This window comes from Pristis pectinata, chromosome 9 (genome assembly GCF_009764475.1).
Source record: "Pristis pectinata isolate sPriPec2 chromosome 9, sPriPec2.1.pri, whole genome shotgun sequence".
NCBI classification, from domain to species: domain Eukaryota; kingdom Metazoa; phylum Chordata; class Chondrichthyes; order Rhinopristiformes; family Pristidae; genus Pristis; species Pristis pectinata.
Window position 1 is genome coordinate 69,728,600 of NC_067413.1, and position 144,179 is coordinate 69,872,778.

Consider the following 144,179-nt stretch of genomic DNA (forward strand, 5'->3'; position numbering starts at 1 on the left):
GAGATAAACATGTGTAGTGTTTCAAAACACTGCACAGAGAATTACTTGGAAGTTTAGTCACAATTGCAGTGACAGCCACTTTTCCTTCCTGTCCATTGTGTACCCAACAAGATGAAAGATTTTAGTGCTGATGATTGAACAATGAATAAAATAATGCCCAAAAGCCATGTTTTGTAAAGATCTCCCCACTCATCACATGAAATGAAAATTGATCTATTTGATTTGCTTAAAGGGAAAATATGAGCTAGGAAACAAGAAGAACATAATTTTCTCTGGACACGGCTATGGGAAAATTATGATCAAAATTGGAAGACAAGGTCTCAATTTAACATTTTATCCTAAGGACAGCATCTCCTGCGACACTGCACTCTTTGAGCACAGCACCGATATGCCAGCAGAAATTACATCCTCAAACATTAACAATGAGAATTGAATAGACGACCTTCTAGTCAAACCCATGTTAATACTAACAGAAGATAAATCGCATCTCATTATATCCAGATGAGATAATACATGTGTAACACTTAACTGTAATTCAGTTATTTTTAAAATTCACCTATGCTTAAAAAGTGACTGCACTTCAAGATAATTAACTCCCTATGAAACACTCCCATTGTGAAAAGGATGAGGCAAAAGGATCCTACCACAAGAAGGAGGTCTAAGGCAGCAGTCTTGCATTTTGCAACTCTTTCTTTGGTGTACATCACAAGACACATGTCCTAAGAAGTTAAAGGAAGGCATTACACACAAAAATTGTTCACTTTTACAAAAATCATCCTTATAAAATGTCAATAAAGAATATGATAACAGCTCAAAACTTCATTGCAGTTTTTCCTCTTCAAGAATTTCATGAGAGTTTATATGATATCCAGACTTCCACAACATGAAAATTCTTTCCCTAACATTCAAGCACCAGTTACATTTTGATAACTAAATTCTAATTCACCATTATGCTTCAGTCACTAATATAATCTGATGCCAATACCACCACCCTCCACTCCCAAACATAAAGTACACATGGACTTCTTTGCCATGAAGTAGACTGTTTGGACGTGGAGCAAAATTCCCATGGAAACATTCCTCTGAAAGCAGACATGATATCTTCACTGTACAACCAAATAGATACTGCTGCTGTTTCTAAACTTTAAACTTTTAAACTTTATTTATACAGCATGGTAACAGGCCCTTCTGGCCCAACAAGCCCACGCTGCCCAATTACACCCATGTTAACCTACTAACCTGTACGTCTTTGGAATGTGGGAGGAAACCGGAGGAAACCCATGCAGTCACGGGGAGAACGTATAACCTCCTTACAGACAGCAGCGGAAATTGAACCCTGTTCGCTGGCGCTGTAATAGCGTTACGCTAACCACTATGCTACCATCCCGCAAGACTTTTGAAGTCTGAATCTCGGTTCCATCTAATATGTCTCCTAATTCTCCCATATCCTTTCAAAATTCAGCTGATCAGTAGGACTCACCTCTTTAGCCTTTCATTTCATTTCCAGTTATTATCCAGCCAAATATCCCGCCTGTCCTCAAGTTCATTAATATCACAAATGGACCCCTCTTCTTAAAGAATGCCCTCTAGTTTCCAGAATCCCTGTCATCATTTACCTGAAAGTAAAATACCCCTGTCCTCTCTGTCCATGCCAAGCAAAGCTCCTCTCTAAACACCCCTTTCTCTTCATTATCTAATAATGTGCTACTAACTCAAAAAAGCCCTTGCCCATTTTCCAGAAAATCTGTTTAAGATATCTTTATTAGTCACGTACATCAAAACACACAGTAAAATGACCCTTTTTGCGTAGAATGTTTGGGGGTAGCCCGCAAGTGTCGCCGCGCTTCCAGCACCAACAAAGCATGCCCACAACTTCCTAACCCGTAAGCCTTTGGAACATCAGAGGAAACCGGAGCACCCAGAGGAAACCAACGCAGATATGGGGAGGACGTACAAATTCCTTACAGACAGTGGCCGGAATGAACCCGGGTCGCTGGCGCTGTTATGCTAACCGCTACACTACCGTGCCTCAACTTCTTTAACCTGAAGTTTACTGATGATGGAAATAAATGTAAGTCAAGACTTCATTTCAGTTTAGTACGAGGAAATTGAAGCTACTAAAATCTAACAGAATCACTCAGAATATTCTCAAGTGTACCAAAATACCTTGAGAGGGTCTAAGCATGTGGATCTAATAAAGCACTTGTAAAGCCCTCCAAAAACAAGATTAAAAGGATTCCAGAAAAATGTTTATTAAATAATGATATTCTGTTTCAGAAGTAATACATAAACAGAGCAAAAACATGTTCTTAATAGTGGAACTCCCTGTAATTTACAAACTCTAATTATATTGTAATCTGTACTTTCACAGAATACAAAGGACCAAATCTCTGGCTGGTGTCCATGTTTTCAAATGGAACCACTGGGATTTAGTCCTTTAAAGGGCAGTAAATCTGGGACCTCCACAAATCTGCTATCAAAGAAGGATGCCCCAGAATTCCAGATTATGGACTCCAAATCTATTAGTTTGTTCGGTATTTGCTGAGGTTCCCTATCATTTACACTGGCAAATCAGAAACCCTGTTGATTTCAATGGGGATGTGTGGGCTGCAAAGAGTTACCATTTTTTATTATTGTGCTCTAATTTTTAAGTGTTTTCAGAAGTTTTTAGTTAATTTTTATGATTTAAATGTTTAGATTTCTAATTGACTATTTCATTTTTTCACAATTTTCACAAAGGCAGAGATTTGCTGGCTGTCAAAGCATAGGTGTACTTGGCGGCAGTGCTTCCTCAATCCACCTTCTAGAGTCTGGAGTGCTTCAAGTCCTGCAAGATAGGTCCTCTGATTCTGAACGAGGTAAGCACAGGTGTCCATGGCCAGTGATTCCAGGCAGTGAGCCTGGGCCAGGATCTGGCTCAAAACCTATAATTATTCCTTTAAAAATATAATGGTGAGCCAAATGGCAATAAAGAGATTGATGCTGCCTATAAAAGTGAGATAAATCTACAAGTGATCTGGTGTTGTTGATCCATTTGCACTTTAGTAGTGGGTAGGTAATGTCTTTGCTGCACAATTTGCCGTAAGGTGTCACTTTGTGCATTACTATTTCATGTATTATCCCTAAGGTCACTGTTTATAACTATGCCACGGAACTCTCCTGCCTATAATTCCCAAGGTATAAGAAGATGGGATGCTTGACCTGGAGATAGCATCAGAAGCTAAGTTGATTGCTTTCTTTTCCTTAGAATGTTGTTAAACTGAATGGAGACACAAGATATTCTGCAGATGCTGGAATCTGGAGCGACACACACAAAATGCTGGAGGAACTCAGCAGGTCAGGCAGCATCCATGGAGGGAAATAAACCCTCGTCATTTCAGGTCAAGACCCTTCATCAGGACTGGAAAGGACGAGGGCAGAAGCCAGAATAAGAAGGTTGGGGGAGAGGGAGGAGCACAAGCTGGCAGGTGATAGGTGAGTTCAGGTGAGAGGGGGGAGGTAGGTGGGTGGGGAGGGGGGATGAAAGGGAATGATGTAAGAAGCTGGGAGGTGATAGGTGGAAGAGGCAAAGGGGTGAAGAAGAAGGAATCCAGTAGGACAGTAGACGATGGAATAAAGAGAAGGAGGCGGGGAACAGATGGGCAGGTCATGAGGGTGGGGGAGGGGAAAGAGAAGGGTTGAGGAGGCCACAGGAATGAGGGAAAACAAAGGGAGTTGGGGGGGGGGGGGAGGGGTGGAAGAATCGGTCACCAGAAGTTAGAGAAATCGAAGTTGAGGCTGTCAGGTTGGAGACTACTGAGGCGGAATGAGGTGTTGCTCATATGTTGCTCAAACTGCATATACGTCTCTTTTTAAATTCTGGTTATGTGTCCATAGTTTATTTGGAAATGACAGCACAACATCCCTTACCTTGATTTCATTGGCATGAGGTCTAACAGCTTCTTTAATCTTTTCAACAAATGCAGTAACTAACTTCAAAACCTCTTCTCTACAGTCTCGAAACTAGAAAACAAAACAACAGATTTTCTTAGAATGCCACATAATAACGTTTACAAAACCAAAAAAACTTTAAAACAATCAACTAGCCTTGGCTCAATTAGTGTTACTCTCACCTGAGGCAGTGGGTTCAAGTTCAATGCTAGAGACTCGTGCACTTAATCTGGACTGACATACCAGTGTCGTACTGAGGGAATGTTACTCTGTTGAAGCTGCTGCCTTTTGGATGAGATACTATATCAAAAACTTATCTGTTCCCTCAGATGGACATAAAAGATCTCAGGGCACTACTTTGAAGGACAGCAAAAGAGTTTGTTCATTTATCATTCGTCACTAAATCGGAGTGCTGTTTTTAGGACCTTTTTATACCTAAATTGAGCTATCAGGAGAGATTGGACAAACTTGGATTGTTTTCTCTGGAGCATCGGAGGCTGAGGGGAGACCTGATAGAAGTTTATAAAATTATGAAAGGCATAGATAGGGTAGACAGTCAGAATCTTTCCCCAGCATATAAATGTCAAATACTAGAGGGCATAGCTTTAAGGTGAAAGGGAGAAAGTTTAAAGGAGACGTGCTGGGCAAGTTCCCCCCCTCCACACACACACCCACATACACCCACCCACACACCCACACACACAGAGTGGTAGGTGCCTGGCATGCACTGCCAGGGATGGTGGTGGAAGCAGATACGATAATGGTGTTTGAGAGGCTTTTAGATAGGTACATGAAAATGCAGGGAATGGAGTGATATGGATCACATGCAGGCAAAAGGAATTAGTTTAATTTGGCATCCTGTTTAGCAGAGGCATTATTGGCCGAAGGGTCTGTTCCTGTGCTGTACTGTTCTATGTTCTATGTTAAATGCACCGCACATCGGAAAATACGGAATTATCCATTTTGGCATGAAAAGATATTAAATGGTGCGTGATCACAGAGCTCTGGGATACAAAGCTGATTCCCAAAAGGCTAGTTTGCAAGAACTGCAAGAAGTTAAGAAAGCTAACAGAATGTTTTGTTTATTGTGAGAAGAACTCAATTTAAAAGTAAGGAGGTTGTGTTTCAGTTACGTATGGCATTGGTGAGGCCAGACCTGGAATTTGGTGCATTGTACTGGCCTCCCTAATTAAGGATATTAATCAAAGGAAACAGTTCAGAGAAGGTTTACTAGAGTGATACATGAAGTGGATAGGTTGACTTATGGACGTATGTGGCTTGTGTCCACTGGAGTTTCGAAGAGAGAGAGGGGACTTGATTGAAGCATATAGATCCCGAGGGTTTGAATAGCATGGAGGGACAGAGGATGTTGCCTCTAGTGGGAGAATCCAGAACTAGTGGTCACTGTTTAAAAATAAATGGTCACTTATTTAAGAGTAAGATGAGGCGATTTTGTTCTGTCAAATAGTCACGAGGTTATGGAATTCCCTTGCTCAAAGGGCAGTGGAAGCAGACTTTGAATATTTTAAAAGCAGAGGTAGATAGATAACTGATAAGCAAGGAATGAAAGGTGAGTGTAAGTAGAGAGAATGCAGAGGCACAATCTGATCGATCATAATCTTACTGAATAGAGGGCTGCAGCCTACTCCTGCTCCTATTCATCTGTTGATAATGTACATAAAGAAATACAAGCTTGCTTTCATGGAAAACTTACATCTTCATTGCCAAGTGAATTGCGAAGGAAGATCAGTAATCCTTGATCCTTGGAGAATATCAATGAGCTGTGCAGAGCTGCATATAAACAATAGAAATGGGAAAATAAACTACACAAGAAACAAAATTTAGGCCACAAAAGGGCAATACGAAAACGCTTAACTGAATTGGAAGAAATGAAACAATTATGGGAGAAAACGTAACATCACAAGTATTTTGTTATAATTATCTGTTGAACGTAATCATTGCCCATTACAATCTGCTGAATATTATAACAAATTAGGCTTTAAAAAAGAACATTGAACTGCTAGTACAGCAACAGTTAGGTCTGTCAATCAGTGACAAACTACAGGAGTATTTACTGTCTTTTGTAGTGAGTGGAGTTCCTTAGGACGTTTAATGTTTGCTTTTCTTTTGTGGACTGTGCTTCGTGCAACCAGCGATCAAGACTTGCTTCCATCAATCCAATGTTTTTGTAAACCAATCATTACCGACAAGCTAACAACAACTTAGCATAACCATACAAAGTTCATGGAACATGCTAAGGTCAAACTCACATGGAAGAACAATCACATCTTGTTCACTGTTCTAACATTAGAGGCCTCCAAACTCCTAACCATAAGCAACACAACTGTTCACACATTTTCCATTTGTGTTTCATTTCAATCCCTAGTACTTGAATACACCACGAATATAAACTGGTGATTCAATCATGATCTGAAGCGGATGCAGCCAAGTCACATAACACAATATTACTGTAGAAAAAACCACACAACATAATTCCACACTCAAGCTGAACCAATAGTCCCTGCCATGCAGCAACACGGTACAAATCAATATTCCTCGCAGTTTGAACTCCTGAGCAGACAATGACAGGAGTGTATTAAGTGACCTGGGAATTTCTCAGGGGAAAGGAAGGGAAATTTGAGCCACTAACTTGGTTCTTCCAATGACTGGCTGCACAATGAGGATTGCCTTGATGCGGGAGAGAGCAATTAAAGGAGAAAATAATGTTTTCTTACATATTACCTTTAATGAAATAAACTTTCCACATTGATTAACAAAAAAGAATCCGACTTCAATTACTCTCATGTAGCACATGATAAATCTGATCAAATATTTGGCAAACAAATGGGTTTTCAATTTTTTTGAAAAGCAGGAAAATAGTAGCACACTGGAGACACTTCGGAAGTTCCAGGAATCACACTGAAAGCATTTTGAGGCTCTACTACCAGTATTGAGTCAGGAATCAGAGTAAAGTTTTCAATTGAATAAAATGTGATTGATTCAGTTTATAAGAGATGGCTAATCAACAACTTGATATCCAGAAGTAGTCTGGCAATACTGGAGCAACAGTGAAGTGAGTGCAGGAATAAAGGTTTGGGCTGTGTATCATCAATGCACAAGGGCTTCAAAGTAAAAGGCAAAGGGTCAAATCATGGGGTACTCCAGAGATGATCATGTGCAAACAGGAACAGTAAAAAGAATATGTCAGGCAATACACTTGTTATAGTAGGGCAGGTAAGTACCAAACAAGTGAGTGTAGGTGCATGGCAGTGGCCTGTGAATGAGAATGCAGTGATTAATCAAGTGAAATTTGATGCCAACAGAGTTCAAAGAGGATAGTGAAGGATGCATTGAACCACCATGGTCAGAAGATATCAGTGGTGGCATTCATATAAGAGTCATACAGCACAGAAACACGCCCTTCAACCCAACCGGTCTATGCTGGCCAAGGTGTCCACCTAAGCTAGTCCCATTACCCACGTTTGGCCTGTATCCCCCTAAACCTTTCCTAGCCATATACTTATCCAAATATCTCTTAAACTCTTGTACCTGCCTCAACTACTTTCTCTGGCAGCTTGTATCACATACGCACCACAGCTCTGCGTAAAAAAAAGTTGCCCCTCATCTCCCTTTTACATCTCACCTTAAATCTATGCACTTTAGTTCTCAATTCCCCAACCCTAGGAAAAAGACTGTGTGCATTCATGCTATCTATACACCTCTATAAGATCACCCTTCATTCTCCTATGCTCCAATATATAAAGTCCTAGCCTGATCAACCTCTCTCCATAACTCAGTCACTCGAGTCCCGGCAACATCCTCGTAAATCTTTTCTGCACTCATTCCCTTAATGGCGTCTTTCCTACAGCAGGATGACCAAAACTGATCACAGTACTCCAAATGCCGCCTCACCAATGTAAGTTATCTTTGTTAGTCACATGTACATTGAAACACACAGTGAAATGCATCTTTTGCGTAGTGTTCTGGGGGCAGCCCACAAGTGTCAGCATGCTTCCGGTGCCAACATAGCATGCTCACAACTTCCTAACCCGTACATCTTTGAAATGTGGGAGGAAACCAGAGCACCTGGAGGAAACCCACACAGCCACAGGGAAAACGTATAAACTCCTTACAGACAGCGGCCAGAATTGAACCCGGGCCGCTGGCGCTGTAATAGCGTTACGCTAACCGCTACACTACTGTGCCTGTCTTGTACAGCCACAACATAACATCCCAACTTCTATAACTCAATGCTCTGATTGATGAAGGCCAGTGTGTGAAAATCCTTCTTCACCACCCTGTCTACCTGTGACGCCACTTTCACAGTACCACGTACTTGTACTCCTAGGTCCCTCCCTTCTACGACACTCCGCAGGGCCCTACCGTTCACTGTGGAAGTCCTACCTTCATTTGTCTTCACAAAATGCAACACCTCACACTTATCTGAATTAAACTCCATTTGCCATTCCTTGGCCCACAAAACCAGCTGATCAAGATACCAATGTAATTCTTGATAACTTTCTTCATTGCCTTCAATCACATCTATTTTTAGTGTCATCTGTATACTTACTGATCATGCCTTGTACAGTGTCATCCAAATTGTTGACATAGAGGACAAATAACAATGGGCCTTGCACTGGCCTCTGAAGCACACCACTAGTCATGGGCCTCTGGTCCAAAAAGCAATCTTCCACCATCACCCTCTGCTTCCATCAAGCTAATTGTGCATCCATTTAGCTCGCTCTACCTGGATCCCATGCGATCTAACTTTCCATAGCAGCTTACCATGCAGAACCTTATCAAAGGCCTTACTGAAGTCCATATAGATGACATCTACTACCCTGCCTTCATCGAACTTCTTGGTTACTTCTTCAAAAAACTCAATCAAGTTCATGAGCCAAAATCTTTCACGCACAAAGCCGTGCTGACTATCCCTAATCAACTCCTGTCTTTCCGAGTACATGTACACCTCATCCCTCAGAATCCCTGTATTCACTGTGACAGCATTGGCTCTGCAAAAGTAGTGAAAGCCAGACTGGTAAAATTCAAACAAGCAATTTTTGTAAAGATGAAAACTGTATTATTCGAGTATCTTGACTACAAATAATTGTTTAAAATATGGAGGAATTAAAAGGTTTTTCCAAGTGGCAATTACTGAAGGCAGTTCTGGAGTGATTAACGTGCACAGGAAAGGAATTAAAACATTATTGACCATTATGGCAAAAGAAGAGTAATTCAATAGCCAAGAGTTATGAAGGGTTCAAAGAATAAAAGGTGGTAAATTTGGTTGCAGAAGATGTTAATTTGTGATATAGAATTTAGGCTTGGAGGAATAAAATTCTGAAGGATCAAGCATGTGTTGAAGAGCAAATCTGTGGTTGAGGCAGCCACGTGGCCAGTTCCATCTTTGACATGAAGTTCACATGCTACTCACACGTCATGTTGTGGCCAGGCCTGAGAATGGGGAATTTTGGAGTTGATCATTCAGCCTTTCCTTCAATGAGATTGGACTGGCAGGTAGCTGCAAAAAGGAAGATGTAGCAGTGCCTGATATGAATGAAACAGAATCAAAATCTAACTGTGCATCAGGTGCACTCAGGCCCATGGATTGAGGAGATGATAATTTACCAGAGGATTAGAGAAGATTCATTTTCTGGGAATCTTTGGTAGGAACATGAGTAGGTCTGCTGCTCCCTTGAGCTGTACAGCAATGATAAAGTGCCAAAATAAAGTACCAGAAAAAGGATAACAAGTATTAGAGAATGAAGTTGCCAAGAAGTTATGATTGAGGAGTAGTATAAATAAGTAGAGTAGAGAAAAACAAGGAAGTGATCATTAATGGTCTTGTGGCTAATCTAAGGGCTAATAGGCAAGATTGCCAAATTTCAATAAACACAAAAGACCATAAATTATTTTTATAATTCTTTATTTCCAAAATTGAAATGAAAATGCTTGAATCTTATTTCCTGACTCTCCTTCCCCTTGAAATGTTTGTTAAATCATACAATTTAGCCTTGAAAGTCATGCATCATCGACTTTCAGGCCTATATAAACACCATATAGAACATAAAACAGTACAGCACAGGAACAGGCCATTCAGCCCATGATGTCTGGCCAAACACATTGCTGAATTAAACTAAAGCTCTTCTACCTGTAGGTGATCTATATCCCTCTATTCCCTGCATATTCATGTGTCTATCTAACTGCTTCTTAAATGCCACTTTCATATCTGCTCCACCACTACCTCTGGCAACCCATTCCAAGCACCTACCACTCTCTGTGTAAAAAAAAATTTGCCCTGCACATTTCCTTTACACTTCCCCCCTCACCTTAAATGCATGTCCTCTAGTACTTGACATTTCCAGCTTTAGATAAAGATTCTGAATGTCTACCCTATCTATGCCTCTAATAATTTTATAAACTTCTATAAGGTCTCCCCTCAGCCTCCAGCATTCTAGAGAAAACAACCCAAGTTTGTCCAACCTCACCTTATAGCTCATACCCTCTAATCCTTGCAGCATCCTGGAAAACCTCTTCTGCACCCTGTCCAAAACCTCCACATCCTTCCTGTAATGGGGAGACCAAAATTGCACACAATACTCCAAGTGTAGCCTAACCAAACTTTGATATATCATCCCAAGCCATGTGCCCTTAAGAACACAAATGTAGCTAAGACTACTTTTCAGCATGAACTGTACTTCCATTTGGTACCTGTTTACATTAGCAGAATCAAGATCAAGATTGCCTAACAGAAAACAGATATACAATCTGTACATCTGTTTGCATAGAGCTGCAACAATAAAAGCGTTGTTACAGGCTAATCCATCTGTACTGATTTTTACATTCCACATGCTCTTATACAAGGCATTTGAATTAATAACATGCACAAAATTACATGCATTATTAGTGTATGGAAAAAGGTAACAAAATCTTTATTACGTTGGTACAGTCTTCAAGTCTTCACATGCAAGTAACATGGTGTGATGACAACAACCTTTCCCTCAATGGTAACAAAGCAGAAGATCTGGTCATTGATTTCAGGAAGGGGGACAGTGCACATGCTCCTGTTTACATCAACAGTGCTGAGGGTTGAGAGTTTCAAGTTTCTCGTTTCTCGGAGTGAACATCACCAATAGCCTGTCCTGGTCCAACCACATTGACGCCACGGCCAACAAAGCTCACCAGCATTACTTCCTCAAGAGGCTAAAGAAATTTGGCATGTCCCCTTTGATCCTCACCAATTTTTACCAATGCACCATAGAAAGCATCCTATCTGGATGCATCACAGCTTGGTATGGCAACTGCTCTGCCCATGACTGCAAGAAACTGCAGGGAGTTGTGGACACAGCTCAGTACATCATGGAAACCAGCCTCCCCTCCATGGACTCTGTCTACACTTCTCGCTGCCTCAGTAAAGCAGTCAGGATAATCAAAGACCCCACCCACCCCGGACATTCTCTCTTCTCACCCCTCCCATCGGGCAGAAGATACAAGCACACACCACCAGGCTCAAGGACAGCTTCTATCCCACTGTTCTAAGACTATTGAATGGTTCCCTAGTACAATAAGATGGACTCTAGACCTCACAATCTACCTCAGTGTCCTTGCACCTTGCTGTCTACCTGCACTGCACTTTCACTGTACTATTAACACTTTATTCTGCACTCTTATTGTTTTTCCCTCCTACTACCTCAATGCACTGTTGTAATGAATTGATTTGTATGGACGGTATGCAAGACAAGTTTTTCACTGTACCTCAGTACACATGACAATAATAAACCAATTTAATAATTAATTTACCAGGTTAATGTACAGGACACCAATCAAGGACTGCTAAATTATATTGATGCAATCTGCCAAATCACCAAATCAGATGTCTGAAGATGACACAAAAATTTACGATTCATCTGAAAAATATACTGTATCATTCTTAATTAAAATCTGTTTAATTTAGATAAGATATTTATTTATTAGTCACACGTACATCGAAACACACAGTGAAAAGTGTCTTTTTGCATTACTGAGAATATGCTGGAGGCAGCCCGCAAGTGTCACCACTCTTCCAAAGCCCACATAGCATGCCTTAACCTGGACATCTTTGGAATTTAATTTAATTTAAATGTCTACTTATAAGTTCCCTGTCTGTTGTTACTCTCTTAGTTCATTACAAATTTAACATCTCTTCAATATTAACTAAACCAGAATGAAATTATCTTAGACATATAAATATGATGCTTCAGACATCAGATGTGGAGAGGACACTTCCTCATGTGGGAGAATCTAGAACTAAATTTTAAAATAAGCCATTGTCCATTTAAGACAAACGAGCCAAAATTTGTTCTCCAAGATTGATGCGAGTAAATGGAACTCTCTTCCTCAAAGGATGGTGTAAACAGGGTCTTTGAATATTTTTGCAGAAGTAAATGGTTAAGCAACGGGTTAAAGGTAGGCAGGAATGCAAAGATGGAGTGCAATCATTATCAGCCACGATCTTTATTGAATGACAGAACAGGCTCAAGAGGCAGCATCCTGATCCTAATTCACATGTACATTCATATTAATAGACCTGGTGTTTGACATTCAACCACTGCTGAACAAAGGAAATGTTGAATGAAACAGCAAGAATAAGAGAACACTTTGGAATACATCACCTATGAACTCTAATGTTCTGATCAACATCTTGAGTAAAGTGCCCAGATTTGGGCACCAAAATATGAGGGAGACATTTTCACCCTCCAGTTTGACCACACAACAGAGAGACTGACAGTTAGGATCAAAATACAAAAGTTAAATGACTGAAAGAACTTGAATTGCTTAACCTTGAGGCAAGTAAGGGCATTATGCAAAAGTGATAGGAGATAAAAACAGACGTGGCAGAAGCAGACTCAACCAAAACAGAAACCCGAGGATATGGAGACAGAGAATGAACAAGTGGAAGGCAAATGAAACACTCCTACTTTTCACAGCAACGTTATGTAGGTAAGAAAATACGAACAAAAATTGTAAAGATACCTCTTAATTCTTTCTAAATGGGCAAGATATAAATGAAGAAGTCTTCATGTCAAATGACAGAATAGTTATTATGGATCACTATGCAACTTCTCTTGAAGTCCCCAAGAATCTTTCTTCCCCAACTCCCATGCATAAGTCTAACACATTATTTGAAAATAAAAACCAAGCATCATACTCAACTAGTTTTTTAAACTTTAATTTTAGATGTATACCAAGGTCTCTATATGTGATTCAATAAAGTTTCAGAGCTACTGGAGTGTCATGTTGGAAAACACTCATTTGGTTCACTAATGTCTGTCATCCTTAGCCTGTCTGGCCTAAGTAAGTCTTAAAACTCGTACAATTGACCCTTAACTAGTTCCTTTTTTCAGAGGCAATTAAAAATGGTCATAAAATGTTGACATTGCCAGTAACATCCATATCCCATTCAAATAAAATTCAAGGTATTAGTAAACTATTAAAATTAGCCCACATTTTTAAAACACTATATTAGCAAGATTTAAAATGTTTCGAGTGCTTTAAGTAAAAGGAAATAAAATCTCAATCACTATTTAAATAGATCAATTTGGGCAAAATTATATTCCAGCTAATGAAGTTGTTTTTATTCTGCTGGTATCTATGAAGTCTACTACATCGTGTCTGCAAAATTGATGATCTGCTTCTCGTGTTTTTAATACTCTTTCTTGTACTCAATAGTGTTTGCCATTTTTTTGTTTTTTTCTGCTTTTAGAGTGTATTTTTAAAATTCCAGAATCTAATTATTGTTCTGCAATTTATGGTTAACAAAAAACTATTTGATCCTAGCGTCCTCCGAACTCGGCTCTTGTTGCCGGAAGTACAATTGTATCGAGGCCCTTCGAAATACATCACTTGAATGACAACTGGGGAGGTCGGGGACGATACATTTAATTTTCTGGTCTATCGTTAATGAGAATTCCTCGAAAAGCGGGGGGCGGGGGTCTACAATGAGCGACCCCCAAGTACTGGGATTAAAAAAATACACAATTAAGCTGTCGCTCTTATTGCATATACGCACCCAGCCTGCTTTCATTACTGGTATCCAGAAAGTTGTGGCTGAGGTTGGTGATAACACTGTGGGACTCCACGGAGGCACTCTTGCTGTCTCTAGCTGACAGCAGACTGTGCAACTTGTTCAGCTGTCGCTGCGTTCCAGCCGCCACCGCCGCCGCGGCCATTGTCCCGGCGAGACGCGGCGTTCCAACTCCGCCAACCCCGCGTTCTACGCTCAGCCCGACTCAGCGCCGCAGGCGGAGGAGGGGGGGGGGGGTTGAGGGACATTTACACTGAACAGTGTTGCCTCTGCCTCTAGTTTCTCACTAGGACAAGCATTGCATTGTAATATTCAACTAGGATTACAATTCCAATTAAATCATTTTGGGGGGGGGGGGATGTAACTCATGTTTCAAATGCAATACACATGCGATTCTCTTCCGCTTGAGATAGATTATCCGAAATCTGGCGTTTCGGTGCTGATTGGGTAGAAAAGCGCGCGGACTCGAGGTCATCTGATTGATTCCGCGCGAAAACTGGACTTTGTGGGAGAAATTTATAAGGTAAAAAATTGTGAGTTAGAAATGCCAGTTAGAAGTAAATAAATTGCATTGTGTTTAGAGTATCGAGGTGATTGTCGTTATGTTATTTTTGTATCGATAAGTGTGTAATTAAGTTGAAATCGAAACAAAACATTTAGTTGCCCATTGAAATAGGTAGGATGCATGTTCAGTATTTTTTCAGGTCAATAGATTGATAAATATTCAGTTTTATTTCTTGGGCTCTAAAATAGTTCCTAACTCGCTTTATAAAAGAAAAAGTGAAGGTTATGAATGTATTGAAGAGATTTTAGTTTAATAATGTTGACTTTAAGCATTTTGATGTGTTAAAACTCCTCGTGTTGCCGATACTGTACTATATTTTGTACCCTCACACAGGTCATTAGCGAAAATTATGTTTAACCCAAGACTATTTTGTTTATCATAGTTTATCAACTCAGAACGACCCTATCAGCTCAACTTTTTTCTTCTTCAAATAATTGTTTTCCCCCTATTGTGTGTGCCACCGTCTCCGCCACCAGAACAGAAAAGCAAGAATGTAATTTTAACATATCTCCTTATTTCATTGGACAACATTGTGGAAGACTTATTTTAAACAGTATAGAATTATCTTGTATATGTTAAGCAGCCAGTTGATCACCAGTAATCTGGGCCATTCTTCGCACAGATTTTATTCAATAAGAAAAATAAGTATAGGCCAATTTATTACAGCTTGGTTTTGATGATCGTAAAAATGGTCTGGGGGAAAAAAAGCATTTTAATGCAGTGAGTGGTTAGAATCTTAAATACACTGCTTGGGCTTTCAGTGGAGACAGATTCAGTCATGGTGTTCAGAACGGAACTAGATCATTATTTAAAAGGAAAACTTTAGCAGGACGATGATGAAGGGTTTTCGACGTGAGACGTTAACTGGTTTCTCTTTCCACAGATGCTGCTCGACTGGCTGAGTTCTTCCAGCAAAAAAATTATTTTATTTCAGATTCCAGCATCTGTAGTTTTATTTGTTTTCCACGTTAGCAAAAGGAATGGTTAAGTGTAAGGGACTAACTAATTGCCTTTGCGTCAAGCTTGCACTGATTCTCTGTTTTAAAGCAGAGAATTTGTTTTGATTGTCACTAAAGCGAAACGGATACTTTGACCTTGGTCCACATTAAAGTCTGACAGATATGTTTGAATGCATAGCTGAATGTTCTTTCTCTCATCCTAGTGCTAAAGATGTCATCCCCAACATCCACACCCAGTCGTAAGGGAAGCAAGCGTGGAAGAGGCAGTAATCCTTCCACACGTATGTCCTACTGTTCTTTTATCCATATGCATCAGGAGCTATTGAAGCCTTTAGAAATTCAGATTTGTTGGGTACAGAATGCACTACCGGAACATCTGCATTTTCTATATAAAAGTTATTGTTGCATAAATGATTATTTTAGAATTATTAGACGTGACCTTTAAGCTTTGATTTTTAATGACACCATGAGTTCATTAGCTAAATATCCAGCTGGTTCACGTCCTCATTCCATCTTCCTTCCACTCACCACTCAAAATAAGTTGAATGAAACTGTTGATTGCTTTCCATTCAGGTACTCATCATAGAGCAGATCTAGGATTTGCTGCAATTTGTTTCTCTTAATTAACAGCTCTAACTTTTTAAGAAATTTAACTTGATAAACTATTCAGTGGTAGCATTTAAAAAATGTTTTAAGAATGACATGCATGTCTAAATATTAACATTATTAATTGTTTTTTCCAATGTAGAAGATGAACCTTGAAACTTGAACTCGCATGAAACAGATGAGTGCAGTGCCATTATTTTCTCCCCCAAACAGAACACTAAGAGGCTCTGCTCAGTGTTCACCTTACTCCCATGGCCAGATACTTAGCACCTGGTTTGCAATCAGCCCTAACCGTGCTAGAATAGGGTTGGATAATGTAGACTGGTAGTCGCTGATCTAAATTTAGATAATATATCTAAAATTTTTGTGTACTTTTGCAAAATTTTCTTCGCATATAATGCAAAGTTCAATGTAGATGTGATGTGCTATTCATCTTGTGTTTATGTTCTTGCATTCATTCCCAGAATGTAAGATTCACTGGCAAGGCCAGCAATTGCATCCATCCCAAATCACCTAGAACATGGTGGTGGTGAGCTGCCTTCACTGTAGTCTTCTTGTGGTTGCTCCCCATAATGTTGTTGATCCAGTGACAGTAAAAACACAACAAAGTATTTCCAAGTCAAGATTGTGACTTGGAAGGGAACTTGCAAGTGGTGATGTTCCTATTAGCTTGCTGCCCTCAGCGACTTTGGTCAGAGAGGATGTAAGTTTGGAAGTCACGATCACCACTGAAGAGCCTTTAGCGAATTCCTGTAATGCATCAAATTGCCGTGAGGCAGTCAAGGTATGCTGCTAGTAGAAGGTTTAGGTTGGTTTGAAGTGGAGTGAATTGCTTTGTGGATGGTGATAAGCTTTTTGTTGTTGAAGTTGTACTCATTCGAGCAACTAGAAGGTCCACTCTTGATGTGCTTTGGCCAGGCTTTGGGAGTCAGGAGTTGCTCATTACAAAAAACTGGATTTTGACCCATTGCAACTACAGTTTGCATCTAGCTGATCTAGTTGTTTAGAGTCAGTAGTGTTGAGGACGATTTTTGATTATGGTAGTCATTGAATTTATTGGGAATGTTATTCTTATCTGCACTTGGTATGACGTTTATGTTGTCTGTTATTTAGGATCACAAGTCTAGGTGTTACCTAGGTCTGGCTGCAAGCAGGCATGGATTGCTTTGTCATCTAAAGTTGTGAATGAAACTAAGTAATCATTGGCAAACGTCTTTACTTCTGACCTTGTGATGGAGGGAAGGTCATTGATGAAACAGTTGGAGATAGTTAGGCCTGGGCACTGCCCTGTGGAACTCCTGCATTGATGTCCTGGTGCTGAGATGATTAGCCTACAATACCAGAACTTTTTTGCTTTGCTGTCAATGACTCCATCTAGTGGGGAAAGGACCCTCTAATTTTGTACTTGATGTCCAAATGAGGCCAGAATCATGTTATTACTTGTATTTATAAAATGCACATCTGTGAAAATGTGGTGGCATGTTGCTAATGATATGCCTATTTCTTGCAGCACGCAGTGATGGAGTGCAGTCTCCACCTTCACAAAGGCAGCGAGTTGATGATTCCATCTCGACTGGGGAGCTGCAGCCGATGCCAACTTCTCCAGCAGCAGATGTTCAGAGCCCACCTGTGCAGGAGTCCTCCTTCCTATCCAGCCCAGCACGATCACGCCACTCAGGTTTGCTGTTTCTTCATTTCAAGTGAACTCTAACAATTCATACATTTATAGCAGGGTAACACAGCCACAGCAGTGCATATTTTACTCCTACTAAATGCCTCGATACAGTAGAGTGCTACATAGAGTGTACTGGGGAACACAGCCAGCTTTAATTTTCCACTGGAATAAGCTTGTGTTATGCTGCTTTTGAGGTGGCAGGATTAGATTGAAAGTCACAGCACCGACCCACTTTTGTTTTACATTAGCTTCAGTTTCCTTGTGCTTAACATTTTAAGATGCTGGAATTCTTTTAATCTTTGGAGCAGCTGCCATAATTTGTTAGAAACTTCGCCAGAATGTTCTTGTGTATGATATATTTTGCAAATATTCTGTTCAGTCACATTTTCTTTTGTTGAAATAATTGTCAAAATATTTTGCCTTGCAGCTGCCAGTGAATTTGACATAAGTTCTCCTCTGACCTATGGCACTCCCAGCTCTAGAGTGGAAGGTACACCTCGCAGTGGTGCACGTGGCACACCAATACGGCCAACGTCCTGATCTTGGTTGCTGCGCGCAAGGCCCGCCAGGTTGACTTGCATGCAGACCAGGTGGGTACCTAATAATAATGTAGCTTATCTAGGCTTATGATAATTCTCATTTAGCTAAGATTGTTGTTAGTTTTTGTCTTATTTGTGAAATGTGGGCATCACTGGCTATTTATTGTTGATTTTTAATTGCCCTGAACTACATGGGTATTTCAACATCAGTTTTGAAATGGTTTTTAAATGTCAGGAAATAAATTTGCTGACATGCTGTCTGGCCGTGTTGGTGTTTCCTTGAGGACACATAGGCCAGACAGCATAATGTCAGCAAATTTATTTCCTTGCAGGGTCGTAGTGAACTGGACAGGTGTTTAATAATAATCTTGTGACTTTGTGGTCACTGTTACCAATACTAACTTTTTGATTCTGATCTCTTCAGCCTTCAGCAGATGATGTTGTGACCAGTGAGCAATCCCTTGGACAGAAGCTGGTTATCTGGGGAACAGATGTCAATGTGGCTGCATGCAAAGAAAAATTTCAGGTAACTGTACCTTGTTTTGTTTGGATTTGTTCTTTTGTCTTAGATGGGTATTCAGCCTTTCCCTTGTATATGATAGGAAACAATACTTATTTATCCTCCATTTCCTGTAAAACAAAATGTCGAGAGATGTCAACAATTACAAAACCAAAGCATCCTTTCTAATTTGTTCATTACACTAAGAATTAGTTATTTTTCTGGATGTTTGTAATTATACTTGACATTTGATGGTATGGATCTGTTCTGATGTATGTTCGTTGTATGTTCGTGTTTTTCAATAGTAGAGTAGGCCAGTGTGATATTTAGCAAGAGTTGAGAGATGTGGTTTTCAATATTTTCAAAAGAAAGTAATCATTCTACTGTTTTCTTTTAGAGGTTCCTTCAACGTTTTATTGACCCTTCTGCTAAAGAAGATGAAATTACAGGCCTAGACCTGAATGAGCCACTTTACATGCAACGTCTTGAGGAGGTAATGCGTAGCTTGATCTCACCTGTTTTGTTACATCTCTGTTGTGTAGGCATTTCAGAGCTGAAGGGAACTTCACTGTGTGCTTTGGTTGCAGATGAATTTGGTAGGAGAGCCATTCCTAAATGTGAACTCTTCTCATTTGAGAGCATTTGACCCTGAACTCTACAGGCAGCTGATTTGTTATCCACAGGTAATGCATGTTGTTATACAACAAACAATTGTTTCAGAATGACCAACTTTGAAAGAAGATTGACATTTATAAACGTTAACCAGTGCCTTGAAAATAAATCCTTTCTCTTATTTGTATATAGGAAGTGATTCCTACTTTTGATATGGCTGTCAATGAACTCTTTTTTGAGCGTTTTCCTGACTCTATACTGGAGCATCAGATCCAAGTTCGACCATTCAATGCTTTGAGAACCAAAAACATGAGAAGCCTGAATCCAGAAGGTAGGGTGGTTACTAGAATAATGGAAGCTTCTTTTAATTGGTGCAAAAATTAATGCTAACTGTTAAACAGCTTACGATGCAAGTATATGACTCTGTCTTGTAAGTCATCTACCGTAGCATAATGTTGGTTACTTTATTTTTCTTGCAGATATTGATCAATTGATCACAGTTAGTGGCATGGTGATCAGATCTTCACAATTGATTCCTGAGATGCAAGAGGCATTTTTCAGTTGTCAAGTGTGTGCTTTCTGCACAAGAGTGGAAGTTGACCGCGGTCGGATTGCTGAGCCATCTGTATGTAAGAACTGCAACACCACACACAGCATGGCTCTAATCCACAACCGTTCACTATTCTCAGACAAGCAGATGGTAAGTTTTGCAATTATTTCTCCATAGGTCTTTAAGGAATTTTTGAATAACTGGAGTGGAAAAAGATATGTTCTCTGCCTCATAATGCATTGCTTTAACAAATAACTATTAACATTTGATACAGCATTAATACTTTACAAAGGTTTACGTGATAGGCTGGATCAGAAACTCTGATGTTTGGCAATTTGCACTAGACTAATTCCCCAACTGCTGCGAGTCTGACTTATTAAGCAACAGAGGCAGCCTGTACTCTCCGGTCTTCAGTAGAGTCTTGAGCTGTTTCTATTCCCCAGCGTTGCACAGAATAATCCGCCTCTAATTCTGTCAAACTTTTTGGTGATGGCAGTAGAAACCTGAGGCCTACTTGTCTCTGAAGCCCCACCACATCTCGCCCAATGTCTTCAGGGCCCAAAGGCCGAGCACATTTGTGTCAAGTTAGTGTAGTTTTGAGGAGAGACCAGGCTTTGTGTCAGATTCAGTACAATTTGGCTCAATGTGGTGGAAATAATTGACTTGCCAGTATCCCCTGTGCTTTACCATGAGCAATGAAAATATTTCATGATTGCCAGGTTGTAGAAGTGTCCCAGAATTGACTGTCATTGAGGAAAGTGCTGAATGAGAAGTTGTAAACTTTGCTACAGAACTACTTAAACAGGGTGGTCAAAATAGACTTATTCAATCTGCTTCAACCATTTGCTGTGATGTAAAGGGCAGAGAAGTCTGGGGAAGTAAAAACAAGTTTAAAGTATGAGATGAAACAAAATTTTGAAATTGAAATCTATTTAAAAATTTGGTGAACGTAAATGTAAGCAATTGTAAAAGTTTGTTTTTGGAAAAAAAATCGAAGTCTCCTTCTGGAATTCAAATTCACCAACTGCTTTTACCTGAGAGACGGTCACACTGCACATCAAGTTGCAAATCTATTGATTATCCTTTCTTTAACTTTTAATTTTTTCAGGTTAAGTTACAAGAGTCGCCTGAAGATATGCCTGCAGGGCAGACACCACATACAGTTATTCTGTTTGCACACAATGACTTGGTAGATAAAGTGCAGCCTGGTGATCGTGTGAATGTCACGGGTAAGTACTATACTTGTAAAATGTTGAAATTTGTGTATTAGATTTTTTTTGTTTCAAGTAGGAAAGGCACAGGTATGTTTCTAAAATAAATCCCTTGCATCTCCAGAGTGTGCTTTTAGATGCTTGAGTGATTTTTTTTAGAGGAAGTGAAAGATTTTATCTTTCTTTTTTGCTAGGCATCTACAGAGCTGTTCCGATTCGAGTAAATCCACGAGTAAGCAACGTGAAATCGGTGTACAAAACTCACATTGATGTCATTCACTTTCGCAAAACTGATGAAAAACGACTTCATGGGCTTGATGATGAAAAGGAGCAGAAATTGTTTACTGAGCAGCGCGTTGAGATGCTCAAAGATCTGTCTAAGAAACCCGATATCTATGAGCGACTTTCTGCTGCACTGGCTCCTAGCATTTATGAGCATGAGGATATCAAAAAGGTAAAAAGTGTTCCTAGAGGGCACCACATATATGTAATATTATTTGGCTTTATTAAATATTGTGAATATTTATATGCAAATCACTTGCATTTTCTCCAATTATATACTTCCTGGTACCTTCCTCAGAACTGCATGATTATCTTGTAAGGTACTTGCTCTTTGTTCTTTTTTTTCCTGTTTTACCACTTTCCCACACCATACTCCTAATCTGAAAAGTCCACAAGTCACCTGCAAGGTCAAGAATAGGAAATTCCAGTGCTGAAAATTGCATCTGTTTATTGGTTGTGGTACACCATGCCTCTGCATCCAGGTTCCAGAGTAATTCTGCCACATGATTCATTTTGGCTCTGACTTTGCTTGTTAAGGTGCTGTGCAACTAGCAACAGCTCCTGGATATTCACATGTAGTTTACTCCAGAAATCTCAGCTGCTATCAATAATCTAGTGCTCCGCCATGGGCAACTTTTATTTGCAGCCTTCTCCATCACAATTAAATGAAATTAGTGAATTAATGAAAAATTTTTTATGAACTTTTTTCTGCAAAATATTTTACTTAAGTTTTTAAATGAATTGTTAATGTTAAATAAAGCTGTTAATATTACCTGGCCCTTAAAATAATATATTTGTACATTGTAATTCTCATAGATATTTCAAAGTTAATGTATTTTAACCTTGTTTATGTGGCATTTTAGCTTCTACCTTGATTTTGTCTATGTTTTAAGTCTTTGCACTCAGCTAACCTATTTTAAACATTACACAAAGGATTTTACCTTTTTCCCTTCCTGGTTTACTGCCTGAAAGTTTGGCATTGCTTGAGACAATATGGCTGTTGGTTGATGGGGACTTTTTTACCCTCTTCCCACTCGTCCACCCCTTTATAACTGGTGATGGCTAATGGCAACCAAGTTTGAAAAAGTAGTTCAGGCCCCAGAGATCACCAAATCACTGTGGATATTTCTAGATCAGTGCTGAATACTGTTGCTTTCCCTGTCGTTACAAAAACAAAATGCTCTTGTGGATGATCTTGAAAAATAAATCTTGAAAAATAGTAAAAGGAAGTTCAGTGGTAAGGAACAGGACTGGTAACTAGTTGTGCAGCATTTCCTTGCAAGCAGCATATGCAACCAGATAATATGTCAGTGTTGATTTTTTTTTTTCCTTTTATTTTGCACCAGGGTATCTTGTTGCAGTTGTTTGGTGGGACACGCAAAGACTTCAGTCTCACCGGTCGTGGCAATTTCCGTGCAGAGATCAACATCCTTTTATGTGGTGATCCCGGTACCAGCAAATCTCAGTTGCTCCAGTATGTGTACAATCTAGTACCCAGAGGCCAGTACACTTCTGGTAAAGGTTCCAGTGCTGTAGGTCTTACTGCTTATGTGACAAAAGATCCGGAAACAAGACAGCTTGTCTTGCAGACTGGTGCTCTTGTTCTTAGTGATAATGGCATCTGTTGCATTGATGAGTTTGACAAAATGAATGATAGCACAAGATCTGTGATGCATGAAGTTATGGAGCAACAAACTCTTTCCATTGCTAAGGTAGGGATTGTTTGTAAAAGCCCGCCAATATTTTTACAATATGTAAAACATGTAAAATTGGTATAAATGCATGAATCAGATACTGCTTTCTGATGTCTGTAAGGTCTTAAGTCTTTTTTTTAGTGCATTACTTACAGTTGATATCCATTATATTATATCACCAAAAATTATAGTAAATTTCCTTTAGTTCCAAAATAATTAGAAACCATCTTACAACATCTATTGATTTAACTGCAATTGTGCTGTAGCTGAACTTCTGAGATGAAATTTGATTCTTGTTTAATAATGAAACCCATAATTTTATATTTTAGGCTGGAATAATCTGCCAGCTGAATGCCCGAACATCTATCCTGGCAGCTGCGAATCCAGTAGAATCACAGTGGAACCCCAAAAAGACAACTATAGAAAACATCCAGCTTCCACATACACTCTTATCTAGGTAATATAATTTATTCAGAAAACACTCTCAATCAAGATGAATCATTTTTTATCTCTAATGTTTCAAAAAAATCTATCCTAGAATAACCTTTTATTCTGCACAAGTGTTACAAATGTATTAATTATTTTTATAGGTTTGATTTGATCTTCCTTATGTTGGACCCACAAGATGAAGCTTATGATCGACGTCTTGCCCACCACTTGGTTTCACTTTATTATCAAAGTGAAGAAGAAATGGAAGAAGAATACTTGGACATGGCAGTGCTTAGGGACTATATTGCTTATGCCCGTACTTATGTCCATCCTAGGCTTAGTGAAGAAGCCAGTCAATCACTTATTGAGGTGAGAACTCCCTTTTTGATGTAATATTTCAATATTTTGAAAACATTTTTCTTCAATTGTACTGCCATACTAAACATTTTCCTGTTCTCCTTTGTGATACAAGGCTTATGTAGACATGAGGAAAATTGGCAGTGGAAGGGGCATGGTATCAGCATATCCTCGACAACTGGAGTCATTGATACGTCTGGCAGAAGCTTACGCCAAGGTGCGCTTCTCTGAAAAAGTTGAAAACATAGATGTAGAAGAGGCAAAGCGTCTTCACCGTGAAGCTTTGAAACAGTCTGCAACTGACCCAAGGACTGGAATTGTAGATATATCTATCCTTACTACAGGTAATGTGTTTATAAAAAAAAATATTGCTTTCATTTTGGGTGTTGAGTCCAGGAAAACAGAATTTTATGTTAGAAATGTTGACATAATTCCAATCTAAAATAGACAGAGTTATAGGCTTTGCTGAAATCAAAAATTCAGTTGCTTGTTAAAAGTTCAATTGCAGCACAACTTAACGTAAAATTAATTTGCAAGAAAGATGCTGTGCACCATGTTTTAGAAATGTCTGGTATCAATGATTCTGTTCAGAAAAAGCATGTTATCTGAAAATTTTGAGTCCTGAGAAAAGATAAAATGCTGTTCCTCAAACTTGCATTAGGCCTCAATAGAACAGTGCAGAATGGGAATGGGGTGGAGAATTAAAGTGACAGGCAATTTGAAGGTAAGGATTGCCCCTGAGGATTGAGTGGAGGTACTGTGCAAAGTGGTCAGCCAATCTGTGTTTGATTTTTCCAATATAGAATCAACCACATTATGAGCATGGAATGCAGTGCACTAGATTGGAAGGAGTGCAAGTGAATTTCTGCTTCACTTGAAAGGACTATTTGGGTTCATGGATGGTGGGAAAGGATAAAGTATTTCCTTGTGGCATCTTCAGTCTCTCTTGTGTCTCCAAGTATTTCCTTGTGGTTGTTTGCACAGTACAAACCAGCTACAGGTTTGGCAGTTAATTATCAGATACATTTGGAGATGCTATAAGATCTTTGGTCTAGAAAATGGAATATACCACTAATCCATGAGGATCTGAGATTGATGTTCCAGTGCACTATTGATATAAAATGGTTTTTTAACCACCTGATTTGTTTGACACTGTCCCTTAAGACACTGGTATCCCTTCAGATTTAACATTCTCATCTTGATAATTATCTTGTAGATGTGGTGCAATCACATAATTCAGCTTCAAAGGATCAACCTAGTATATTGTATTTAACAGCACATTTGATTTATTTCAGGAATGAGTGCTACTGCTCGCAAGCGTAAGGAGGAGTTGGCTCAAGCCTTGAAGAAGCTCATTCAGTCCAAAGGCAAAACTCTAGCTATGAGATACCAACAGCTTTTTGATGACCTAAGAGGTCAATCTGAAATCGTAAGTTATGTCTGATCTCGAATGGAAAAGTTTTGGAATGACTTGCGTAAAATGGGAGTGTTTGTGTTCGGCGGTAGTGGTTTCAGCCATTTCTGGTAATAGTGGAATTAGGATGCATGTTTACACCCAAAGAAGATGAATTCCTGTTTCTGGCTGTGATTTTTTTTAAACAATAGAATCATAGAATGGTAAAGCACAGGAGAGGCCCTATGAGTCTGCATCAACTTTCTGCAAGAGTTGGCTCCACTTCCTTACTTCTCCCCCAAGACACTAATTTTTATTTCAGTTTCTGATCCTGTTGAAATCCATGATTGAATCTGCCTCCGACACTCTTTCAAAGTACTGCCTGTGGGATTCTCACCACTGCTGTATGTCTACGTTCTTTTTTTAAAAAAAATGGCTCGTGCCGCCTTTTTGGTTCTTTTGCCACTCTCAAATCTGTCTTCTGGTTTTGGATCCTTCCACCACTGGAAAGAATTTATCTATTCTGTCTCAACTTACTATTTTGAACACCTGTATCACATTGCCTCTCAACCATCTCTGCTCTAAAATGAACTATCCCAGATTCTCCAGCCGTTCCCTCTATCATAAATTCCTCAATCCTGAAACCACTCTAATAAACTATTTCTGGGCTTTCTCCAAGGCTTTCATATTCTGCCCAAAGTTTAGATGCAGTACTCCATTCATGCCCTAAATCTATGAGAGTTCATTATAACTGCTTTATTTTGCACTGTGTTTCTTGTTTATGGAGCCTTTGATCCTATCTGCATTTTTAACAATTTCCTAACTTGTCTTGTAGCCTTTAGGTGCATGTATCCCAAAGTTCTGTAATCTCTTCAGAACTGTATATTATAGTGCCTTTCCTTGGGCTTCCTACCAAAATATCAATAAAGACATTTCTGCATTAAATTGAAGTTGCCACATTTCTGATAATTCCACAGCCTATTTGTGTCTCCTGAAGTCTATCGCTATCATAATTCACTATACTTTCAAGTTTTATTGTGTCTGTAAATCATAAAACACAAATTGGTGAAAGCAGAAATCTGAGCACTGAACCCAGGAGATCACCACTGTCTACTTTCAGTCTGAAAAATTAACCATTCCATGCTATTTCTTTTTGTCCCAATTTATTATCCATTGCTACTACTGCCTGTTTTATTCCCTGGGTTTCAACATTGCTGATGAGTTTATTTATTTGGCACTTAATCAAATATTCATTTGAAATCCATATGTTCCACATCAATTGCATTGCGTTCATCCTTCGTCCCTATGGTACCTTGTCAAAAAGAACACATGGTTGGTCAAATAGCCTTTTTATAAATCCTTGCTGGCTTCCATTAATGGATCCTTGTCTAAGTGATTGTGAGTTTTCTCCTGAATTATTGTTTCTAAGAGCTTCACCAACACTTGGTTCAAATTTGCTGGCCCGTAGTTGCCCAGGCTTACATTTGTTCTCTTTTGAACAAGATAATGGCACTTGTAATTCTCCAGTCCTCTGCCATCACCTCTGTACGAATGATTGTTTACCAAGCCCCTGCCAAGGTTTTTCTGTTAATGTCTGAGGTTACATAGCAAGAATGGCTTATGAACGCACAAATGCGATTTCTTACCTTGCTTTTTAACGCTGTGATTTATTTTTTTGAATTTGCCACTTGTTGGTGTTAGAATGCTCATGAACTTTAACTTTCATGTTTTCTGTCCTAAGTCTTCGCAATTGTATGTAGTGTGGTTAGGAATAACAGGGAATAAAATTTGGATATGTCCTGTCATAGGACAGGAACTGCTAATGTTGCAGAAGGCAAAATACTTGATGCTCTGTTACTGAACGTACATCTGTCTACACACACATTGGCACTGAAAATGTTTTTTCTGTGTATGCAAATTAGTTCTAATTAGAGTTTTGATTTTTTTTTAGGCTATTACCAAGGATATGTTTGAAGAGGCACTCCGAGCTCTGGCAGATGAAGACTTCTTAACTGTAACTGGGAAAACTGTTCGTCTGCTTTAAGAACAGAAGTACTATAAAGTTAAAATTATTAATTCTTCCTTCTGATCTTGGTTACTGAAACTTGTTTCATTATTTGAGAAATATATTTTTACATTAACTTGCTTTATTATCTGCAGCCATCTTTGGTAATTCCATGACTTAGTTATGCTAAGCTGAAACTGTTGTCGCTTGACAATATATTCAAAACCAAGGTAATTGCATAGCTCCACTGCCAGATCTGTAAATAAGTGATTTTTGCTTTCCATTTTTGAAATGATGCATTTTTAGAGATGAAGGAATTAGAATAATTTGAATGATAATGGAATAAGATGTGAGAAGTACTTTGTTTTGTCAGTAAAAAGAATTGAACTATGTGCTTTTCCTATGAAGGTTATTTGACATTAAGATGGAGCTTTCCTTTCTAGAACACAAGGCCTATTTGTATCATTGCTAAGCTTTTGAGCCATTTGTTTAATGAAAATGCAAAGAAATCAAATTTTGGTCTCTTCCTTTTATAATCTTAAACAGCCATTTCAGTTCAGTTTACATGTAACAACCACATTTTTTTGGGTACAAGGCAAAAGCAACTGCAAATGCTGGAACAAAAAAACAGAATATCAGAACTGTAGATCAAGCAGCATCTGTGGAGGCAAAAGGTGTACATTGACATTTTTGGTCAAGATCCTGTATCAGGTCTGAGAGGGAAGAGAAAAGATTGCCAACATATAGGAGTACAAGTGAGTGGGATGGGGTCACAAAGGCTGGTAAATGATTGGTGGAATAAGATGGGGTGGGGATGATGGCCAAATGGAATCAAGAGGGGGTGGAAGTGGCGAACAAAGGGAGGAGAAAACTAGGTGGATGGGTGGGAGAAGAGCACCATGGGTGTTGTTTACCTGAAACTAGAAAATTCAATGGCTTTGGGGTGCACTTGTATGGTTTAATTTGGAGCCTATGTTTTATATTCCTCCTTTGATTTCTGAATACCCACTACTTCTCTGGAATTGGAATACCAGTGAACCTTTAGTTAAGATGATATCTGGAAATGGCTTCATTTGCCAAACTTGCATATTTGGTGAAGTTTAAAGTGGAGAGACAATGGATAAACAATAACCTTGCACTATTTGGTCAGGCGAAAGTCTTACAACAGGGAGAATTCAATATTTAATGTGCCACAATGTAAGTTCAGATAAGTTATCCATAATAATAATTGAATTAGAAATTCCAAATAGAGTATTAAAGTGACTGATTCAAAACAAAAATAGAAAATTATCAGTAGATAATTGGATTATGAGTCAGTTACCACACAGGTTGGTTGAAAATGTAACCTTCAAACCTGGCACGAAACTCAAGGTCTACCAGGCAGCAGTGATCCCTACTCTCCCATACAATTCTAAGAGACTTCTGCCAACGAGCACTTTGAGGCACTGGAAAGATATTGCCAATGCTGTCTCTAAAATCCTCTGAAAGGATAAGTGATTTGTTGTTGGTGTTATCAGGAACAGTATTTCTACCACTTAGGCCCTAATTACATGCAATTGGCTTCATGGGACAGGATGTGCCTGACACCAGTCTCCTGAAATGGCTGCTCTTCCATGCTTTGTCGAGGGAAGAGATTAATAGTTACACAAGAAAAGATTCCAGGATGTCCTCAAAACTACTTTAAGGAAAATGTAACATCCTCACTGACTCCTTGGTAATTCCTGGCCTATGACTGCCCAAAGTGAAGAAGAATAATTCAGGATGACACTGAATACATGCATTGAGAGCGCGCACAGAAGATCTGTGAAATTGGTATGGGAGGTGGTTTGCTCTATTCACCCATCATTTTTCCAAGCTGTCAGGCATCTACTGCCTCATTCATTGGAGTCTGTGGTTCCCACATTGGCCTTATTAGCCTCCATCTCTGCGCGCCCCCCCCCCACCCCCCCCCCCCATACCATCAACAGCACCGATCCAGAAAACCACCAGAGTGCAAGCAGAGTTCCTCCAGCATCATTGTGTTTTTCATCCAGATTCCAGCATCTGCAGACCTCTGTTTCTCAGAGTAGAAGCAAGTCATCCTCAATCCCAAGGAGCTGCCTAAGGACAAGACAACAGTTACTGCATTCCAAAAAAAAATGATTCTGTTTTCCTTTCTACAGTTATTGCCTGGCCAGGTGAGCATCTTGTATCAGATTTTCAGCATGTATAGCAAATGAACTTGGAGGCACAGTGCACTTTGAACATGACAGTACTAGATCTCAAGAACATACTGACTGGTGAGATGGGTAGATAGGTGGCAGATAAAATTAGACACCTGAGGAACATGAAATCTTACATTTTGGTGGGAAGAATGTGAAGAGGTGATATTAACCAGAGGGCACAATTCTAAAAGGAGGAGCAATCTGGGGCTTTATGGGGGTGGTTTGTTGAAAGCGGTAGAGCATGTTGTGAAAGTGGTTAAAATAGCATATGGGCTTTATGAGAAAATACTAGAGCCGGAAGGGCCTGTTACCACGCTGTAAGTAAAATTTACAAGAGCGAGGAAGTAGTAACAAACCTCTATAAAACACCAGATTAGCTACAACTGGAATATTGTGTCCAGTTCTGGGTGCTACATTTTTGGGGAAAATCAAAAGGCTTTAGAGAGGGTGAAGAAATTTACTAAAATTATTCCAAGGGTGAGAAATTTTGGTAGTGTGGATAGACTTGAAAGTTGAGGTTGTCTCTGAGAGAAAAAAGGTTACAAGGAGATCGTCTTAAAGCTGAGGTCATGAAGAATACAGGCAGAGTGAATGGAGACAACTGTTCCCACTAGAGAGGGGTCAAAAACTAGGGGGCACAGAAAAATGATGATTGGGAAATCAAGCAAAGTAACACGAGGAGAGTTTAGCACGATGAGTGGCAAGGGACTGGGATGCACTGAAAGGGGAAGCAGATCCAATTCGAGCATTCCTAGGGGAGTTGGATGAATAACGGGATTTGTAGTGCTCCAGGGAGAGGGCCGGAGACGGGCTAGCTGAATTGCGCTTATTAGGACTTGACAGAATGGCGTCCTTCGTGCTGCACCTTTTCTGTGACTTTTGTGAACATCGATAGTGTGCTTATATTCATTCATTGGGTGTGTGACTGGCTGGTCGGGCCTTCATTTATTGCTCATCTCCGGTTGCTACGAGGCAGCGTGAGCCGCCGCAAACCATGTGGTGAGAGTCCCCCTGGCTCACGGCGCTGCTGGGCAGGAAACTGGGATTTAATCCAATTAAAATAAAGAGGTACGTGCGGTCAGCGTATTTCAGGGAGCGGCCCGTGACTAAAAGCTGGAGGAACGAGTGGAAACTTGGTAAGGCTGCACCTACCGCAGCCGCACAGGAGCGGGGCCGGGCCGGTGGGCAACCTACCGCGCATGCGCGCACCCCAACCCAAAGCCGGGCGGCGGGTAACCAGCTGCGCATGCGCGCACTCCACAAGCCCCCCCAACCCAAAGCCGGGCGGCGGGTAAACAGCCGCGCATGCGCACATCCCACAAGCCCGCCCCCCCCAACCCGAAGGCGGCGCGCGCAGGCTTCCGACCCCGGAGCGACATTCGCAGTGCGCAGGCGCCCAACCCTCTCGTCGCGCGCACGGGCGGTAGTGCGCGCGCTGGTCACGTGAGGGCGGCGGCGGCGGCGGCGCCGGGTTTTCCTCAGGCTCCGATAAAGATGTCAGGCTGCCAAGGTGCGAGGGTAACGCGCGGTCCGGGGTGTATGCTGAGCCGGGCTTTACTTCTGAGTGGCTCGGCTCGGCTCGGCTCGGTTCGGTTCAGCTCAGCTTCCCCTTGCTGTTGCTTTGCCCGGCTTGGCTCGGCTCGGCCCGGCCCAGCCCGGCACGGCACGGCACGGGGCGGGGGAAGGGTAGCCCGACAGCCGAGCCGCAGCTGCGGCCAACAATTCAGGTGCTGGCCGCAGAGAGGTGGAGGAGTGGGGCTGCCGGTGGCACGATGCTGGCTTGAGGCGCTCCGTGTAGTCCGGTGGAAGTTTGGAGGCCTTGACCTTACTTGGTGATGGGTTCATCGGTGAAAATGTGCGGGCCGGAGTTGGGGGCCGGGTTCCCTGTTGCCGCTGTTTGCATTTAGTACGCCAGCCTATGTCTGTAATGTTTAGTTTTTAACCTTGGCGAGAGACACTGCTTTCCTGCCTGCCTTTAAGCAATAACGAAAAACGCTTTCCGTTCTATTGCGTGTTGTAGATCTTGTTTTATTGGTGACCGGTTTTACTGCAAAATACTAAAGTTCCATATTTGTTGCGATGTATGCAATAATTTGCAAATACATCTGTGTCAACGCGGAAGTAACTATATTTAGTAACCCAAGCCTGTTTTGCGGAACTTTAACATTTATAGAAAATGCGAGTTTCTTTAAAGAATATTTGTCGTTTATAATTCAATGTGGCTCGTACAAGTAGTTGCAAGCGTTCTGGGGTTTATGCTGGACATAACGTTGGGGATTCACAAAATTATGAAATTCAGTTGCTTTATGTATGCATTTTGATAGACATCCTTTTACAGAGAAGTTTTTTGTTTGTAATAATGAGGGTAGTTTTATAGCAACACCTCTTCAATGTAACATCTGATTCAGTTTTCCTGTACCCTGTTCCAGTAAAGTCTTTCTTATGGTAACGGTGAGAGGTAGGCAAGTTAATAAGAACTTAAATTAAGCATCAAAATTGGTTTTTAGAGAGAATTGAAGAGTGGGTAAGTTCTACTGAAATTGTCATGACCCTGTTTAGACCCCACTTTGAGTATCGTTTTGGCTGGCAAATTATAAAAGAAATAGTGGCAACCATTGCTGTGTGGCCTTTTGGCGTCTTGAATGTCTTTTCCTCTATCAAGGAGGAGGGATTATGAAGAAACTGTCTAAAATTTGGCTGTGTTCCAACTTGTTACCATTCTTCATCCACTATATGGTGACTTACAAGTTGTGAAACTAACCAAAAAGTCTACCACACACCCAATCCCAGGGCAATCTGAAATTGTACAAGGACGTCATTGCACTCACCTTCCCAATCCACCATGCTGCAGTGCTACACCTTGCCTCCAACAAATTTCATGTTGAAGTGGATTTTCAGGACAACCTACATAAAGAAATGCCAAGGTTGTAAATTTAAGCCTCACTTAAAGCATTCATGGTTTTGGTGGTAGTTTCAGGTGTCATTGAGTGACCCCAAACTGGACACTCACTTGAGATGTTTCATTTCTTTTAAGGTGATACAGTAATGCAGCAAGTAGAATTGCTACCTCACAGTACCATGGATTTAATCCTGTCTCTGTGTTGTTTGGATGTTCTCCCTGTAACTGCATGGGTTTCCTCCAGGTGCTCTCTCATTCCAAAAGATGTGGGTCGGTAGGTTAATTAGCAACTGTAAATTGCCCCTAGTGTGTAGGTGAGTGGTAAAGTCTGGGGGGAGTTGATGAGAATATGGGGAGAATAAAAATTGGTATTAATATAGGATTAGTGTAAATGGATGGTTGGTGGTTGGCATGGACTAGGTGGACCAAGGGACCTGTTTTCATGCTGTATAGCTCTGACTCTAATATGTAATCAAATTTTCTTCCAGTGACTGGAACACGATAATAGCAAAAATAGGCCTTCCGGCCCCTCAAACCTGCGAAATGTGATCATGACTGATTTGTCTAGGCCTCAACTCTTCTATGCCAGTTCCCCATAGTCCTCAATTTCCCTGATATTTTTCAAAAAATGTATTTGCCTCCTAGTGATCTAGTCTCCACAGCCAAACAGAAGAGTTCTGGAGATTCACCATTCTGAGAAGAAATTCCAGCGCACCACAATTTTAAGTGGCCATCCAACTTATTGTTCCTTTGCTTGAGACTCTCTCACTAATGGAAACATCTCAACATCTATCCTCTCATGCTCCTTTAGGGTCATATGTTTAAGTAAGATCACCCTTATTCTTCTAAATTCAAGAATACAGATCTAACAGTTTTAGCTGTTTGTGATTGGATTGGGCACAGGGACAATCCCAAAGTTCCATTGCTGTCAAGTATTTTTTGCTGTGCAAAGGAAAGAATCTCTTCTGTTTGATTAATCTGTTAGTGTTGCCAAATTGCTGCTGTCCTTGGAGCTGTACCTTTTTTAGGTTAGAAGAGATTTGGGAATGAAGGATAAGCTAATGTTTCTTTATTTCTTTTAATACTGAATATCTAAAAGACTTCACAGACATTGTATTGGACATTAAGAAATCATGACGGAAAAGATTAAGTGGAAAGAAAATGTCAAACGTCTTTACAATACACATGCACATTGAGAAAATTAAGTATTAAAAGGTTCTCAAGGGTTAATATGAAGCTGTTTTTAAAAAAAAATCTTCTAATTATAGAACAGATTTTGGTGCCTTGAGCATAGAAATCATGAGTATTCTATGATGTCCATACTGAATTCTATAACATTTCGGGTCATGATGAATGTGTTAACTTGGGGATTGAAGAAAGATTAAGCCAACCTTGTGTTCTCTGAAGCAGAGGGAATCATATTCAGAGTTGTACAGCACAGAAATAGGCCCTTTAGCCCACCAAATCATGCCGACCTATTCACCCATTTTCACTAATCCCATTTGCCTGCATCAGGTCTGTGTCCTTCTATGCCTTGCCTATAATTGTCTAAATGTCTCCTAAATGTAGTGAAGGCAGAGTCTTCCAGATATCTACCATTCTTTAAAAAGAAGAAAATCCTTTCTCCTTTATAACTCCTTTCATCTTAAATCTATGCCCTATTGCTTTTGGTAGGGTAGGTAGGCAGAATCTTTTTCCCCATGTCTCTCTTACAATTTTATATATCTCTTGTGTCACTCCTCAACCTCTTTCACTCCAGGGAAAACAAACCCAGCCTATCCAATCTCTCCCCATAACTAGAGTCCTCTAATCCAGGCAACATCCTGGTGAATCTCCTTTGCACACTCTTCAGTGCAACCACTTCCTTCATATAGTGTGATGATCAGAACTACACACAGTTCTCCATGTGCAGCCTGTATAGTTTTATAAAGTTGTAACATAATGTCCCAAGTTTTATATTCTGTTCTGTATGCTGCCTTCACCACCCTATCCACCCGTGTTGCTACTTTCGGGGAACTATGGACTTGAACCCCAAGATATCTGTTCATCAACATTCCTCAGCATGCTATCATTTACATTAATGTCAGCTCCTATTTGACTTCCCAGAATGCATCACCTCTCATTTGGGATTAAATTCCATCTGCCAGTTCTCTGTCCAACTTTCCATCTGATTGATATCTTGCTGTAGCCTTGGGCAACCTTCCTTGCTGAGCACACCACCACCAACAACAACTTGTTTCATTTGCAGACTAACCAAACCTACATCCAAGTTAATCTGTACTACAAACAACAAAGATCCCAGCACCAATCCTTGCTCACAACACTGGTTGCAGATTTCCAATCGGAAAGGCATCCTTCCACATCTACCTTGCCTCCTATCACCAAGCCAGTTTTGGATCCAATTAGCCGGCTCACCTTGGATCCCATGTGCCATAGTCTACCATGTAGGACTTTAACAAATGGCTTACTAAAATCCGTATCGACATGGTTACCACCCTGCCTTTATCAATCTTCATAATTACCACCTCAGTAAGCTCAGTCAAATTAGTGAAGCAGGTATTCCCCTGCATAAAGCCATGCTGACTATCCCTGATTAGCGACTACCTTTCCAAATGTACAGAAATCCTATCCTTTGGGACTTTGTCTAATAATTTCCCCTACCACTGACATAAGGCATACCAGCCCGTAGTTGCCTGGCTTTTCTCTGCTGCCCTTAAAGGAACAATATTAGCTGTCCCCTAGTCTTCTGGCACCTCACCTGTGGCTAACAAAGATGCAGACATCTCCATCAGAGCCTCAGTTATCTCTTCCCTTGCTTCCCATTACAACCTGGGATCGATCTCATCTGGCCATGGGAACTTGGCAATCTTTATGCATCCCATGACGTCTAACAACACTTCCTCCTCAACACTGACCTGCTTCAGATTATCCACATACCCCTACCCTGAACTCGCCATCTTTTATATCCTTCTCCTTAATGAATACAAATGAGAAGTATTCACTTAAAAACTAGGCTCCATACACAGATTACCCCTTTGGTCCCTAAGGGGACCCACTTTTCCCGTAGCTACCCTCTTGCTTCTGATGTAGAATGTTTTGGGATTCTCCTTAATCATTCTTGCCAAAGATATTTCATGGCCTCATTTTACCTTTCTAATTTCTTTAAATTCTCTTCTACACACTCTATTCCTCAAGAATTGCTTGATCCCAGTTGCCTCTACCTGCCATATGTTTTTCTTTCTTGATCAAGCCTTCAATGTCATCCAAGGTCCCATAATCTTGCCATCTTTGCCTTTCACCCTTTCTGGAACATGCTGGCCCTGAACTCCTAACTCTTTTAAAAGGCCCTTGCTTGTCAGCTGTCTCTTTACCCACAAGCATCTGTTCTCAATTTACTTTCACCAGGGCCTCTCTTACATGATTGAAATCAGTCTTCCCTCAATTCAAGTCCTTAACATGAGGACCAACCTTAGTTCCTGCTATTACTACCTTGAAACTAGCAGAACTATGGTCACTGTCCCCAAAGTGTTCTCCCACTGACACTTCCACCACCTGCCCATTTTCATTTCCTAAGGTAAGGTCGAGTACTGCTCTTTCTAGATATTGTCACAAACTTTCTTAACAAACTTTGTAAACAAATTCTTCACCATTTAAGCCCCTTGCACTAAGATAATCTTGGTCAGTGTTTGGAAAGGTAAAATCTCCCAGTACTGTAATCCTACTGCTCTTGCACCTTTCTGTGATTTGCTTACTTCTCTGTTCCTCTAATTCCTGCTGACTATTGAGAGGCCTATAGTATAACCCCAGAAAAGTGATCACTCCTCTCTTCGCAAGTTTTACTCTTATGGCCTCACAGGACAATCCCTCCAGGATATCCTCCCGAAGTACTGCTGTTATGTTCTCCATAATTAGTTGTGCATCTCTCCTTTTCTGCATTTCCCTCTGTCATGTCTATAACCAGAACAATAAGCTGCCAGTCCTGCTCTTCACTCAACCATGTTCACTCAATCATCATTGTAACCAGTGATTGCAATAACATAATTCCAAATGCTGGTCCATTTAAGCTTATCTGATTTACCTATGAGGCTCCTTGCATTAAAGTAAATGTAGTTGAGCCTACCAGCCCACTGTGCTCCCTAACCTGTCTCTGTCTGCTCTGCCTACTGGACGACTATGATTTATCCACTACATTTTTTTTCCTCATCTGCTGCAATGCTACTCAGTTTCCCAAACCCCTGCCAAATTAGTTTAAACCCAGCTTTGTAGCATAAACAAATGTTCCTGCAAGAATAATGGTCCCCCTTCACTTTGTGTAATGTGTACTTCTTGTACAGGTCCTACCTACCGCAGAAGTGATCCCAATGATCCAAGTATCTAAAGCGCTCCCTTGTGCACCAGCTCTTTAGCCACACATTCATGTGTCCAATGCTCCTATTTCTACTCTCACTGGCATGTGGTACAGGGATTAATCCTGAATTATGGCCCTAGACGTTCTGCTTTTTAACCTTCTGCCTAGCTCCCTAAACCTCATCCCTCTTTCTACCATGTCGTTAGTACCTTTTGTGTTTCCCTAATTAGTAGTGCAACTCCTCCCTTTTCTGCATTCCCCTTTGTCACAACTGAAATTTCTATAATCTGAAACGTTAAATTCCCAATCCTGCCATTCACTCAGCCATGTTTCTGTGATTCTAATAACATCAGATGCTGATCCATGCTCTAAGCTATAGAACCTTTGTTAGTACCTCCTGGCTGTTCTTGTTCTCCTTTTTACCTGATCTGAGACATCCTTGATCCTGGCACTGGGGAGGCAACATACAATTCTGGAGTCTCGCTCTCAACCACAGTGCCTGTTGGTTCCCTTCATTACTTGCCTAGAGCTAATTGTGGTGCCACAACCTCAGCAGTTGCTGCAGCCTTCCTCTGAGGCCAGCTTCCCCAACATTTTCCAAAGTGGTATACATGTTTGAGAGGGGAATGACCACAGGGAACTCCTGCTCTACCAGTTTGCACTTGCTGCCCTTTCTGGTAGTCACCCATCTTTTTGTATCTGAAGTGTGACCCACTCACTAAGTATACTATCTATAACATTTTCTGCATTCCAGATGCTTCCTAGCGATTTGGAACTATCCTGATCTCCCACATCTTGCGTGGAAAGTATCACTGCCCTAGCTTCCATATCCTTTATCCCCAGTTCTTTCCATTAAGAAAGAGAAGAAAGAAGACTTTTGCCTGGTCACTGAGTATCCATTGTTATCAAATAAATTTTGTCTCTGAGCCAAATGAAAGATTGGAACAGGTGATCTGAAGATGGGTTTTAAAGCATAGCTTGGAATAGAAGAGGCTAAGGGAGAGAATTCCAAGCTTTGGTAGGTAGTAGAAACATCATTGCAAGAATCTGGGATTATGAAATCCATTCTGAAATTATTTTTGTAGATGGTTGATAACTTTTATATTTAAAGACAGCTGAAAACATTGCAAAATTTGCGTAAGTTTCTTAAGGAATTGTATATTCTGTTACATTTGAAAGAACACATATATTTAAAGAAATAAGTCATTCTGACCTCAACCTTTTTCATGCATTATTGGAAGTCTTGAAGTTGGCTTAACAACTAACTTTTATGTTGGACAGTTCCTCGTAATTTTTGTTTGCTGGAAGAGCTTGAAGAAGGCCAAAAAGGAGTAGGTGATGGGACAGTGAGCTGGGGCCTCGAGGATGATGAAGATATGACACTCACACGATGGACAGGAATGATTATTGGGCCACCCAGGGTCAGTAAATAACTAACGTAAAAATACTATTTTCTTTTTTTTTGTGCTAAATCTTGGAGATACTTTTCCCTGCTTTCCCATTAGGGTTAATTTGCACCAATAGTGACGTGAACAGTACTAAAGGGACTCTTTCAAAGTATCTGAGAAGTCCAGAACATGGTTGTTGTGCTCAGTTGTTGGGTTGCCCTCATCTTGAGGTGCCCCAGAAGGTTGTATGTTCTCAGCCTTGGTATGTTTGACTCGGTATTCTTTAATGGGGATAGTATGTGTTTGTCCTTGACTTTAATCCCACAGTTTTTGTTAACGTAGTCTTAGCGGTGGAGGCTGGTGTTTAAAGATTATGCACACTGAATTGTTCTGAAAGTGCAGCGCAGTGGCACATTGTCGAACTGCTTCCTCGCATCTCCAGTGACCCAAGCAATCCTGATCTCAGGTGCTGTCTGTATGGAATTTACATATCTTCTCCCTGAGGCAGCGTGGGTTTTCTTCAGGTGCTCCAGTTTCCTTTCACATTCCAGAGACGTATGGATATGTACATTAACTGGCCATTATAAATTGCCCCTAGTGTGTACTGTATAGGTGAGTGTTCATTTGTGGGGAGTTAATGGGAATGGGCCAAGAATAGGGTAGGATTAGTGTAATTAAATGCTAGATGGTTGTGGACCTAGTGGGCTGAAGTGATTGTTTTTGTGCTGTATGACTCTGACATAGTTAACTGCAAGTGTGTGTAGCTGATAACCCTTGATCCAGCTTGAAACTCTGATTAGCCACTGAACACCAGTAAGTGTGTTTTAAATTGCTCCAGTCTGTGAAGCCATTAGTTATGTAGATGGAATATTTACAAAGTTTGCAATCCCGAAAAGAGAGCCTGAAGAAATAGTGGACTAAAACTGGTGTTACCGAGTAATCTACTAGCTATATGTAGTGGAATTACCATATGACACATTTGGATATCTTACTCAAAGCAGCATAGTTTTAATTTGATAGTCCCTCAACTGCCACTGCTTTAGCAGGCAGGCACGGTAGTGTAGCGGTTAGCGTAACGCTATTACAGCGCCAGCGACCCGGGTTCAATTCTGGCTGCTGTCTGTAAGGAGTATGTTCTCCCCGTGTCTGCGTGGATTTCCTCCAAGTGCTCCGGTTTCCTCCCACATTCCAAAGATGTACAGGTGAGAAAATTGTGGGCATGCTATGTCGGCACTGGAAGCGTGGCGACACTTGCAAGTTGCCCCCAGAGCACTCTATGCAATAGATGCATTTCACTGTGTGTTTTGGTGTACATGTGACTAATAAAGATATCTTATTTTATCTTGTCTTAGCTGAGGGCAGGAATCTTCTCCAATTACAGTTGATTACCCATCAGTGGAATAGTAATCTACAGCAGGCGAATATTACTGAGGTGGTGCTTCTGGATGAGAAGCAATGATTCAGTGGGTGGGTGAATTACAAAATAAAGGAAAGATTAGGTGAGGTCTTTGGTCCAGTGCTGCTGCTCCTATGAGTGTTGTTCAGGTTTATCTGAAAAAGAGAAGTTGGCGGAGGTGCTGTGAATGGCTAAGATTGAAACTTGTTTCTGAACAAATTAAAAACCTAACATTTCTTTATGCTGATAGAATGCCGGACTGGGGGTGATTGCTGAGATGCAATTCATAATTCAAAATTCAACATTTGGTGTTGCTGCTTTGGCATTTATTTTACAGTTTCTAATGTTTTTATTTCAGACTTGCTTTGAAAACAGAATATACAGCCTGAAAATAGAGTGTGGAAGTAAATATCCAGAGGTAGCTCCAACTGTTAGATTTGTAACAAAAATAAATATGAATGGAATCAATAATTCCAATGGAATGGTGAGTGACCTAATACCTAATCTTTGTTTAATGTTATGTTGGAACTATAAGATCTTTGTAACTCAGCCTGTTAATATCTAGTCATCAGGGACCATCTGGAAGGTTTCCTTACTTCCTTCTCAACTGTGTCTTGTTTAATGTTGGCACATTATTGTTGTCTAAAAACATTGATAGGTGATCAGCATGTGTGCTTTTTCCATAAATAGTTTGAAAATGAGCTGTTAAGGATGTATAAGAAAGGTAAGGATGACTTGCTACAATTTTTTCCCCTATTAATATGGGGAAATTCTATGGATTACAATTTCCTGGGAATGAAGAGTCAGTCAGCTAACTATGCTTTAACTTTGAGTAGGACCTTCAGATTGTAAGTTCCACGAAAAAGCTTTGAGTCAGTTGAGCTCTACAGCATGCGAAAAACCTTTAAAATATTAATTTAAAAAATGCAATTGTTTATTATTTTGAAACTTAAATGCAAAAAAAACTAAATACATTAAAATTAACTCAATTTTTAAAAAAATCTGGTGACCTGAAACTGGTCCCTTTTTTCTTCTCTTCATTCCAAATGTTTGGGGGGTCACGGAAATTAACATATTTCCCAGCTGCCAAGCTGTGGAATGTTGCTGCTCTCTTGGACTCCATGAAGAGTTCAGTGTTAAAGCAAGGTTTGACGAATATGTAAGTGGAAAATATGAGCAAAAGCATTTAATCAAGTGGAATGGCAGAGCTAAGATCCACTTTGACACTCAGAACATTGAAGAGTACAGCACAGAAACAGACCCTTCAGCCCACTATGTCTGTACTGAACATAATGCCAATTTAAAATAATCCCATCTGCCTGCATATGGTCTATATCCTTCTATTCCCTGGCTGTTCATGTGCCTGTTTAAATACCTCCTAAATGTTGCTATCTTATTTCCTTCCACCACTTCCCCTGGCAGTGTGTTCCAAGCACCTACTACCTCTATTTTTTTTAAATTGCCTCATTTCCTGATATTGAATAATTTGTTTTTACCTTGCCCCACATAAATGCACATCGTCGCATGTAAACATGAACACATACACAAGTTGTGTGTCCACACATGACTGCATGGTGAGCCTAATATCATAAAAAATTCTCCTCTTCGCCAAACACCAGCCACCCACTCCTCATTAATAATTTGGCCAAGCTTTTCATCAACCCTCCTAACTTTCTTATTTGCTTTGGTGTCAGATTTGTTCATGCTTCTGTGAAATTTTTGCAATGTAACTACTTTAACTAATGTGCAGTTTCACTTGACCTTTAATAATGTCAATTTAAGAAACCCTAGTAAGTTCGAGTCTAATCTATTTTTGTGTACTCTGCACAGTATGTGTACTTTTCATCTCTGCACTACCATTGATCCAGCCAATGAGATCTGGCTAATTTTCATAGTCTAGATTTGTGAATTCCCTGGCAATTGTAAAGGTTGATTTATTTTCCACAATCTCTGGGTTATTGTACCTTTTTATATTGCACTCTTGGTTTAGTTGGATGTCAAAAACTGTGTGCATTTTATTTGACTTCTACTATTTTCTTGTAGGTGGATTCACGTAGCATACCAGTTCTATCAAAGTGGCAAAATTCCTATAGTATTAAGGCTGTACTTCAAGACCTACGGCGTATGATGACGTGCAAAGAGAATGTGAAGATTTCACAGCCCCCTGAAGGACAAACTTACAGCAATTAATTATAATTGATCCAAAATCACTCTTCGAAACCTCACTTCTTGCTATCAATTTTCCACAATAATAACTATCCACAAAAATAGATCTAGATATCTGTAAGTCTTGAAATGTATGCCCACAGTGATGTTCCAAGCAAGATAAATTCAGAAGTGGGGCAGAGTAGCTTTATTACTCTCATCAAGTCAATGATATTGGTGATACAAAAGCAACTTAGAATCTATACATTTACATTGATGGGGCAGAGATAAAAATGAGTGAAACCAAGTCATTTATTGCTTGATCATAGATGTTATGCAAGATAATTGGTTAATAAAGGCAGTAGTTGGTGTATATAATAGCATGTTCTGGAACTTCTCGATGAAAGAGAGCTGTATTACAATTTAGGTTGTCATGTATGTTATGCAAACAAAGCTCAAGAATTGTTGAAAGTTTTTGCTCATTATTTTGCTGCTGTTTAATTGTAATGTCAGTGTGTTGAGGATTGTTTTAATATTTGTATTTATGGAAATTACTTTCTGATAAGCAGCTCAGTGTATCAAGTATATTGCATTTGTTTACAGTATGGTTCTGCCACAACATGCATTCGAAATTGCGAGAAGAGTATCGGTGTATAGTTAGGACTTGCTAAGATTAAAGTTAGTATTGAAGATGTGAATAAGATGCAGTGAGATTTTATTTCCTTCTGTGGATTGGGTAATTGTTTGACCAAATGTTTTAAAGTTAGTGGCAACATAATTCGGATAGTTACAGTTTCAGAACACTTTATTGGTGTCATGTTGGGGGGGGGGGGGAGGAGAGGGAATAAAACTAATCAACTTTTTTTTAAAAATATTGTTCCCAGAGGGACAAATTGTCTGATTAGCTAAAAAAAAACTAGGCTGAGTTTTCCTTGAATCCTGTAAAGTAATACATTTCTCAGACTAAAAGCTGCTAATGATCTTGTCAAAAGAAAATCGGGTAATATTGTCTGAAGTTTACTTTCTTGTGAGGCTTTCCATTGAAGTTTATGACAAAACTTAAAGTGGCTGCATTCATTTAATAAATAGTAAAATTTAAAAGAGTGCTAACTGTCTTTACAGTCCTTGGCAACTTTTTTAAAATGGTGATTTACATAACTGGCAGGAAATGCTTTTTCTACTATTTCTTCTCTTGCTACACTGGCAATTCTCAGTGAAATTGGCAATTACGAAGTAGAGACTGAAATTGCAGCCTGCCATCATACAGCATTTTAAGAATTGAATACTTACTGCCTGCTGCCCACTGGGCTTAGAACTGGAATTAACTTGGAAAGTATTTCAAAGTTCTTCTGTGACCTCATTAAGGGATCTGCTTTTGGGGCCTCACCTATTCACAAGCTTTATTAATGGTGGGATAAACAGTTACACAGACAACTATTCTGATGACATATGTATAGAGACACAGGATTTAGAGTGAATGGAAGCATAACATTGTGAATGTCTTTAGACCTAAAAATGATATTTTCAGTGTGCTCTCCAAATGGTGAAAAGCTAGAAACTGGGACTTTTTTTAAAACAAAAGTCCATGATATTTAAATAAACAAAAAACAGGTTATTTTCAGGTACCCTTGTTCTCAGAGAACTGGAATGCAACAATGCAAAGCCCTTGTCATACCATGCCTTTAGTTACACAAAACTGTTCTCAACTCAACTATAGGAGGGAAAAATTAAATAGAAATGGATCATATGGCCACTCAAGCCTCCTGTGCCATTCAGTAAGATAATCTTTGACCCCTCCCCATGTTAAAACAATGTCTTGATTATATTCAACAACTGGACTTTGAGAGAATGAAGATAAACTGGATTAGCATTTCAAAAAGTTCACAGCCCTCAAGTGAAAGTAATTTTCCATGTCTTGGTCATAAATGTCCAATCCCTTGAGACTATGCTACCCAACTGAGTGCCCATAATCTTCTGTATTTCCATGAGATTGCTCCCTATTCTGAATTCCAGAGAATATGGTCTAATAAAAGAGCAGTACAGTACAAGAACAGACCCTTCAGCCCACAATGTCTAGGCTGAGCACAATGCCCAATTAACTTAAATCTCTTCTGTCTGAACATGATCCATATCCCTGCATTTTCATATTTCTAACAGTCTCTTAAATGCCATTATCGTATTTGCTTCCAGTACTACCTCTGGCAGCAGGTTCCAGGCACCTATCACACTTGTTAAGAAAAAAGCCTTGCCCTGTATCTCTACTTAAAACTTTCTCCCTTTCACCTTAGATGCATATCCTCCAGTACTTGATTCTGTCTATCCTATCTATGCCTCTCATAATTTTATGTGCTTCTATCAGGTCTCCCATCAGCCTCTGATGCTTTGGAGAATACAACTCAAGTTTATTCAACCTCTCCTTATAGCTCATACCTTTTAATCCAGGCAGCATCCTGGAAACCTCTTATGCACTCTTTCCAAAGCTTCCACATCCTTCCCATAATGGGGCAATCAGAATTGCTCACAATACTCTACAAGTGTGACCTAACCAAAGTTTTGTATAGCTGCATCACGACTTCCTTACACTTATACTCAATGCTCTGACCAATGAGGGCAAGCATGCCGTACACCACCTTTACCATCTCATCTACTTGCATAGCCACTTTCGGGAAGCAATGGACTTGGACCCCAAGATCATACTCAATTCCTCCTGATTGTGCAACCCTTATTTCAGTATTCTTTCTAATAAATACTGGAAGCTGCTGCTGCACCAGTTGTATGATAAATTATTTCCTAGAATGTGGAGACCAAAATGCATGTTACTGTTAAGTGTCATCTAAAAGCCTTTGCTCCTTGCTGTAATACTGTGACCCCTTTGAACTAAATGTTCATTTTAGTTCCTAATAGTTTGGTGTAATGTGTTGGCCGCCTGTGTTTCATGTGCAAGAACATATAATGCTTCTGAACACCAAAGACTAATCATTTTCTGTACAACCTCACATTTTCCCCAAATATGAGCAGCAACTTACCCCTTCATTTAATGTCTCTATTTTCAGACTTTGTTTTCCCTCACAGGTTACCTTGCAACACTTCAATAACAGCCAACCTACAAGTGAACAAGTAAATCTTACTATTCTGTCCTTTAACCAATAAAATGAGCATGCTAATGTTATCAGCACCTTACTTGAGCCCTTGTGTGTACCAACCTTGCAACGAACATCCACCCACAAAAATGGTGAATAAAACTGACAAACAGCAAGTTGCCAACCCTGATTTAGAATTATGAAAAAACACCCAAAACCAACCAAACATTTAAAAAAAAGAAAAATCAAATTAAAGCAGCTCTGCACACAAAACAAACTGACTACTGTTCATCTCAGTGAACTGAATGGATTGCCAGTGCCAGGTTCAAACAGACCAATTCCCTCTTTCCATAGGACAGATCCCTCTGCACTCTGATGGAAACCCACACCATTCTTTGAACCTTAAAGGCTTAATTTGCCTTGGAGGGAGTGATCTTGGAATTACCAAAATGGTACATGGACTCCAGGAGTTAAATTAGAAAATGAGAACACCAGAGCAAGGAATAACTGTCCTGGAATTTAGATTAGGATGTGATTTAATCAAAGATTTCAAGGTATTATGTAGAATTGATAGAAACTATCTCTTCTTGTTGGGGAACACAGAACAAAATAGTTTAAAAATTAGAGCCAAGACTTTTCAAGACAAGTGACATTTCTTGATGCAAAGGATTGTCAAAGTTTGAAACCTTTCAGCAAGTGGCAATTTATGCTGGGCAAATTGTTATTTTAAAATCTGGTCAATTTTTTTTTAAATAGAATTTTGCAATTCAGAGGTGTTAAGAGATATGTAGTTAAGGTCACAGTTTGGCCAAGATCTCACTGATGGATCGGGGTCAAATCACTGATGTTCCTAAGGGCAGTATGGCAGTGCTGCAGTGTCACAGCCCCAGGGTCCCAGCTTTGACCCTGATCTCAGGTGTTGATTGTGTGGAGCTTGCAATATTCTCCCAACAACGTGGATTTCTCTGAGGTAGTCTGGTTTCATTACACATTCCCAAAGATGTTCTGGTAGGTTATTTGGCTGCTGTAAATTACTGCTTAGTCTAGGTAAGTGGCAAAAGAGTCAAAGGGGAGTTGATAAGCATATGAGGGAGAATAAATTGCAGGTATGCATGTAAATCAGAGGTGTGGATCTGATGGGATTGCTCTGCTGGGATCTGGCATTGCCTGATGAGCTAAAAGCACCTTCTGTCTCTATTGTAGACAAACTACCAGAGATTGGTTGCAATCATTAGTTTACTACACAATATCATGTAACCTATATGTGATCCTCTTTCACCTAGCAATTTCTATGTTATTAGGAAAGCTGTGCCTCTGTTGACTCATATCTGCTGACAAAACTAGAAAAAGCAGGTTCATGGAAGCTCTCACCAGATGGCTCTATTCATTACAGGAATCAACCAAAGTCTAGTTCCAACATCATTTTCTCTTTATATGGTGAGCACTGAGAATTCTTCAATGCTTTAGACAGTATTGCACCTGTTTTGAATTTTTGAAGCTGGATGCAGAGACTCTGAAAGCTACTGGAGCTAAATGACTTCTCTGTTCAAGCCTACCAAGAAATGGAGGGACTCTGAGGAAGATCCCTTGATCAGACCTGTGATAGGTAAACTGAATGTTCAGAGAAGAAATGCTGGGGCTGATTTGATTAGAGTTAAGTACACACAGAAGGATCGAGAGAGGCTGGCATCACATGAGAGTCTGGATTATTTGCCTTCTCACAGTGAAGTTTATAGAAAATGGCTGAGAGAAATGCCTTACAGGTAATGAAGACAATTTCTAACCATTATTTGTTTTTCCTTTCAGAGTTAAGAAATTACTGTAAGCATATTAAAAAGGAATCAATTCAAGGGTTATCTCTGGTTTTGGCTACTTAGACAAGGAGCACAAAAACAGCCAGCACTTTTACATTCAACTTTAAAACTATGAATAATATACGCAGTGTATGTGTGTCATGTACAGATATTGACTGTGGATGAGTCTGGTCTCAGATGGGATTTCCATCATGATTGAACAGCCCATAAATATTTCCTGCATAATCTTGCATGAAGAAAGGGTACCTCAGTCAGCGGTCTGGTGGTACTTGGTGTCCATGGAATTGTATCCCAGCAGAAGTGAATATGAGAGAAAGTAAGCTGAAAGTGAGAATAGGAGCAACTCTTTTTCCGGAGACTTAATTTTATTCAGAATATAATCACTTAAGTTCATATGTTTAGCCTAAAAATAATATGGGATTGCAGTTTGTAATCAGTTAGTCCCAGTGGGCAAGATTTTCCATTCATTATTTGGCGCCTTTCAAAGTTTGACAAAACTGAACTATGAGATTTGTTGGGCATTGGCACAGAAGTTTTATATGCAGCTGCCGAAGACAGTGTGTGGGAGGTGGAGGGATTGGTGAGTGCCTTGGAACTGATATGCCATCATAGGTCGGTTTGCCATCATATCTGTTAGTGTTACAATTAAGCTATCAGCATATAAATATAGACAATCATTTTTTAAGATAATTTTGCTTTTTGTTGGATACAAAACCTGTACAGAATTAGTATTGTTTCCTGGCTGATGATAGCAGCAACATTATCTAATAACATACACAACTAGTTGTCTTTCAAATTACTGAATCAGTTGCATTGTATATTCTAGTTGGTTTTTAGTTGTAAGTATTAAAATTATTGAGAAACAAAGGACTGCGGATGCTGGAATCTTGAGGAAAAAACAACAAGATACTAAAAGAACTCAGCAGGCCAGGCAGCATCTGTGGGGAAAAACAGACGATCAACGTTTCGGGTCAGGACCCTTCTTCAGGACTGGAGGTAGCAAAATGGAAAGCCCATTATGGGGGGGGGGGAACAGAGCAGTCATAGGTGAACAAAAGAGGGGAGATGGGGTGGGCACAAGGTGGTGATAGGTAGATGCAGGTAAGAGATAGTAAGATAGTGATAGGCAGATGAAGGAGAGGAGGGGAGAGCAGATCCACTGGGAGAAGGGTCAAAGGTATAGAGGCAGGCACCCCATGGGGGGAGGAGAGGAGAGGGGAAAAAAGAAATAGGCAAGGGGAGAAAAGAAAAGAGGCATGGTGGGTGGGATGGGGGTTGGTTTACTTAAAGTAGGAGAATTCAATGTTCATGCCATTAGGCTGTAAGGTGTGAAGACGAAAAATGAGGTGAATGAGGCCGACGACTGACATATCAGTAATGGAGTGGGAGGGGTAGTTGAAGTGACTGGCAATGGGGAGATGCAGATCGCTGTTACGGACGGAGCAAAGGTGTTCTACAAAATGGTCACCTAGTTTGCGTTTGATCTCACCAATGTAGAGGAGGCCACACTTGGAGCACTGAATGCAGTAGATGACATTTGCCAGTCACTTCAACTCCTCCTCCCACTCTATCACTGATATGTCAGTCCTCGGCCGCCTCCACTGCTAGGAGAATTCCAAGCGCAAACTGGAGGAACAGCACCTCATTCGCAATCTTGGGACCTTACAACCTAACGGCATGAACATCGAGTTCTCGCACTTTAAGAAAAACACCTACACCCTCCACAGCCACCATGCCTCCTTTTCTTTCCTTCCCTAGCCTATCTCTTTTTTCTCCTCGCCTATTCTTTTTTTTTCTTCTCCCGTCCCCCCATGAGGCGCCTGCCTCCTTACCTTTGACCCATTCCCCCAGTGGATCTGCACTCCCCTCCTCCCCCACACCTGCCTATCAATATCTCTTACCTGCATCTACCTATCACCATCTTGTGCCCATCCCATCTCCCCTCTTTTGTCCACCTATCACTGCTCTGCTTTTCCCTCCGATATATTGGGCTTCCCCTTTTCCTATCTTCAGTCCTGAAGAAGGGTCCTGACCCGAAATGTTGACCGTCTGTTTTTCTCCACGGATGTTGCCTGGCCTGCTGAGTTCTTTTAGTATCTTGTTGTTTTTTCATATTAAAATTACTGCTTCTTTCCATCTATTGATGACTATTTCCACTTGTCTGTGGTCAAGAAATGATGGGAGTCTGAAGGCAGACATGGTGGAAGCAATTAGAACATAGAACAGCACAGTATAGTAACAGGCCCTTTGGCCCACAATGTCTGTCAGTTGCCGGGAGAAGCAGACATGATGGTGCAGGAGTGACAAACTAGCCATCTTACTGCAGCTGCAGGGAACACCCCTTACTCCACAAGCAGAGTTGTAAAAGAACTTACCTTACAGATTCAGCCCCTTGCCTCATTTCACCTGCAAGCTGACTATTGTTAAAATAGAATTATTGTTAACATGAAGGCACATAGTCTCATTAAAATATTTCAATAGCCAAACAGCCTCCTGTGAGTAGATCACTCCTCTGGCCTTCATTCTGCCTTCTGGCAGGTTGGGATGCAGTTCAAGATTTTTCAAATTTCAGCCTTTGATCCAACCCCAAACCAACTGTTTTGAGGAGTTAAAATTCAGCCCCTGGTGTCTGTGAGACCTGAAGGGCAGCTGTCTGTATTGCAGGATCATTTGCTGTCTAATATATCAGGGAGGTTCCAACTTCCAGGTCAGTATTTCAATGTACTATTGCCTTACAACTCTTAGACAGCTTTCCCACCATACTGGAGGCAATCTATGCTTAAAAAACACTAAAAAATATTTGATGTTGAGCTAGAGATATTCTGTAAGTTGCAAATTGTTACAAATGGCATGTGACGTGCTGTGCCACTGTTAGCCTCATGTGTTGGCCAATTGTGAGATTTATGCTGTAAGTACACACTTTTTAATTTCAAAAATAAACTTTATTCATAATTTTAAAAAATATACAAAGGAAGAAAACAGTGCAAAATACAAAAGCTTAACATTCATGGCTGTTACATTCAGCAGTGTAAAATTTAAAGAGAAAAAAAACACGTACATAGCACCATTGCCACATCATGTGGCTCCCTGAGGTGATACCCCTCTCATTGTTCAAGGGACTTCCCTACTCAACTCAGCCCTTCCATGTGCAGTAGTGGAAGGAGCCTAGACTGTGGTCCTTCTCCATAGAGCCTTTGCATTAGCTGCACCAAGCTTCAGTGTGTCACTCAGCACATACTCTTGCAGCCTGGACTGTGCCAGTTTGCAGCATTCCCTTACAGACATCTCGCTGTGCTGGAAGAGCAACAAATTTCGGGCAGACCAAAGGGCATCTTTCACCAAGTTGATGACTTTCCAGCAGTACTTGATGTCTGTGTCAGTGTGTGTCCCCAGAAACAGCCTGTAGATCCGTTATGCAGCTGCTGGGGGTGAACGGGGACACGGACCCTTGCATCCGTCTCCACAACCTCTTTGCAAATCCACAGTCTGCAAAGAGGTGGGTGACCATTTCCTTCTCACCTCCCCCCCCGCCCCACAGCCTTCCCGAGGGCAGCATGCATTGGGGGTGATGTGTCGTCTGTAGAGGAAGAGTCTGACCATGAGGGCACTTCTCACCACCAGCCAAGCCAGGTCTTGGTGCTTGTTGGACAGATATGGTGATAAGGCATTCTGCCGTTTGGTTTGGACCATTTGCTCAGGGAACAAACCCACAGAATCCATAGTGTCCCTGTCCCGCAGTGTCTGCAGTACATTCTGCACTGACCACTGTCTGATGGACGTAGTCAAAGGTGTTTGCTTGGAAGAAATCTTCTGCAAAAGGCAGGTAATGCAGCAACGTCCAGTAACTGGGACATTGTGCGGTAGAGGAGCTAGACCTATCTTTCGCAACACTGGGGACAGGTAGAACCTCAGCACATAGTGACACTTGGTGCCCACGTACTTTGAGTCCACACACCACCTGATACAGCCACACATGAAGGTGGTCATCAGGATGAGGGCAACAGTGGATACACTTTTGCACCCATTCTCAGGGGACATACTGCGTGACAGGGACATACTTCATCTTGGACCCCCAGGTAAACTGGAAGATGTCCTGGGTGATACCGAGGCAGAGGAGCAAGCCATACCTGTGCTGAGTACAGCAGCCCTGAGAGCACATCACACCTGATGACTAAGTTCTTCCCAGTTATTAACAAAGAATGCCATTTCCACAGACCCAATTTTTGTTTGACCTTCCCAATCCGCTCCAGCCAATTCTTGTTACATGCCTCAGCCCCTCCGAACCAGATCCCCAGCACCTTCAGGTAGTCAGGCCTGACGGTGAAGGGGACATTGGATCGGTCAGGCCAGTTATTGAAGAGCATGGCCTCGCTCTTCCTGCAGTTGATTCTGGCCCCCGATGCCAACTCAAACTGGTCGCAGATGCTGATCAATCTACGAACTGACCGTGGGTCTGAGCAGAAGACGGTGACGTTATCCATGTACAGAAAAGTTTTGACTTGTGTGCCTCCACTGCCTGGCGACTTCACCCCTCTTATGCTCTCGTCCTTCCTGATGGATTCGGCAAAGTGTTCTATGCAGCACACAAGTAAGACAGGGGAGAGTGATCAACCCTGCCTGACACCAGACTTGATGGGGAAACTATCTGTCTCCCACCCATTGATTTGGACTGCACTATGGAGATCAGTGTAGAGCAGTTCAATCCAATTTCTGACTCCCTCCCCAAAACCCATTTTGGAGAGCACATCCAGCATGTAAGTGTACAATATCATGTTGAAGGCCTTCTCCTGGTCCAAGCTGACCAGGCAGGCATCTGCCCTTCTGTCCTGCACGTGGGCAATGGTATCTCTGAGCAGTGCAAGGCTGTCAGAGATTTTCCTGCCAGATACAGCACAGCTTTGGTCTGGGTGGATCACCTGTCCTAAAGCAGACTTGACCCAGTTGGCGATGGCCTTGGACAGGATCTTATAGTCCATATTCAATAGTGAAATGGGTCTCCAATTCCTGATGTCCTCCTTCTCTCCCTTCTGCTTGTCGATGAGGGTAATGGCGCTCTTCCTCATGGAGTCTGACATTCTGCCAGCCAGAAGCATAGCGTTGTACACTTCCAGCAGGTCCGGGCCCATCCAGTCCCATAGAGCCGAGTACAACTCTGCCGGTAAGCCATTGCATCCGGGAGTTTTACTCGTGCCAAGGGAATGGATGGAGCCAGTCAGCTCCTCCAGGGACAATGGCTTATCCAGACTCTCCTGCTTGCTGTCATCTAGCACCTCCATGATAGAGGACAGGAAATTTTGGGAGGTTGTGCTGTCTGTGGTCTTACTGTCATAGAGACTAGCATAAAAGGATCTGCAGTACACACTAAATGGTGCAAGAAGATAGAGCTGCTAATTTACAAGGAAACACCCTGATAAGGAAATGAATTGTCAGTTAACTTGTGAGGCCCTTAAAAGGAATAATTGAAGCTCTGAACTCTTACACTGCAGATAGTAAATTGATGCTGGAGTTTGTCAAATGTTACATTTTTAGCTTCTTTTACTTTCCCACCTGTTCATTCACTCTTGTCTTTATCCAATCTTATTTCCCTTCTCTTTGTCTGCTTCTGCATCTAATTTGAATCTCACTCGCCCTATTTCCTTTTACAGCATCTGTCAGTGATGGGCTCACCCCAATGATATTTTAAGGGTACAGAAAGTAAATGGCCAGTGATTGAGAAGAAAATGGAATGAGTGAAATTCAAATTGTACAGAAGTCAAACACCAAGGTCCGTATTCCCCATTGGCAGTATTAACAAATTGCATCTTTAGACATTTGAGGTGCAAATATGATTGGAGCTGAAGGGAAGAGAAAAGGTACCATTCAGGGCATAGGGAATCAAAGAGAAAGGAAGAAAGATTGAATAAAGACAGGCCATAAGGTGAGCAGCTCTGAACATTCTGCAACATTGGTAAGGGGAACTGTTAGACTTAATGGGCTGGAACATGTTGGAAAATGCCAGCTGCTGTACTTCTTAATGTAAGTGTTAGCAAATTTAGATTCCTGTGTGTATATGCAAGTGCTGGACCTGTTGAGTGTTCTCCAGTTGTGATTCCCTGAACATGCTGTTATTCCCAGAAATTTTGCTGCGGATTCTGCCCTCTAAGTCTGCACTGGGTTAAATTTGAAGCAGAAACAGCAATTCCATTCATTTGAATGGAGAGGAATGGCTGCAAGAGACAAAGGCAATATACATTGTTTTAATTAATTGAGTTTGTTTTTATATTTTTAATAGTTTGTCTTTTTAAGTGACTTTTACAGAAATATATAATTTAATTTTTAAGTTGTTTGATTCAGTTTTTAAATTCTTCTGATTGTCAAGGGAAATTTATCTATATCTGTGGATAGACCTATTGATATGGCTTAGCTGGCTGTCTAAAATTTTTAAGGTGTTTCATGTGTGGGGTTTGCACTGCCCCAGCCAGATGACAATGTTATGCTGTGTAATAACTTACCAGCCCTAGGACCTTGGTATTTTGGATTGAGAAGGCTTTGGGTAGCAAGTTAGCATTGTCAGATCCAGACAAGGAAGGTCTATAATTGTAAGCATGTGGGCAGGGAGTGCAGGTGGCTATCACTGGCAGTGTTTATGGCCATAATATTTTCCATTCTTTCATTATTGATGATTTATTCTGGATGATCCAAGAACTGGAGGAAGAGGAGGAGTAGTAACTCAAACTTTACCAAAAATTTCTGTATCTTTCCAAAGACAGCAAGTAGAGGCTATAAGACCTAGCTGAGGCACAGTACATGATATTTAGCAATTCAAAACCAGGCACCTATGAGCAGTGTAGATTTGCAATCCAGCATAACCTATAACCTTGGAACCTGGCATACATTTCATTCTACCAATACCCTCAAGGTAAGGGATCAGCCCTGGTTCAATGAAGAATGTGGAAGAGAATGCCAGGAAAAGCAACAATCATCCTACAGATGCACTGTAGAGAGTAGACTGGGTGCATCATGGCCTGGTATGGTAATTCCAACACACAGGAACACAAGAGGCTGCAAAGAGTAGTGAACATAGCAGTGGATGTAGAATTATGCTCTGACACTACCTGTGCCTCTAAACCTGCTGGTTTGCTCTCCATTATTATCGTGCTAGTTCACTCTCAATAATGATCAAAGAAATAAAAGGTAATGTCCACATTGTTGTTAAGTGGTACTTACTCACCAATAAATTGCTTGTTGTTGTTCAGATTGAATTCTGGCAAAACCATTTAGTTCCAGACAACATTATAGCTTTGGTCCAAACATGGATTCCAAGGGTGAAGTGAGAGTTACTACCCTCAACATTGAAACAACACTTGAGTTAGTATGGCATCAAAGAGACTAACAAAATAGACATAATGGGACTCAAGAGGAAAGCACTCTATTGGCTTGAGATAGCTGACATTAACTGAGATAGTTTTTGTAGATTAATCATCTCAGCCCCAGGAAAGTCCCCAAAGGTTTTTTATACCTGCTTTGTCAACCACCTTCTCTCTATTATATGTTCCTAACTGGTGTTGTTCATTAATGGTTGCACAATGGTAAGATTATGAAGATCAGTTGTATAAAATTAGCATGTGTTTCCTCAAGTTTAGAAGGAGAGAGTGGTGTGTTTAATCTTATTAAGGTACTGTATTATTTTCTCTGATAGGAATATCCAGAACAAGTGAGTAAGTCTTAAACTTATATTTCATCAATTTATGAGTGAAATCACTAAGTACTTCTTGGAATATGGAACAGTACAGCACCGGAACAGGCCTTTCAGCCCACAATGTCTGTGCCAAACACAAGGCCAAATTAAACTAAACCTCTTCTGCCTGAACATGATCCATATCTCTCCATTCCCTACATGTTCATGTACCTTTCTAAAAGCCTCTTAAACACCACTATTCTATGTGCTTCCACCACTACCCCTGGCAGGCCGTTCCAGGCACATATCATTCTCTGTGCAAAAAAAACTGGCCCTGCACATCTCCTTTAAACTTTCTCCCTCTCACCTTAAATGCATATCCTCTGGTGTTTAACATTTCTACCCTTTGCTTCAAAGGATAGTTGAAATTTGGAAATTGCTCACCCAAGAAGCTGTTGTTACAGGATCAATTGAATCTTCAAGTCTGAAATCGATAGTTGTTTAGTTAGATAAAGGGGTTGATTGATATGGACAAAAACCAACTAAATGGAGTTGTCAGCAATGATTTGATGTTAAACAAGCATGGTGGAGCAGAATGGTCTAACTTGTTCCCATGTCCCTATTTGGGTTATTTTGGAAGGTCACTCATTCTTCCTCTTCTGTTCTAGGTCAGACTGGGACCACTGGTTTATGATGGGATTGATTGGAATAGCAGTTGGAATCCTGGGTTTTTTTGTATACCAGGCTATTGACACAATTAATAAATTGAAATGGAAGCTTGTTCTGCATTATATCCAGGTAAGGAACAGTAACGAAGTGACTGTATGTTAATTGATATCAAATTTTCTTTTCATTTTCTGAATTGAAATTGGTTTTGTTTATGCTTAAATTATACAACTATGAAAGCAGAAATGACACAGTTTCTCCTGTTTCTAATTTTCTTGTTAAATTAACTCATTGCTTTATAATTATTTTATCACTGGCACAGCATATTTCTAGCAGTCCAGCTGAAGGGTCTCGACCTGAAATGTTGACTGTTCATTTTTGTCCTCAGATGCTGCCTGACCCATTGAGTTCCACCAGCATTTTGTTTGTTGCTCCATATTCCAGCATCTGCTGTCTCTTGTGTCTCTACAGCATATTTCTACTTCTATATATAAAGGTTGAGCAGTCATTTTCCTTCTTAGCTCTTATGCCATGCACCATTTCTGGTTAAGGGCAGAGAGATAGGCCGTGACCATTTAATAGGAGTGTGAAGGGGTGGTGAGTGTGGATGGTTGGGTTGGTGGTGCATCTCATGTTCTAATTCTTCCTCACTAGAAAGACACATCAGTACCATGGTAAGTCACGGTGGAGAGATATCAAGAAACCTGTGTACTTGACTGAATGCACCAGACCTTTCCTCAAGAATAATTTGCAAGAAAAATATCATTTTCAACTTCAAACCTAACAAAATTTATTTTTTTAAATTATATACAGAACAGTCAATTTTTCCTCACTTGGATCTATGTCGTTGGTATTGGAGCAGTAATGGTCACATTGTCATCTGGAGTGGTGCTGGTAAGCTCCTCTCTAATGTAAACTTTTCACAAACTGGTGTTTAATAAATTAATTATGAAACATAATAGATCAAATGGCTTATATTTAATGATTGATAATTTTATTGATGTTATGGGATAATGAAGGAAGGGAGGAGGGTTGAAGACATTTAAATGATACAGGTGAGGAGAAGGGCAGCTGGGAATGGATTATCCACTGAAGTAAGCACTCAAAGAAACATATAAGTGTTTGAATTGTCCCTTGGGCTTTCATCTATCAAGTTACTTTGCCTTGTTATGGCAGTTAAATGACTTGGAATGTTAATTATGTTTACCTCTCTGCAAATGCTGCCCGATCTGTTGAGTACTTCCAGCATTTTCTGCTTTTATTTCATCCTGATGTCCCATGTGAGATCATGAAATGTTTTCCACATTACTCTATGGGCGGGCATTCTCACTCCTTGCAAGAGACTACAGTATCAACCTCCCACCTGGCCTGTCTGGAGCACAGGACCTCCCATCTTGCATCTGCCCTGTTTTCTGAGTGAAAGTGGGAGCTGTCTCCCTGACCTTTGCAGCCACTGTTTTCTCCACAGAAACCGAAGTTTATGTTGCTGCTATGATACCACCATGAGAAATGTAGCTCTATGGGCTGACAGCCTTCTTTGAAGACTATGCAAAATTGGGTGAGGTCCTGTCGAGAATTGCGCAAGTCTCGTATTGGCAATTGTTTCTGGGTGTAAACAATTTAATAGCGATTTACACTGTTGATTGTGGCCAGTTTTGCAATTCATTCACAGAGATATAGAAAAACAGAGTCATACAGTGCAGAAACAGGCTCTTCGGCCCACCATGTCCATGCTGCCCTTCGTAACCATCCACTCTAATCTCATCTACTTGTGTTATGTCCATAGCCATCTATGCCTTGGAAGTTCAAGTATTTTTCTTGATGCTTCTTAACCATCTCTTTAGGCAACCAGTGCAGACTCCAGTCACTCTCTGTGGAAAAATATTCTCCTCAGATCCCCTCTAAAGCTCCTACCTCTCACTTTAAACCTATCCCTCATTGTCTTTTGGACCCCCATCATGGGAAAAAGATTTTTTGCTATCTATGCTATCTATCTGCCTCATAATTTTATACACCTTTATCAGGTCACCTCTTAGCCTTCTCTGCTCCAGGGAAAACAAACCCAGCCTATCCAATCTCTCCTTATAACTGAAATGCTCCTATCCAGGCAACATTCTAATGAATCTCCACTGCATCCTCTCCAACACAATCACATTTTTTTAAAAATTAAAATAAACTTTATCCATAATAAAAGACAAACTATATACAATAATAAAACAGTGCAAACCTTTACATTCGTGTACAGATCAATCATTAGTGTTACTTTTATAAAAACCACAGCACCGATGCCACTCATGTGGCGCCCTGGGGTGATACCCCAATCCCATATTTACAATCTTTAAGGGGCTTCCTTGCCTGACCCCGCCCCTCCCTCTCCAGTGGCAGAAGAACCCTACACTGTCGTCTTTCTCCACCGAGCCCTTGCATTGGCTGCACCCAGCTTCAGTATGTCCCTTAGCACGTACTCCTGCAGCCTGGAATGTGCCAGCCGGCAGCATTCCCCTAAGGACAGCTCGCAGTGGTGGAAGACCAACAAGTTTCGGGCAGACCAAAGAGCATCTTTCACCGAGTTGATGACCTTCCAGCAGCAGTTGATGTCCATCTCTGTGTGTGTCCCCGGGAACAGCCCGTAGGTCAGAGAATCCTCTGTTACGCAGCTGCTGGGGATAAACTGTGACAAGGACCCTCGCACCTTTCGCCTCACCCTCCCCGCAAACCCACAGCCCGCCCGCAAAGAGGTGGGCGACCGTCTCATCCCCAGTGCAGTCCTCCCGGGGGCAGCGCGCATTACGGGTGATGTTCCGACCATGCAGGAAGGATCTGACTGGGAGGGCCCCTCTCACCGCCAGCCAAGCGAGGTCTTGGTACTTGTTGGTGAGTTCTGGCGATGGGGCATTCTGCCAGATGGTCTGGACAGTCTGCTCAGGGAACCACCCCACTGTATCCATCGAGTCCTTCTCCTGCAGTATCTGCAGGATGTTCCGTGCTGACCACTGCCTGATGGACTTGTGGTCAAAGGTGTTGGTCTGGAAGAACTTTTCCACAAAGGATAGGTAGCATGGCAACGTCCAGCTGACTGGGGCATTGCGCAGCAACGGGGCCAGGCCTATCCTTCGTAACACCAGGGACAGGTAGAATCTTGGTACATAGTGACACTTGGTGCCCACGTACTTTGGTTCCACACCCAGCCTGATGCAGCCACAGATGAAGGTGGTCATCAGGATGAGGGCGACGCTGGGGACACCTTTACCCCCATTGTCCAGGGATGTGCATGGTGACACATCGGACCACAATCACATCCTTAAGTGAAGCCATATCTTGCAGAACCAAAAGTAAATGCAATCCAATTTCAAGACACAATATATTAACTTAACCAACATTACATTTGTTCTGCCATCAGTCTTATGTCCCAAAATATTTAATAATCTTAAAGAAGGACTTGGCTAAAATCACATTTGTAAAGAATTGAAGGAATCATTGTAATTCTTGATGATTAACATTATTTGTTTGGTATTTCCAGTTTCTCTGTCCATTAGGAATGCCAAGTGGCTTGCCTGAAGTGATTGGATTTCTGAATGGTGCCTCAGTTCAATACATCTTTAACTTTAGAACACTGATTGGGACTATGGTGTCTTGTGTGTTAGCTGTAGCCTCTGGGCTCTTCTGTGGGCCAGAGGGACCAATGATTCATATGGGGTAAGCAGATTACCGCTGAGATTAAAGTACAATGCTGCTTAGTTAAAACAAGGAAACTGTGAAGTTGTATCAGATTCAATGCCTGATCCAATCAAAATAATTAATGATTGTCTATCTCACTTTCCAAAGACTACAAATGCCTCCTCTTTCTGATTTCACAAAAGAGGTCTGATTCTAGTTGCAATTTAATTTTCTGGAGTGAACAGTAAAATTTGCCAGAAATTGAAGCAGGACATCTGTTGTGTGATATTGGCAACAAAGCATTTTCCTGATAGGAAAAAGTTCTTTGCTCTGTCTACTACATTTGGACACTGATAACTAGATCTTCCTGGACAGAAGTCCGCAGTGAAGAAATCTTTAAAAATCAGTATGAAATGTTTTGAGTCATGTACATACTATATCCACAATGGTTGTCTGTCTTCTGCTGTGACATAATGTGTTTACAAGCTAGATAGTCCAGTTTCTTCTGAAACTTGCAGTGTTACTTTGAGGGTCAGTACATGATCTAACAAGTCCAGGAAGAAATCGTCATGCAATTATTTAGAATGGAGTATAACCAGAATTTGCAAATGACAGCATTATTTAAATTGTTTCATTCAATTCAGCAGATAGGTCATAGAGAAGGTCAGTATAGGAAAAATGAAAATCACACTTAAGTAAAAGTGGGACTCTGGACCATATCTGGAGGATATTTTTGGTTCACTGTGAAGGTAATTTAACACCTTGTATACTAAATTGGTAGTTTTTGATGTTCCTGCTGGATACAAAAAAAAGGCAAAACATGTATTTCCCATAACTGATATTCCACTGTGTATTCAAAACAAATAATATGAATCAATGAAACCATGAGCATGACCAGGTGGGGTATTTCCATGGCATGTGTTTTGATCAACAACATTAAAAGACACGTATGTTTTTTACTGTTTGTTGATACAGGCTATTCTCCTCTGTGCCTGTATAAGCAAGCTGAGCTGTAAGCCAACAATATTGAGTTTTTTTCAGTGTGATGGTGAATGCTGCAGACAGGGTTACATGAAGCCCCTTCCATCAGTGGAGACATTGCACCATATATGGAAACTTGGCTTCTTCCATTTGTCTGCAATAAATTTGGCAGAGAAGTGTGGTTATCCTAAAAATACAGTGTAACTTTCATTTTTACACCATTTTCCCAGATTTTCATCACAATTCCAAAGAGGTTACGCCAAATGAGTAGCAGAACCTCCATGGAAATTGAACAAACCTGAGTGTTTCTCCTTTCTAAAAACTTATGTGTTTAATGCATTTTAAGTACAAAAGTGTTTATTGTAAATTTTGCACATTGAGCTATGATATGAGGCATGGTAGTGTTGCTGCCATACAGCTCACAACTGTTGCCTTTGAAATTACACCACAATTCATTTGTCAGAAGAACATGTCATCCAATTTTGCAGCAAGTACCAGCAGAGCCTGCAGCACTTACATACAGTTTATTATGCTGCCCCTGTATGATAAGAGCTGTCCTATATGCTTTATATTAGTGGCTTCCTCTAGTAGCAGCACTGTCGTAATTTGGAAGAGAAGGCCACATCAAACCAGGAACACATCAAGAGGATGTACCCAACAAGGATAAGAAAATTATTTATACTGGAAGGCAAATCTTCTTTGAAACCTCAGGAATGCAATGGCAATTACGACTGCATTCAATGTATACTTGATGAAATGCAAGCTCTTTCACTCTATTTAGTTTTGCACATGGGGAGGTATGGGTTTTGCAAATTTTAGTAAATAAAATGTTTTTTATCTTGTCAATTGACCACTGTAAGCAGACAAGGAGGACCAAAGCTTTGTGTACAGTAGAAATGGCCTTGCGTCTGCAATTGCATTGAGACTTTTCTGTGACCTCTCGTGTTTGCCAAGTGGATATTATGGAAGAATTGTGTTGGTGGTGGGGTGGATGATCACTGGAGAATCTTGGTGGGGAGATTGCAGAAGGGAGAGAAACTCGAAGTCCAGCAATTTGGTGGGGAGAGAATCCTGGGGAAGTTGAGTAACATAATTGGAGTGGGTTGAGGAGGAGATCTGGTATGGGGTTAGGAGAAGATTCTGCAGAGCTGGGAGATGATTAAGAAGTCTGGGGAGGAGATTTGTGCTGGAAGATGATCATGACCAATGAAGGAGATTTGAGGAGGGCTGATGAGAAGCTCAAAGAGGGGTTCCAGGCAAGACCTGAAGATCCTTAAGCTCATTCCAGAGAGGGGCTAGTGGAAGAATTTGCTAACAATGGTAAGGTGAGAAAGATCCTACTTTAGAGAAAGATTGATTATTCAGTCTCCTGAGCAGTGGACCAGATAGGGTAGGACAGAGCAAATGCCAGAGTAGACCTTAATCTCCAGTTCAGAGCTTTTTCAATGGCTAAGACCTGTGCCATTGTGAGGACCTTTTGCTTGGTGGAATCGAAGGTGACGTTAATTGAGCACTGAATGCCATCTCCGTTCTTTATGCTGATTGGTATATTCCTCCTGTAGTCATTTGCAATCTTTCTCAATTTGTCTTAATGCCCTCTTTGGACTCATCAGTAAATTTTGATATTGTACCTCAAATTCCTGACTCTCAATTACCTCTTTTTTAAACATAGTTGCATTGCAATCCTACATAAAACACATCTTCCTGTCTATCCTTTTATTTTCATCCTTAGCCTTTGCCTTCCAACCATTTCTTAAACTATATGGACACATTCCATTAAATTCAGTGTGTTTTTATTATTTTTGCAGTTTCCTATCAAATTTATTTTGTGACTCCATGCATATCACAATCAAGCAATTTTCTTTATTTTCTTTCCCTGTAATTTCTTTGTAGAATTCATTATCATCTTTTAAAAATTCATTGCAATTAACATGAACTTGATACTAACTTTTGGGCTAGTTTTTGGCAGTACATCAGTTCTGGCCCAGAGGACTTGGATGAGGACTATGATAGTGAAAGTTGCAAGGGAAAGATGTGGAGGATGAATGTTGAAGTGCTTGGCACATTGCCCAGCCTACCTGAAGAAACAAGAGCCATGGGTGTCCATATTTAATTTCTTTGCTAGACTTCCTGCTAAATCAGGAGCACATTCTTTCCAGTAGTGAAGTGGTGGCCACCCAGTGCAGTAGATATTGACCTGTGCAGCAGCTAATGCAGACAATTCTGCTTTGGTTGAGTTACAAGTAAAGGCTATACACATTGTTCATACTTCAGTCAGCTCTTGGGCTACTCGGAGTTCTACTTGCTGCCAACTGGCAGCACACACTACAAAACTGATGTCTTGTGGGAGTTAATTCTGTGCAGTATGATCTGCACTACACAAACTTGTAGTTTATACTTCAAGTTTGTAGTTGCTGTATATACTTATACAGCATCTTGGATACTATTCCCAGGAGAGAACCAGTGGCATCATTGAGTCAGACCATATTGCCCTCTCTCAGGACATAAGGATTTGTCCCCCTGCCATTGATTCTCTGGCAATGTCCTTGCTTGTGCCTGACAGCCAGCTGCCCCAGGCTTTCAATCACTCAATCCAGTGTAGTTATCCTTGAGGCCTTCCAGATCTAGATCCTGTGTCCATCATGATCATCCACAGCAAGAGAGCAGTTTTCCCCCAATCTGACTGCAGCCACAGTGGGGGCAACATCATAAAAGTAGTGGGTACAGCAAGCCAGGTTGGAAGGTTGATTCTGAGAGTAAAACACAAGAGTGAATAGTTCATGACATTATATAATTAGAAGATTTTTTTCAGAGACATGTTAGCAGAAATCTTTATATAAATTTATTCCAGTTCACTTCTTCACAGAATGTCCAGATTGTGTGATGAGGGAGGCTTTTTAAAAATAGAGCTCTGCATGGTGCAATGGAGTTAGCACATTTTTATATTTATATTTTAATATCATATTTCCCTATGACATAGAAGGAGGTCATTTGGCCCATCAAATCCATGCTGGCTCTCAGAGCAATCCCATCAATCCTATTTGCCACTTTATTTCTTTGTAATCTATTCACTCGCACATGCCGATTAACAATACCTCCAGTTCTCCAACCAGGCACCTACACCAGGGGCAATTAACAGCAGTCAATTAGCAATCAGTGGTACTCTTGGGGTACTCTCAGGTACCCCATGCAATTGTGAGGAGAGGATGCCAAATCTAAGCAGATAGCATAAGACCTCAGAATCAAATCTGGGTTGCTGGAGTTGTGAGACAGCTCCATTACCTGCAGAAGAGAGGTACATAGGCTGGTGGGTTGAAATGTGAGGACAAGGGGGACCCTATCCCTGTTGGATCTGGGAGGGGTGGGGGTGAGAGCAGAAGTCGGGAAATGGCAGAGATGTGGGTGCGAGCTCTCTCGACCACATTAGCGGGGAAGCCACAGTTAGTAAAGAAGTTGGACATCTCAGATGTCCTGGAGTGGAAAACCTCATCATGGGAGTAGATACGGAACATGAGAAACTCTTTCTCTGCTATATCGATGACTGCAATGGTGCCACCTCAAGCACCCGTGCAGAACTCGACAATTTCATAAATTTTGCCACTAATTTTCAACCAGCTCACTTGAACTATCTCTGATACCTCTCTCCCCTTTCTCGATCACTCCATCTCCCTCTCAGGAGATTCTTTATCCACTGACATCTTCTACAAATCTACTGACACCCACTGCTACCTTGATTACAGTTCCTCTCACCCTCTCTTGCAAGGATGCTATCCCTTTCAATTTCTCCGTCTCCGCCACATCTGCTCCCATGATGAGATGTCCAACTTCTCTACTAACCGTGGCTTCCCCCCTACTGTGGTCAAGAGAGCTCACACCCGCATCTCTGCCATTTCCTGCACCTCTGCTCTCACTCCCCAGCCCTCCCAGATCCACAGGGATAGGGTCCCCATTCTCCTCACATTTCATCCCACCAGCCTACGTATCAACTCTCCTTCCCACTCCATCACTGATATGTCAGTCCTCGGTCTCCTCCACTGCCAGGAGAAGTCCAAACAAACTGGAGGAACAGCACCTCATTTTCCGTCTTTGGACCTTACAGCCTAACGGCATGAACATCGAATTCTCCCACCTTAAGTAAACCAATCCCCCCCTCCCCACCACCATGCCTCTTTTTTTCTTCCCTAGCCTACCTCTCTTTTTCATCCTCTCCTATTTTTTTCTTCTCTCCTTCCCTCCCCCCATGGGGCACCTTCCTCCATATGTTTGACCCATCCCCCGGTGAATCTACTCTCCCCTCCTCCCCCACATCTGCCTATCACTATCTCTTACCTGCATCTACCTATCACCACCTTGTGCCCACCCCGCCTCCCCTCTTTTGTCCACCTATCACTGTTCTGCTTTTCCCTCCTATATATTTGGCTTCCCCTTTTCCTATCTTCAATCCTGAAGAAGGGTCCTGACCCGAAACGTTGACTGCCTGCTTTTCTCCGCAGATGCTGCCTGGCCTGCTGAGTTCCTCCAGCATGTTGTTGTTTTTTCATCCATTACCTGCAGCCCACTTTATAAAGTCTTTGTCCATGTAAATTTCATTTAATCTAATGTATGTGTTCAGACCAGATATATCATGGATCTGTTCAATGTGTACAAATTCCAGAAAGTCCAGGGCAATCTCCTTCAGCAAAGGATTAGAACTGGTGTAGGGTTAAGGTTACAGATAGGTGTTACAGGATAATAATAGGAACATTTTGAATAGCAGGCCTACTTATAGGATTACTGAATTCAAAGGAATGTTTATCACAAAACACCAAAATTGCAGCAATACTTGTATTTAAAATTAATGCTAAAATGTGAAAGATGCATTTGTATTAACTGTTGCTTTGCAGTTCAATTTTAGGAAGTGGCCTGAGCCAGTTTAAATCTGACACTTTTGGAGTACAATTTCCTTTCTTCACAAGATTTCGGAACTGTGCTAACAGGTAACTGATCAGTTTTGGAAATGAAAGCTTGATTTCATTGAACCACAAGGCAAGTTTTAAAAGTAGTGGGAAACAGTTGATTTTATTTGTGCAACACATTTGTAGATTAGGATCATGAATCGCTTGGTGTAATTGATGAGTCTGACACAAATGATTTTTCCCAGTGGTTTCTATTGTTTGAACCATGAGTATGGCATTAATTAAAATATGAAGCATCCCTTTAATCGTAGGCAAAGGTATTGCATTTGTCTTAAAATTCCTGTTTAGAGGTGGTTAAAAATTATCCTCAGGTTTGTTAATCTGTTTCAGGAGAAACTTCATTACTGCAGGGGCAGGAGCAGGGATAGCTTCTGTGTTCCGAGCCCCTGTGGGTGGGCTGCTGTTCACTTTTGAAGAGGTGGCTTCTTTCTGGGATATCAAACTAGCCTGGCAGACCTTTTTCTGTTGTTTGATGGCTGCATTTACCACCGATCTCCTCTCCTCCTCTTTCCATGGATTTACTTATCAAGGACATTTTGGATTCTTCAAGGCTGAAGAAAGCATCTTATTTGGGGTATGTTTTGTGAAAAGTCAAGATATAGAGCTGCATTAAATTAATATGCTGATTAATGAAGAATATTCTAAATGCTCAAATATGTCAACCCATTATAGTAAATCAAAACTTCAAGTAACATTAAAAAACAATAAAGTTAATAATGCCTAGGAGAGGGACCAACTCTCATCTGTTTTTCATGATTTGGAATATTGCAAAATAATGTTTTAAGAATATTTCTATTCTCTTTTTATAATAAATCTATGAGAATTGGGTGGATCACCCACAAGAATATTTTTATTCTCTTTTTATAATAAATCTATGAAATATTGGGTGGATCACCCACGAGCTACTGCGAGAACTCTGTTAGGGGAGCTCACCAAGAAATTTCCAATTCAAGGTAACGTCCCATTCAGATTACAAACTTTCTATTCGATTCATACCACTAGAGGGCAAACTCTCCTTCCCAGTTTTACATTACAGACTTCTTGATCAGCAGACGATACACTTTCTAAAGCGGAATAGGGTAATTGGTCTGTTCTTTGGAGAACACTGCTGTACCAGGCAGCATGCTCCCTACCTGCTGCAGGCTATAATTCTCACCTTAGCATCTTTTTGCACAATGTAACTGAGGTAAGAAACTTAGCAACACTAATAAGAAATTAGTTGACCCCATTACACTACAAGCTATACCATGATCATAACACGATTTGAGTAGTTTCTTTATACCTCATTTTTTTGAAGAAAATCATCTTAAACTATTCATGGTTTGAAATATATCCAAAATGGAAGCCAGAAATCTATTTTCTTTAAAGTTAATGCATTCCCACAGTACAAAAGTGACTATACTTCAGAAGTACTTACTTGGCTGTAAAGTACTTGGAACATCTTGAAAGAATTGTGAAAAGTGTTATTTAAATGTAAGAATATGCAAAGAACCTGTTCTCTACCTTCAAAGCTGCCTGAAGGTGATGACTTGCAGGGTTAATCTGATGCATATCTCATAAATGAGGCCCCTGTAGCAATATTCTGTGGTGAATAAGGCCTAAAGTGTCTTATGCAATAGAATTAGTCTGTGTAAGTGTGCTCAAAGGCCTTTCCTTTGCATGTTTATTGATGGAAAACACGTTATGTTGCGGACTGAAGGGTATAAACTGTGGAATGTTGGTGAGGGGACAGGGTTAGTGTCAGCTGAGAGAGGCCCAGGGTGGGGTAATTAGAATCTTGGGGATTAGTTGAGAGCATCAGGAGGGATGGGGGTGTGTGAGGCACAAAGGTGGTCATGACTTCCAGGGGCATCATTCAGCAGCATGTAATTGGTTAGGCTGGATTAATTAGGAATCAGGGAAGCAATTGGGCCAGAGTCTAGTGATAGGTGACCTGGAAAAAACCCATGGCAGTGTTGGTGGTTTTTGAATGGGTGGTTATGTGAGGAGGTGTTGGGAATTAGAATATTGAAGGGTAAATAAAAATCATATCCTGTTGAAAACCAGATACCATGACATAGACCAGGTCAAGGTGGCCTCTTTAAATAGTGTGGAAGCAGCTCCAGGCGTCTTTTGAAGAACTGGTTTTATTGGGTGCTGATCACCAATTTCATCATCTGCAAACTCTAACACAGCACTGACTAGGGTTCTAGTAAGGAAGTTCCTCCTCTGCATCTCCTCGGCAGATTTCCTTTACCAGCATTTACTGAAGTCTTCTATTCTTGTACTGAAAAGCATCTACATTCTTTAAAGGAATAAAGCTTCTCAACTTCAATTAGTATTGGTACTTAGAAGCTATTCTCTTTCATGATGTGTTCATCTAGGTGAAATATTTGCTTGACATGAATATTTTGATCTTCATTCCGACCATTATCCTGGGAATAATAGGAGGTCTTCTGGGAGCATTGTTTATCTCAATGAACATGAGAGTCAACCAATTTCGGATAAAATTCTTTAACTTAATTAAGCATCCGTTAATACAAAAGATAAGCAAGCTCTTGGAGGCAATCCTGATTTTGGTAAGTTTTATTACTGTTGAATGCAGCTAATTTGATTATTGTTTTCTCTCTAATGCTTTTGCTTATGCCTTTCAATTAGATTTCACACTGTTTTGGACTGCATTGTTATATTTTAATTAAAGCTGGCTCTTGGATGATAACTTTCATAATCACATCTATATTTTTGGGCTGTTGATTCACATTATTTGCCACAGGAAAATGGGATATCCTATCCAAGGGCACTAGGGCAGAGTGGTTGCTTGCGTGTGTTTTTGTTTAAGGGTTTAAAAACTTGAAAGATGGATTAAAGGCTGATATAATTTCAAGACATGGAGTATTTTGGAATGAACTTGTAGCCTGCCATGCATCCGACTGCTCTCTGGGTTGTGGCAATATTGCTTAATGCAGAAAATCCTAGAATGTCTCCGTCTGTGAAGAAATCCACAGTAAGCAAATGCTGTAGTGACACTGTAAACTTTTATTTAATGAAGTACACTTGTTTACTGACTATTTTCCAGTATCTTAGAAGGTTTACTTGAATAATATATATACTTTCATGTTCATATTAACTTATTGACGTTTACCATCGTTCCATGACGCTATTAACATTGGTCAGTGCGTCTGAAAAAACAAGCGGAAGTGCTTTGAAGTCTCCAAGCACTTTCTGAAAGCCGCTGTGTGCCACTTTCCCGAAGCAAAATGAATGAGAGTACAAACTCTGCACTGTTGACATTTATTAGCGTCATAGAGGTTCAATGGTGATAAAAGCTATATTTCCAAGAGGGTCTTCGCTGATTTTTTTTTTGCCTTTCAGTTAAAATAATCACGCTGCTGTTTTTACTGATTGGATACACATGTTTTATACACATTCGACAGCTCATCGCAGCCCACCTATTGTAAGACAATGTTTTAACACACTGTGTGCATCAGACATTTACTGAAAGCTACAGGGCTGAAATCCGGTCCGTATTACACAGTAAACACTCTCTTATCCGTTAATCGCAACATCACTTCTTGTTTCACGTTTATCTGAGACGTGGAAAAGTCAAGCGGTTGAATCGGACTAAGCAAACGCAATCGTCTTAAAACTGTAATCAGGCTTGAAAGAATCCTAAAAGATCGCAAGAGACTTGTCTGGTGCGAGTCTTGCTGAAGTTCGAAGATTTTTATTAGACAGCAAATCTTTATTAATTGACTGCAATTTTAGTATTTCTTTTAAACAAAATTGGGAAAATACTTGGGAGTTCTTTTCAACAAAACGTTTATTATTTAGATACATATTTTATTTTAATCTCTGTAATTGGGGGATAAATTATTCCTAAAGATTGATCCTCTGTGAAAACTGCTTGTTTGTCAGGTAGTCACAATTACAACCACAATCTACGTGCCTTCCTTCTTCCCGTGCACCCCGCTCTCTCCCTACTGGCACCACGAACCGGAAAACAGGTGAGACATGCTTATTTCCTTTCCAATATTCTACCTTCCCTTCCTCCACTCTTGAGAGTTTTAACTGGTCAATGAATTGCAGTTTCACGAGATCTTTTAATGCCTCCAGATTTATTTTTGTTCACGTGTGCTATTTGACAGCGATTGCTCACAGACCTCTGCCAGTTATCACAGTTGAGCTTGATCTGGTTTTCATCAATTGTTCACCCACACCATTTAGGGGTAATTGGATAAGGCTGGCCTATTGGTACACACTGACTGAAAATTTAAGTACAGCATTTAGGTTAAAAATAAAAACAGAAAATGCTGGAAAAAAACTCAGCAGGCCAGGCAGCATCCTTGTAGAGAGATATAGAGCTAATGCTTAAGGTGTATGTTCCTTCATCAGAACTTCATTACGTGGAATTCCAGGAATCAGCTTATTAGGGATTCAGCTTTGAATTCTGTACAACTTCCCTCCAAAGGTCTAAATAAATATGTTTTCTTGTTGATCAGGAATGATATTGATAGTTTCTATGCCTTTCCTCTTCTAGCTTGCAGCAAGCAATCTTTTTATAAGATTTCTTTATTAGTCACATGAACATCGAAAGACACAGTGAAATTCATCTTTTGTGTAGAGTGTTCTGGGGGCAGCCCACAAGTGTCGCCATGCTTCTGGCGCTAACATAGCATGCCCACAACTTCCTAATCCCTACGTCTTTGGAATGTGGGAGGAAGCTGGAGAAAACCCACGCAGACACGGGGAGACCGTACAAACTCCTTACAAAGAGCGGCCGGGAATTGAAACCGGGTCGCTGGCGCTGTAATAACGTTATGCTAACTGCTACCATTCCTGCCCTTGGTGTCCTGATAGTGGATGCTGAGTTAACTAGGACTTGAATCTGTGGCCTGACTTCTCTGGTTCATCAATGTTATAGAGAACATAGAACATAGAACATTACAGCACAGTACAGACCCTTCAGCCCACAATGTTGTGCCGACATTTTATCCTGCTCTACTATCTAACTAACCCTTCCCTCCCCCGTAAACCCCCCATTTCTCTATCATTCATGTGCCTATCTAAGAGTCTCTTCAATGTCCCTAATGTACTTGTCCCCATAACCTCTGCAGGCAGTGCATTCTATGCACCCACCACTCTCTGTGTAAAAACTTACCCCTGACATCCCCTTTATACCTTCCTTCAATCACTTTAAAATTATGTCCCCTCGTGTTAGCCATTGTCACCCTGGGAAAAAGTTTCTGACTGTCCACTTGATCTATGCCTCATATCATCTTGTACACCTCTATCAAGTCACCTTTCATCCTCCTCCTCTCCAAAGAGAAAAGCCCTAGCTCACTCAACCTATCCTCATAAGACATACTCTCCAGTCCAGGCAACATCCTGGTAAATCTCCTCTGCATTCTGAGAACCCCAAAATGTTACTCTGACAACCCCAAAAAAGGACATTTTTAATCTATGGTGTCCTTTGTCTGGTTTTCATTGGAAAGACTGAAACCATTTTGTCTGAATGCCATATTATATCTTAACCCAGGTCCCTCTCCCCCTTGCTGTTTCCTCAGGATTAATCTGGGGACACCCTGTTTGATTCTTAACTGAACTTTCATTCACATTAGTATCCATTTTTGACTTAGGAAAAGTAGATCATTTCTTTCTAAATGGTGATAAGATAGGAATTGTGGACAAGCAGATTTAATAGTCCAAAACAGAAATCACTAACAGCTGATGGTCAAGCACAAATAATAACAAAACTAATCAAGCTTGAGGTTTTATATCAAGATAGCTGAAAAGCAAGAGGGTAGAAATAATGTTACATCTCTGCAGAGCTCTTGGTGGACAGCCCTTGATTTATCACATTCAGTTCGGGCGAGCGTACTTCAGGGAAGATGTATTGATCGTGGAGGAGATACAGCAAAGGTTCATCAGTATGATATTAGGCAGCAAGCATTAAAAGGTTGCATAGAATGGGACTTATTCCGTTGAATGTAGAAAATTAGAACTGAATGAATTGATATGCTCAAGTTGATCACAACAAGGGAAACTATGACATCTGCTGAGGAAAGTCTGGAACAAGGGGGAATAACCTTCAAAATCAGACTTTGGCCATTCCAGTGTGATGGTTCTCTCTGTTCTCTCCAGTTCTCTCTGTTGGTAGCAGACAATTGCAACTCTCTCCCAAAAAGTTGTTGAGGCTCAATTGAAAATGCCAGAAATAAGATTTATTGATTTTTGTTAGGCAAGGGCATTAAGATTTACAGAACCAAATCGATTAGATTGAGTTAAGATCAGTTGTGATTTAATTCAATGGTGGAATAATCTTGAAAGACTGAATAGTCCACTCCTGTTCCAATGTCCCAACACACTTCAAAGTTACCAGACACCAAGCTACATCAGGTGAAACAAGGCAGCATGCTCAGAGTGGAAGCAGGAAGCTTTGGGAACAAGTCCCAGAGATTGCCTAGATAAGGCAAGACTTCCAATGAAAGTGGGAAGGAAATTGGGGAAGCATAAGAGGGGACACAGAGTTCTTGGAGGATTATAGAGATGGAGCCAAATTTGAGGATTTCAAATAATTCAAACAAGGATGAGAATGTTTGATTTGAGGTGTTACTGGAATAGGAGCTGCAAAAGTGAGATGGGTAAACAGGAGGGTGCAAGTGACAATATGGTTGCAGAAAGTTTGGCAGACTGGCCAGGAGAATGATCAGCCATTCATATTCCCACCTCTGCACAATTGATTACTATCTACTCCTACTGAGACTTTCTTCCACAGCTTTGTTACCTTCATGCTGAGCTTTCTGCACTATCAGGCAAATCAGCCAGTTTGCATCTTCTAAATCCACAGTTCCGGTTTATTGTGCAGTCTGTCTCTCTGTTCCATTCCCAGTGCAAAGAACTTCAGTTCTCATACCATGCACATTAGAGTTCTTTAGTGTTCTTGTCAGGTGCCACGTTTTGCTATAACTGCAAATTGATTGTCACCCAAAAAAATCACTAAATTGAAGATGTCCTTGCTTTAATAAATCTCAGTTACAGTTTTATCCCATTTAAAAGGTAGAAACTCTCTTGTAATTTCACAGATGGCAGCTGAGCTCACAGCTGCTGTCTCGGTCACCACACAGGTTGCCAAGGAGGTGAAGAAAAATTGAGAGGGGAGGGTAATAAATGGAAAAAAGGGGGACATTGATGGGGGGGTGGGATAGGAAATTGGTGTGGGGGAATGCTGTGGGTTGGCAAGGGTTTCATAGTCTAGTGTTGGCTAATTGAGCTCCTCATGTTATGGAGTTGACCAATCAAAGCCCACACCTTGATAGAGGCACAGCCACAGTTATCAATGGGAGCATAGAATGCAGTATCTAGTGCACAGATGCTATATTTTTTGTCAGTGCAAAAAGGGCAGCTCTTGTAAATTAATGTCAGGAGTCACTGGGAAAAAAGCATTGTGGCCCAGTGGGGACCCTTTAATTCATGCATGCTTCCCAGTTTGCTGTGTGATGTACTCCTTATTTTAATACGTGAACAATATAGGTCACAGGTTTTGATTCAATTTCCATCAATGTCAGAAACCCATATCATGTGTGTTGGTGACTTCACGTGAATGAAGTACAATTAAGGGGAAATCAACAGGAAGTGCCGGATCCAGTACCGGCACTTCAAAACATGCAAAATGATTTTTATCCAAAATGCATGCATAAAAATACAAGCAGAATTTCTTGGCTTCAACATCCTTTCACTTTATTGCCCTCTTTAAAATATGCAAAATTCATATTTATTCTAAAGTGTATTTGTAACAGAATAGTTGTTATCTTGATGGTGATTCTGAAATTCCCAGCACGCAGGAAGGGAACATACATCCACCCCAATACCACTCCATTTTGGGATAAGCTTCATGTTCAGCATCAGTTAGCAAGTATTCTTAAATTATCTTCTACCTCTTTGTTTATTACATCATTATTTTTATATCTTGTTAATGAGAAACCTAATTGATTTTCTTTCTCTCAATGTTTACCAGGTCACTTTATTACAACAGCTCAACAAAAGTCACTCACCTTCTGAGTAAGACAGAGCATTTCTACCTCTATAACTGCCCAAAGGGAACAGCATGGATTGGACCTGATGGCATAAAACATTCAAATTTTAGTTACAATCAAGGTAAACCTGGATTAAACCCTCCTGGAATATTGCAGGATGTGGAAGTTCAGTTTAGTGGCAGGAGCAGTGTTCTTATAAGTGGTGAATATTGAATCCCACTTCTGACAAGTCTTATAGAAGTTGGACGGCTGTTTTTGGGGAGGGGTGTGGTCAGGAGATGAGATCATTATTGTGGCATGCCCTGTTACAGGCCCTGCTCCTATACATATATATTTGATATAGTTATTTAAATTCTGGACCAAATGTTGGTGTTGGGAGAATTTGATTATAGAGTTGTTGATAAAAGTTAGCTGAAGGTATTTGACTTTTCAGTTAAGAAACCATTGGATGCTATAAGGGATGGATGTACAACAATCCATGCTCATGTGATGAAAATGGATATACTTGAATCAATAATACTGCCGTTTTCTTCTTAAAAGAACCTGTTAGTTAGATCATAAATTCCATATGCAGGAATTATAAAAACACGGCAGTTAAAAAATTTAGCTACAAAAGCAAAGGGGGGCTCTATACATTACAGAAGAAACAATCTAATTTTTTTTGTTCTGTTCATTGCCATACACTTGTTGTCTTTTCCTATTCAATATGTTTATATTTTTTCAGTTATTTTAGATAGTTTTAGGTACTTCAGGTTCTCATTCTTTGTTTTCTCTACAGTTTCTAATATTTTAAAACCCAGATTGACACTACTGTGCTGTAATAAGGAAGTGTTGCTCATTCTGAGGAGCAACAGGCAGGATTAGGCTTGATCTGCCATGTCACCTCCACTTGGACCCCTTGCTAATCCAGCAGCCAACCCATTCTCGAGGTATCCGCTCCACACCCTGTAAGGAGGCAGAGTGGGCTACAAGTGGTGATGAGTCCTCAAGTGGTGGAAGCTGAGGCCCTGCTCCCAGCACTGGCTTGATTTAGTTTTACTCATCCTCCACTGTCAAAGGCTTTATTAAATATTTTAAATATCTCCGATTATTCGGAGAAGTAGGTTAACGTAATAAAAAAAATAGAGTAAAACACATCACACTTCTGTTGATCAGAAATGTAAAATATACAGTGAAATGTAGAACAAATAAACAAAATAACTTGTATAAACCTATTGATTTTCTGATGCTAGGTGACCCCATTCAAATAATGTGTTTGCTGCTTGTACACATTAAAGTTGGCATAAGGCTAAGGGGTCAGGCAGAGAATGGATCTGGCCATTCTGGAGCCCCCCAGGACACCAGCAGCAGAATGGGAGGTGTGATGTGCTGGCGTCTGACCTCTGGCATGTCTCAGGCTTCCACACTGCAGTGTGCAAAAGCGGAAGTCAAAGATAGTCTGAACAGCAGAGGATGAAAGGGTGGTGCCTCCCTTCAGAACTGCTGCCAACAACAAAGCACAAGTCAGTCCTTTAAACTAATGCTAGCGCCTGCTCTTCCACAGGGATACAAAGGTGAATATTATTCAAAGAAGAGAAAAGAATTCTTGTAATGTCCTGGCCACCTTTTACCCCTTAACCTATATTACCACTGAAAAATAATTCAAATAATTTACCTCACTGCTGTTTGTAAATTGCTATGTAGACATTGACTGTAGCTTTTCCCTTCATTACGTCCATGACTAAATTTTAAAAATACTCAAAAATAGGTTATAAATCATATTAGATGAAAGGTGATCAATCTGAAATGTTAACTCTGTTTTTCTCTTCATAGGTGCTGCTTGACCTGTTGAATATTTCCAGTAGCTTGTGCTTTCATTTCAGATATCCAGCATCTGCAGAATTTTATTTTTGGCTTCCTAACCTGTTGTATCTATCTTCAGCTGCTGCACTTTTGGTTGAAAATGGGAAGAACGGAATTGTATATCTCTTCAGAAGAGGAACACACAAAGAATTTGGATTTGCTGCTCTCTTCACAGCCCTCATTATTTACTACTTGTTTTCTTGTTGGACAGCTGGTACTGCTATGGCATGTGGACTTGTCATACCAATGCTGTAAGATAACATTTTACGTCTGTAAGCCTTTTAAAGAGTCTAACAGACCAGTCTAAAGCTTTCTTTATGCCAGTGGTCTCCAAGTTGCAATCCCGGTTGATCGCTCATCTCCAGCCCTCCATCAACTTCATCTGATCCCAAAACTCTTCGCCCTGTATCCTAGTTACCATCCTTTTCAATTTTCATCCCTGTTGCTTGATGACCTGCATTGGCTTCTGGTTAAGGAGCTCTTGATTTTAAATCTTATCCTTGCTTTAAATCCCTTCATGGCCTTCTCCTTCTCCATTTCTGTAAGCTTCTCCAGCTTTGCAGCCAAGGTATCTGCACTCATGAATTCCTAGCTTTTTGCACATCTCTGATTTTAATTATCCCATCAGTGATGGCCATGCTTGCAGGTGCAGAAGAGAGGATTTGAAATTTGCTCCTAAATCTTCTTGCTTCTTTAATTCCTTCAAACCTGCAACTCTGAGAGAACACCTGCTCTACTAGTGCCTTGCATAATCAAATTTTGTTTGGTATCATTCCTGTGAAGTGGTTTGAGATGTTATATAAATCTAAGTTTCTTGTTACGGTTAATGTTAAAATAATGCTGATTGGACAATCTGATTCCTCCTGCTGTTGCTTACTTGAAGGATATCTTCTCCTATGTGAGAGAGCCTGGGAGGATATATTTAACCTTCATTTCTCCTATGGCTTGATTTAAGCTGGAAAAGGCCCTCACCAATAGTGGTCCAACACCAGGAGAGGAAACCTAAAGTGAAGCATTTGCTTCCATGACCTTGGGTCTTCAATATGCTCACTGGGGATACACGAGCATGCTTGCTCTCAGGCTCTGCCAATGTGACTCATGAACAATCCATGTGTCATTTCAGTTTCCTTCCCTTGGAGAAATATATTTAACATTTGATCTCTCTTGTTTGTTCATCAAAAGTTAGTTTTCACATGGGAAATAAGGAGTTGGTAATTCTATTCTTGTTCTCATTCTGCAGTATTTGAATATGTTCATCAATAAAATGTAACTGGAGAACTATTTCAATTTTGACAGATTTGACAGAACTTTTCTCAAATTATAATGTAGTTTGTGGTGCTGTGCAACTGACCATCTTCTCCATTAGGTACACAGGAGCTCTATATGGCAGGATAGTTGGCCTGATCATGGTGTCGATATTTGGTGTCCAAACTGACAAGTATGGAGCCTGGATAGATCCTGGCCTTTTTGCAGTAATTGGAGCTGCCTCATACTTTTGTGGTGTTTCAAGACTGACAATTTCCCTCACTGCTATCATGGTAAGATGTTTTCAGTCACAAATATAATGGTCTAGAAATTCAGTTGATTAGTGCCATTTTTTTAGCTCTATGGGCGCAGTTTCTACAGAGCATTGATCACTAGCTGCACTTCAGGATTACTCAGCGTAGGAAGTTGTAACATCAGCCCTAGTGTAACATATATGGAACTGACACACAGTGTGAGCCACAGATGGGAAGTCATGTCTGAACAGCAAGAATAAGCCCCAACCTATCTTAGTTGTTTAATTGCTGGTGGGTTCATGGGGGATAATGTTATAGGTAAGCTCATTATGTTTAAATGCAAGTGGAGATTCTTGAGTGACTTTTGCTGAATGTAAGATGAAATTTGTTTTTTGTTATTGTAATGGGCCTGCTGGCCCTTCAGTGCTACCAGGAATGTGAGGGGTAGTTTCATGGATGCTCCTTATCAAAGGAGACTGAAAAGAGGGAGTGAGAAGGCCTTTGGCTGATCCCACATAAGGCTTCTGGGAGCAACAATGCTCTCTCTGCTTATCCACAGAGCATTGTGTATGGAGGCTAAGATTTTCACAGAGAAAGTCCATCTGTTGCGGCTGGAGCAGCAAAGGCAACATTAGACCTAAACTTCTCAGCCTACAGATTAGGTGGAAGTGGCTGAGCTTTGGTATTCGCCATGTTTTGCAGTTTGCAGCGCACTCTTTCTTTTGTGATACTACGGATGCTCTCTGCTCAAGGAGAATAAGATTCATCTCCTTCTTCTTGTGCATGCAGCCTGAGCATGCAGATAGTAGATAATCTGGGCATACAGCTTGTCCCAGATAGCTGCTTCCCGAAGCTTCAAGGAGTAGTAGACTGCTCACATGTAACTTCACAAGCGTCTAATACGAACTCAAATTTGTTCCAAGAATATCATTTGCTGAATGTTAAAAGATTTTCATGGTCAACATTATACATTTGGAAGATCATTTGTTTTATTTATTCTGAAGCAGTCTGCTCCTCTCATCATATTTCAGCCAATGGGTTGGTTTGGGGACAAGGACTGTTCTCTCAAGCCATGGCTTCTCACTCAGTATGGGCTGCTGTAATTGCTGAGGGCAGACATGTAACAGGAGGGATGGGGTACCAGGAGACAAGTAGAGATATTATAGAGATTGAGATTTAAGTGCCTGTCTATGCTAGGATTGTCTGGCAGTGCACTTCAGGGAGGGTCTTCCTTTTTGTTGTTTGCTGTGCCCTCCATAGGTTGGCCATAATAGGGGTACAACACTTATCTGCTGTGCTGCAGGGGGAGGAAGTGGAAGAATGATGAAACAGGTGAAGACGATTGTTTCTCTCGCAATGTGCTGTCAGGACACATGTCACCTTGCAGGTCAACTGAGGACTCTGTTACACTGAAGGAGAGTTCTGACAAACAGTCTGTGCCTACATTCAAGACCTTGCCAATATTCAGACTTTGGAAGATGTGACGTTACCATTGAGCCATATAAGGAAATACCTCCAACAAGAGTAGTTTGACTATTTTGTCTCGACTATCTATGGCAGTACCCATTTCTCCATCTGTGTCATCCTGGTGATCAATTCTGACCCAGACCAGGCAGTTAAAGATTCTGGGATGATGAGGAAGTGGAGTGTAAGAAAGAGGATAAGCTTCCAATGACGTCTTGCGGTGGCAAACCTCAATCGACAGCACCCTCTCCTTTAGACCACTTAGTCTGTGAGCTATGTAGTAGTAACTTCCAAAGTGGTGTATGCCAGTTTCTCCTACTAGAGAAAGGGATGTATGTTAGTAAATGTGTTGCAATGTATCTCTGTCTTTTTCCTGCCTTGGTTGAACAATATGTATAGACAATGAGATGTCTTTGCATAGTGTTTAATTGTTAGTGGGGATTGATAGAGATTGTTGTTAGTTGAGTGATTGTAGTGTATGAGGTGGTTGTGACGTTGTTAGGAGATGGATTTTCTTGACGTATCTATTGATCTCAGCCTTGCCATATAGATCATTAAACTTTTACTGGCATTGTTGGCTGTAAACTACAAACAGGAGCCAATTAAACTCGTGATATTGCAATGGAAAGACAAAGCAAATGCCAATTGCTTGTTTAAAATATTCTTTAAAGACTGGGCATTGCAGAATGAAGGAAAGCCAATTTTGTAGGCAGTAGCTTCATGAACTTCCACTACGATTAATTTTCATAAAATTTTCTTCCCCTGGTTCTATTATGTCTTTGTTATCCTGGCGATTTATAGGCACGTACTACCCTTTAGGGTGTGTTAAAATTTTTAGACAAACTCTCCATGGGCGCATGCAGGCTTAAGCTGCATGCGGTTCTCCTTGTGTGGTCTCACTTGACTTCCTTACTTTAGTACTCCAATACTTTGCAATAAAGGTCAACATAACATTTGACTTCCTAATTGGCTGTTGAATTTGCAAGTTTACTTTTGCATTTCATGAACCAGTAAATCAAGGGCACTTTTTTACACCCACATTTGTCAGTTTCTCACTATTAAAATAGAAGATCTTTCTATTCTTCTCACCAATTTCAATTACAGCTCATTTTCCAGCTGGCTTTACATTATATAGATTATCTTGTACTCTATTTTTTAAAAAATTTATGTCATATAATTGGTTCATTAAATTGTGATATTACTGAAGAATTTGCATTGATATATTCAAGGATACCACTAGGTGTCAGGATTTCCAAAGTTTTAGGATATTGGCACACTTAAGAAAGTGTCCTTGATAGACAAATATTTTTGTAAAGTATTGAATAATTAGGAGCACGAAAAAATAACAATGCAACAATAGTGTTTATATTACTAACAAATATATTAGCTCCTCTCCAGCTTTGAAAGGTTTGTGGAAGATCATGTGGCGGTTGACAGTGTTATTTTAGTTGTAACTGCAGCACACCAAAGCAACATTTTTCAACAGGAAGCAGTGTAGCCATGATTGACAATGCAATTGCACAGTATTGTCATTATAGGTGAACATTCTATTCTGATTTTAATATCTGCAGCAGATGCTGATATTTCAAGCAACAATTGTTTTATTGGGCTGGTCAAGGAGCTGATCTTTTCTGCAAAACTTTCGTTACCATCATTGCAATTTTCCAACATATAAGTTAGAGACCAATAATGACTTTTAGGTTTTTGGAGGAGATGTAATTTCAGGAAGCAGATGTGTCCTTCACTCATGGTTTTGACTCAGGACTCCAGTTCCACTTGGATAAATGCAGAGGTGAATGGTGGAGGTCAACAATGTTAGTTCAGAAACTAAACAATCCTCAGATTGACTTTCCTTATGAAGAAAGGCACCAGAGCTTTTGTTTTAAAAATAGCTTCCACCAAATGCTGCTCACTGAGGAAAAAGTTATGAAAGACCAGGAGTGGGCACTATGGCTCCCAAATGATGGTCTTCTGTTTAATCATCACCAGGCTCTTCCATGAATTCCATTGCTTTTCATAAAGAGGAAAAACAATCAAAGCAACTTCTTATTTCTGAAAGTGCAATCATTTGGTATTTTGTAAAGCTCCACTTATTATCATTAAATTAACTAGACCTGAATGAATCCTTTGTGCACTTCAGTGAACTGTATTGTCTCCAGTGACCCAGGCCCAGTAAGAATCAGCATGGCTTCTCATAGTAATAGTACGAATATTCAACTGTGTGTTTAAGGAAACAAGCCAGATCAATAGCTGGGCAACTTCCTTTTGTAATAAACTGGAGAGAAAGTACTAATTAAATTCAGTGTATTGTTCTTGTCACAGCAAAAATATTGTCAAAATTATTTTTATGCTCACTCCAAGCAACTACAGATTTTTTAAGGGATCTGATGTTTTTATTTTGTTCAAAGAAAAATATTTCTAAAAAAAAGCTATTGTGACATTTTGGTTATATCTTGTATACTAAACGAAAACTTTTGAGATACTAAAGGAAATTGAGCATTTCCGTAGATATTGTATACTTTGAACAAGAAACTGGATTAAGCATCATGTAACCAGAAATGAATGGAATAAATTTAAGGACTAAGCTGCCCTTAGGCAGGAACCCATTATAAGCATTAACTAGGATATCCTGCATAGTTATTTTGTTAAAAATTACATATAAATAATGTTCAGTCAAGTACCATTTTGAATTTTGCCGTGTAAGTTAACTCTTAAAAAAAGGATCGCAATTCAACATTTCAATTTCTGGTGAAAAACAATTTATAAACCTATTTAGATGTGATCTTTTTGATAAATTATTCTAATACACTGGTCATAAAATCCTACTACAGTCAGTATAAAATGGGAGTGTGACAGCTCAATGGATATTTTCTGGTTTAGCTTAAACTTTAAAGTATTTTTTGCGTAATATTTTTCATGACTATTATATTTAACAACTGGCATAAAATTTTGTCAAATCCCCATCTGCATTTTTGCTAAACTCCACATTTTGCTGGGCAGTATTTAACTACACACATTGTAGCTGATACTTAAAGATGCCGTAAGGATGTCTAGAAATTGGATTGCATCTACTTTTGATGCATTGAAGCATGGATATGTTTAATGCTAATGCCTAATTGGATCCCCCTACAAAAACATGCAAAATTATCTAGTTTGGAATGACGTTAGAGTAGCTTGCACCCAGAAACGAGGGGTGTGTGCTTCCAAACACAACCTTACCCAATTTTGCACACCTCCCGACACTTTGTTGCATAGCTTTCATCTCTTAAAGGTACATTTTTCATCACAGCCACTTTGTAGCAATGCTCAGTTTGGCTGCCATGGAGAAGGCAAAAACTGCAGGGAAGAGGGAGACAGCTGCCACAAGCACTTAAAGGGACATGCAAGACCTGGTCAACTAGATACATGATGGGAGGGGGGTTCTATGCACCAGTAGGGCTTGGAAACCCTCCAGGCCCACCATAGAAAGAGTCTAATACAGACAGCTACAGACCTTTCCTCCGGGAGTGAGAAGCCCTGCACAATCCAATAAGGAAAGAAATTTTATGATCTCATAAGATATGTCCAATTGATCCACACACCACTGTTTACACCATATAGAATGGTGATCATCACTACAAAAATATTTTATGCAGACGTCTGAGTTCCTCAAGTGAGATGCCACTCATCATAGGAAATATAGAGATGTTGTAAAATAGGCAGAGATTAATTCATTCCATTCATTCATGCATTATACTCAGTACAGATAGTCTTGCAAAGCAGGATCTGAGGGGATATTATGCAACATCTTAGGCTTTCCCAGCTGGTTACTGGTGTTGAGGATTTAGCATGGAGGGGGTCATATGGTTTGCATTGGGGAATTCTAGTTTACAGATTCATTATAAATATCTTATTTATTGGAGAATCCCTTATGCCTCATGAGGCGATTGCTTGCTTCCTCCACTTAGCTGGGGATGAGGCTGTGGATACTGAGCAATGACACGCGCTAGTAGTCTTCATCATTGTCCTCCTCTTGTTCCTGCTGCTCCCATGGCTCCAACTCAGGGTCCTCACATTTTTTGTTGCTTTTCCTCTGGTATTATCTGTGGTATTTGATTGGCAAAGTAGTGCAACATGTAGCAGGTAATGATAAATTCTCTCCCAGCTGCTTGGTGTGTACTGTAGGACACCTCTGGATTGATGCATCCAACAACGTCTCACCTTGAGGAGACCAGTAGTATTTTGCACTATTATCATGGTGCTTGTGTGACTCGTCTATCGTGGTTGAAGAGTACACCAGTGCGAGCAACCTGAGAAGTAGAGGAAGCCCTCGTCCCCTCTGGCATCCTCTGGATGAAGGAGTCATATGTTCCAGAAGCTTGGCATTCACCATCAGGATATTCTTGTTGTAATCCACAATGACCTGAACATTGAGGAAGTGGAGACTTTTGCTGTCTATCAAAAGTTCCGAGATATTAAGGAGCCCCCAAGGGTAGAAGGGTGAATCTATGGCTGTCTGCATGTGCAATGCTGGCAAATCCCAGAGCCAGAGATGCCACCTGTTTCTCACTGAAAGCAAAGTAGATGATTTTTTTTTAATGAGCTCAGTGTAGGAGTGATATTTCTGATGCAGCAGTGAGGAGCAAGTTGAGAGATGTGGCAGAGATCTGTTGTGGATATTTAGAAGGATCATCTGGTGAGGAAGTTGAAAAGGGACATGATGTTGACCTCCATTGAGATGCCAGTCCATGCACAAGTGTGGCCATAGGTCTTCCCATTGAACCTCATGTTACTTGGTGATGACAGCCTTGGAAAAGCTGAGAAGTCTGGGTGGGATGTGGTGTCTCTGAAGATATTTTGGACACCCAATGGAAGTTATGAATTAAGACCTGGCTCCATGTGCAGCAGACATGCTCAATGACATCATTTATGTGTTTTAACTTTGGGGCTTCACAGCATATGTAGAGCTGGCCACCTGTCTGATCAATTGAGTGATGGGAAGCCTCCTCTATTACATTCTTTTCTATCGAGCACACCGGGAACTCTGCCAGCTATCATCCTCATTGCAAATACATACTTATTTGTTGCTTCCTGCTCTCACTGCTGACTTCAATAGAATTTTGTTCTCACATGGTAATAACTTCAATATGTGATAGCACAAAAGGGATTTTAACGCAAGAGAATTTTAAGATTGAGGCACTGGAGGACTATGAGTCAATGAATGGATACTGGGTATATAGGACTTGGAACATAAGTCGTGGACAGAGAGTGTTGGGTGAACTGAAGTTTTTAGTGTATGGGAGACTAGCTGGGAGAGATTTACAATAATTGGAGGTGATGAAGTTTTGGATAGAAGGCCAAATGGCAAGTAAGTTGAGACAGTATGAGAGGGCGATAGGTTATGCAGGGTAAAGTTGGAGATAATTGTGTAGGAGATTACATAGGGTTGGAAGTTCATCTTGTGGTCAGAAAAGAGAATAGGATGACATGCTATCTAATTTGACCTGAGAGTACAGGGTCAAATGGTGAGGGTACAGATTTTCAGAAGAAGGCTGTCAATGATGGATTTAATTTTCTCAGCGTTAAACTGGAGTAAACTATAGCTTATCCAACAACTGGATGTTAGAAAATGAATGAGATAATGCAGAGGCAGGAGAAGGACTGTTAAACTCAGCAGCAAGATAGAGCTTGATGACATCAGTATATGTTTGAAGTTGATCCCTTGTGAAGGCACATAGCTGAAGAAGAGAAGGGGCCACAGGGAAATTCTTGGCACGCATTGGAGGTAATGATGCAGGAGAGGGATTCTGGCTTCTGCTCCATCAGCTTCTGCAGCAGATGTCCCACTGCAGCACCTCCAGATTTCCCAGCATTGTACAAGTGAAGATATTGCTGCATGAATCATTTCCAACTCCCAGCCTGGGCTGATCTGGGTACCATTTGGAAATCTCACTCCAACCCATTTTTCATAGTAAATTGACTTCAGGGGAAAATCCAGCTCAGAGGCAGAAACTAATTTCAACTACATGTGTATTATAACCTAATAGAAAATACAACACAACATTTCTGTTCTCTTATTCCTTTCATTATTTATTTTCAGGTTTTGTTTGATGTTGAAGTAACAAAAGAAAAGACATTTTCAAAATTTCTCAGGACATATGCTTAGCCATTCTGATTTGCTTTTCTTAGAAGACACATCTCAATTTATTGATAAGCGGGGGATCAAGGCAGCAGCACTGTAAACCACTTTCTACCCTCCAGCTTCCTTAATGCTGTCTAAATACATTAACCCTTGCCTGAGCAATCCCTCTTAACAATGATTTTGGGGACTTGTTCCATTAAACAAAAATGATCTTGTTCAAATCTAATCAAGTATTCCCCATTTTCTTACAGGTGGAGCTAACCAATGATGTGCAGTCCTTGCTGCCAACAATGGTAGCTGTCATGGTGGCCAGGATGATTGGAGACTTGTTCAACCATTCACTGTACAGTTCTTTACTGAAGCAAAAACGTATTCCTTTCCTGGAGCCAGAGCCATATGTCTTGTACCAGAAGAAACCGTAAGTATCTGCTGAATTTTCCAAGGGGCTCATGTTCTCATCCAGACATAAACACTAGAATTGATTTGGCCAAGGAATGGCAAATGGCATTCAATTCAGATATGTATGAGGTGTTGCATTTTGGGAAGTCAAAGTACGTAGAATTTTCACAGCGAACAGTAGGGCCCTGGGTTGTTGAGGTGTGCACCCGAGTACAAGTACATAGTTCTCTGAAAGTGGCGTCACAGGTAGACAGGGTGGTGAAAAAGGCGTTTGGCATGCTGGTCTTCACCAGTCAGGGCATTGAGTAAAGGAGTTGGGATGTTATGTTGCAGTTCTACAAGATGATAGTACAATACTGTACCTGACGTATTGTGTACAGTTTTCATTACCCTGTTATAGGAAAGACATCAATAAGCTGGAAGAGGTGTAAAGAAGATTTACAAGAATGCTGCCAGGACTCGAGAACCTAAGTTAAAGGGCGAGGTTGGGTAGGCTAGGACTTTATTCCTTGGAGCATAGGAGACTGAGGGGTGACATTATAGAGATGTATAAAAACATGAGAGGCAAGACAGGGTGAATGCACAGTCTTTTTCCCAGGGAAAGGGAATTACCAAAAGTTGGGGCAGGGGTTTAGACGTGTGCACCATTGAAGAGTTGGGCCAGGGGTTTCGAGATGTGCACTATTGAAGAGTTGGGGCAAGGGTTTAGAGGTGCGCACCATTGAAGAGTTGGGGCAAGGCTTTAGAAGTGTGCACCATTGAAGAGTTGGGCCAGGGGCTTAGTGGTGTGCACCATTGAAGAGTTGGGTCAGAGTTTTAGAGTTGTGCACCATTGAAGAGTTGGGCCAGGGGTTTAGACGTGTGCACCATTGAAGAGTTGGGCCAGGAGTTTAGAGGTGCGCACCATTGAAGAGTTGGGCCAGGGGTTTAGTGGTGTGCACCATTGAAGAGTTGGGCCAGGGACATAGAGAGGTGGACCATTGAAAAGTTGGGGCAGGGGTTTAGATGTGTGCACCATTGAAGAGTTGGGTCAGAGTTTTAGAGTTGTGCACCATTGAAGAGTTGGGCCAGGGGTTTAGACGTGTGCACCATTGAAGAGTTGGGCCAGGAGTTTAGAGGTGCGCACCATTGAAGAGTTGGGCCAGGGGTTTAGTGGTGTGCACCATTGAAGAGTTGGGCCAGGGGCATAGAGAGGTGGACCATTGAAAAGTTGGGGCAGGGGTTTAGATGTGTGCACCATTGAAGAGTTGGGTCAGAGTTTTAGAGTTGTGCACCATTGAAGAGTTGGGCCAGGGGTTTAGACGTGTGCACCATTGAAGAGTTGGGCCAGGAGTTTAGAGGTGCGCACCATTGAAGAGTTGGGCCAGGGGTTTAGTGGTGTGCACCATTGAAGAGTTGGGCCAGGGGTTTAGAGGTATGCACTATTGAAGAGTTGGGCCAGTGGTTTAGGCATGTGCACCATTGAAGAGTTGGGGCAGGGGTTTCGACGTGTGCTCCATTGGGATCTCTTCTGGCGGCAGGGGTGTGCTGTGCGAGAGGTTCACCTGAACTGGAGGGGGTCCTATATCCTGGCAGGCAGATTTGCCAGTTCTTCAATGGAGGGTTTAAGGTTTAAACTAGACTGGGACGGTGTGGGATCCAAAGCAGAAGTGAGGGATGTGATATTGTTATTGGTTTATTATTGTCACTTGTACCGTGAAAAACTTGTCTTGCATACCGATCATGCAGATCAATTTACCTTGCAGTTACCTTGAGTCAGTACAGAGTGCATTGAGGTAGTACAGGTAAAAACAACAACAGTACAGAGTAAAGTGTCACAGCTTCAGAGAGAGTGCAGTGGAATAAGGTACAAGGTTACATCAAGGTAGATCATGAGGTCAGAGTCCATGACATCGTATAAGGGAATCGTTCAATAGTCTTATCACAGTGGGGTAGAAGCTGTTCTTGAGTCTGGTGGTGCGTGCCCTCAGGCTGCTGTATCTTCTACCTGATGGAAGAGGAGAGAAGAGAGAATGACCCAGGTGGGTGGGGTCTTTGATTATGCTGGCTGCTTCACCAAGACAGCGAGAGGTAAAGACAGAGTCGAAGGAGGGGAGGCTGGTGTCCGTGATGCGCTGGGCTGTGTCCATAACTCTCTGCGGTTTCTTGCGGTCCTGGGCAGAGCAGTTGCCGTACCAAGCTGTGATGCATCCAGATGGGATACTTTCTGTGGTGCATCGATAAAAATTGGTGAGTGTCAAAGGGGACAAACTGAATTTCTTTAGCCTCCTGAGGCTGGAAGTTGATACAGTATGCAATGGCGGTAAGTTCATGGGACTGGGATATTATCGGCATTGTAGAAACATGGCCAAGGGAGGGACAGGACTGTCAGCTGAATGAGGATAGGTTGAGTGAGTTGGGAATTTTCTCGTTGGAGAGGAGGAGGATGAGAGGTGACTTGATGGAGGTATACAAGATGATAAGAGGCACAGATCGAGTGGACAGTCAGAGACTTTTTTCCAGGGCGACAGTGGCTAACACAAGGGACATAATTTTAAGGTGATTGGAGGAAGGTATAAGGGGGATGTCAGGCTAAGTTTTTTCACACAGAGTGGTGGGTGCGTGGAATTGCACTGCCAGCAGCGGTTGTAGGGACATTGAGGAGGCACATGAATGATAGAGAAATGGGGGGCTATGTGGGAGGGAAGGGTTAGATAAAACGGTGGCATAACATTGTGGGCCGAAGGGCCTGTACTGTGCTGTAATGTTCTATGAGTGAAAAGAGGCCATAGATTTAAGGTGAGAAGGGAAAGATTTAAAAGGGACCTGAGGGGCACTTTCTTCAGGCAGAGGGTGGTGCGTATATGGAACTATTTGCCGGAGGAAATAGCTGAGGCAGGTACAACAACAACGGTTAAAAGACAGTTGGATTGGTACGTGGACAGGAGAGGTCTAGAGGGATATGGACCAAGTGCGGGCAAATGAGACTAGCTTAGATGGGCATCTTGATCAGCATGGATGTGTTGGGCTAAACGGCCTGTTACCACCCTGTATACTCTGACTCTATGACTCTAATTGCCAGGGCCATTACTTACAACATAAAGAAATAGTCCAATTCCTGACTATTCAACAAATCATCTAATAGTTAGACAAAAGAGTTGTTGAGGCAACATATGGCATTTGTGCACGATGCTCCCTGCCTCCGAATTTCTTCACACTAAACGTAAGTAGATTCTATAGACTGAAAGATTCTGTTGCCTAAGTTTTCAAACTTAGGGCTTGGTTAAGTTAGAAGAGCATTGCAATTATAAAATTGAATAGTTTTATTGCTCATAATTTAAAGGGAAAAGGATGGGCAGGAAAAAAATTCTAGGAAGCTAGATGTGGGATTCTTGGAAGTCTGATTTAGGAAGGGAAAACCATGCTTGACTAATCTGTTGGAGTTCTTTGAGGATCTGGCTAGCAGAATGAATAAATGGGGAATACCAGGATTTGCAGAAAGCTTTTGGTAAGATGCTGCACAGGAGGTTGATTATTGAGCTCATGGAATTAGGGGAATGTACAGGCATGGACTGGAAACTGATTGTTTGATAGGCCTGAATAGATCCTTCTCAGGTTGGAGAGCTGTGACTTGTGGGGGCCCACAGGGCTCACTGCTTGGATTCTAGCTTTTCACAATTTACATCAACAATTGGGCTGAAGATACTGTCAGATCTAGTTATTTTCAAATCCACAGGTTCTTTCAGGAGCCCAAGAATGAGTTGAAAATAACTTGGTGCTTCACAAAGTTTTATTGGAAAAGTTTAAAACAAGGAACCAGTCACAGAGCACATGGCACTAACTTTACTGCTAGGAGATGAGCCAAGACAAAGGAACTAAAAATGAACTAGGGCCAGGAGGAAGATAAGCAAGAGAGAGAGATAGAGGCAAGAGAGAAAGAGATAAGCAAGAGAGAGATAAAGGCAAGAGAGTTATTAACAAAAAAAATGACACCTTTTATACCTGAGATATGAGGTACTCCTTAGCTAACAAAAGTCCAATCAGAAAACCTATTAGATACCTGTGGCAAAACCAACCAATGAGAAAACACGTATTCACCTGATGGACGAACCAATAAGCTAAAAAGCCGTTATACCTTGTACTGCCACTTTATTAAACAGTATACATGCTAAAAAAACTACTTAAAACAGTCAAATCCAACAATATGAACTGTTGTATTTCCAAGTTTGTTGATGATACAGAATTCAGTGGAATTGTGAATATGGAGGAGGATGTAAGGGAGCTTCAAGGGGACATGGACAAATTGATTGAGTGGGAGAGAGCATGAAAAGTATGAGGTCATCCACTTGGATGTGCATCAAAATATTTAGTAAATGGTGAGATATTGGGTAACGTTGATATTCAAAGGGACTTCGGTGTGCTTGTGCACGTCACTGAAGGCCAATCTGCATGTGTAGCAATGGCTTAGGAAGGCAACTATTACAAGAGGCTTTGATTACAGGAGTAAGGAAATTTTATTGCAATTCAATGGGGCCTTGGTGATATTGCACTGGAATGCTATGGACAATTTTGACCTCTATCTAAGAAAGGATTTTAACATTGACAGAGTACAGCAGGGCAGAGGGCAGAAGATTTTCACTAGGCTGGTTCCAGGGATGAGGAGAGATTAGAGTCGAGAGTCAAACGATTTTGGAGCATGGAAACAGGCCCTTAAGTTATCCATGTTAACCAAGGTGCCTACCTGAGCTAGTCCCATTTGCCTGTGTTTGGCCCATATCCCTCTGAACCTCTGCTATCCACGTACCTGTTCAAATGTCTTTTAAATGTTGTAATTGTACCTGTCTCTACTACTACTGCTTGCAGCTCATTCCAGGAATCCACCACTCTGTATGTGAAAAACTTGCCCCTCAGATCTCCTTTAAATTGTTCACCTCTCACCTTAAACCTATCCTCTCTAGTTTTAAACTTCCCTAACCTGGGAAAAATACTGTGACTATCTATACTATCTATGCTCCTCATGATTTTATAAACCTCTATAAAGTTATCCCTCAGCCTCCTTCACTCCAGGGAAAATAATTTAGGCCTATCCAGTCTCTCCTTATAACTCAAGCCCTTCAGTCCTGGCAACATCCTTGTTAATATTTTTCAGAACCCTTTCCAGTTTAATGACATCCTTCCTACAGCTAGGTGACCAGAACTGCACACAATACTCCAAGTGTGGTCTCACCAACATCTTGTACGGCTGTAACATGACATCCCAACTCTTGTACTCCTGCCCCAACCGATGACCAATGAGAACCCAACACTGATAACTGCGTCACACCACTGGTCACAGTCTGAAAAACAGCCCTCCACTACCACCCACTGACTCCTACCACCAAGCCAATTTTGTATCCATTTGGCTAGTGCACCCTGGATCACAGGTGATCTAACTTTCCAAACCAGACTACTATGCAGGATTTTGTCAAAGGCCTTGCTAACGTCCATGCAGACAACATCTTTCACCCTGCCCTCGTCAATCCACTTCGTCACCTCTTCAAAATACTCATTTGAGCTTGTGAGGCATGATGTTGCACACACAAAGCCATGCTGACTATTTCTAAGCAGTCCTTGCTTTTTCAAATTCAGATATATCCTGTCTCTCAGAATCCCCTCCAATATCTTTCCCACCACTGATGTTAGGCTCACTGGCCTGTAGTTCCCTGGCTTGTCCTTGCAGTCCTCCTTAAATTAAACCTTTTGGTTTACTGCCACTTGTGGCAAAGGAAGATAAAAAGATCTCTGCCATGGCCCTAGCAATTTCTTCCCTTGCTTCCCGTCATGTCCTAGGATATACTTGGTCAATCCCAAGGGATCCATCCGGCCCCAGAAATTGAGTGGATTGGGACTGTATTCTTTTGAGTTTTGAAGGATGCGGGAGATTTCATTGAAACTTGCAGAATTGTAAAAGGACTTGTCAGGTTGGACGCAGGGAGGACATGTTCCTGACTGAAGAGTCTAGAATTCTGTGTGCACAAACTGAGAATAGGAAGTAGTCTGTTTAAGAATGAGAGAGAAGAAATTTCTTCACTCAGAGGATGGTGAAACTTTGGAATTCTCTAAGCAAGATGACTGTGAAAACTCAGAGATCCTTATACTTCTGTGCATCAAAGTGATCAAGGGATATGGGGATAGTGCTGGAAAATGGTGCGGAGGTGGAAGAACAGTCACGATCTTAACGAATGGCTCAAAGGACAGATGGCCTACTCCCGCTCCTAATGTTCTTTCGTTCTTAAAAAAATGATTCGGGAACAGCTGTTTCACTGTATTAGAGACCAATGGTAAGAGGTAGCTGTAGATCCTTGAAATTAACTGTCCCACAGATCACACTATGTGCAATGAGCTCAGAAGGTTCCTTTTACTAGTTTCCCTTTCTGTATTTTGAACCTGTTTTCCAACCTTCTTCATCCAGTCAATCACCTAGCATGGAAATATTCTTTCTGTCCAGCAGCTGGCTCTTCTGTCAATTTGGCTGGCTGCCTGGAAGAATCGTAAAATAAATAATGTGGTCCTGTTGTAAAATTCAGCAGGGCTCCCATGTCTCCAGCATGGCTGAGTTCTTTGGATACTTGTACCAACCCTGCCCTACCACACCAATCCCTCTCCCATTCCCACTCCTTTCCTGCTTTCCTGAAAGAACAGGGTTGCTAAAGTCTATTGGACAAGGAAAATTATTAGGCAATTCTCTTGATTCTTCAGAGAAGGGGTGAGAGAAAACTCTGCATTTGTAGAGCCCAAATTTAAGGCAGATATCCCTAGATGGTGACAGTGAAAGTGTTGCCCTGAATTTATTACATTGGGATAGATGTTGGGAAAATGCTGCGGGTGAGGCAGCTTCTGTGAAGAGAGAAATAGAGTTAATGTTGCAGATCAGTGAACAGCCATTGGGAATTCTGGTGAGAGTTAACTTAGTTTCCCCATCCAAAATCCACCATAATGCGAAAAGGGTATCCTTTCCAACTTTTACTGTGGCGTAATTAGTGATTAATATGAATGCAGAATATGTCTTTGCTTTTGTACTCTATTTGATTCTGGCTGGATCACCTAGATCTTTGCAAGAGCACTCTTTGTGGCAGACTATGTCGGTTAAAGCATTTTACTGAAGGAACGGCATTGTCATTTCACACGGATGCTGACAGCTTTGTTATTCCCTTTAGCTACCAGCCAGTAAATTGCAGCAGCACCCCTTTAAGGATGAGCAACAGCTCTTTAAGAGTAGCTGTCTCACTAATCTTCCAACTCTCAAGCCAAGCTCATTACTCATATTTCTGCAGGGTACCTATTGAAATGGAAGGAAGAGGGGCATGTCTCCCTTCACTGTGAGTGCGGCTCCAGTTATTAGACACAATACTGAGGCATTCAGTTCTGCTGGGTTATTTTAGAGTTCTGCTTCTAATGGAGCACTTCTATAATTGAAGACATTTTATTGATCTTGCAAACTGGTAATATTAAAAGTAAGGCTAAAAGATTCCACCATCAGACACTATCCACAATCTCCTCCGTGCTTTGTGTGGGTAGATGGGTATCTGAGAAAAGCATCAGTTGAAGTGAAAGAAAAGATTTGAAGGCAAAAGAATGAGGGAGAGCTGCCAATGGAAAAGAAACAGACAAGGAAATCCATTGGAAAAGTTTCCTTCAGAAATCCCTGTGGATCTCAAATCTACAATGATACATAACAAATGCTCATGCCAGCTGGGCAACTGCCTGGACAAACAAGGTAGCTGCAAGTGGATACTATAGCTACCAATCTGACCGCTCCCTGTAAGCATGCTGCTCTACTTTGTTTTACACTGGAATCATACCAGTGGAATTATGAGTGTAGTGAATCCAAATCCAAATATATCTGGGCCTCAGTAGCACATCAGCTATATAATTGTCCATTGTTAGACTTTAGGTGTGAGTGCAAAATAGATTGAAAACCCAACCCTCTCCCTAAAGGGCAAAACAGCCTTTTTATTGTTCAGGCTGATATTTATGTGGATTTTTTTCCTCCCAGATATTCCCCTATAAGATTATACTCGCTTAGATTTCAGCCAACTTCCAGCTTGTGTCAAAAAAAATTGACAATACACTGCTTGTCTGCCTCGACTCGAGTTGATAGCAGTTTTGAATTTGATTTATTCTTGATCTGGACTGATATTTTAGGACAATGCTGAGTGAATACTGTGTTGTTGGAGTTACTGTCTTTCTAATTAGACATTAAATAGTGTCCCTGTCTGCTGGCTCAGGAGGGTATATGGATATTCAAAATTGGGTAAACAGATTCCCCTTCTTCAAAGCAGATTAGCTGGCCACTCATCTTGCTGTTTTGTGTAGAACCTTTTCTGTGAAACCTCTTTCAATTTTCATAGTCATAAACCCTAGACTACCTATCAAGGCACTAGAAAGATTCCACTAACGCTGTCTCTGCAAAATCCTCCAAATTTATGGGCAGGATAAGTGAGCCAATGTCAGTGTCCCCTCCAGGCCAACACCCACAGCAGTGAGGCAGTTAATTACACTCAGTCAGCTCCATGGGGAAGGCCACATTGCTCGCAAACTGACACCAGACCCGTGAAACGGACATTCTTTTCTGAGCTCTGTCATGGGGAGAGATGGGGAGAAATATTACCAGGCAGACAGAGGAAAAGATCCTTGAATCCTTTCCTTTGTCTGCCTGATAATATTTTCCCAGGACAGAACTCAGAATAGACTGCCTGTTTGGGGAGTCTGGTGTCAAGCTTGCAAACGATGTGGCCTGCCCAGTGTAGCTGACTGAATGTAACTGGGCCTCAATACTGGAGTATTGGCCTGCAAGAGGACACTGGCATTGGTTTGCTTGTCCCTCTGGTGAATATGGAGGATTTTGCAGAGACAGCATTAGTAGTACTTTTCCAGTGTCTTGAGGTGCCTACTGTAGGTGATCCAGGTCTCAGAGACATATAGATGGCAGAAAGCTTGCATGCCATCACAGAGCAAGTGAAGTTCATATTTGCTGACCTTTCTGTAGTTACAATAGCCAGATTTACATTGTTTCTTGAAGACAGTTACAATTATGGCATCTGAAGTCCCATGGAATATCCTCCTCTTCCCAGATGTGGGCAACAATGCTGTGGGTTTGTGACAGGAGCTCTTCACTGTGAAGTTTTAGGATTCTGAGTAATTTCAGCACGACAAGCTTGCACAGGTAAGCTGCACTCTTAATGTGAACTTCCTTATTCTTTTGAGAAACCAACTTAGAAAGCTCCTGCAGCTTGTTACAAAAGCACATTAATGACAAATGGTATAGTATAATGGGAGGGAAAGTTAGAGCACTATGAAAGGATCTCTTGACATGTACAATGGAATAGTTGATTTCTGCACCAAATTAGTCAAAAGTGCCAGACGTTTTTATTTTCCATTTTGGCTGCAACAACCTCTACCCACTTGCCAGTATTTAATTGTGGCTGTATCCCAAGTGATCACAGTTCTTCTGTACAAATTGTACAATACACAGATATAGTAGAAAGGTGTTGTTCATAAACAAGAACCATATAAACCTATGCAACTAAAAAAGCTTTTGGCTGCATTAATGGTTGGATTGCCTTGAAATAGCAATAGTAATTGAAGCTGCGTAATATGTCAAACCTCTGGCAGTTTAAGGTGCTTTGTGGAGAGCTGGATGCAGCAGAACTGTATATCAGAAATTTTGATGCTTGATTTTCCAGCCATATAAAATTAATAGTAGGAAAAGCATGCCCACATTTCCAATATGTGGTCCCAGTTGATGAGGATTCCTTCCCTGCCAGAAATGTGAATTTGGATTATTTTTCCTTATTCATCACTGCCACTCCCAACCTTTCTTTTCCATGTCTATTGATAAAACACTGAACCTGGCCTTCTGAAAATTCAAATCAGTAACCGACTGGTGAACAGGTGTGTGCATGTGGTGGGAGAGGGCAGCAATATTATTATTCTTTCCTTGTTCTTCCTGTATTTGTATTGTGTGCCGCAAAGAAACCGAATTAATATTGAGTAGGTTGTTGGAGATGGTCAGTATGAGGCTGATGCATATACTGGAAGGGGCAGAATTCTTGTTGAAGCAAGGATTGATTCTGGCAAAGAGGGTGAATGTAAAAGAAATATGTCTGTTGTGAAAAGTGAGAAGTTGGTGGTCGTGCAGCTAAGTAATGAATGGTGCTAGTGTGCAATGTGAGGAGAGGAAAGAAAGTGGAGATGGTATACACTATTGTAATAGCCAATGGAAATGATGGAGTAGAAGAAATTATCACAACTATTGAAGTGAATTGAGTAAAGTGTTGCAGCTAAGCAAAGAGGACAGGTGAAGAAGTGTACTCATGCATGTAGGTCTTCTTGGGACAATAAATTGTTTTCAGCATTAAGGTAATAATAAAGGTATTGATCCTGGCCATAACTTCTGCTAAGATTTGGATCTCTTTTCTTCAATTCATTAATTGAATGTGGACATTAATGTTATTTATTTGCAACTTTCTCAAACTCCTCCATTCAGGTGGTATAGTTCCACCCACTGTTGGTTAGGAAGTTAGAGGTTTTTACCTCAGCTATGATGAAATAATGGTGATATTTTAAAATCAGGATGGTACATGATTTTGAAAGTATCTTGTAAGTGATGCATTCTTATGCATCTGTTGCCATTGTCTTTCTAGGTGGGAAAGACTGCATATTGAAGGGTGCTGTTGATGCTTGGTGAGTTGATTTGGAGCATTTTGTCGATGATGCACCCTGCAGCCATAGTACACTCATGCTGTATGGAGTAAGTATTTAGGGTGGTGGCTAGGTGCTGATCATGTAGGCAACTTTGCTTTGGATGACGCTGATCTTCTTGAATGTTAGGAAGTCGTATGATTTTGGCAAATGGAAAATATGCCATCATAGTCCTGATGTGCTTGTAAATGGTGGAAAAACTCAGCGGGGTCAGAAGGTGATTCACTGACTGAAGAGTTCCCTGGTCTTGGGATGACCTTGCAATTGGGTGTGTCAGGGGGTGGGGTGGGTAGAAGGGTTCCACATACCCTCAATTTAAATCTCTGGGGAAGCATCTGAGAACCATGGTAAGGGATGGAGGAGGTATTTGGGACAGGAGCTCCACTTAACTTTATCTCTTCTTTGTCTCTGACTTTCTTCTGGCTATTGTGAATTGGGGAATGATTTGCCTAGATTGCTCAAGTAAAGTTGTGTGGCTGCTTGAGCTGCTGTGGTGGAAATTATAAAGGACGTTGTTTTCCTGGGATGAGGTGCCAAGGACAATAATGTCCCCTTCCAGGAACCGTCTGGACAATCTGGGAGGTTTGGCAATTCTAGTTGGGAGCCCAGCTGAAATTGTTCTGCGTCAAGATCTAAATTGCTATCTCCCTCTCTGCCAGATTTCTGTTTGCTCAAAACCTTGGTCTAGGCTTCTGTTCTTGTGTCACCTTACATATATCTTTCTTGGGCTGTTCTTCATATGTTGCACTGTTGCATCCTTTCCAGCAGAGTTTATTCGATAGTGTCTTTGATTCTGTGTACAGTGATTAAATGTAAAGATAAAGATCAGGACAAAGTTTTAGACAGGGATTATGGAGCTGTAGAATAGCTTACAGGAGTTGGATACAATGGGCTGAATGTTGATGTTCTGACATGCTGGAAAAAGGCAGGCAAAGACCCCACAGGATTGATATTTCTGGGTTAACCTGACCAGTTAGGCTAAATGGATGGGATGATGACATTCACAACTCAATCTCAGCTCTACTACTTTAATGCACAAGAGAAACAGAAAATGTCTTGGTGACTCCTCACTGAACATCATGACAGGAAATGTATGTGCCACAGGAACAGCATGTTCACCAATAATGAAGAGAAGAAACTAGCTGGTAATAACATTAAGGCATAGATGGAGGGGGCTATAGAAATGAGTAGCAGGAATGTGGTCCCCTAATTCTGAATGCAGTGTTACAGGCAGTTTACTGACTTCATTAGGTCAGAAAAGTGAATTCAATGGCTCATTCACCCAATGTGAGTTGTGTATTATTCCAAACCACACAATCTGCCCTTTAGGTGTACTCCACCACCACTTATTCATAAACTTTCCTTGTAGGTGCACCTATCTGTCTCTATCTAGGCATGTCATCACATTGGTCTCCCTCATCACCACTGATATTTACACTTATGTTAAGGAATAACCTTCCTCTCCCTGATGATCATCAATATCAAATTTTCATCCATTCATCCATTCCAACATGCCCTTACGACTATTCATTGGTGACTCTGCATACTGTCCTGTGTCCCAATGACTGACTCTGTCTCTGAGAAACTGGGGGGGGGGTGGTGTAGGGGGGGCAGAATTTACTCACTGGCAGAGCACCCGAGGACTCCAAAATGTAGAGGACATCACATAAGATAATCTTAGCAGTTGCAGCAGAGACCTGTGAAGCCTGCCTCTACCTCCGCTGAACCCATGTAGGTTCGAGAATCAAAATCTGTGCTTGCACCAGGGTGTGCGCATGGGAGTTTTACACAGCATTACAGTGTTACATTTCAGTTCTTTGGACTCGCATCTTTTGTTGACAGGTTGCCAAGTTGAGTTTATTGTCATATGCACAAGTACAGTAAGATACAGGTGCAATGAAAAACCTGATCTGGAATAGTTTTGGCTCACGACTGGCAAATTGTGAAATGTGGAGGCATGGCGGTGTGGGAGAGGCAAGAGTTAAAACCACCACCCAGTGATAAGGAATTTCTTCACAAGCACAGGCGTGTGATGATAGTACCAGCTCCAAGGAGGCCCTTGTTAACATTTAGCATTCTTTTGATGGGTGGTTGAAGGAAAGGGATATGGAAATAGAATAGCCGTGAGGATCTGGAGTACTGCAAGCTGGAAGATATACTCAAACATGGGCATCACTCCAAATGGTCCACTTTATGCTGTAATTTCTATGTAGCACTCTCTGAATGAATTTCTTGTTCATGCCCCCTAACTTTGGTAACCACAGAATAACTAGAACTGCTGCTTTTTGGATCTTTTTGCAAGCGTGTATTGTAAGGAGGTGCTCCCGTCAAGACAGCCCATTAAAAAAATCATTGGCATTACTGTTATCCAGGGTCAAGAAATAGGTCAGTTTGTGCCAGTCGTTTGTAAAATGGTCCTGGTCATCCTTAAAGCTAATTTGGTCCTGAGGAGAGGACAAAATGTCTGCAAGTGCATGTGCTAGAATGGCTGGAGCATGTGTGTGACTCTGGAGCTTTGGCAAAGAAAGAGGATCCTTTCTGGAGCTGAAGGCTTTTCTCCAGTGGACAACAATGTCATTAAAAATTTGCTGGGATGTGTGAAGAATTAGATTGCTGTAGAGAAAGGCTGTTGTGTAAAGAATAGGTGGTTCCAACAGATGATTTAATGTGGAAAATGAAAGGTATGTAGCATCTGCAATATTGTTCACGTACCACTTTCTGTCTTCTACCAGGTGAATAACTGCTCTCTGTGTCTTGCAATACATTTTGGTGTAGAAGTTTCTAGAAACCTCCCTGCCTTGTGAAGCAAGTGTACAGTAGTCCTGACTCTCTATATTTTCTATAATAAAATTGATTACTTTGCTATTTTAGTTTACCTGCTTTCCTTCAGTGTTTTAAAGAGGGATTGAAGAAGCTACTCTGTCCCTCCCAATCCTTCCACTCCTCTTGCTCCACCTCTATAAACTGAAAACAACAGAGGAATGAACCCCTAAACCTTTCTTTGGGAAACTGTTACAGATAGCAATTGCAATCCTGTAAAGAAGCACTAAACTAATACAGATTTTTAATCAAAACAGAATTGTCATATGTAGGAAGCAGAGCAGTCTTTGGCAACTGTTAAACTATTGGAGAAAAGAGCAAATTTGGAGACTGTAACTCCAGTGCTCACTCACTTGAAATGGAGCTGAGATTCTGGAGGAATGTTTGTGGACTTTGAGCCCATTGTTGGACTTATACACTTAAATTTATTTTTGGGTCCATTATGAGTCTAATGTTCAATGCATTGAAAATGAATTTTCATGGGTAGAGAATATGCATTCTTTGGGACATTTGTAGTAGCATTGATAAAATCTCCAAAGGCATGCAATAAACATTTTTTAACAAAAAAATGTTCTTGGGTGTTTAGTTTTATATGTTTTCCAGTAGCTGCTGTTTTTACTAATTACAAGGTGATAGAGCAGACATAGCACATGAACCAGACAGGCTCATGCCAAAGTATTAGCCAGTAAAAAGAAAATTCTTTTTGAGGTGTCCTGATAAATGCTGCATTCTTGGCAGTTTATTCAGCATTTATGGAACTAAATGCTAGCATGGCTTGAGACTTTCAGGAAGGTCAGGACAAATGATGGAGATTTTGGATATGAGTTTATAATAGGAAAGTGGCATTGAGGTTAAAGATCAGTGATGATGTTACTGAACGGTAGAACAGAGGTGGGCCAGATGGTCTACTTCTTCTATTTCTCACATTCATATATTCTTAACTTAAAAAAAATCTTTCCGTGTGCATAATATTCAAGGAGAAGAGAACCTGCCCCTCACCCCTGCCATATGAATGGGCAAGGATATCTGTACTTAATACAGGAGCTTAGTCAATTAAGTACATTCATAGGAAGGTTACTGAATGTACTTATTGTTGATCTATTGGTTGTCTGCTGCATATTACCATGGAGTGTCAGTGTTGGGCACACTGGCCTCCTTACCAAGCTTCAGAAATTGATTGTATTTTGACATTCTTTCCTTTTATTTTCTGCATTATCACTATTGTAGAAAATCCATATTTCCATGTACATGAGTAAAATGTTCCAAAAAGATCACTAAAGTCTATTTTAAAAATTTAGTTGTTCCAAATTTTAATACTTGCAAAAATATTTACTGGTGTCACCAGGTAGGAAATGTTAAAATAATGAAATGTGATAAAACATTACTATGACAACCATAATAAATCTCGAAAAATTTCATTTTTCATTGGCAGAGTGAACTAAAATGTCTTTTAAAATACCTGATCACTTTTAAGGTAGAAATGTTAAAAGTCTAGGTTAGGTAATAATTTTATGCGTTTATGATCAGCATTAAAGTCCAGCTCAAGTTGATGAAATGAAAATATCATTTACCTATTGACACTTGATACACTTTGTGGAATTAGTCCAATTAACTTCCAACCAAATTATTCTCAGATCAGCCCACATTATCCCCACTACTTGACGTGATTTGCTTAGGAAAAGTGGGAGGGGGGCACGGGGTGGGAGGACATGTATCTAAATGGGTGGTTTTATTGATGGTTTTGAGAAATATTGCTGGGGCATGGTTAAGAAGCATTACTCTCGCATTTAATTGTGACGGTCTTGATCTAATTCAAAGAGAATTTGATGGTACCATTGGATGCTTGAAATCAGAAATCTTCGATTCCCCTGTCCTAATGTTCTTCCTCTAGATAAACAAGTGACATTTTTTAACTTTAATAGAACTTTTGTTATGATGTTTAAAATTCCCTTTGTTGAATGATTTTTCCCTCAGTGGAAAATCAGGGACATGCAAACAAACGTTCATTGAACGTTATCTCCATTCCTCTGATTGAGGACAGCCTATATCAGAAATTGAGGCTTGCGAAAGTTTGCTCCCAGGAAAGTCAAATTTACATCTTTGTTGTGATCAGAATCAGAATAGGAATCCTAACTGGGATATGTTGCCATTCACTGATTCATGGCCCCGGTGTATTTATATTGTGGGACAATGGGGGAATGAGAAGATTGACAGCACAGGAACATAGGCCTTTATTAAAGCCTTTTAAAGTCTTTCCCTCTCCATCATTGCTCCATTTCTTTAAATTCCCACAGAAATCAGGATACTTTGTACAAAATTACTTAATTTAACATTTAAAATTGTAGGGCAAATTTTAACACATTATCATATCTTGAGAGCGTGTCAAGCTGCCAATCAGTTGAATGCACAACTTGTATTCTAGAACCGGATAGAATGCTTAACTGGACAAAAATCCTTAAAACCTTAATTACAACATGAGGTATACTATCAAGACTAACTTCACTAGACAGCACTCAATTATCTATAAATAAGCAGTATAAACACACCAATTTCTTCAACAAGATATCTAAAAACTAGTGAATGTGGAAGCTATTAAATCCCTCCCATAACCAAAGGCAGTAATGCAAAAATAAGTAAACTTGCTATTTATCATTATAGGTAATATAACACCACTGTAAAGTTATGCCTGAGTTTATTTATTCAAAACACAATGGTCCATCATGATAATATAGATCAGTTTACACTAAGGCTAATTAACATGAATACCATCCAGAGTAAATTGCCTTCAGTCCAGACAGTGAATAAACAAAATTCACCACATATTTTTTCCTGAATGCTCCTATTATTGCTAATGCGTATTCACAATGAAGAAGTGTAGGATTAGGAAGAAATTGTTTTGAATGCCTATTTGAATTGGCTAAAAGAGCAATACTGTCCAATGTTTTGTGAAAAAATATTATTACAAGGTTACTAAAACACTGTCACTAGGATTAGAAGATGTAACTTTTTATGTGCAAATCACAAAAGTGCTCATTTTCAGAAGATCTCCTGCCCACTGGGAAATTTGGACCAGACAGTTCCAGGCTCCATACACTTCAGTGTTGTTTTCAGTGGCATTTGCACATGTAATCAATCTGTGCGACTTTCGTATTTGTCTGGCCAACAGAAATTGGTACAATAGTGTGTAACCTCTGACCTATGGTCTACAGTTCCCAATGAAACACGGAACCAAGATACCAGCAAGTTGCTCAAGAGATGTGAATTAAAGGATCCTGATTAGGATAACAATGTGTTGCTGTCTACAGGTGGCTGACTAAGGTTTGATTGCCTTGCATACTTGTTACATCATTGGTGGTCTCAGTGCTTATTGCAGAATTTCAAGATCATGCATAGCAAAGATATGCTGTGCCCTCTGCCTGAATAATGAGCCCATGGGTTGCTGTGGGCAGGGGATTTGATCTATGTGGATGATCATGCAGTGGGGGAGCATGTGTCCTCTTCCCTCTGCATTTTCCCTCATGTCCATGGCACCCTATTAAGTTACAGTGCTGTGGCTGCCATGGAGAGTGTTCTTTAAGAACATGGCATGTTCCCCAAGTTTCCTGCAGTAAAGATGCAGCAGCTGGCACCAGGAGCTGCGCGGGTCCTATTTTAGTGTGTTCAATTAGTCTGAGAACCACCGGGTAGGTTAACGTGGGTTTTAATGGGCGGCGTGGACTCGTTGGGCTGGAAGGGCCTATTAGTGTCCCGTAAGTAAAGTTTGAAAAAAATTTTAAAGGGAAATGTTCTCAATTTTGCAATTTTTGGTGTGTGTGTTGAAAGCAACATTAATTTAGTGTACCAAATAAGTGTAATCATTCAGTTCAAATGGATCATTGGTACAGCAGAAAAGCATGCTTAGAATATGTATTACGGTGTAAATCTTCTCCACATAGCTCACCGAATACTTTCCATTTGTGATGGGGTAGTTTGGATAGGTTGTGGCATGGATCAGCGAATTTTATGGGGCTTTTCTTTTAAGATAGAGCCTCACGACAGAACGTGCACTGGAAAATTTGGGTAGAGGGTCAGCAGTAAATTCTTAGTTACTCATGTGAAACATGAGTACAACGTCATAGTTACTCATGTGAAGTATCGGCAAAACATTGTGGGCCGAAGGGCCTGTACTGTGCTGTAGTGTTCTATGTTGGTAAACCAGGTACACTACAAATCAGGGTGAAATTTCCATCCAGTTCTCTGAAATGCAGTCTAAGAATTTGTATCAGAAGTTGAGCCTGCCAAATATTAACGCCATGAAAGTCACCTTCTGTTTGTTGTCATAATCAGAGCAGCAACCCCAACTCAGAATTCCAACCCAGTCCTGATGCAGGGTTTCGATCTGAAACGTTGATAATTCCTTTCCTCCCACAGATGCTGCTTGACCCGCTGAGTTCCTCCAGTAGATTGTTTGTTGCTCCAGATTCTAGCATCTGCAGTCTTTTCTGTGATCCCAACTGAGATATCTTTGACATCCATTGATTTATGGCTTATTTATATTGCTTAGTGAAATCAAATCCACAGTTGCTTTGCCAACATAGAAAGATCGGATTTAATAAAACTCCTTCTAACCTCTCCCATACCACACTAAATTACTATACTGTTTTTGTCACACAATGTTACACTAACCCAATATTGTAAAACTTCTTTCCCAGCATTATTGCTTCCAGGTCAGGTTTAAAGTGATCAAAACAAGTATTTAACTTACTTTTAGAGAATAAAAGCAGGTTTCATGCAAGTAACAGGATGAATATGATAACGAAAATGAATTACAGCAAATTTCAGATGTCTCCTTTATTCATGGGCCACTTGGTGTTCTCATTCTCTCTGGATGGAGAAGTAATGTGAGAGACACAGTCCCCATTTAAGACTGAAAGAAACAGTATGCCACTATAGTTTGCATCAGAACTGCTTTCAATATTTAGAATGAGAATTTAATCTAAGTAAATATTGCCATTTCGTATGACAATATTCATATAAATATGCTGCCAAAGTTCAATCAGTCATTGCCTAATATTAATTTCCTCAGAGCTGCAAGTAAGTTGATTACTTATGGGCAGCATGTTCTATGTTGCTTTCCAGGGAAGGCCATTACACATGCATTCTACCTTTCTGTAAACTCTTTTAGCTCAAACCCTATTTACTTCTCTCCGATTTATCCAACCAGCAACAACACCGAAATAAAGGGACAATGTAGTCTGCTATTAATAATTAATGAAAATGTACAATATTCAAGTTTTTTTTAATAGGTATATGCTTCCCATTATCCTAGACAACATTGTAATGTTTGGGCAAGCACTTAGATTTCTGTAGTTATAATTCCAACTTTTATTTCTAGTCCCATTAGGATATTCTATTAAAGAATAATATAAGATCAGAAGAAAAATGCTAAAGCTACAAAGTGCTTACTTCCAGCACAGGATACTTCTAGTTTTCAATTTACAATGTGTAATTTCTATCTTTATATACTAAGTTTGACTATTACTTTGGCATATATTACAATTACAGCTCAGCTTCTGTGATATGTACATGGATAACTTGGAAATAAAGCCTGCAAGTACTTGGCAGTTCAGCATAATTTGTGTGAATGCTACAGTGTTGATTTTATATAAAGGAGTTTCAAGAATATAAATGTTCCTAGTTTATGCCAAACCAGGCTGCTGTTAAGCTGTTTTCAGTTTCAGTTTTAAGGTTCCTTTTAATACAAAGTGATAACACACATGTGACTATGAAATAACCTTAATAGTGCCAAGTGTTTTTCTTCAATCTTGCAGGCTGAATTTAGAGTTGTTTACAGCCAAAGACATCATGGAGCTTCAAGTAAAGGTTCTCCACCTGAAAGAAAAGGTGTCTAACCTGGCTGAGCTTCTACTAGAGACAAACCACGGTGGATTCCCTGTGATTTATCAACCAGAACAAGCCCAGGAGGAAGTATTCATAGGAAGTATCACCAGGTGAGCTGGTTTTTGTGTTAGAGCCTATCCAGTTGTGCCACTTGCTGTTGGGGTTAAATATTCCTGAAATGGCTTGATGGTTTTCCTTTACAACAATAAGGTACCATTAGCATTGATAACGTTTTAAAATGATGCATGAGTAAATCTAAATCTAAACCACATTGTTTGATATGATTTCAATTTATCATAGTTATTCAAAGGAACTGATTGTGCAAGATACTTGAAATATTAAAATAATTAAAATAATAAAATTAAAACAATTTACAGGAAACAGTCACACCCAATGGGTTTGTAGCAGTTGGGATTCTTTATTAACAACTTACTTCTCAGGACTCTGGCTACAGCATCAACTTTTGTTAAAATGATTCAATATTGCATCCTCCTCACTAATACAGTTCAAGAGCCAGTTAATGCTCTTTCAGCATTCCACACAAAAAAAAGGTCTTGGTGGCACGAGGGTAAATGGAAATTGCATTCTGCTAATCCTAACCTAACAGTGCATCACTAATGTCTAATGCTGTTTTGTTAGGCTTGAAACTGCATAAATATATTGTAGGACTTGCCATTCTACCAATTGGATAAGAATTGTGAAAATTAACCCAGCAATGAAAGTAAAAACAGCAAAACCAGACAATTAAGACAAAGTCTGTGACAATGGCTGCAAAATGACCAGCTGCGTTTGAGAGTGAAATACATCTTTATTCGTGCAGTTATGCCTGTCACATTCTATGTGCAATTGAGGCAAAATAGATTAAGTTCACAGTCAAGACATTACAACTCAGTCTCATGACCCACGATCTGCCAACAATTTCTGTGCTTTTTGAAATGCTTCCTTGTTTTCTCTCTTCTTTGCATTTTTTTTTCTTGCTCTTTACCAATTTTAACTTGGAGGAGAGAAGATAAACCTTCTTGCGGCAAACATATGTGAATCTCATCAGGATGTCTATAGAGCAGGCTAGGGATAATTCTTCTTTTGAAAAGAAGAGATGTATGTTGATAACACCTTGTTATATCATCAGGATGTCTCAAATGGCCTCCCTAGTAAATTCTTTTTTTTGAGATGCATTGACTGCTGTTCTGTAGGGAAAACATCAGGCATTCTGTGCTTGTGGTTCCCCACTAACATCAGCAAGACGAATGGCACTACTTAATAAGATGAAGTGCAAGGCAGGATATCAGCATAGGTTTTGCTCATGTAATGCCATGGGATTTTAATCACCAGCCAGTCAAGCCTTCAGTTTCAGCCAAACCTTTTTCTTCTCTTCCCAGAGTAAAAAGTCTGAGATCAAGGATACAAAGGATATATGGCACAGGAACAGGCCATTTGGTCAAACAATCTCTGCTGGCATTTACGTTTCAATTCAGATGCCTTCCATCCTTTCTCAAAGTCAATTCCCTTCACTCTCATAATCTTTAGTAACACCATGACCATGTTGATCACTTTGCACTAAAATAGACTTCTGTTTTTTTTATTCTAATTGTGTTCTTTCTTGTAAAAATTATGTATAATTTATGTTCTTGTGAATGCTGCTTTTTCTTATGATGCTATATGCCTGTGATGCTGTTGCAAGCAAGTTTTTCATTGTACCCTGTGCATATATGTACTTGTGCATATGAAAATAAACTTGACTTTGAACTTTTGAACTTTGGTCCTCCTCTTATATGAAATTGCACCATTCACTTCAACTTCCTCTGGCAGCAGGTTCCATACTTTCACTACTCTTTAGTTAAATGAGTTTGTTCTAATTTCCCCCTAGGAACTTTTGGTGACTATCTTGGAATGAAGGCCTATCCTCCAAGTGGAAACTTCCCCTTTCTATTTGTTCTGTCAAAAGCCTTATAATTTTAAAGGCATCTATTAAGTCACCATTCAGTCTTCTTTTCCCATGAAGAAAGAGACCCAATCTGTTCATCTTTTTCTGAGCTGTGTATGTTCACATTTCTACTATTATCCTTGTAAATCCTCTCTGCTTCTCTCCACTGCCTCTAGATCTTTGTTAATATCTCTTTTATAACCATAACATATTATTAAATAAATAATTTGTTATAAAGAAGTGTGTAAACAATTCATAAAGTTATCATTTGGAACAATGTAACTTTACCAGTTATTAGCATACTTTGTCGGGATATGATAGTATATAACTCATTGCTGGTTTTATGAAAATAATAGGGGAGTGGATTGGCTTAGGATTTGGTCTATACTTCAAAGTATCAATCTTCATTATGAAGTGAAAACAGCATTGCTTTCAAAATTAGTTTCATTTGATTATAAGTAAGGAATATTGTAGCTCACTAAAATATTCTAAATTGGATATGCTTTCACCACAGTAGAGAAGATGAAGAAACGATATGATTGCTATTTTTTTTAAAGAGACTAGATTATGTGAACCATGTCAAACTCATTCACCCTGCTTGTCACATAGAATCTAAGGACACAGCCTGAGTTTGTAAGGTGGGATGGGGAGTAGAGCTGGGTGTTAATCAAAAAATGAGGGGAAATGTTGAGTGATGTCCTTACAATTTGGCACAAGCTATGCACCAAAACTAGATTTGCAATGTGAACAGTATGGTGTGATACACTCTTTTTAAAAATCTTTTCTTTTATCTTTTCGGCTGATGGTGGACTTACCATCTTTTTGTTGCTTTATAATTACTTCTAATTTGTGTTCTCATCTGTTTGGGAATAAGGCTGGAACTCTGTAGAACCACAGAGAATGAACCTATCTGCAGAACTATATTTTAATGGTCCATCTATAGAACAAACTTCTAGGGAATTGATAAAAAGCAATTATTCAGATGAAAATTCAATACATTTCTTCATCACATTTTGGTATATTCTACTCTGTGTTGGCCAGATATTCTGTGAGGATATGAAGAGTCAGCAAGGGGATATAAACCAGTTAATTAATTAGGTAAGACAACATATATTGTGATGAAATGTGAAATAATGAGTTTTGGTGGAAGATTGGAAAGGTGGAGCATTTTTTTACAATGTAAGTAAATGTTAATATTCAGAATTATTTGGTGTGGGGGGGGGCATACACGGATTAGAGAACATTAGCAGGCAAATAACTAAAAGAGGATTGGGTAGGCATAGTATAAGTGTTGGAAGTCTTCCTGCAATAATGTAAGGCTTTGTTAGGACTGCACCTGGGAGTACTGTGCATAGTTTTAGCTTTGCTTTCTATGGAAGATTAAACTTTCCTTGGAGGGAATAAAATAATGATTCACAAGATTGATCCCTGGAATAGAGGAACAGTTCTATGAGAAGTGATAGATTAGAATAAGCCTTTACTCTTTGGAGTTTTGAAGAATAAGAGACATATTTTAAAAAAGGTAAAAACAGTTGGAGGTAATCATTGTCTCAGGATAAGGTGTTGGCAATTTAGGATTCAGATTAGTAGACATTTCCCTAGTCATAGTGTTGTGAATCTTTGGAATTCGCTTCCCCAGAGGATTGTGGATGCCCCAGCCTTGGCCAGACCACCCTGGACCTAGCACACTGACCATCAGCGCAGCCTTCTGGATGTGGAAGGCTGAATGAGTTGCTCCTTTGTACCCCACAGGCATCTGACAGAGTGAGTAGCAAGTAGGGCTTGTACATTGTATCCTGTTTTGTGTTCTCATTTGTTCTCTCATCTGTTTTGGGACTAGGCTGGAACTCTGCAGAATCTTGGAAAATGAGGAGCTTTTTGAAACACAGAATAAAGAGAGCTACAACCAATGTGCTCAGCTGAACTACCATGAGGTGAGCATTACTGGAATAATCAGTATGGTGATGATTGGCTATGCAGGGTAGGTTGGGACTTCACCCTAGGAGGCACATGCATGGGCATCAAAACCCTATTCTCAGAGAGTCTTCAGATGCACAGTTTCCTATCTGGACCTCTCTGAGAAGAAGTGTCTTTGCAGGTTTGGGTTTTCAAAGGCAGTCATAATGGAGATATGTGAGGGAAGGATCTTATGCTGTACTCTTGTTCTGGGACTGCTCTCTCCAATGAAATCAAGTTCACCTGGATTGTCAACCTTGTCACCACAGAATCATTCCAAGTGGTCACAGCAGACCTCTCAATGTTTCTAAGTTGCTGCTCACCACTGCATCAGAGAGGTCACACAGAGACATTACTCACAATGGGATGGCTTTCTCTGCTTAGTTTTAGCAGGAAGAGGTCACTTCTTGGGCAGATGATTTGCAAGACTTGTCAGCTTCCCATAAGTGCAGGTAGCCATTAATTGAACTCATTTGTTCACAAGAGCTCTACTTGGTAATCCTGACCTTTGCACCAGCAGTGAAGGCTTTCCTCAATGATTGTACTGTTCATGGTGGATCTTTAGAAGTTTGACCCTCATCATCAGTGAAATGTTTTCTGGAAAAAAAAACCACAACACTTTCAGGCTTAGGAGAGTGAGAGCTGCCAGACATCCTCAGAGGCCATCACTGCTTGGATCTAGGGGGATAAGGACTGTCCTCTCAATTTTTTTGTAGTAGTACAAAGGGATCTTGATCAACTGGGTAAGTGGGCCAAGGAAGGAAAAACTGGGTTAAATTCAGATGTGTGAGGTGTTGCAGTTTGGGAGGACAAATCAGGGTAGGACTTTCACAGTCAATGGTAGGGCCCTGGGGAGTGTTGTAGAACAGAGGGACCTAGGAGTACAGGTACATGGTTCCCTGAAAGTGGTATTGCAAGTAGACAGGGTGGTGAATAAGGCTTTTGGCACGCTGGCCTTCATCAGTCAGGGCACCGAGTACAGAAGTTGGGATGTTATATTGCATTTGTACAAGACATTGGTGAGGCCACATTTGGAATATTGTATTCAGTTTTGGTCATTCTGATATAGGAAAGATGTCATCAAGGTGGCAAGAGTGCAGAGGAGATTTACAAGGATGTTGCCGGGACTCAAGGGACTGAGTTATGGAGAGAGGTTGAGCAGATTGGGACTTTTTTCATTGAAGCGTAGGAGAATGAGGGGTGATCTTACAGAGGTGAATAAAATCATGAGGGGCGTAGATATGGTCAATGTGCACTGTCTTTTTCCCAGGGTTGTGGAATCAAGAACTAGAGGGCATACAGTGGCATGCAAAAGTTTGGGCACCCCTGGTCAAAATTTCTGTTACTGTGAATAGCTGAGTAAAAGATGACCTGATTTCCAAAAGGCATAAAGTTAAAGATGACACATTTCTTTAATATTTTAAGCAAGATTACTTTTTTTATTTCCATCTTTTACAGTTTCAAAATAACAAAAAAGGAAAAGGGCCTGAAGCAAAAGTTTGGGCACCCTGCATGGTCAGTACTTAGTAACACCCCCTTCGGCAAGCATCACAGCTTGTAAACGCTTTCTGTAGCCAGCTAAGAGTCTTTCAATTCTTGTTTGGGGGATTTTCGCCCATTCTTCCTTCCCATTCTTCCTTGCAAAAGGCTTCTAGTTCTGTGAGATTCTTGGGCTGTCTTGCATGCACTGCCCTTTAGAGGTCTAGCCACAAGATTTTTGATGATTTTTAGGTCATTCGACTGTGAGGGCTATGGCAAAACCTTAAGCCTCTTGAGGTAGTCCATTGTGGATTTTGAGGTGTGTTTAGGATTGTTATTCTGCTGTAGAAGCCATCCACTTTTCATCTTCAGCTTTTTTTTTTACAGACAGTGTGATGTTTGCTTCCAGAATTTGCTGGTATTTAATTGAATTCATTCTTCCCTCTACCAGTGAAATGTTCCCCGTGCCACTGGCTGCAACACAAGCCCAAAGCATGATTGATCCACCCCCGTGCTTAACAGTTGGAGAGGTGTTCTTTTCATGAAATTCTGCACCCTTTTTTCTCCAAACATACCTTTGCTAATTGCAGCCAAAAAGTTCTATTTTAACTTCATCGGTCCACAGGACTTGTTTCCAAAATGCATCAGGCTTGTTTAGATGTTCCTTTGCAAACTTCTGACGCTGAATTTTGTGGTAAGGATGCAGGAAAGTTTGGAGAAAAAAGGGTGCAGAATTTCGTGAAAAGAACACCTCTCCAACTGTTAATCATGGGGGTGGATCGATTATGCTTTGGGCTTGTGTTGCAGCCAGTGGCACGGGGAGCATTTCACTGGTAGAGGGAAGAATGAATTCAATTAAATACCAGCAAATTCTGGAAGCAAACATCACACTGTCTGTAAAAAAAAAAGCTGAAGATGAAAAGAGGATGGCTTCTACAACAGGATAACGATCCTAAACACACCTCAAAATCTACAATGGACTACCTCAAGAGGCACAAGCTGAAGGTTTTGCCATGGCCCTCAAAGTCCCCCGACCTAAACATCATCAAAAATCTGTGGCTAGACCTCAAAAGAGCAGTGCATGCAAGACGGCCCAAGAATCTCACAGAACTAGAAGCCTTTTGCAAGGAAGAATGAGCGAAAATCCCCCAAACAAGAATTGAAAGACTCTTAGCTGGCTACAGAAAGCGTTTACAAGCTGCGATGCTTGCCAAAGGGGGTGTTACTAAGTACTGACCATGCAGGGTGCCCAAACTTTTGCTTTGGGCCCTTCTCCTTTTTTGTTATTTTGAAACTGTTAAAAGAGTGAAATAAAAAATAATCTTGCTTAAAATATTAAAGAAATGTGTCATCTTTAACTTTATGCCTTTTGGAAATCAGGTCGCCTTTTGGAAATCAGGTCATCTTTTACTCGCTTAGCTATTTACAGTAACAGAAATTTTGACCAGGGGTACCCAAACTTATGCATCCCACTGTAGGCTTAAGGTGAGAGGGGAGAGATTTAATAGAAACTCGAAGGGCAATGAGTGTTGTTCTTCCAACTTGCATTTGACCTCTCCTTAGCAATTCCGCTTGGGGAGCTTACAACCCAATGGTGTGAATATTGAATTTTCTAATTTCAGGTAACCCACACCGCCAGCATTCTCCTCCCCCGCACACACACTGCCCACCTAGTTTTCTTCTCCCTTTGTTCATTCTTCCCATCCCCTCTCCATCTGGTTTCACCTATCACCTACCAGCCTCTGAACCACCCCTTATATACTGTTGCATCCTGACAATTTTTCCTGTTACCTCTCAGTCCTGATGCAGGATGTTAACGCAAAATGTTGACTTACACCTTTTGCCTCCACAGATGCTGCTTGACCCACTGAGTTCTTCCTGCACTCTGTTTGTGCTGACATGTGATGATGCAGGACAGCAGTTTGCTGACATGCAGTATCTCTGTTGGAGTGAACAGAAGGCTGCTCACAGACAGCCTCCCCATCCTCCTGGAGGGTGGCGAGTTGTTGGTGTCCACTGAGAGTGGCAGTCTGCTCATGAATGGCATCTGATTGTTTCATGATCACAGCAGTCTGCTGCTGCATGGCATCTCTCTGCTCCACGGGCACATCAGGCTGCTCCCTGGGGGCATATTACTGTTATGCTACAGCATGAAACTGCTCCCGTGTGACAGAGTCCACAGGAAAGTAGAAATGAGGCCAAGATCATATCAGCCATGCCCTTAACAAATGGTGGCTTGGATCTCTTTTTCTTATGTTCTAGTATGTTTCTTATCATTGACATTAAAAGGACTATTGTGTCTGCATGTTGTTTTTTGCTTTTTATATATAAAGAAACTAACCCTACTGTCACCATTCTCTTTCCTTGGAACTTTTGTATGAAATAATACATTTGTTCTTGCCTCCCTACCTTCTTTGACATGCATTTGCAATACTGTCCAGACCAGTGGTTTTCAGTTCTTTTAGTTTGTCTAGCTTGTCAATTATCTTCTACCTTTTTATCCCAACTGCATGAATGTTCTGTTGAGCTCATTGACTAATGGCATTTACTTTGGTCTTTTGAATAAAAACTGAATCAAAGTGGTTCTTCAATACTCTTGCCATTGCTCTGCCTTTATATGTGGAAATTCTTCTGCATTTTTTTTTCCTGCCTTTAGTTTTGCATTAGTTATTTAAAAGTCTATAAATATTTATTAGTTATTTTTTATTTTTATATTTATTGATAAATTAGTTCTGTGATTTAACTTTACTTTGCGATATGTTTTAAACATATACAGGGACTGCCGTTAAAATAGATCAAAATCAGAAATGAGCAAAAATTAGAACCTAAAGATCAGACCAACCAGCTTTACAATTATTTTAGATTTGCTGCATACTTAAAGAAATGTGTTTTCTTCCAGCAGTTAAATGCTCACAGCACTGACTTTTGCCCATGTGGTAACACAGTAAGGACATCCCTCCTGATACATGCAATAAAAAGATTTTCATGAAGAAACACAACAAACTTTCCATACATCTTGGATAGCCTTATAACTAAAACCAGGCTAAGCAAAATAGATAGAAGGTCAAACAATGCAGTTTTTTTCTTCTCTGTACCTGGTATATACCTGCACTGTCAGGGAATGCCACTTCCATTTTCATTAACACAATCAACTAAGACATTCAAAACCTGATAAAAGTATATTTTGGAAGTCAACTTACCTGTGCTTTTAACCAGTGTTCACTGGACTGTAGGAATTTGCTCCCAGCATTTGACAGCTAATCCTACATGATCCTTGGCCAGTGATAAAAAGCCAACGTTGATCATTTTTCTGTGAGCAAAAAAAGCAAGAACTTGTTCCATAAATACGCACTGATTCAAATATTGGGACAAATTAATGGACAGTCCTGTTCTACTTTTAAGCCCAGACAAAATGTTCCTTTTGATCTTCTCAAGAGATCCAGAAGAATTTTCCTTTAATTCAAAAATGGCCAAAGGTAAAATGAAAGATCAGGAAATTTCACAGAGCTTCTCCTAATCTGCCAATGTTAATTTATGGAAGTACGGCAGAAAGTTCACTTGCAATTGCAAATAGAGTCTGGACCATACTTCTGGTGAGGCAATATAAGCGGAGCAGGAAATCCTCTGAAAAAAATCTCAGGCAATATGAGTTCTTCACTGAATTTTCATTTTTAATCCAGATATAGTGCCACTATTCTGTCTTTTTTTTCAAATTTATTAATAGATTTCTGCCAAGCTTCAAGATATGACGAAGATAAATCTGCTCCTGAACATGTACAGAACTGACCACCGATATAAGGACAACTACATCAATTTGGTAAGCAAGTTATACAAAAAGTTGAATAAATTCTCTTGATTTATAGCTGGGTTTGTTTGATCTATCATTTAGGATCTTTAGAGTTCTTATTGAAATGTATTCTTCTGAACCTGGCTTGATTGTAAATGTTTAATTCGCTATGCAGATCAATTTTGCATGATTTCTATAATTCCAAATAATTACTAAGTATTAACAGCAAATGGCAATCAGTATACTGAATGACCTAATGGTGTTCTGACTTAAGAGAAACTGCTTGAGTTTGATAATTTGGATCAGATAATGATGAAAGAGAGCTATATTTTAGGGGGGATTTTGTCTTCATAATCAGTCAATGTAGAGCACAAACCTCCTTTAGCCCTACAAGTTCATGTCTCCGTTCGTGTTCCACACATGCCTTCATTGACACCTTTCTTATTGAATGGCATCAGCTTGCCATTCAATTGCTTGATACATGTATTCACCCATACAGTATGATAATTGAACATTCTAACCACTTTCTGCGTTTAGATTTTTCTCTTGAATTCCCTGTTCATATGTTCGTGAATATTTGATACATATGAATGAAATTTGTTCATGATTTCATTGTTTTTTCTTGCATGGAATTTTGTTTTAAGTGCAGTTATTTTGGTATTGATATTATGATATTAAGCCAAATCTTTAGGAATATTACTTGCAATAAAGAGTAATTGATTCCAATAATTATCTTGACATCTGTGTAAACTAGAAGACAACCCTCTTATTGAGAACAGCAAATAGTGAAATTTCCTCATTTGTTTGTTGCCTATAGAAACCATACATCAACCAGTCAGCAATGACTGTCCATGCTAATTTTTCCCTTCAACGCACTTACATCATTTTTCGAACATTGGGACTTCGCCACCTGACTGTTGTTGACTTGAGAAATCGCGTTCTTGGCATCATTACACGGAAAGATCTAATGGCATTCCGACTCGAGGAGAAACTGTTTGAATCTAAGAATTTGGAAAGAAACGTTTATAAAAGATAAAGTTTTCTGATAAAATTTTTCACTTATTACTCTGTCCTTCTTGAAATCAAACCTCATTTAGAAGGGAAGGTAGCAATTGTTTCTGACCATATAACATCATCACATACTCCAATCTTTTGCTTTGTAATAACCTTTATTTACAGGCTCTTCCACTCAGCCTGAAACATCTTTTTTGAACATGTATTTGTTCCATTTGGGGAGATTAACTTTGGAGAATGTCTCTTTACCAGTCTTTTAAAGAATTGCTATTGATTTTTTGTTTGTTTGTCATTGACAAAGGATAGCAAGTAACAGCAGTCATTCACATCTTAGAATTTTCCAATTTGACTATAGTAGGTTACTACTTTTGTCGATGAATTAAGCAATGATCAGATATAGATTAACAATAAACATTAATGTTTTAAATTGTATAGCCTTCAGAATGCTTTGTCTTGTTTTTATCTGAATTTCTTTAATTGTATGCTTAACTGAGATAAATAATTAATAGACCTTTAGTGCAAGAACAAACATTAAGTGGGACATTTTGCCTGGGCTTCAATAAAGGATAATGGATAATTTAAACAGTCTTAATTTTAATTTGGATTTTTTTTGCAACTTTGTACCATCATTTACATGTTGCAAAGATATGCAGGTGTAAAGCAACACTATGAATCTCCTGATTCAATGTTCATTGTAGTAGCCAGGCTCCTTGACTATATTGTGAGTGTTGAACAAACTTACTAAGACTGAAGCTCCAACAAACATGACTGATTACTCTAATGGTTACTAAATGTAGTTTGTGGAAGCTTCCAGAATCAATATTCCAATCCAGGGAACTGTCAACCACTTGAGATTGTATTTTAAAAAAAAGTAGTAGCCTTAAAACAACCATTGCCCTTTTACAACCAATGCTACATATACTGCACTGGTCTCTTTTAACATTAAAGAATAGTACAGTTACACATATTTATAATATACAAATTTACAGGTTCAGGCCAGACTATAGATATTCTCACTCTTTTGCACCTCCTTGTATCCTTTCAGAATCCACATCCTTTCTCTCTTGATTCTTTGGTTCACCACCTTTTCCCAGCACATCAGTTTATTAATTTGTACACCAGAAGTATGTGACAAATTGGTTTAAACTGCACCATCTCAAGATTGGTAACTTGCTTCAGGAAGGTATTCCATGTTGTTCCTGTGTCAAAATCAAACATCTCTGGATGCCGTTGCACCAGTGTCTAGCATGGATGGATCCCAGTGGGAGTTCTTTTCACAGAACTGATCTCATTTGACACTGTTGATTGTGTTCAACTGATAACTCTGAATCTAACCCCGTCCCTTCCCTGAATGACTCATCTTTTCCATTCCATGGACCTGTGATGTCCTCATCATCATGTACTGTTTGTAGAAATTATTTTCCCATACAACTTTTCCCATGTGCGGGCAAGTCTTTTACAGCCACTTACGTTGCCGTTCATGATCCATGATATCTGCAGCATCTAAGCAACCTTGGCTATACTTTCCCTATTCTGCTTTTGAATCAGGCTTCATCATGTGTACTTCCTGCTGTTCCCCATCTAACATTTTTAGGTTGGCTTTGAAAAGCCTTACGGGTTTGTATGGCCATATGCCCTTTTTTTTTAGAGTTAACACTGTCTCACGTAGTGGTCTTTTCCTCAGGCTGGTTTCCTGGATTATACAAATAACCCATTCTTTGATGAGTGAGTCCTTCAAATCTGCAAAATCCCAATTATATGCTAACATCCTTGGCTCTGTCAAGAAAGTATGAAAGGATTCTCCCTGCTCCTGGGTGCATGTAACATAAAAAGGTCAATAGTCTATTTTCTTGTAGTGCATCCAATGCATTTTGCAGGGTCTCATTTGAGGACCTTATGGTGTGATACAATTCTCTCTCATTGTGACCGATGAGATTCATATCTTGGTGTCCAAGACCTTTCATGGGGTTTTTTCTGATGCTTACAGTGTAATGTAAATATAGTATACTGCTGTTGTTCTTTCAAAGCTTTCACCCTTATCCTGACAGGTGGCAAGTTCATTGTGTCTGTTGGTTCGGATCAGTTTCTTGGGATCTTTATTCTGGATCTCAACAGGGCTCCCATTACTTTTCACTGTGAGCTTATGTCTTGCTACAAAGAGTGGGCCATGCCCTCTTCTTGTTGCTGTCATCAGGCAGGAGGTGCTGGAGCCTGAAGACCCACACCTCAAGGTCCAACAACAGCTTCTTCCCCACTGCCATCAGGTTCTTGAACCCACCTGAAAAACCCTAATTCTACCTCAGACTATACTTCCCTCAACTTGCACTGATGTTACGTGCTCCGGTTTCCTCCCACATTCCAAAGACGTAGGGGTTAGGAAGTTGTGGGCATGTTATGTTGGCACTGGAAGTGTGGCGACACTTGCGGACTGTCCCCAGAACACTCTACGCAAAAGATGCATTTCACTGTGTCACGAACCAGCAACAAAAGAAACACACTGAGCATGATTCAGTGTTAAAAACTATTTTATTAATTACTACTTATGATAATACGTAAAATAAAAGTAAAAATGTTAGTATGTTAGAATTCAAAAATGTTAAACCTTGAACATTAACCCCAAAACTAAAATCTTCGTGTGTGTGTGTGGCAAAGTCCAAAACTCCCAGTTCCGGAATGGTTCTTAAAGTTCAGTTCCGCAAGCCATAGGTGAAACATGAGCAAGGGCTTCTTCAACAACCACCGTTGTCTGAAGATAAGACGTAGACGTAGAGAAACAGAGAGAGAGTACATACGAAATCCAAATGTTCCACGATGGAACCCAAACGACACTTCAGTGTTTACTCGGTAGTGACTTCCTCACCCCGAAAAGCATCCGAATCGTGGTCGTCCACACACAAATACCTGTTTCCTTCTACAGGTCAGCAACAAAGTGAACTCCACCGGATTACTTCCAACTTCCATACATGGATTTCAGTGGCAAACACAGTTATTGTTTCTCATCCATCGATAGAGAAAACAAGCAGGCTGGTGTCTCTCTCCCTCCTCTCTCTCTCCTTCTTCTTCTGACTTCTTCAACAACGTCATTACGTCCTTTATCTTCTATTGACGTAAGCACGCCCCACACACACATACACACACACTCTCTATCTTAAAGGGACTTTCACTGAGTCCGTAACACCTCCCACCTAAAAAAAATTTTTCCCAAGAAAAATTTAACCGCGCATACAGTTAGTAATTTTAATAATTATCATGCTACACAACTACAGACTATCAGATTAGTACAGATACATGTTTCCCATTTAACATCGAGAAAGACAATCAGCAATCACATTATCTTTGCCTTTAATGTGAGTTATCATGAGATCAAACTCTTGCAAAATTAAACTCCAGTTTAACAGCCTTCTGTTCTTGTTTTTGACTCGGCTCAGAAACACCAATGGGTTATGATCGGTATATACAGTCAATGGTTTCTGAGTGGTGCAAACATATACACTGAAATGTTGCAAGGCTAAAACAAACGACAGTAATTCTTTCTCTATGGTGGAATAATTCTTTTGATGCTCATTAAATTTCTTTGAAAAGTAAGCTACAGGATGGTCAATATCATCAAGGTCACCCTTCTGCAACAACACAGCTCCTGCAGCTTCATCACTGGCATCTACTGCTAATGAAAATGGCTTTTCAAAGTCAGGTGTTTTGAGCACAGGATGGTAGCATAAAATGGCTTTCAGCTTCTCAAATGCTTCTTGACAAGAATCTGTCCAAACAAACTTTACTCCCTTCTTCAGAAGATTAGTTAGGGGAAGAGCAATATCAGCAAAATTTTTACAAAATTTTTGGTAATATCCAACCATTCCCAAAAATCTTCTAACAGTCCTCGTACCTGTGGGATTAGGGAACTCAGATATTGCTTGAACTTTTGCCTGAACAGGAGCTTGCTTGCCCTGACCTACAACATAACCAAGATACATCACAGTGGCATGGCCAAATTCACTTTTAGCCAAGTTAACTGTAAAGTTAGCCTTGGAAAGTCTTTCAAACAACCTTTCTAATGCAGAGATGTGATCCTCCCATGTATCATTCCCAGTCACTAAGTCGTCAATGTAGGCATCTGTATGTTTTAACCCATGAATCACTGAATTAATCATTCTTGAAATGTTGCCGGAGCATTTTCATTCCAAATGGCATACAATCCAGAAGGGGTTACAAAGGCTGAAATCTCCCTTCCTCTATCTGTTAATGGAACACACCAGTACCCTTTTAATAGGTCAATCTTTGTAAGAAATTTTGCCTTTCCCACTCTATCTATGCAATCATCCACCCTAGGAATAGGGTAAGCATCTGACTTTGTTACAGCATTCACTTTCCTGTAATCTGTGCAAAATCTAACAGTTCCATCAGGTTTAGGTACAATAACACAGGACGAACTCCAATTTGAAGTAGAATGTCTAATAATATCATTTTCCAACATGTATTTTATCTCCTGATCAACAAGTTTACTTTTTTCCACATTCATTCGATATGGGTGTTGTTTGATTGGTTTTGCATCCCCAACATCAACATCATGGGTAATTATCGATGTTCTGTTTGGAACATCTGGGAACAGATTTTTAAATTTTAAAATTAATTCTCTCATCTGTTGTTTTTGTGAAACTTGTAAATGGTCCAACTTCGTTTCAAGGTTCTCCAGGATATTTTGGTTTTTTAGTTTCAATGGAACAATATTTGGTCTAAATTGGCCTTCCTCAACATCAACCAGGCATTCTAGAAACAACCTTTACATCATCCACCAAGGCCACAACTGAATCCCTCTCATAATAAGGTTTTAGCATGTTACATGACAGAGTTGTGTTTTCTTGCGTCTATCTGGTATTTTGATTATATATGTTAAATCAGTCACTCGAGATTCAATAACATAGGTTCCAGAAAAACGAGATTGCAAGGGATTATTTTGGCTAGGGAAAAATACCAACACCTTTTGCCCCACTGCAAATGTCCTAGGCCGAGCACGTCTATCAAAATATGTCTTCATTCTTATCTGGCTGGTTTTCAAATTCTCTCTCGCTAGCTGGCAGACTCTCTCTAACCGAGTTTTAAATTTTTGGACATAGTCCAACAGACTCAAGTGCACTTCCTCATTAACCCATTGCTCTCTCAACAACTCCAAAGGTCCTCTCACCCTATGTCCAAATACAAGCTCAAACGGACTAAATCCTATTGACTCCTGGATTGATTCTGTAACGGCAAACAAAAGTAAATGAACACCTTCGTCCCAATCCTTTGTGTTTTCAAAGCAATAAGTCTTCAGCATATTTTTGAGAGTAGAATGAAATCTCTCCAGAGCTCCTTGAGATTCTGGGTGATATGCAGATGATACAATCTGCTTTGCTCCCAGCTCATAGACTATTTGTTGAAAAATTTTTGACATAAAATTACTACCTTGATCAGATTGGATTTCTTTTGGCAAACCAAACAAGGTAAAAAAATTTTAAAAGAGCCTTTGACACCGTCTTGGCCTTAATATTTCTAAGGGGTTATTGCCTCTGGAAATCTAGAAGTGGCACACATGATGGTTAACAAATACTGATTTCCAGTCTTAGACTTTGGTAATGGGCCAACACAGTCCACAATCACCTTCGAAAAGAGCTCCCCAAAAGCAGGAATTGGTTTCAACGGAGCCACAGGGGGTTTTTGATTTGGTTTACCTACCATCTGACATGTGTGGCAGGTTTGACAAAACATCACCACATCTTTTCTCAAACCAGGCCAATAGAATTGTTTCAAGATCTTCCCTACAGTTTATTCACACCAAGATGACCACCCAAAGGCATACTATGGGCCAGGTTTAAAATCTCATCCCTATAAACCTTTGGAACAACAACCTGATGAATAACTTCCCATTCCTCAGTAACAGGAACATGAGGAGGTCTCCATTTCCTCATTAACACTCCATTTTTGACATAATATCCACTTGGCACTTTTTCAATCTCCTCACATGAGAGAGCTTTTTCTTTCAATTCTGTCAACTCAGGGTCCTTTGTCTGTTCCACCATAAAATCCTTCCTCGACAAAGACAAATCTTTAAATTCAGGCTCACTATAAGGATGTTGATCCTCCAATGAAGACAGAAAAGTCTCAGATAAGGCATCATAATTTTCTTCCTGTTTAGGACTGTCACAAGGAACTACATCAGACTGCACCGGACTGTCTGTCTTGGCTAATTCTTTAGCTTTAGCTCGAGTCACCGCACATGATGGGTAAACATCTGGATCATTCTCAGACTCATCAATCCTTGGTTTGGTTGTTAACCGTACCACAGGAACAATTTCTCCATCTGCAAGGTCATTTCCCAATAACAAAGAAACTCCTTCCACTGGCAACCTAGGTCTTATCCCTATCTCGACTGGTCCTTCTACGAACTTTGACTTTAAAATCACCCTGTGTGAAGGGACAGATATGGTGTCATCTGTAACGCCTCATATTAGATTTACCTCACCAGTGTCACTTTCTTCACCAAAATTTAAAACACTGTCCAGCAAGAGAGATTGACTAGCCCCAGTATCTCTAAGAATTTTCACTGGCACCTGGGGTGACTCATCATTCAGTGAAACAAAACCCTCTGATACATAAGAACGGAATTCCTTTCTCACCTCCTCCAACTTTTCCGCTTTTACCTCTTGCAAGGACTGATCTTTAACAGCATCTCCTAAACCTTTTCGATTTTTAATTGCCTGAAAGCAAGCATTGGGCACAGCTTCCTTCCTTTTCTTCAAAAGGGCACAATTAGACATCACATGGCCAGGTTTCCTACAGTAATAACAAGTACGCTCAACAGGTTTCTCCAGCCCTGGCTTCTTTTCATCTTTTCCTTTTTGATTACCTCCCAATTTAATCTCCGGTTTACCTGGATTGTTCTGGTAACTCTTTTGAAAGGTTTTAAGTTGTCCCCATTTGGACTTATGGGTTAAAGCATAATCATCTGCCAACCTAGCAGTTTCTTGTAAAGTTTCCACTCCCTTTTCATGTAAATATGTTGTTAATTCAGCTGGAACACATCTTTTAAAGTCTTCCACTAGTATCAACTCTTTCAATTTATCAAAATCCCCATCTACATTTTTAGCCATGCACCATCGTTCAAAACATATTCTCTTTCCATTGGCAAATTCCATATAAGTCTGATCTGCAGATTTCCTCAAGTCTCTGAATTTTTGTCTATAAGCTTCAGGTACCAATTCATAGGCCTTCAATATAGCTTGTTTTACCTTGGTATAATCAGCTGCATCCTCAGCAGACAAAGCAGAATAAGCTTTTTGAGCTTTACCTTTAATCACACTCTGTACCATAAGAGCCCATCCTTTCCTTGGCCAGTTTGAACTCACAGCAACCTTTTCAAAATGTTGGAAATACTGATCAACCTGATCTTCTTCAAAAGGAGGGACTAATCGAACCTCCCTGCTGGCTGAAAAACCATCATCAGAATCAGATTCCAAACTCCTACGCTTCATTTGTAACTCATGCTGCCTCTGTTTTTCCTTCTCCTCACTATCCAGCTCCATCCTCTTCAATTCCATCTGCTTCATTGCTAGATCAGCCTCTATCTTCATCTGAGTTATCTTTTGTTCGGCCTCTAATTTCTTTTGTTCGGCCTCTATCTTTAACTGGGTTTGCTCTCGTTCAGCCTCTAATCTCTTTTGTTCTCATTCAGCTTCTAATTTATTTTGCCTCTCGTTCAGCCTCTATCTTTGCCAGCTGCACCTGTGCCTCAGAAATTGCTATTTCACTGCCAGGAAACTGTTTTTAACACTTCCTTCTCAAACACTTTCTTTTCCACATAATGGCCAGCTATCAGTCTCTGAATATCTGCCTTTCTCATAGACTGCTTTACTTCTGTAAGGTTTAACCTTGTAGCAATCTTTATCAGATCATCTTTTTTCGCCACCTCCAATCCCTTTGGGTTGGTGACTCCAAAAATGCCTTAATATCCATTGCTGCTGGTTTCCACACACACAAGCCAATTAGAAAGAATGTATCAGACCTCCCTCAAAAATCTTTGGATTGAATCCCGAACAAATCTTGTTAATCTGGGGAACGATCCCAGACGACACTCATTAATCTTTGGATTGGATCCCGGACGAATCTCGTTAACCTTGGGAACTATCCCGGACGAGCCCCCAATTTTGTCACGAACCAGCAACAAAAGAAACACACTGAGCATGATTCAGTGTTAAAAACTATTTTATTAATTACTACTTATGATAATACGTAAAATAAAAGTAAAAATGTTAGTATGTTAGAATTCAAAAATGTTAAACCTTGAACATTAACCCCAAAACTAAAATCTTCGTGTGTGTGTGTGGCAAAGTCCAAAACTCCCAGTTCCGGAATGGTTCTTAAAGTTCAGTTCCGCAAGCCATAAGGTGAAACATGAGCAAGGGCTTCTTCAACAACCACCGTTGTCTGAAGATAAGACGTAGACGTAGAGAAACAGAGAGAGAGTACATACGAAATCCAAATGTTCCACGATGGAACCCAAACGACACTTCAGTGTTTACTCGGTAGTGACTTCCTCACCCGAAAAGCATCCGAATCGTGGTCGTCCACACACAAATACCTGTTTCCTTCTACAGGTCAGCAACAAAGTGAACTCCACCGGATTACTTCCAACTTCCATACATGGATTTCAGTGGCAAACACAGTTATTGTTTCTCATCCATCGATAGAGAAAACAAGCAGGCTGGTGTCTCTCTCCCTTCTCTCTCTCTCCTTCTTCTTCTGACTTCTTCACAACGTCATTACGTCCTTTATCTTCTATTGACATAAGCACGCCCCACACACACATACACACACACTCTCTATCTTAAAGGGACTTTCACTGAGTCCGTAACAACTGTGTATTTCGATGTACGTGTGACAAAGATATCTAATCTTATCTTTTCTTTCATCTGCTTTGGTTTTTCTGCCATAGCCAGGTAGAAGGGTGACATTTTCCTTTCCTTTAAGACGTTACTCGCCTAGAAATCCAATCATTTGGGTGACTTTGTTTGCTCCATTGTGTACCATCTCAACTGAATCATACAGATCTTTGTCTCTTGGTACATTTCTATGTGTTATCTGAATTGGGGGAATCAGTCCAGACGCTTAGTATTCTGATTCAGCATCTAAATATATTTTCATTGACCAGCATGTTTGGCAACAAATCTCAGTATCTTGACCTCTCCTGTTCTGGAAAATAGATGGTAATTCAAGCTAATAGTTAGGGTGCTTTATTAAATTAAGAAATAAAGCTGAGTGACAAATTTCTACTTACTTTGGCTACATCCATAGAGTCAGACAGAATCCTGGCAAGCTCCCCACTAAACATCAACAGTGAGAGCAGTTGGTCACCAAGTAGATCAATGGCAATTTTCATGTCTTGTCAAACATGAGCTACTGTGTATTAAAAGCATGGTCTGAATGTGCACATTTGTAAGCTTATAGGACTAATCAGTTATTTAAAGGACAGTCTAGGAAGTTCTTTAGCTCAATTATCTATCGCTTGTTTGCTTCTGCAGGGTTTTTGACTGAAGGGTAATGAATTTAACCCAGCACCAGGCACTTTCAAAGGAAATAATGTGGCTGCATAATATTTTGAGACATCAACTGTCCTAAGTGGCATTGATAAATGTCCCTATTTCAATTAAAAGAGTAGCTTTCTTCCCTTCATGAATAGCACAATCTGCTCATTATCACTTCCCCCTATTACTTCTACAAAATTATTTGGACAGGAATATCTCCATGTACTAAACACTTTCCACATCTTATCATGATTCGTAGTCTTCCAACATATCCAATCTAAGTCTGACTTGCCATTTTCCCCAAGCTCCATTTGGGCTCTCAATTCTCCACTGGATAAAGCTTAATGCTGTTATTGACTGTAAGTATGATGCAATTGCCGCTTCTGATCATGTGCCATTGAAACTATCAATCAAATTAGTGGACGTGGCCTCTGGTGCCAGACAATGGCAATTCAATTCTCCTTTACTTCAGGATTTAAACTTTGTTAATTTTATTAAAGAACAGATTTCCTTTTTCTTCTCAACTAATTCCACGGAAGAAATTTCCGGTGGGATATGGTGGGATGCCTTTAAAGCTTATATCTGTGGTCAAATTATTTTATACTCTGCTGGATTGAAAAAACAAAACTAATAATGAATTATGTATATTGGTTGATAAGATTAAAGAAATTGATAAAAAAAATACTCTGTCGCTCCTAATTTGGAGCTTTATAAAAAGAGAATTGAACTTCAATTGCAACACAGTTTGTTATTAACATCTCCAATTGAAAATCAACTACTCAAAACTAGGTGTCAGTTTTATATACATGGTGATAAATCTGGTAAATTATTGGCCAACCAACTGAAAGCTGCTTCGACTAAACGTCATATTATTAAAGTTCGTAAACGAGACGGTAATTGGACGGTTGACCATGATCAAATTAATAAATCTTTTCAAGAATTTTATACTTCTTTATATCAATCAGAATTTCCCAAGGATTCTACATTAATGCATGAATTTTTAAGGAAATTGAAGATTCCGAACGTTTAATATTAGATGCACCCATTTTGGAGGAAGAAATAAAGAAAGCAATTTCTTCAATGAATTCGGATAAAATACCTGGTCTCGATGGGTATACAGTTGAATTTTTAAAATCTTTTTCTGATCTTCTTTCTCCTTGGTTAGGTAAACTTTTTAAAGATGCCCTATCAGCAGGTAAATTCCCACAATCCTTTTATGAAGCATCTATCTCTTTAATTCATAAAGAGGATAAAGATCCTACTGAATGTGCATCTTACAGACCTATCCCTTTATTGAATGTGGACTCCAAAATTTTTACCAAAATATTGGCTTCTAGACTGGAAAAGGTATTTCCACCAATTATTTCCGATGACCAGACAGGATTTATTAAAAATTGGTATTTACATTTTAACATTAGGAAGTTAATGAATATTGTATATACCCCTTCATCTACAATTCCAGAATGTGTGATCTCGCTTGATGCCGAGAAGGCGTTTGACAGAGTCGAATGTGAATATTTATTTAACACGCTTGAGAAATTTAATTTTAGCCCAAATTTTATATCCGTGATTAATTGATATATCATACACCTTTGGCTTCAGTGCTTACTAATAATCAGAGATTCCCCCTTTTTCAGGCTTTTTCGAGGCATTAGACAGGGCTGCCCTTTAAGTCCTTTACTATTTGATATTGCCTTGGAACCCTTGGCAATTGCCTTTCGGGACTCTTCTAACATATTTGGTATTACTCATGGAAATGGGACGCATAAGCAGATATCTGCATAAGCATATGCAGATGATCTGTTACTTTATATCTCTAACCCTGAGAAATCCATTCCTGCAGCATTATCACTGCTTGCTCAGTTTAGTGTTTTTCTGGCTATCGATTAAATCTTAATAAGAGTGAGCTTTTCTCATTAAATATACAAGTCCCAATCTATAGGCAATTACCATTTAGATTAGTGACTGATTATTTAACTTATTGAGTGTTAAAATTACCAAGAAGCATAAAGACTTACTCAAAGTTAGCTTTTTACCCTTAATTGATCATGTTAAACAATTGCTTACTAAATTGTCCCCCATTGTCTCTATCATTGATTGATCGAATCAATGCAGTTAAGATGACTATTTTACCCTAAAGTTTTGTATTTATTCCGGACGGTTCCAACCTTCATCTCGAAATCCTTTTTTGATATTATTGATTCTAAAATTCTTTCATATATATGGCAGAATAAAAACCCAAGGTTAAGTAAAAAATATTTACAGAAATTAAAAAAGGATGGTGGTATGGTTTTGCCTAACCTTAGATTTTACTACTGGGCAATTAATATTAGATATTTAATTTTTTGGACACAAGATTTAGATGTAATTCAATGTCCCCGATGGGTGTATCTTGAGCATGAGTCAGTGCAAGGGTTTTCACTAGCTTCTATTTTAGGAGCTTCGCTCCCCTTTGCACTTACTAAATTGAGTAAACAAATGATTAACCCAATAACTAAACATACAATACGAATATGGTTTCAATTTTGTAAATTTTTTGGATTGAATAAATTCATTTTATCAAGTCCTATCCAATCTAATTTTTCTTTCAACCATCCAGAATTGATTTAGCTTTTTCTTTATGGAAAATGAAGGGAATAACATGCTTTCGTGATCTATTGATTGATAATTGTCTTTGCCTTTTGAACAGTTGTCTATTGAATACAATTTGCCTAGATCACACATTTTTTCGATATTTACAGATTAGAAATTTTTTAAAAGTTATTTTACCTACTTTTTCCAATACCACATAAAATTGAAATTACAGTAAAAATTTTAGGTTTTATTCCTTCTCAGAAGGGCTTGATAGCAATAATTTGATTATGAAAATACATCTAGAGACACGATAAAATTAAGAATGAATGGGAAAGAGAACTTCAGATACCTTTACCTATAGAGACATGGAAGAAAATTCTCCAATTAGTCAATACAGCTTCAATGTGTGCTAGACATTCTTTGATACAGTTTAAGGTGGTTCACAGGACCCATATGTCTAAGGATAAAGTTAGCCCGTTTTTTATCACCATATAAATCTTATATGTGACAGATGTAATTTGGAGGTGGCTTCACTGACACATATGTTTTCGTCCTGCCCTCTTTTGGAAAAATATTGGAAAGACATTTTTAATATTATTTCAATTGTATTGAATATTGATTTACAACCTCATCCTATTAATGCAATTTTTGGGTTATCAGTGATTGGATTCTGGCCATCTATCCGCTTCAGCCTGTCGTATGATTGCATTTGTTACATTAATGGCCAAGAGATCCATTCTATTTAAGTGGAAGGATCCTATAACTCCTACCACATTTCAATAGTTTTCTCAAACTATAACATGCTTAAACTTAGAAAAAATTAGGAGTGGTACTGTTGAACCTTCGCTTAAATTTGAGGAAATTTGGAGCCCATTTTATTCAGTATTTCCATATGACGTAAGCAGACCTTTTTTGAATCCCTTTTAATAACCTCTATTTGAATATAGAGGAGCGGAGTTAACAACATAATAATGTTTTTCAACCGAAGAAATAACCAGTCCAGCTTTTTTTTTTGAAGCTTTTGGTTTGCTTTTGTTTATATTATTATTTTTTTTTCTTTGTTGTTTTACTACTGTTTTTGTTTATTTTTGAATCAAATTGCTTTTTCAAATTCTTTTGTATTATGTTCATTTAGTAAGAAATTGGGAGGTTCAGATTATATATTTTACTCCCTGTGTTGTGTATATGTCAACTGTTATTATTTGTAATCCGATCTCTTTGCACCATGTGTATAGTTATATTGTTATGTTGTATTAATTCGAAATTTAATAAAAAGATAGAAAAAGAAAGAAGAAAATAAAGCTTAATGCTGTCAGCCTTACTTTTTATAGTCTGAGCTTTGCATCCTTGTCGCCAATGTAGTATTTGGGTTCTAGATGTTAATATGAAGTACTGAACAACTCATGAAGTCTCAGGACCTCCAGGAAGTACAATTCTTTATTCCAGTGGTTCCTTTATTCCAGAAGCTTACACAAGCAATGCTGCAAATCAGGAGCAGTTAAGTACCTGACTCTGTAATAACATGGGTAGCAACATTTTCTATTACAACAAAGCCACAAATAGCATATGGCAGTATAATGGTTTAAATTCTGGACTACAGCAAAGTTCTGGACGAGATATATGTTCAAATCCACTATGGTCATTAGGGAATTTAACGCAAATATTTAACTGATATTAGAATTAAATAATAGGCATGGAGCTAAGGATTGTCATTAAAACTCATCTGGTTCACTAATGTCCTTCAGGGAGGAAATCTGCTATCCTTACCTGGTCTGGCATATATGTAAGATTAGATAAGATATCGTTATTAGTCACATGTACATCGAAACATACAGTGAAATGCGTCTTTTGTGTAGAGGTTCTGGGGCAGCCCACAAGTGTCATCATGCTTCTGGCGCCAACATAGCATGCCACACTTCCTAACCCGTACGTCTTTGGAATGTGGAAGGAAACTGGAGCACCCGGAGGAAACCCACGCAGACACGGGGAGAACGTACAAACTCCTTACAGACAGTGGCCAGAACTTGAACCCAGGTCGGTGATGCTGTAATAGCGTTGTGCTAACCGCTACACTATCATGCTAACTCTCCACTTCAGTTCAGGAGCAATTATTGATGGGCAATCTTTGCCAGCAAAATTCAAAAAAAACAAAAGAATTACAGAAACATATGGACATTCATCAAGAACCTATTTTGCAATATTTTTATGCAACAGTTTAAATTATGCAAAAATGAAATGCCACTGACACTGGAAATCTGAAATAACAACAGAAAATGCTGGAAATTCCCAGCAAGTCAGGGAGATGAGAGAAACAGAGTTTACTGACCGTCTGTGTTTTCCAGTATTTTCTGTTTCTGAATGTGATGTATTCAAGAGAATGTCTGTGATTTCCTTATGTACATTGTCTGGAAATGTCTGCAGCTCTGGCATGGAAGTTGTGTGTAATATTTTTAAAGCGGGCTTGCCTTGCTGGGTTATAGGCACCTCAGACACGTTTCCCCATTGAGATGGATATGGCAGAAAGGCAGCTGGAAAATTCTTACTGGATATGACCTCCCTGCTGAGGAACCTTTCTCCTCCTCTTCTTCCATTGTCAGGCAGGCTGTCATGCCCTGTGTGTCGTCTCCTCATTCTCCTTTCATAATGCCCTTTGATCTGGGAGTAGGGAGATACTGCAGAAACCTCAGACTTGATTCAATGGCCTTGAGCTCCTGGCATATTGTTCCCTGGAGACACTATAAATGTTACAGAAGTGTGGAAGAACCAAACAACACTCAAACCAATGTTCAAAAGAAACCATGAGCAGTCAACCTCGTGGGTAACTGATGAGCCCTTTACGTAGCCCAGGTTATTGCACTATTTATTGGTTTTATTATTGCCACATGTACCGAGATGCAGTGAAAAGCTTTTGATTTGCATGCCATCCAGACAGATCATGCCATACATGATTACATAGAGATAGTAAAAGAGAACAGATTGCAGAATAGAGTGTTGCAGTTATAGAGAAAGTGCAGTGCAGGTAGGGGATCCTTCCTAGTGCTAAACACTTTATCTGCTGTGCTGGTGGAACACACGACAATTGGTACATTGTTGGGCTTCAGTCTGGCAGATTGTTGTAAATCACACAACACCAACATCTTCCTACTCTCTACAATTTGAGTATATGCTCAACATCTTTCCAATGCAATAGACAGTGTCAATATGGCTGAGGATAATGCTGTCCTCACATGACACACTCAAATGTAGAGTGATCAACAATAGGAATCTTCCCAGATTTATCGCTTTCCCATATCAGAGCTATTAGGGCCAATAATGTCCCCTAACGCTGGCCTGATCAAAATCCATAGAATAGACTGGGCATTAAAAAGTGATGTTGCTTTTGTTTTTGAGTTTTATTCATTTGCTGTTTGGAGTGATGTAAAAGAGAGAAACCTTTGTTTCTCAACATCTGTATTAATTGGCTGAACTGTCTGAGTTCAGTTCTAACTAGCATTGATGACTCATCACATAGCAGATAGTATTCACGGGCAGAAGCTTTAGAGATTTAGTACAGCTGGGCTTGATAAGAACTTGCAGAATAAATGAGGGTCTGGGCAATGTGACTGATGTAGTTTAGTTTTACCACACTGGGAGGCAGCTTAGACTTTCAAAACTATTCAGTCAGAGGTAGGAAAACTGTGGGAATCTAATCAAAAAATAAGCAAACGCAGATATCTGCTGGAGCTCCTTCTTGTCCCTGACATGCGTCAGTGAGGTGAGGTAATCCTACCATTAGCAGACTTTGCCTTTCAATAGTCCGTCTGCTGTTGATTTCCAAAGAAAACAAACTTTATAGATTTTAAATACCATGCTTCCTGCTGAAATTTATTTGAAAGCTTTCCAGAGAAAAAAAACTATCACCCCAAATTTAGCTGCCTGTGTTGTTTTTGTCTTTAGTAAGAATGCCAGGTGAAATAAGCATGAAAAAGGGTTCAGAGCCCACAGTGGCACAAGAATATCTCTGGGGTTTTACAGTCAGGTAACAGGGTCTGTGCAGGCAGGACACAGCATTCCCAAGGTTTCAGAAACATTTGATGCAGCAGGATTCTCCTTAGAAAGTGTCTCCCATAGATTGCCCCTATATCTTGCTGTATGTATGGAATAATATATGAGACAATATACATGATACATGCTTCCCTAGCAGGAAGGATTTATTTTTCACTCTTACCTGAACTCTTTAGTAAGACAATTCAGTATAGGTTTTGGAAACTATATATGATCAGCTAAAAGAAGGGCGAGAGAGGACCTTCCATGCCCATCCTATCTCTCAGATGTATCCTGCTCCCTAATGTTTAGAGGAAGCAAAGGCAGGAAATAATCTACTGGCCATTTGCAAGCCAAACAGATAAAATCCTTTCATGGGCCCAAAGTATCAAAAATCTCCAAGTGACTATTTCTAAAAGTGATTCATCACTGGATAAATTTATATCTAGCAAAAAAATTGGCCACCTTACTCCCTCTCAGAGATATCCCCATATCATTATGATTTTAGGCTTATGCAGGACTAAATTACAGCCATTTTGACCATTGAGCCAATCCTAAATTCAGAAACATTTATCCCACATTATGTTCCATCTCCTTGAATATCCCTTTTGCCCTCCTGAAATTTGTAACATCCCCTTGCTTCTTTTCACTTACTTGTTAATCTTTTTCATAAGAAAGCAATATTTTAACTGCGTATTAAACTTTTTTTTATCTAAACCTAGATCCATATTCACTTGTTCTGGCATTTGAATTAATCTAAACAGTGCTCCATGTTTATTTTACCTATTAAAAATAACCCCATTAAGCTTTTGAAAACATACAATCCTGTGTACATGCGGGCATTCCAAGTAGTAAATACCTCATTCAACTCAATTCTTTTGTGTATTTGCCAAAGTCATGGTGAGAGGTTGGGAGAACTTCTATGGAAATCCAGGTGAATATACTCATTTTAATTTATAACCTTGCCATCTTTTGCAGTATGGTCTTCAGCATATATCCTCCAATCAATCACCAAATCTTTAACAGTTTGAAATTGATGACCACCATCACCCAGGAGAATAGGAGCACTTGGAACATGGGAACATCAACATCTAAAAATTCTTCTCTAAGTCACAGAGTAACTGATTTGGAAATATTGCACATCTTTTTCATTATTGCTGGGTCAGATTACTGGAACTCTTTGCTTGTGAAGGTTCTCAGCACCCTAACTACAATGGTTAAGGAATACAGCATATCTCAAAGGTACTTGGACCGGTACATAGGCAGGAAAGGTTTAGAGGGATAAGGGCCAAATGTGGGCAAATAGGACTAGCTCAGGTAGGAATCTTGGTCAGCATGGACCAGTTGGGCTGAAGGGCCTGTTTCCGTGCTGTGTGACTCTATAACTCTATGACTATCTCCAAATTGTCAATGGCAGATAGGGAGGGGCAATTAGCTTTGATAACTTTGTTACATACCTGAGAAAGAGTTAAAAAAACAAAAAAGCACTTCTCCTTTTAACATAACTAACTTCAAATTGTTGTTCATTTCTTATATAGTGAAACAATGCAATCGAGAAAACCAGTACAGACCTTCTGCTGGGGCTGTACACAGCAGGTTGATCTATAGGCAGGTGACATAATTTAAAGCTGCATTTGGAACACGTGCCACAGAGTTGTCTACCAAAGTGAGTTCCATGATTCATGAACCTGTGTTTTCTCCCACATCTTCAATACAAACAGTTTTAACAAAGCTTCCATCCTCCTGTTTATCTTGATTGACCTACTGCAAGAGGCTGTGCTGATAGACTGGAACAAAATATTTAAAAACTTTGTGTGATTCATGAACATCCAAACAATAGTTCAAAAATGTGCACTTTCTCTGCTCTGGAGAAAGCACTGACAGAAACAATAATTAATTCCACATGTCTTGTGACCAAAAATAATTTATGAGCTAACACAAACAATGAAAGCCCAAGTAAATTAAATTTGCTTTTTTCGTCTTAACAACCGGCCCTGTTATATCTTTGAAAGACCAACCTCCATTGGGTAGAATGTATCATTTGCTAACTAGGCCGAAATTTCTTAGCCAGTGTAGTATATTCTCACAGTAATTGTGGTGACAGGACTGCAAAATATGAAAGAACAAAAGAACTACATTATAACCTAAAGTTAAAGTTTCCAATGACTTAACGGCACAGAGGTATTACTACCTTTATAGTGACTATGTCTTACTCCCCTTACTCAGTCAGGACTATCCATGAGAAGGTATGATCCAAGTGTCATTGTTAGAATTGCAAGCTAAGGTATTTTTAGGACAATTATGTTTCTCCTTAATTTCACTTTTTACTGTTTTGATCCATTTATAATCATATTGAGGTCAATAAACACACAATTTCTAACTGCAGCAATAATATCAAGCAATGCATTATGACATAATATATTTCCCCAAGGATAAAAAGCATAGGGAAGGAACTCTGCATGTTGAGTGATGTCAATAAGATGAGATAAGATCTTTATTAGTCACAAGTACATTGAAACACACAGTGAAATGCATCTTTTAAGTGTAGAGTGTTCTGGGGGCAGCCTGCAAGTGTCACCACTCTCCGGCACCAATATAGCATGCCCACAACTTCCTAACCCGTATGTCTTCGGAATGTGGGAAGGAAAACCGGAGCACCCGGAGAAAACCCACGCAGACACGGGGGAGGACGTACAAACTCCTTCCAGACAGTGGCTAGAATTGAACCTGGGTCGCTGGTGCTGTAATAGCGTTACGTTAACTGATATAGAGCAAAGAGAAGCATTTGGCAGGTATTAGGATGTTAAGGACAAGGGAGGCCCATCAGTAGCATAGAAAGTGTAGGGATATGCTTAGAAAGGAAGACAAAGAGGGGGGTCACAAAATATCACTGGCTTGACAGGATTAAGGTAAATTTGAAGGCATTTTTACAAATACTCTATGTTAAGGGCAAAAGAATAACCAGGGAAGAGTAGGACCCATTAGGGACAATGGGGCAATTTGTGCACGGAGTCAGAAAGTATGGGTGGAGGTCTTAGCTGAGATGAAAGTCTAGTGCAAATCTCCATAAATAAAGAAGAAGTACTTAATGTTTCAGTGGACAAAGGTGCATAGACCCTCAAGGCCGGGTGAGGTTTATTCTAGACTGCTAGGGAAGGCAAGGGAAGAGATTGCTGGGGTTCTGGTTTAAGATTTTTAAATCTTTGCTGGAAACAAGTGAGGTCCAGAAGACCAGAGAGTGGCAAATATGGTCCCCCTTTTCAAGAAGGAGCAAGGAAAAGGCTGGTAATTGCAGACATCTGAGCCTAACTTCATTATAAGGGGAAAAAAAATTCTGAGGGACAGGATGAATAATTACTTGGAAAGGCAGGGACTAAGTGGAGACAACCAACATGACTTTGTCAAGGGCAGATCCTGTCTGACCAATCTGAGTGATTTTTTTGAAGAGGTAACAAAGTGTATTGATGAGGGCAGTGAAGTAGATGTGGTTTACATGGACTACAATAAGGTCTTTGACAAGATCCCACATGGAAGACTGGTCCCAAAGGTTAGGGCCCATGGGATCCAGGGACAAGTTGGTAAATTGGATAGCAAGTTGGAGACAGGGAGTGGACGGTGGAGGCTAGAACATAGAACATTACAGCACAGTACAGGCTCTTCGGCCCACGATGTTATGCTGACATTTTATCCTGCTCTAAGATCTATCTAACCCTTCCCTCCCACATAGCCCTCAATTTCTCTATCATCATGTGTCTATCTAAGAGTCTCTTAAATGTCCCTAATGTATCTGCCCCACAACCTCTTCCACGCACCCACCACTCTCTGTGTAAAAAACTTACCCCTGATATCTCCCTATATCTTCCTCTAATCACCATAAAATCATGCCCCCTCGTGTTAGCCATTGTGACCCTGGGAAAATGTCTCTGACTGTCCACTCGATCTATGACTCTTATCATCTTGTACTCCTCTATCAAGTCACCTCTCATCCTCCTTCTCTCCAAAGAGAAGAGCCCTAGATCACTCAACCTATCCTCATAAGACATGCCCTCCAATCCAGGCAGCACCTTGGTAAATCTCCTCTGCACCCTCTCTAAAGCTTCCACATCCTTCCTATAATAAGGCGACCAGAACTGAACACCATGTGTGGTCTGACCAGCGTTCTATAAAGCTGCAACATCACCTTGCCTGCTCTTGAACTCAATATCCCAATCTAATGAAGGCCAACACACCATACGCCTTCTTAACAACCCTATAGACCTGCGCGGCAACCTTGAGGGATCTATGGACGTGGACCCCAAGATCCCTCTGTTCCTCCATACTGCTTAGAGTCCTGCCATTAACCTTGTACTCTGCCTTCAAATTCGATCTCCCGAAGTGTATCACTTCACACTTTTTCTGGGTTGAACCCCATCTGCCACTTCTCAGCCCAGGTCTGCATTCTATCAATACCCTGTTGTTTTCATGATTGGATGCCTGTGATGGGTGGCGTTCCATAGGGATTACTGATGAGATTCTTGCTTTTATAATATATGTGAATGACTTGGATGTGGATGGATGAGGCATGATCAATAAATTCACAGATGACATCAATTTGACAGTTGTTGGAGGGTGGAGGGTCGTGTGGAGGGTAGTTATAGTGTTACAAGGTGATATCAATGTATTGGTGAACAGGGCTGAGAAATGGCAGATGGAAGTTTAATCCAGGTAAATGTGAGATGGTGCATTTTACGGATACTAATGAGGCAAGGCCATACACCATTTATGGTAGGGTCCCCAGAGAGTATTGAGGAACAAAGGAAATTTGGTGTACAAAGATCCTCGAAGGTGGTGGTGCAGGTAGTTAATGTGGTTAAGAAGGCATATGGGATACTGGGCTTCACTAATCAGGGCATTGAATACAAGAGTACTGATGTTAAGCTCCAACCTTATTGAACATTGGTCAGATCCCAACTGAAGTACTGCATATAGTTCTGGTCACCACACTATAGGAAATATATGATAGCCCTGGAGCAGGTGTGGAGGAGAGTCACCAAAATGTTGCCTGGGATGGAGCAATTCATCTATGAGGAGACACTGGAGAGGCTAGGTATTTTTTTCCTGGAGTGGATGGGGTTAAGAGGGGACATGATTGGAGTATATAAAATTATGAGGGGTATAGATGGTGAGATGGCAGGAATTTTCGGTAAAACTAGAGAATATAGATTTAGGGTAAGGGGCAAGAGGGAATCAGGTTTTTAGTAACTTGCACTCTGACTTTATCCCTTTACCCTGGTCCTTCAATTGAAAACAAACTCCCTGTAAGTTGGAGAATATTAATGTGTTTGTATAAATAAACATTTATTAATAGTTTTCAATTACTTGTGGGATAACATTAGGTACTGTACCATTGACTTGATATGATAAAAGGTGCAATGCAGTATTATGCAAGAATATTGTAAAATGTCATGCATTTTAGTTTTGAAAATTTCATTGAAATGATACTCCATCTGTGCAAGAATTCAGGAAAATAATTTTGAAGATTATATCTAATGTTTACCAGCTAAGATCATTGCTTTCATTATGCCCTGGAGATTCAATAACATTTTTAGGGTAATATTGAGTAATTTCACTATGATTTCCATCCATTGAGAGCTCTTCGGCTTCATTGAACACTTGAAGGAGACAGTTCATGAGAAATCTGATGACAATTTCCCTGTGACAGACAGCAGGGACGCACCTCCATGGTCACCATACTCAGATATAATCTCCTTTCTTGAATAAGTCCATGATTATAGCATTGAGGTCCGCTGGCATGTCCTCCTTTTCCCAGATGTGGGAGATGAGGTGGTGAATTGGGACTGAAATTCCTCTCTGCAAGGCTTTTAGGACTTCAGCAGGAATGCCATCTGCATCTAAGACCTTGTTATTTTTCCAGTTGGCATATGATCTTTCCAACTTCTTTTAGGTCAGGGGTGATGATGAGGTTAGACCAAACAGTTTGCCATAGGATGTTGTCAAAGATAGAGTCACCAATAACATGATAGTCAAAAGTGTTCTTTACAATGCGTCTTGACTATCTTTCTGTCCTTGATAAGATCTTCTCAATTGTTAGATTTCAGCAGGGCGGGCCATTGGGTGTTGAACTGTGATTGACCTTGACAGCACTGTAGAATCCATAATGTCATGGTTATCATCGGGCTGCAGGACCTTCTGCATTATTTCCATCTATGCGTCTGTTATTTATATTACATCTCTTCTGCTGGACCTTGCTCGTTATGTGCCTGTTCCTTTTCCATTAAGGCGCAGAGGAGTTTAAAGTTCATGAATGCCTTGTGTTTGCGACTAATTAGCTCCTGGATCTCTTGGTCCTCCTTATCAAACCAACCCTTGTGTTTTTCTGGTATAGAAGCCAAGAATCTCTTCAAAGGTGCTAATTATGGTGGACTTCAGAGTAGTCCGGATATTGTTAACACTGTTGTTTAGGGGTCAAGAGGTTTTCACTGGGAGATTGTTTGCAGAAGTGCTCTCTTAGTAGGTTTCTTGACCCCTCCAGGGGCAGTCAGTCCAACCATCATCAGTACCTGCAATGAGACGGACCATGCAGATATCCTTGCGGTCTCTTGCTCAGACGATGCGATAATATAACAGGTGTCAGTGGCCTGAATTGGGTGTGTTACATGCGACCTTCTGCTTGTCTCTGTGATGAAACAGGGTGTTGCTTATGACAAGAGTGTGTTCCAAACATTCTGTCTGCAAGACTTGGCTGGAGTTCGCTTTCTCTACTCCCTTCTTGCCAATCACAACTTGTCAGAAGGTGGTGTTTTTTTTCCCACCTTGTCAGTGAAGTTACCCAGGAGAAGCAGTTTGTTTCTCTCGGGATGCGTCCAAGGTTTTTTCAAGATTACAGTCGAAGTTCTCCTTTGCCAATCCATAGATTACATGGTTGGGCTTTATACACTGAGACTGTAGCATGCTGGTTCTTTGTTGCAGTGAGCTGGAGGTGTCATGAGATAGTCACTTATCCCACAGGAGGGTTTCTGAGGCGCTAGACAATTTCATTCCATGCAGCAGTCCCTCAGGGTAAATAACGTGATTAGGAAGGCATATGGGATCCTCTCTTTCAACTCTTCGGCACTGAACTCAAGAGCAGGAGGTAAGTTCCAACTTTTTAAAATATTGGTCAAACTTCAGCTGGACTACTATGTGCAGCTCTGGTCACCACCTTAGGAAGGATATGATAGCACTGGAGAGGGTGCAGAGGAGATTCAACAGGATGTTGCCTGGGATGGAGTTCTTGAGATCCAGGCTACATTGGATTGTTAAGAGGACACATGATTGAGGTATTTAAGATTATGAGGGTATAGTTAGGGTAGGTTACAGGAAACTTTTCCCCTTATCAGATGCAGATAAAACAAGAGGATATAGATTTAGGGTAAGGTATCAGAGATTTAAAGGGGATCTGACTAGATACTTCTTAAATGCAGTGTATTCCATGAAGTCACTATGTAGAATACACTGTATTTAAGAAGTGTCTAGTCAATCGCTTGAATTGCCTAGGCATGGAAGGCAATGGGTCAAGTATTGGGAAGATGGGATTAATACAGATGGATGCTCACTGGTCAGCATTGACATGGTGGGCCAAATGGCCTGTTCCCATGCTCTATGACTCCATGAGTAGATAAGATAAGATACCTTTATTAGTCACATGTACATCGAAACACACAGTGAAATACATCTTCTGCGTAGAGGTTCTGGGCACAGCCTGCAAGTGTCACCACGCTTCTGGCGCCAATGTAGCAGGCCGACAACGTCCTAACCTGTACGTCTTTTGGAATGTGGGAGGAAACCGGAGCATCTGGAGGAAACCCATGCACACACGGGGAGAACATACAAACTCCTTGCAGACAGTGGCCGGATTTGAACCCGGGTCACTGGCACTGTAAAGCATTACGCTAACTGCTACACTACTGAAATGGTAGCCTGGAATACATATACCAGTCTCTGGAGAGGAAATCAAGTGTAACTTAAGTGACTCAAAGGCAAAGCCCACCTCATGTAGACAGTGTTGCTCTTCTAGTTTGCCCTACCATAAGGTGTGTGCACCATCTTGTTCTTTGAGCTGGCTGTTTCCTGTCTGTCACAATTTAGTTAGGGTGGTGATGTCAATGTCAAAATATCTTGAGTTCCAGACCACATTGGCAGAACATATCCAGGTCTATTGCCGTTGGAGCTGTCCATGACCCTGATGTTTCCAGGTTCCAAACTTCACATTGTGGAGTGGAAGTGATTTTTTAGCATGGGATCACCAGTGCAGAACAGCTACCACATGGACTCAACAGAGCGAGGTCTTGATGCAGGACTAGACAACTGGAGACCAGACTCCAGAGTCTGCTGCATGGACATGGCAACAAAGGTCAACTTCTGGCTACTTTGTACACCACAGCTATGTGTACAAGGACAATGAAATATTTTTTGAAATCTTATCACCGTTGTATTCCAAGAAAAACAGGTAGATCCTATAAAGTAATGAGCAGATGTACTTTTTAACAATAGTAATTGAGGGATAAATACTGGGTTAACTCTGCTTTATTTCCAGTAGAGGCATATAAATATTTCATAATGATAAAAAAAATTGCAGATGCTGTAAATCTAGAACAAACCAGAAAATGTTGGAAAACCTTGGCAGACAGGTAGCATCTTCAGAGAGAGAAACAGTCAACATTTTGTGTCTGCAATCCTTTGTCAGAAAGGGTCACAAACCCGAAATGTTGACTGTTTCTCTTTCTAGGGGTGTTGCTAGACCCGTGAGTGCTTCCAGTTTTTTTGTAATGTCTCATCTGAAAGGTAGCACCTCTGACAGTGGAGCAGTTCCTTGTTATTCGACTGAAATATCAGCCTGGATTACACATTCAAGCCTCTGGAGAGCAATTTGAGTGACTCAAAGGTAAATGTGTTACTGTTGAGTCAAGAATGATACCGAAGTGCAGAAACCTCAATGGCTGGACATCAGATTAAACTCTTTGGGATAACTGATAGTGTGAGTTACTGTGTCATCGTTAGGGAGAGAACAGCTGAAATTCTTCTTTCAATGAAACCATCTGGAATTTAGCATTCAGAAAACTGCATTAGCAGAATTTACATGTTTCAAAACTGTAATCCCATGACTCTGTTTTGGAAGTATTCAAGACAGACTTAAAGAAAAATTGTTCTTATGCAAACATACAAATTAGGAGACGGAGTTGACCATTCAGCCCCTTGAATTGGTACTTGAAAGAAGAATTGCAGACTATAGATAAATGTAAAGTTTAGAACAACATTGGTTACTTTTCCCTGTGATTCCTATGAAGTTTGGGCAACAAGGCTTGGGAGGTTATTTGATCATGAGGGACATCATCACAACGTTTATTTGCACTGAATAATTGACCACTTTGTACTTTTTCGATATTTGGATGAGGACTGGGAAACGTGACTGATTTTTACCTTTTCTGATATAGTAGTTCTGTGATGAATTGCAGCAGCCCCTTGTGACCTCTGCTGGGATCAACTAATAATATATAACATTTTACCTTTATAATTTACAGCCCTGAGATTGAACTGTGGGAGAATAGTATACAATGGTTAACAAGCCCATCTAAAATTTACCCATTTACTATTTTGGCTGATGTTTTACCCACTTATTTTATGAAGGTTAACAGTTCTATTAAAATGTTGGAGGGAGGAATTTCAGATGAATGCGTTAAATGGTCCATACACCAGTTACTCACAACATAATTTCAGGGGCTATAAAGAGCCTTTTTGTACATCTGAGCAAAGAAAAGTTGAGATTAGTGTTAGGCAAATCAAAGAGAAGGAAACAGTCAAAATTTAGCATTATTTTTCAAAGACACTAAGAATCGACCTTTGACCCTTCAGTGAGATGTATTGTTTTAAATGTTTAGATTCTTATCTTGGCCTTATGTTCACCATAAAGTGTTAATTGAGATGTTTGGAGTTACTTCTGAGAATTTATTGTTAATTTTTAATATGAATAATCCTTCTTACATTAGCTAAAAGTTTCTTCAAAGCATTAGAAAAGAAATCTTTCCTGCTCTAGGGAGATTAGTAAATTACAGCTGGATATTTTTAATTAAAGTAAATAAATACAAGTTTGAAAAGTATCTTGATAGGGAGAAAAAACAGTTCGTCTTTCAGCTTGAGGGGCTGGCATTATAGTGATCTGTGATAGTTGGCAATTGTTCCCCAGTGTCCTCTAGATGACACGGGTACTGTAGCTGCAGGATTTTTCAGTGTCAGGCTTAGGGAGAGGAAGTGGGTAATAAAACAAAAATCCAAACTGCTCACTAGAACCAATGACTCCGGGCTTGAGTTAATTGCCTCAAAATGGGAAAGAATTTAAAGTAACCTTTTTTTTCATCTAATTTGATCTTGTAAATTTGCCAGCTCTCCACTCTTGTATGTGGGGCAGTAACAGATTTTTTTCTATTCAGTTCCTTTTGCCGATACGTTTTTAGCTACCTTCTGGAACAAGACTGTTCGAATAATGAAAGTTCCTTGCAGTTAAATGCCAGTTATCATTAGGCTATTATCATGCGAGGATGTCGGGCTGCAGTGCTGGCAGATTCCTGACTCAGTTTCCATGTATGACTGAAAGCTCACTACTTCAGGTTGATCCTCATTTACTGGTCTGGGGAAGAATTGGATTAAGCAATGCCTGTAACTCTGGGAAGCTGCTGACATACAATGGCCCAAGGACTGTTGCGGTTAGGGCTTCAGAAGCTTATCGGTAGATCCAGTCATCCAGATGGCGCGATGGCTGTGCATTATTGCACTGGCGTCTCCTTTTGTCTGGAAATTAATGGTGCAGATTGTAGTTGGACTCCAGCATCTCTTTGGGACTTTAACATAAGGTTGATATTGACATATAAAACTTATGGCTGGAAAAGCAGATTTGCCAAGGCTCATTTATTTGGAGTGAGACTCTGTTGGGGTAGTTGTAATATTGGATAACAGTATTAAACAGGTGATATTAGTTTGGCAATCTGATTTGGAGATGTGTATAATGTATAACTAACCCTTGTGTTGCCAGTTGTACACTATTGACAAAAGTTAAAATTATTCTTTGGTTCAATTTGATAAGCCTGCAGAACAGATGAGTGTGGTTCAGGGAGTTTGTATTGTTTTGTGTGTGTGGAGAGGAGGGGAAGACGGTCAGAGAGGAAACATTTCTGCTCTGTCCTTCGAATTAAACACATTCACCACTTCCAGAGGAGATTTGGAACGTTTTTATTTGACAGCATTACCTAACTGAACTCTGAGCTAAACGAGATATTGTGTTTCTGAGAATGAAAGGGAAGTTAACCCTTTGAATACTGGACATCTTGAAGTACAACCTGCTGCTAATCAGCTCCAGAACTTTTAGTAGAATGGCATCACACTCCAACACTTTAATGCAACTTCTGAATCTGGGGAAGATCTTGCAACACCTCTGTCATATTGGATAGGTTTAAGGAAAAGCTTATTGCCTGATAGCCTATCTTTCTCAGCTGTATGTTAGTAGCCAATGTGTTATCTTTCTCTCTGTCTGCCTTTTGTAGCCTTCGTCCTCCTTTATCTTTCCAACACTACAGATCCTTGAATGTTGCTTGCTTTTTCTGAACTCCCAGTGTTTTAGTTGGTCTTCCACTTCCTTTCAATTTCCTCTGTTTTGAAATAATTGCTTAGCAATCATACACTTCTCTACCCCAATTCATTCTTTCCCGGTTCCACAAAACTGAGGAACTCATGACTCCCTTAGTCTTTGCATTTTCTTTTAATACCCAGGCTTTCAAAAATGCAGACTTTATACAATCTAAGCACTGCTCTCTGTTGTTTTCAAAGCTGATGCAATTCTGTTTTGATTGTCTTTTCATCTTGCCTTATAAAGAGGAATATAAAAATGGAAATGAATATAATCCAAATAATTATTATAGTAATTAGGACATAGAACAGTACAGTACAGGAACAGACCCTTCTGCCCACAATGTCTGTGCCAATCATAATGCCAATCCAAACTAATCCCATCTGCCTGCACCTGGTCTATATCCCTCCATTCCCTGCCTGTTCATGTGCCTGTCTAAATGCATCTTAAATATTTCTATTGTATCTGTTTCCAGCACTTCACCTGGAAACAAGTTCCAGACACCTATCACTTTCTGTGTAAAAAAAACTTGCCTTCTAAACCTCCTTTAAACATCCCCTTTTCAGCTTAAGCTATACCCTATTGTATTTGACATTTCCATCTGAGGAAAAAGACTATGTATCCTCTCACAATTTTATGTACGTCTATCAGGTCACCCCACAGCCTCCGACATTCCAGAGAAAACAACCTAAGTTTGTCCAACCTCTTCTTATAGCTAATGCCCTCTAATCCAGGCAACATTCTGATGAACCTCTTTTGCACCCTCTCCAGGGCCTCCACATCCTTCCTGTAATACAGCAACCAGAACTGCACAACGTACTCCAAATGTGGTCAAACCAAACCAATTCCTCATTATTAATCATGAGTTATAGGAAAGAGAATTTGTTTAATTTTATTGTATTATTGAAAAATGACTATTGGTTCACTCTGACAATTAACATGAGCATATCTTTTCTTACTGAGTACTGAATGCCTCAGGATGGACTTTTACATCCTATGCCAATTTGGAAGTTCTGATAGCATTTGACAGATTGGGTCTTCTTCACAAGATAGTTCCAGGAGTAGTACTTCTTTTCTTAAGGGTTCTGCAATATTAATGTTTCTGGTATAAATACTCTGAAGCAAAATATCTGAAACTTGTTTGTTGTTTTTTCAAGAGAGTCAATGTTTATGCTGTTATGGTTACAATATGTTTTTGCATATAAACTAATTTTAGTGGTTTAGCTGCTTCACTGCTTGCAACAGTAATTTGCCAGATTTGTTCTCCTACAGCCTGCCCACATAGATTATAATGTCATGATTATCTTTGAAATGTGCCAACTCGCTGGTACTATTTTCTCTAACGACCAAGTCAAGGTGAGAAGGTAACAGTTTAGATTCATTCATTCAAGTGTCCAGCAAAGAATGTTTATTTAGTAGCTCTATCCTTGTTGTTCAAGTACCAAGGCTACTAGATAAACATTCTTTATTGAAGTGGAGCAGCAACAACGGAGGCTGATATGACAACATATCAAAAGTCATACCATATGGTGTGCTTAGTTCTTGAAAGCATATACACAATACATTCTACATTTCTTCCCCCCAAAAAATTAACAAACAAAAGTATCAATATCTGTCTAGTTATTATACTATATTGTCAATTAACTATTTATGTACAGTTAACAGCTATGAATGTAATCAATTTACAGACTTCCTTAACCTCAAATGCAAGGGTGATTTTGTTACTCCTAAGAAGTGTCGACTCCAGAAAACCCTGATTCAGATGAACTACCACTTCCTGCAGGCCGTGTGTCTTTGCCTTGATTTTGGGTTCTAGTCCCTTCTGACCATTGTCCTGTTCAGCAATGGCTGCATCACAGAATCAATCCTGTAGCTCAACTCACTCTGCATATCGTGTTCCTGATCATCATCCTCTCGAGCGTCATGTGCATGTATCAACTGATCCTTGACTTCCTTATCGGGAGACCACAGTCAGTGCAGATCAGTAGTAACATCTCCTCCTCACTGACAATCAACACAGGCTCACCTCAAGGATGTGTGCGTAGCCCACTGCTCTACTCTCTCAACACTCATGACTGTGTGGCCAGGCCCAGCTCAAACGCCATCTATAAATTCGCTGATGACACCACTGTTGGCAGAATCTCAGATGGTGATGAGGAGGCGTACAGGAGTGAGATAGGTTGGCTGGTTAAGTGGTGTCGCAACAACAACCTCGCACTCATCGTCAGCAAGACTGAATTGATTGTGGACTTCAGGAAGGGGAAGTCGGGAGAACACACACCAGTCCTCATTGAGGGGTCAGCAGTGGAAAGGGAGAACAGCTTCACATTCCTGGGCATCAACATCTCAGAGGATCTATCCTGGGCCCAACACATTGATGTAATCACGAAGAAGGCATGCCAGTGGCTGTACTTCATTAAGAGTTTGAGGAGATTTGGTATGTCATCAAAGACTCTTGCAAATTTCTACAGATGTACGGTGGAGAGCATTCTGACTGGTTGCATTTCTGCCTGTTTTGGAGGCTCCAATGTGCAGGATTGGAGGCTGCAGAGGGTTGCAGACTCAGCCAGCTCCATTATGGGCGCTACCCTCCCCACCATCGAGGACATCTTCAAGAGGTGGTACCTTAAGAAGGCGGCATCCATCATTAAGGACGCTCACTATCCGGGAATGCCCTCTTCTCATTACTACCATTGGGGAGGAGGTACAGGAACCTGAAGACTCACACTCAATGTTTTAGCATTTTCACCACATAGCTTTTGACTTCCAGTACTTCTAACACTCTCCCTACTGCTCCATCTTGACAATTCTTCTTGATCGTCTCTTCGGAGTATTCTCATGGTGTTCTCCACCTGTAACTATTTCTCCTGACCTTGCACCTTGAGTCTTCCTGC

General features: G+C 40.2%; 3 protein-coding genes across 3 annotated transcripts; all 3 read left to right on the plus strand.

Moving 5' to 3' along the window:
* Positions 1 to 14,563: 14,563 nt before the first annotated feature.
* mcm4 (minichromosome maintenance complex component 4) lies at positions 14,564 to 27,883 on the plus strand. Its single transcript, XM_052023807.1, is given in 19 exon segments — positions 14,564 to 14,583; positions 15,721 to 15,798; positions 17,634 to 17,801; positions 18,226 to 18,326; positions 18,328 to 18,345; positions 18,347 to 18,388; positions 18,762 to 18,863; positions 19,234 to 19,329; positions 19,424 to 19,519; positions 19,641 to 19,779; positions 19,928 to 20,148; positions 21,107 to 21,227; positions 21,404 to 21,663; positions 22,838 to 23,203; positions 23,515 to 23,642; positions 23,776 to 23,983; positions 24,087 to 24,315; positions 25,267 to 25,400; positions 27,316 to 27,883. Coding segments are annotated over 18 exon segments (2,592 nt in total). The 5' UTR covers positions 14,564 to 14,583; positions 15,721 to 15,728; the 3' UTR covers positions 27,409 to 27,883.
* A 3,075-nt stretch (positions 27,884 to 30,958) lies between these two features.
* On the plus strand, positions 30,959 to 42,853 carry ube2v2 (ubiquitin-conjugating enzyme E2 variant 2). The gene is made up of 4 exons (XM_052022944.1): positions 30,959 to 31,083; positions 38,102 to 38,241; positions 39,963 to 40,088; positions 41,648 to 42,853. The coding sequence occupies exons 1-4, from the start codon at positions 31,068 to 31,070 to the stop codon at positions 41,792 to 41,794; spliced, it is 429 nt and encodes a 142-aa protein (XP_051878904.1). The 5' UTR covers positions 30,959 to 31,067; the 3' UTR covers positions 41,795 to 42,853.
* Positions 42,854 to 46,348: 3,495 nt separating this feature from the next.
* On the plus strand, positions 46,349 to 113,892 carry LOC127574004 (chloride channel protein A-like). The gene is made up of 15 exons (XM_052022597.1): positions 46,349 to 46,592; positions 54,969 to 55,098; positions 55,780 to 55,860; positions 58,487 to 58,662; positions 64,890 to 65,133; positions 66,923 to 67,117; positions 68,454 to 68,542; positions 72,553 to 72,692; positions 74,493 to 74,664; positions 75,780 to 75,951; positions 83,749 to 83,915; positions 103,249 to 103,428; positions 107,083 to 107,176; positions 112,402 to 112,494; positions 113,282 to 113,892. Exons 1-15 carry the CDS (start codon positions 46,363 to 46,365, stop codon positions 113,498 to 113,500), a joined length of 2,382 nt encoding a protein of 793 aa, XP_051878557.1. The 5' UTR covers positions 46,349 to 46,362; the 3' UTR covers positions 113,501 to 113,892.
* Positions 113,893 to 144,179: the final 30,287 nt, after the last annotated feature.

Excerpts from the sequence above, each read along its gene's own strand:
- ube2v2 (XM_052022944.1), top strand. Across the intron at positions 38,242-39,962 it reads TGATTATTGGGCCACCCAGG|ACTTGCTTTGAAAACAGAAT; the intron begins GTCAGTAAATAA and ends TTTTTATTTCAG. Across the intron at positions 40,089-41,647 it reads TCAATAATTCCAATGGAATG|GTGGATTCACGTAGCATACC; the intron begins GTGAGTGACCTA and ends ATTTTCTTGTAG.
- LOC127574004 (XM_052022597.1), top strand. The coding sequence starts at position 46,363 with ATGACTTCTCTGTTCAAGCCTACCAAGAAATGGAGGGACTCTGAGGAA. Across the intron at positions 46,593-54,968 it reads CTGAGAGAAATGCCTTACAG|GTCAGACTGGGACCACTGGT; the intron begins GTAATGAAGACA and ends CTTCTGTTCTAG. Across the intron at positions 65,134-66,922 it reads AAGAAAGCATCTTATTTGGG|GTGAAATATTTGCTTGACAT; the intron begins GTATGTTTTGTG and ends GTGTTCATCTAG.